Source organism: Silene latifolia, chromosome X (assembly GCF_048544455.1).
Source record: "Silene latifolia isolate original U9 population chromosome X, ASM4854445v1, whole genome shotgun sequence".
NCBI lineage: Eukaryota > Viridiplantae > Streptophyta > Magnoliopsida > Caryophyllales > Caryophyllaceae > Silene > Silene latifolia.
Genome location: NC_133537.1, coordinates 59,424,515 through 59,568,693, shown reverse-complemented (window position 1 = coordinate 59,568,693; position 144,179 = coordinate 59,424,515). Strand labels below are relative to the sequence as shown.

The 144,179-nt window shown below is 38.7% G+C and overlaps 3 protein-coding genes, 1 long non-coding RNA gene and 1 pseudogene across 4 annotated transcripts; 3 read left to right on the top strand and 2 right to left on the bottom strand.

The window, feature by feature from the left end:
- Positions 1 to 79,511: 79,511 nt before the first annotated feature.
- LOC141623326 (ribonucleoside-diphosphate reductase large subunit) lies at positions 79,512 to 85,087 on the top strand. The gene is made up of 16 exons (XM_074439439.1): positions 79,512 to 80,087; positions 80,555 to 80,616; positions 80,720 to 80,807; positions 81,260 to 81,523; positions 81,778 to 82,018; positions 82,114 to 82,190; positions 82,351 to 82,521; positions 82,603 to 82,695; positions 82,781 to 82,930; positions 83,025 to 83,111; positions 83,224 to 83,508; positions 83,626 to 83,828; positions 83,939 to 84,088; positions 84,254 to 84,401; positions 84,507 to 84,590; positions 84,779 to 85,087. Exons 1-16 carry the CDS (start codon positions 79,860 to 79,862, stop codon positions 84,875 to 84,877), a joined length of 2,430 nt encoding a protein of 809 aa, XP_074295540.1. The 5' UTR covers positions 79,512 to 79,859; the 3' UTR covers positions 84,878 to 85,087.
- On the bottom strand, positions 81,177 to 90,973 carry LOC141623327 (uncharacterized). Its single transcript, XR_012533311.1, has 3 exons — positions 90,585 to 90,973; positions 90,222 to 90,315; positions 81,177 to 84,436 (listed from the first exon to the last, which is right to left on the bottom strand). It is a non-coding gene; the product is annotated as an uncharacterized LOC141623327 (long non-coding RNA).
- Positions 90,974 to 103,647: 12,674 nt separating this feature from the next.
- Positions 103,648 to 109,509, top strand: LOC141617434 (purple acid phosphatase 2-like; annotated as a pseudogene).
- Positions 109,510 to 121,820: 12,311 nt separating this feature from the next.
- On the bottom strand, positions 121,821 to 124,025 carry LOC141617433 (uncharacterized). Its single transcript, XM_074434633.1, has 2 exons — positions 123,411 to 124,025; positions 121,821 to 123,305 (listed from the first exon to the last, which is right to left on the bottom strand). Exons 1-2 carry the CDS (start codon positions 124,023 to 124,025, stop codon positions 121,821 to 121,823), a joined length of 2,100 nt encoding a protein of 699 aa, XP_074290734.1.
- A 1,671-nt stretch (positions 124,026 to 125,696) lies between these two features.
- Positions 125,697 to 132,693, top strand: LOC141621412 (ethylene-responsive transcription factor ABR1-like). Its single transcript, XM_074437942.1, has 2 exons — positions 125,697 to 126,289; positions 131,891 to 132,693. Exons 1-2 carry the CDS (start codon positions 125,899 to 125,901, stop codon positions 132,631 to 132,633), a joined length of 1,134 nt encoding a protein of 377 aa, XP_074294043.1. The 5' UTR covers positions 125,697 to 125,898; the 3' UTR covers positions 132,634 to 132,693.
- The last annotated feature ends 11,486 nt before the right edge of the window (positions 132,694 to 144,179 follow it).

Genomic DNA, 144,179 nt, shown 5'->3' with positions numbered 1-144,179 from the left:
CCATCACAATTCCAAACAATTCAACCAATACAATAAGATAATATCATTCAAGTAAACATTAAAGTGATTGAGTAGCTATCCTACCTTAATAGCAAATTCCGAGTCCAAGCAATATAATAATAAATATATTCATAAGCGGTCTTCCGTATATCCGAATAGCAAATGCGCAAACCCAGGTAACGATATTGTCTCACAAGTATCACCTAAAATAAATAATAACAACCATACAATCACCTTATAATTCTAATAATATATAAATAGATTAATATATAAACCAACTAAATCCCAATTAAGCAAATTATTAATTAATTATCCCGACTTCAAGTTAATTAACTCGTTTTAATTCCGTCACTCAACCAAAATATAATAATAATCCCGATTTGAATTTATTAAATAACAATACGAATCTACTAAATAATAATACGATTTATATACATAAAACCGTTCCAACCAACTACGCTAACAACCCCTTCATACCGACACCCTTACTCACTCCACCACCATCACCACTAGGCCGTGGCAGCCACCATCTGCCACGCCTGCCACCACACAGCCGACCCCAACACTAGGCCGCACCAGCCACCCTCCTCAATCAACAACACGTCCTCAACACCCAAGCCACAACACCGAACACCTTCAACAATCAAGAAACAAATCCCCTCCTTCCACCTTCAACAACCTCGACACAACCAGGCCACAACCGGAACAACCACCGTGTTCAGCCCTAACCCCACGGTGGAGCCTAGCAAGGACGATGGCTCCGCCGAACCTGGTGAAGAGGCGGCCCTACCTGCAACTAAAACAGCAAAACAACAACAATGGCAACACACAGCATCGACCACCTCTGTAACCACCAATAACCACCTCCCTTCTTCCCGACAACCACCCTAGTCCTACACTAGACCACCCTGACAACCGCCCACAACCCCTGGATCAGTCGGACAGACGCACAGGTCGCCAATTTTGTATTTGGGTCTCGGTTTCATTACAACAATTTACTCGTCCTGCACCTGCAAAATCAAGTCGCCATTAACGACTGTCAGCCTTACCTCCGCCGACATTGCCACCACTAAGACCCCCATACGCCACCCTAGCCCTGCCTTAATTTGGTTGGGTCGAAACAGACTATGGGTGTGAGTATTGAATCTCTTAGATCGGTACAATTAGCAAACTATAACAAAACTAACCCTACTTTAATTTGGGACAAACTACGGTCAAGGGGTCAAAGTCAATGTGTTCAGGTCAAATGTGGTCAAGATCAGGTCAAGGTCAATCTAGGTCAAGGTCAGGTCAACATATTATTTTATTAATTAAATTATAAGAGAAAAGGTTTATGAGACGCTGACCTCAGGATGATTGTAAGGCAATTGTATTGCTTATTTATTTCTCCTCTAATCTCTCTCTTGTGATTTATTGTGAATAAAAGAATAACTATAGGATCCTATTTATACTAGTTCATAGGCAAAAGAACTTTCCTTATCTTTAAGGTAATAATAATAATAATAATAATAATAATAATAATAATAATAATAATAATAATAATAATAATAATAATAATAATAATATTATTATTATTATTATTATTATTATTATTATTATTATTATTATTATTATTATTATTATTATTATTTCGTATTAATACAGTATAAAATACTTTAATACTTTCACCATATACACTTATACTAATACATTATAACCCATGTACACCTATCCCGTCTTATATTTATTATTTTATTATTATTTCCCGTCTCATAATTACACGTCTCAAAAACTATTAAATAATTAATATAAAATAACCTTTTCATAAATCACATTTTGATAAAATGTTGTTGACTAAACTTTTGACCATTCTCTAAAATACGGGGTATTACAATATTTTTACCGTTTATTTCCAGTTGGTCTAACTCGTTTCCGTTCTCGTAAATAACCTAATTAATTTGTAATTAGTTCTAACTCGTCTTTAATTAGTTTTAATCCGTTATAATTAGTTTTAGTCCGTTTTAAGTCGTTTTTTTATCGCTTTTATGACGATTTCATATGTTAATAAAACGCTAAATCACTTTCATCCGAGTCAAATATCGATAATCAACCATTAAATGCACCAATGAACATTAACAACACGCAGTTTTGACTTCACAGCCAGAACTCACCTCAGGAACAGACGCAGTGACCACTGCGCCTCTTCCAAGGGACGCAGCATTGCTGCACCTATTCCGGGTTGAATTCTGTCTCTGAACTTCCGTTCTTGCTTTGACCTAATTCATTAATTCACATATTAATTGACTATGAATCGTAATATCGCCCTTAATCTGTCCATATTTTCTAACCTAGTTTATTTTCCTTTCTTTTCCTCAGATCGTCTGTCTTAAATATATTTTTGACGTAAATCATCATATCATTGTAATTTATTTTAATTTCAATTATCGTTATTTAATTTATCGTATTATTTATTATGGATGATTTATTCACTTGTTCTTCACATGTAATCAATCCTAAATCCTAATTTGACATTAATGAGTGTTAATTACATGTTAACCGACTTAGCTAATTCTCACATGCTAGGATCAAAATGTGGATGTTGCATTGCATGCATATAATCGACAACATATCGAGTACAAACAATTTCCCTAATCATTAGTAGACGCCGCTATCGAGGCGGGCGGGATTAGGTGTTCATTAAAAGGACTTCCTAATACATACCCTCACCTCTTACTCCAGATCTCTGTGAACATCCGTGTTCATTGGCATCCACGAGAGTCATTCTAGACATAGAATGGTAAGGGTAACGAGTTTTTAGTATTCATGTCATTACTTTGTGTCTTGACATGACACTAATAGACAACATATCGAGTACAAACAATTTCCCTAATCATTAGTAGACGCCGCTATCGAGGCGGGCGGGATTAGGTGTTCATTAAAAGGACTTCCTAATACATACCCTCACCCCTTACTCCAGATCTCTGTGAACATCCGTGTTCATTGGCATCCACGAGAGTCATTCTAGACATAGAATGGTAAGGGTAACGAGTTTTTAGTGTTCATGTCATTACTTTGTGTCTTGACATGACATGAGGTATTCGAACGGTTTTCAATTTTCCACGATAAATTGGTGGCGACTCCACAAATGCAAATGCTTGTTTCCCAAGCGCCTCCGTGGGCCCCCCGTGTCCACAGTTTGGCGACTCCGCTGGGAAGTAATACACTTACGTGTTGTCAAGGGTGAAACTTGAACAAGGTTAGGGAATAGTTTATATGAGACAGTTGTCGGTTTAAATTACTCGATCTTCTTAGGTCGTTTTATTCGACCTTCCTAGGCCCAACCCAACCCATTCGACCAATCGTCCTGTCTGGACGGTCCAAATTCTTATCTAGGCCTAAGGATAGATAGCGATTGACGTCAACCATACCGTGATGCTTACTCATGTTTGTATCAAGAGCTTTCACTACTCGAGGAAATGGACTAGGAACCGACCTTACTCATGTTTGGCACAGACCTCTCCACAAACCAGGGTTTGATTGCTTGGTATCGCAACCCACCTTTTAAGCTAACACCCTTAAAAATGCACTCAGCATGCCGTTATAATACCTGTATGAATGCTTGTATCATATGTGATCACCATTTTGTAAACAAAACCATGACGAAATTTTGTAAAATCAAAAAACCTTTTAAAAATGTAAACGTTTTCAAAAATGGCCAAAATTAGCGCAAAATGAGTCGAAACTCTGTCCAAATGTCCAGTCAAAATTCGGGCCTCAAAACCCATTTCAAAACCTCACTTCGAGTCAGCACTCCTACACTACAGTTACCTAGGACAAACATTTCAAAACTTTGTCATTTTCAAACCTCCCTTAACACAGTGGCACACTCCTACTTCACAAGTTAAGTCTTTTCTTTGAGTAAGTGTGCTAGAACGGTCGATCGTGTTTTGATTCGTCGTCAATCTCTTATCCAGTTTCCAAGATGCCTGGAACTAGTACCACAAGTCAGAGTGGTCAACCCCAAAATGGTAATGATCAAATCCTAGCTGCGCTCGTCTGTCTCCAAATAAGCCAAGACTAAGCTTATGAGCGCCTCAACGCCATTGAAGGTTGAATCGTTGCTGTGGAAACTAGACTCCCTCCTGTAGAAAGCGATGTTCCTAGCGAGATCGCGCATGATAATTGATACGTGCATTTTATATAGTCTTTTTAGCCTAATTTATGCGCGTATCTTTATGCTTTTATCGTGGTTTTATGCTACGAAATGCCCCGAATATGCTACTTTGGTTTGTTTTGTCTTATTTGCAGGAATTAACCGAAGAGGAGCTAAATCAAGCCTTTTACCATCCTTTTAGCATGCATTTGGAGGAAGAGATGATTTGGAGCGGGAAATATTGTTGTCTTGGGATGCGTGAAGGTGTTTCGGGAGCTAAAAGGACAAGTCAAAGTCAAATTGACAAGAATGATGAGCTGCTGAAGTCAAGTTTCACTTGATCGAGTGATTACTTACTCGATCGAGTGGTTTAGGAGTCAATAATCAGTCGATCGAGTATACTATGTAGTCGATCGACCAGTTCTTTTTATGCACTTACTCGATCGAGGACATTGTTAGTCGATCGAAGCGCTTTCTTCTTTGGGTTTGCTCGATCGAGTGGTTTTAATCCACTCGATCGAGTGGACTTTGCTACGGGTTGGGCTTTTTAGGTTTAATTCCGTCATTAGGTTTAATAAGCCCTATTTTCTTATAAATAGGGAGTCATTATGTCGATGTACGACACACTTCACTACTCTCTTTTCTCCTCTCTCATTTGTTCCAATACACTGTTACCTTGTTCTCTTAATTCCGGATCATTAAATCAGTAACTTGTTTCTTCCCTTTTATTCTTCCATTTTCTTTTATTGCTTTTATTGTTTCTCCTTTTAGTTGCCATGTCTTATGTTATTAGATTAGCAATTGCTAGTGTAGTACCCCGAGCCATGTGTAGCTAATTTCCCTAGTATGTTAGGATTAGGGAAGCCGTGGTAGCATGCTTTAATTGTATTAAATAGATTAGTCTTGCGATAGGAATTGTATTAGGCAATTTAATTGTTATCCGGTCGAATGAATGCATGCAGGAGACCATAATTCTAGTTAACCCCGACCTAGATCGAAAGATTGGAAGGGAAGGCTTGCTTAATTACAATAGGGTATTGCAGTGAGGGCGAAAGTTAAGTCTTTTACGCTCTAGGGCGGTTTAAGGACCGAAAGGTGACGACCATAGCTCTTCTTGTCAATAGTCTAATCGCCTTAATATTCCCGATAGTATAAGATCTGATAGCTGCCACGGTGGACCGACTCTTAGCATACTTCCCTTCTTTACTGTTATTTTCTCTTGCTTTTATTTCCTTTTTGCCTTAGCCTCATTAGTATAGTCAAAACAATCAAAACCCCCAATTGTGACATTTAGACAGATAAATAGACAAATAGATAGTACACCGCCTCCCTGTGGAGATCGACCCTACTTACCGCTGACTTCTGTTAGTAGTAACTTAGGTATTTTATTTTTGGTACGAAACGACAGTACCAAATTTTGGCGCCGTTGCCGGGGAGGCAATCTATTTATTTATTTGTTTAATTTTATCTGTTCTTAGCCTCAGGGGATTTTTCCCTTGAGGCCGTTTTAATCTTTTGTTTAGTGCTGTTTTGATAGGCCTTACAGGTACTACCTAGACAGTTCTAGGTGAAAGACAGTCAAAGGGAAGGCTTGAGTACCTTTGACCCATCACCGATGTCCCATTATATGGAACAGCCGGTGATCTGCTACGGGAGATGTGGTTCTGCTGAGCACAATGCAGCTGTAGTTGTGCCGCCACATCCGCCCTATCAATGGCCACCGCAACAAGATTCCCCTGATATACAAGAAGAAGACATTGCGGAGCTGAAATCCTTGATGGAGGCACTGGCATTCCAAGTGCAAGAATATGTCTCGCGATTTGATGAGCTCGAGTCTGCAGTTGCTCAATTAGCAAAGATGGAGAGAGAGAAGAGGTTGCGGAGCTGACGTATTTAATGAGAATGCTTGTATCACAAATGCAAGAGAGTGATAGGTATATGGACGCTCGAATCCCCGAATGGAGTCACAAATAGCTCGGTTAGCGGTGAGATGCAAGAAGAAGAGGTTTACCTTGCTGAGAGCGGTTTTTCTCCTGAGGAAACCGTGTTGCCCAATGATGAGGATGACTTCTATGACTCGGACGACGAGTTCCTTTCATATTTCACTGCCCCACGTGAAGATTTCAGCTCTATGCAGGAAGAATCACTCGATCGAGTGACTTATAATGGTCGATCGAGTGAATTTCCAGAAGACAGTCCTCGATCGAGTAATATCCCTTCTCGATCGAGTGACATGCAGGAGGATAGTTCTCGATCGAGTGATGTTGTTACTCGATCGAGTGAGATGCGGGAGGAAGTCACTCGATCGAGTGATTATTCTGCTCGATCGACGGAAATGGCCATTGGGAGCTTTGGTTCGTCATTTTGGTTTGATTTGGATGACGAGTCTGACGATGATGACGGTTACGGTAAACCTCCCCTATTCACAGCCGAGTCGGATACACTTGAAGCTGCGATTTACGGGATGGATTCCACTGAGGAGGTTGATGAAGAAGCAGTTGAGACGGTAATTGCTCCTAGCACGGAAGAGGTAATAAGCTCTTTTACCTATGATTCCGTCATTGAAAGCGACCGATCTGAGGTAGTAAACGATAATTTTATTATTGTTTGTTCTAATAGTATTTTGCCTCGTTTGACTCGCGCTGTTTCTTTTAAAGTTATACCTCCTCTCATATGGTCGATTAATTTAAAGAATTTTCACCGTCCTTATCATCTCAAAACTGTTAATCTGAATTGGGACCCCCATATATTGACAATTGCTCCCGCGCTCCTTTATTTTGTGGATAAATTTAGGAGCTCACATAGGAAATTTGTTAGACTTAAACGGTTTTACATTTTTATTTCCTATTTCTGTATTCCACTTTTGTGCTACGTATGCTTCTGTGTAGCACATGCGCAGCTATTTGACAGGTTGCTGCGCGCTTTGAGCTGTTTTGATTGTGATTAACCAGAGAGGCTCGAAGAAAAGAAGGTCGAGCTGGGACCTAACTGAAGCTAGCGCTATCCGGGAGGCAACCCGGCGATTTTATTTTGCTTTTATTTAATTTCAGTCGTAATAAATGGTTTTATACCATAGACTATCTCAGGATGCTTGTCTAGTTAGTTTGCGGGCTGTTTTTATTGCGTTTGCAGGAATTACATTGAGGATTACTCGATCGAGTAGTTTTTCTACTCGATCGAGCACTGTAGCTGATGGATTCACTCGATCGAGTGATTAACCCACTCGATCGACCACCTGCAAGATGAGAACTACTCGATCGACTGGTATCTTACTCGATCGAGCAGTTTTAGACGCCCATTCTACTCGATCAGACACTATTCCTCTAGATCGAGTATTGTTGACTTGGATCAGCCTCCTGAGACGGTTTTCCGGGCCTTTAGCAACCTCCCATGTTCATGGTCGGTTTGGGGAGGTCCCCTTATTCGCGCGTCTTGTAAGTTTTCCGCATTTACTCTCTTTCTCCTTTAGTTTGCATTTCCTTTCCATGTTTTGGTACAATGGGGGCATTGTACGGTTTGGTTTGGGGAGGTTATGCATCCATATCTGTGTCTACATATTGTTTTTATTTGCATTTCTGTTATCACGTTTAATTTTCTGTTTGCATTGTTATCTATTTCATAAATATTTAAAATTCAATAAAAATTTGAAAAATTGTTGAAAATTCAAAAAAATTTCACGTTTAATTTAGCATATAGGTTGAGTCGGAACGGTAGATTTCAATGATGATATTGCACTGCAACTGTCTTTTTGCTTAAGCCTTGCATTGAACTTTTATCTTTTAGCCTTGTCTTATTGCAAATCCACGAGTTAATGTTTAAATTTAGCTGAACGAATAGACTTGACCTGAAATTTTGGCAACCTACTTATAAATTCTAAGATTTAGAGCCGTATAAACTGGTGTCATTTGTGACCAGTTTCATGTAGGATTGTGAGTAGTTACTCCTTGCATAACATGTTCATCAATTTGCACGTATATGAAATTCAATTGCTTTTTGCCGTCATACATTCGGGTTAGTGGTTGGTGTCACATGCAGGGAGGTGCTTACAATTTCCCTTCTTTCATTTTTACCCATTTAACTCCACATTAGCCAAATTTGCCAGTTGACCCTTTAGCTACATCCAAATTTAGCCTGCCTTGTCAAGCTAGTTTAGATTGTTTTTGCGGTATACTGTCCATTGTATCAAGTTTGGCTCATATCTATTGTTTTGGAGTTGGTAATTTATGAAGAAAAGGAGGAAAATAGAAAACAAAAGAGTTGAAAAAAAGACGTGAAAAAGAAGTTGAAAAAAAAAAAGAATTCGAAAAAAAAAAGAAGAAACCGAAAGGAATGAGAAAGAAGAAAAATGAAAAAAAAAAATAGAAAAAGAAAGAAGGAAAAAAAAAAGAAGTTGTTAGTTGACGGTTTCTGCTCCTATGTTCTATTCTACATCATTTGAGGAGTAATATCAGTTCGGTTTGGTGAGTTTTATGCCAAGTGAAGGGCATGTGCTTATTCCATAATTGAGTTGAGAATTGGATGTTGTCATATGGTTCTGTTTAGGTACTAGCTTGATCACCTATACCTCCACATTCCCATAAATGTTTTGCCTTTTCTTACCCATTGCCTCACTTTACCATATCTTTGTAAGCCCTCGGCTGTGACGGACCTCGTTTGGTTGGAATGTGTGTACGGTAGCTAGAATTGTCTATCATATTAGTTGCATGCATGTTTATGTGGGTCGTAGTCTAGGTGAGCGACTATTTTTCTTCCTCTCTTACATATATATGCTTGCCTTTGCTTCATGAGAGAAGAGTGACCCGTGAGAGTCCATTGTTAAAGGTCTTGCAAGGTCGACGGTTCAGCTTTATTATAAACATCTTATAACTCGTTTGCATTTGACTGTTTTGTTATAGGTGTTAGCTTGTTTGCATTAAATTGGCTTAAGTGGGCATTTATAGCTAGCTCTGAGTTATCTTTTTCCGTTCCTTTAGTTGCATTTTAGTTTACTCGGGGACGAGTAAAGGTTTGGTTTGGGGAGATTTGATACGTGCATTTTATATAGTCTTTTTAGCCTAATTTATGCGCGTATCTTTATGCTTTTATCGTGGTTTTATGCTACGAAATGCCCCGAATATGCTACTTTGGTTTGTTTTGTCTTATTTGCAGGAATTAACCGAAGAGGAGCTAAATCAAGCCTTTTACCATCCTTTTAGCATGCATTTGGAGGAAGAGATGATTTGGAGCGGGAAATATTGTTGTCTTGGGATGCGTGAAGGTGTTTCGGGAGCTAAAAGGACAAGTCAAAGTCAAATTGACAAGAATGATGAGCTGCTGAAGTCAAGTTTCACTTGATCGAGTGATTACTTACTCGATCGAGTGGTTTAGGAGTCAATAATCAGTCGATCGAGTATACTATGTAGTCGATCGACCAGTTCTTTTTATGCACTTACTCGATCGAGGACATTGTTAGTCGATCGAGCAGTTTCTTGCTGGGTTTGCTCGATCGAGTGGTTTTAATCCACTCGATCGAGTGGACTTTGCTACGGGTTGGGCTTTTTAGGTTTAATTCCGTCATTAGGTTTAATAAGCCCTATTTTCTTATAAATAGGGAGTCATTATGTCGATGTACGACACACTTCACTACTCTCTTTTCTCCTCTCTCATTTGTTCCAATACACTGTTACCTTGTTCTCTTAATTCCGGATCATTAAATCAGTAACTTGTTTCTTCCCTTTTATTCTTCCATTTTCTTTTATTGCTTTTATTGTTTCTCCTTTTAGTTGCCATGTCTTATGTTATTAGATTAGCAATTGCTAGTGTAGTACCCCGAGCCATGTGTAGCTAATTTCCCCTAGTATGTTAGGATTAGGGAAGCCGTGGTAGCATGCTTTAATTGTATTAAATAGATTAGTCTTGCGATAGGAATTGTATTAGGCAATTTAATTGTTATCCGGTCGAATGAATGCATGCAGGAGACCATAATTCTAGTTAACCCCGACCTAGATCGAAAGATTGGAAGGGAAGGCTTGCTTAATTACAATAGGGTATTGCAGTGAGGGCGAAAGTTAAGCTGTTTACGCTCTAGGGCGGTTTAAGGACCGAAAGGTGACGACCATAGCTCTTCTTGTCAATAGTCTAATCGCCTTAATATTCCCGATAGTATAAGATCTGATAGCTGCCACGGTGGACCGACTCTTAGCATACTTCCCTTCTTTACTGTTATTTTCTCTTGCTTTTATTTCCTTTTTGCCTTAGCCTCATTAGTATAGTCAAAACAATCAAAACCCCCAATTGTGACATTTAGACAGATAAATAGACAAATAGATAGTACACCGCCTCCCTGTGGAGATCGACCCTACTTACCGCTGACTTCTGTTAGTAGTAACTTAGGTATTTTATTTTTGGTACGAAACGACAGTATCAATAATCTCCCACACTTTGTTGGACAACAAGAAACCAACCCTCCAATAGGTCTTACTGAAGCTGAAAAGTGACTCCAATACTTGGAAGAGCAACTAATGTACCTTAAGGGAGATGACATCTACAGGGAGAATAATCGCAAGTATGAAGTCGTGAATGCTCAATTGCCAACCAACTTCAACATGACTGACATCCCAAAGTTCAAGGGACATGAAAACCCTTTGAACCACATTCGTGCTTTCAAAGACTACATGTCTATTAAAGGCATCAAACCTGAGATGTTCTTAAGGATCTTTCCCTCATCTCTCGACACCATTCCTAAGCAATGGCTCTACTCTTTGGAGAACAAGAAGATTGCCACTTGGGATGATGCTACAATTGAGTTCACTAAGCAATACGCGGATAATGCTGAGATCCAAGTCAACATGCGTACTTTAAAGGTTCTTACCCAAAATTAAGGCTTCACCGACTTCCTAAGTAGATGGAGGAAGACTAGCACACAACTTGTTGAACGACAAGATGAAGCTACTCTTGTGGAAAAGTTCATGGATAATTTGAGACCCATTTATGCAAACCACTTGAGGTACCAAAACATAAAGACCTTCAAAGATCTGACTGTGCTAGGGACAAGAACTGAAGATGACATCCGTAAAGGGCTCTTGTCCAAAACGGTAGGTCGTGGATATCAAGGTTCAACGAGTCGTTCTTATGGCTCTACTAGCAAGACTGATGAGGTTAACCTCGTCGAATCATCAAAGAAGAATAACCCACAAAGGAAGTTCACAAACATTGGCGATACATACTCCAATGCTCTGAAAAGGTTGATGAAACAGGGTAAGCTCCAACCCATAGGACGTACACCTAACCCAGAAAAGAAATCCAAGTTTTGGGACGAGAACGCATACTGCGAATATCATAGAGGCAAGGGACACGATACCGAGAAATGCTTCAAGCTAAAATATGTCCTTCAAGATATGATCGAAGATGGTCGTTTACCTATACCTCCTGGAGGTAAGCCTAACAATACTCAGAATCCTCTTGGAGTTCTGATGATTACAGATGAAGAATCCACCCTGGATTGTTAACACCTCATTTCTCCCATCGAAGATGAGATTCATGCATTAGAAGATGAGGGGAGTTATTCCACCATTTCTCCTACCATTGCCGATTTTATTGCATGTGCAAGGAGTGTGAGTAGGCAAGTTTCAGAACTGGAAGAGGTAGTAGCATCCCTCCGCAATCCAACCACTATACCTAAGTAGAGGGTGCCACTAAATCTGTCTCAAGATTCTACAATGCAAGAGGTTGTCGCCGTGGTTGACAGTCTAGTCGACCAAATAATCAGTTTAGAAACCGAGATCATCAGATTGAGAGAGCTAACAATCGTCAACGGAATATGGGCCGATGACGATGAAGATTAATACCTCATCGAACACTATCTAGTCAAGGTTAGTGAGAATATAGTCAAAGCTAGCAAAGATCAAGATATAGACCACCTTACTCGTTTAGGACGTCCATATCAAAATGTTTCTCAGAACGGCTCTATAGCTAATGGTCCAGTTACTAACACCAATGTCATCACGAAGATACATCTACTTACCACTTGGCAAGTTCATTTCCTCATCGCCAAGATTTACTGCAAGCCTTGGCTAAATTGAACGTGGCACACAATTCTACGCCTGACGACGTAGTCAACTTGGTCTTCCAAGATTCAGCTAAACTAAGTAAGCCAGTTACTTTTTCAGATGAGGATTTGCCTCCTTTCGGCGCCAGTCACAACCTAGCTCTGTACATTACCGTCATATACTTAAAGAAGAACGTGCCAATGACTTTAGTAGATGATGGCTCTGCAGTCAATGTCATACCACTAAAAACGGCATACAAATTGGGCATGAAAGAATCAGATTGGACTCCTATTAACCAAGGTGTTCGGGCATACGATGGAACACGACGTAATGTAGTAGGACTAGTCAACCTCACTATAGCCACAGGGTCAATTGAGTGAAAGGTTAACTTTCAAATAGTGGATATCGAAGCATCATTCAATATACTTCTGGAAAGGCCTTGGATTCACGCTTCCAAAGCAGTAACATCCACCCTGCACCAGAAAATCAAGATTCCACTAGATGGCAAAGTAGTGACGATCACTTCGTCAACTATCAAGGCAGTAATAGGGAAACTGTCGAGCAACCAAGTAGTCACAGATCCAGTATACGAGTTTGGGGGCTTTCATAGCATAAACCTTGTAGAGAGCGAACTAGCACCTCTATACTTCGATCCATACTCCAATTTGGTGGTCAACCACATACTCAAGTCTCAGGGATATTTCCCGGGAATACCATTGAATCCTACAAAGACAAATACCTTCGCACCTTACAAAGAGGGAAACTCTCAAAGGATACCATTGGGATTGGGATACAAACCCACGAAAGAAGAAGCTTTGGAGATGCTCACTCGGTTTCAAAACCGTAAAAACAATGGGATCTAAATGCGACCCTATCTCCCTACCCTAAACGGATACTTCGTTAGAGAAGGGAATCAAGAATACTTTCACGGTTTCCCGAACCTTGGCACTACAAAGGAATGCAACTAGTTGGAATCGAGGTCTTCGACGATTGCTACCTCATTCCTTCAGAAACGATTCCTACCATCAAGACTCGTCAAGCACCTTGCTTAGACAAACAGGCTGTTAGTCTTCTGTTCGGGGAGGACCGATTTGTTAGAGCTGCACACGGTGAGATCATTACCATTGGAATATCTCAAATATTTCTAATATTTTTATATACTTTATTTAAAATTTAAACTAGCTTTCAAATTCTATTTAGTTTTGGAAATAAGAAATTTAATCTCTAAGGTTAACTCTTATAGTGGGTATATATACATGTCTCCCTAATTTATACTCTGTACCATCCGTTTCCTTTGTTTCAGCCGCCTAACCCACTTATTCTCTCGCAACTTTACAAACATGTCCTTTTTCCAATCCTTTGCCAATTAAATAAAATTCCCTGGACTTACTGTTGTAGTACATCATAATTTGTTGAATTAGTTAGAAAGTTTGTTAGAAGTTGTTAGCTGTTAATGAGCTGGCAGTCTGTTAGTTGTCATTAGCTGGCAAAAAGTTGTTATATAACACATTGAAGTTGTAACAAACTCATTCATTCAATCATAATATCAATTTTACAATTCTCATTTTTATCACTGCTTCTCTTCTATACTTTTCTCTCTAAATTCTCTAACAACAATAATCACAAGTTGAGCAAGGCTCCTTGACACCATTGTTGTAGTTACAGTAAGCTTGATTCCGCCATTGTTAAGCATACTGTAACATTGGTATCAGCTGTTTACGATCCTGGCGCCAAAAACAAGAACAAAAAAGACGGCCATGGAAGACCAAATTAAGGGTTTACAATCACAGTTGGCTGCACAATCGCAACATACTCAGAAATTGGAGACACAAATTGGGCAGATGATGACCTTAATGCAGGGTATTCAAGCTAATTTGGGGGAAAGACGAATTCCTACTCCAGAAAGACAACCAAATGCAGAAATTCCAACTCCACGACCTTTAGGGTATACTCCTAAACTTGAATTTCCTGTTTTTGATGGGTCTAATTCATCAATGTGGCTCAAGAAATGTGTTAGGTACTTTTCCTTGTGTCGCATTTTGGATGAACAAAAAGTGGATTTAGCTTCTTTAAACATGATTGGTAAAGCTGAGACTTGGGTTACTAGTTACCTTGCTGTCCATAGAAGGGTTTTATGGGATGAATTTGTTGTTGATTTGCTTGCACGATTCAGAGATGAGAGTTCTCATAACATTGTTGAAAGATTCAATAGATTGCATCAGTTAGGGTCAATTGATTCGTATATTGATGATTTTGAGGCATTAAAGGGTTTGATGATCCAAAGGAATCCATGTTTGACTGCTGAATATTTTCTGGATTGTTTTGTTGGGGGTCTTAAACCATCTTTAAAGCCTTTTGTCAAAGCTTTTAAACCTGCAACCATGGCTGAGGCCATTGATTATGCTAGATTACAGGAAGAAAACCTTGCAGCCATTGTTAAGACCACACACAATTACACAAAAACAACTGCTACACCCTCTTTTACTCAAAACATTTCTTCAAAACCACCTGTCTCATCTGTAGGTTCCAAGTTTAACCCAAGAACTTACATTCCTGCTTCAGTAAGAGCTGAAAAAATGGCTAAGGGTGAATGCTATTACTGTAATCAACCCTATGATAAAAACCATAATTGTCAATTTAAAAGAACCCAATTGTTTACAGTTGAGATTTTGGGTGAGGACGACTTAGCAGATGAGTTGTTGGACTTGGCAGAGGAGGATGAGGGAACAGTGGATGAGCAGTCCTTGTTTGAACCATGTATTTCAATGAATGCTTTGTCTGGTAGTCAGAGTTATCAGACTATGAGGGTGGTGGGCAAATACAGGGGCAAGCCTCTGCATATTTTGGTGGACTCAGGTAGTACCCACAATTTCATGGACCTGACTTTGGCTCAAAACTTGGGGTGTCAGCTAGAAAAGATACCACCTCAGGCTGTGGCAGTAGCAGATGGCAATCATTTGGCTTGTCAATACATGTGCAAAAACTTCACTTGGGATTTACATGGCCAAAAATTCACCACAGATGTCCTATTAATTCCATTAGGCAGTTGTGATATGGTCTTAGGAGTACAATGGCTAAGTACTCTAGGACCTGTGCAGTGGGATTTTAAGAGGTTGGTTATGGAGTTTCAGTGGAAGGATAAGTCAGTAAAGTTGCAAGGGGTGCCTGCAACCCAATTTAAAGTTCATAAGGGAGAGATCTCTCAAAAACTTGTCTCCCAGGCATCTCAATTGTGCTTGCTGCAGTTGGTTTCTCCAACTAACAACATGGATATGGAATTTAATCACCTATCCATGTCCACAACATCCGAACTACATCCTACCCCGAACTTCCAATTCTTTTGTCTAAATATAATGGAATTTTTGAAGAACCTAAATGTCTTCCTCCACCTAGAGGGGTATTTGACCATAAAATTCCATTAGAACCTGGAGCATACCCAGTGAGCATTAGACCATATAGGTATCCTTTGAAACAAAGGGATATCATTGAAAAATTGGTAGCAGAAATGTTGAACAATGGAATCATTCAGAATAGTAGTAGCCCTTTTGCATCACCTGTGGTCTTAGTGGGTAAAAAAGATGGCACTTGGAGACTATGCATTGATTACAGGCAGCTCAACAAAAAAACCATTAAAGATAAATTTCCAATTCCAGTGATTGATGAGCTCATTGATGAGTTATCTGGAGCAAGTATCTTCAGCAAACTGGATTTAAGAGCTGGGTATCATCAACTTAGAATGAACAAGGAGGATGTATATAAAACAGCTTTTAAAACCCATGAGGGTCACTATGAATTTCTGGTAATGCCCTTTGGATTGACAAATGCACCTGCTTCCTTTCAAGGGTGGATGAATTCAGTTTTTAAGAAACTGTTAAGGAAGTGTGTACTAGTCTTTTTTGATGACATACTGGTCTATAGTAGTTCACCGAAAAAGCATTGGAAACATTTGGAGGAAGTTTTCCAATTGATGCAACACCATAACATGTCAGCCAAAGCATCAAAGTGTTCGTTTGCTATGAAGAAGGTTGAGTATTTGGGTCATTTTATATCTGGAAATGGAGTTGAGACTCCACCCAAAGAAGATTGAGGCGATTGCAAAATGGCCTGTTCCTAAATCAGTCAAGGAGATGAGGAGCTTCTTAGGTTTGGCTGGGTACTATAGGAAATTTGTCAAATCTTATGCTGTAATAAGCAAACCACTCACATCTCTTCTGAAGAAAGGAGCATTTACTTGGAATCAAGAAGCTACTGAAGCTTTTAACAAATTAAAGGTGGCCCCGACTACTGCACCGATTGGCCTTACCTAATTTTTCAAAACAATTTACTGTGGAGACAGATGCCTCCAATGATGGAATAGGAGCAGTTCTCATGCAAGAAGACCATCCTCTAGCCTATATTAGCAGAGCCTTGGGTCCAAAGTGGCAGAAGTTATCAGTTTATGAGAAGGAGTTGCTAGCAATTGTGTTTGCAGTCCAGAAATGGGAACAATATTTGTCTGGACAACACTTTCTGATTAGGACTGACCAGAAAAGTCTTAAATGGTTACTTCAGCAGAAAATTTCTACTCCCTTCCAGCAATTTTGGTTATCCAAATTAATGGGCTTTGACTATGAGATTCAATATAGAAGTGGCAAAGAAAATTTGGCTGCAGATGCCTTGTCCAGGGTTCAAGGGGCAGAAATATTATTGATGGCTATATCTGTGTTGTCTTCGATCTTCAAAGAACTCATTATTAATAGCTACTCAACTGATGTGCACCTCTCCACCATTCTTCAGAAGATAAATCAACAACAAGCTGTGTCACACTATTCTCTCCATGATGGCTTTCTTAGAAGAAAAGGGAAAATTGTAGTTGGAGATACAGTGCAGTTAAGAGAACAGATATTGCAGTGGCTTCATGCTTCAGGAGAAGCAGGACATTCTGGGAGGGATGCCACTCTTAAACGAGTGAAAGCTTTATTTCATTGGAAGGGTATGTCAAAGGATGTAGCTAGATTTGTAAGAAAATGCATAATTTGTCAGGCTGCTAAAGCTGACTGTGCAGCCTATCCAGGTTTGTTACAACCTCTTCCAATACCAGAGGAAGTATGGGTGGACATATCCATGGACTTCATAACTGGGCTTCCTAAATCTAATGGAAAGGAGGTCATATTTGTGGTGGTTGATAGGCTAAGTAAGAGTGCTCATTTTGTGGCATTAGCTCATCCTTTTACTGCTGTTCAAGTGGCCCAAGCATACTTGGATAACGTTTTTAAGCTACATGGTTGGCCTAGAAGTATTGTAAGTGACAGGGATTCAGTGTTCCTTAGTCAGTTTTGGCAAGGGTTATTTTCCTTACATGGCACTGAGTTCAGGCTTTCTTCAGCTTATCACCCCCAAACAGATGGGCAAACAGAAGTAGTGAACAGATGTTTGGAGGCTTATCTGAGATGTGTATGTGGAGATAAACCTAAAGAATGGAGTCTATGGTTACCACTGGCTGAGTGGTGGTTCAATACTCACTACTGCACTACAACTGGTTATACTCCATATGAGGTTGTATATAATCAACCCCCACCTCTACATCTGCCTTATTTACCTGGTGAATCAGATGTTGAGGTTGTTGACAGATCCCTACAGAAAAGAGAGGAAATGATTTCACTACTCAAACAACACTTAGTGAAAGCACAGGCTCGAATGAAACAGCTAGCAGATGGCCATAGGACTGACAGGGAGTTCTCAGTGGGAGACTGGGTTTGGCTCAAATTACAGCCGTATAGGCAGGTCTCTGTCCAGCAAAGGGCTAACCAGAAGTTGGCTCATAAATACTCAGGACCCTTTCAAGTGAAAGCTAGGATTGGGAAGGTTGCTTACAAGCTCAAGTTGCCTAATACTGCTCAGATACATGATGTTTTTCATGTCTCACAACTGAAGAAATTTGTGGGTGTACTGCCAGTTGCTATACACATTCCCACTTGGCTTCACGGACAGTCAACAGAAACAGCCTTACAACCAGCAGCCATTTTGGAAAGGAGGACTGTTAAGTTTCAGAATGGAGCTCAGGTGCAATATTTGGTTCAATGGCAGGGCTTTGCAGATTATGAAGCTACTTGGGAGCCTGCTCTAGCATTTGAGGAGAAATATCCTGATTTTTCTATTCCAGGGCTTAATAATTGACTTGAGGACAAGTCATTTTTGATGGGGGAAAGTATGATGTAGTACATCATAATTTGTTGAATTAGTTAGAAAGTTTGTTAGAAGTTGTTAGCTGTTAATGAGCTGGCAGTCTGTTAGTTGTCATTAGCTGGCAAAAAGTTGTTATATAACACATTGAAGTTGTAACAAACTCATTCATTCAATCATAATATCAATTTTACAATTCTCATTTTTATCACTGCTTCTCTTCTATACTTTTCTCTCTAAATTCTCTAACAACAATAATCACAAGTTGAGCAAGGCTCCTTGACACCATTGTTGTAGTTACAGTAAGCTTGATTCCGCCATTGTTAAGCATACTGTAACACTTACTTTGAATTCTATTAATGCCACTATCAATATCACCCTATTGATTCCTTCATTGATTGACCAATTCAATGTTTTCCATATTTTTAAGTAATCGTGGGTTCCCTTTTGGAGCGCTTTCACACTTGATATTGGTTTTATTATTCATAAGGTAACACGATTCTACCGATCCTATTACAATTATTATTATTCGGGGTTTATATTATTTATGTGCTAATGGTTCCCAAATTTGTGGTATGTGCTTAAAATTGTATAAGGCAATGACTTGTTATAGTTATTATCATATAATAGTAGTACTTATAATATTCTCTATTGTTAACTTGATCTTCTTTTGTGAGATGGGTTGGATTATGTGTGTGTAAAATATGGGTAAGATGGTACGAGATATGTTTGGGACAGTTCGCAATAGAAAGCGATTATTATTGCTGTTTGAGCTAGAAATTTCGTTTATCATGAATGTTGAGATCATAGTCAATGAGGAAAGTATTTGAATGTTATAAGGGTTGGTTAAGCAAATCACTAAATTACAAATTAATGCCGTGAGATGATGTGATCCTAAAGCTCTTATTTTGGTCTTCTGTTAATAGTTATGAAGTTGACTATTTTGAGTTTATGTCTTGAAATTAGTCGGGTGTTTGATTTGTCTATTTCTTTGATCTCGACTCGTGGGTGAGTAGCTTAGAGTCTTATACTCTAAGTGTTGAGCACAATTCTTTGAACCTTTTGACGATATTGATATTGAAATTGAGATGGAAATTGATTACTGGTATTGAGTTATGAGTTATGGGGCCTTTGAGCCGAGTTATGTTTACGGTCTAGTGTGACCATGGTTACTGAGTTATTTGAGTTTGAGATCGATATTGAGATGGAAATATTGTTTCACAGTTTTATCTCGCCAGTTCACTCACCCCTTGTCCCGGTCTTAGGGTCAACGATGAGAATACGATATGTGGTTGTTTTGGAGTACTATATTATGAGACGGAGACAGAGTAATAAGTGAGAGGGATTAATGAGTTGAGATTGAGTTAATTATTGGGATGAGAGTGTCTATTATATTATGGAGTAAGTTTGAGATTGAGATGAGTTAGCGGGGAGTGTTTTTATTATTCTCTCTGTTTATTTTTATTTTTACATGTCTGTGTTTCCACGCCATGACCAAAAACTATTCTGTTTATATTGAGGTATTATCTGTTACTCAGCTTTCCGACTGACGTGTTTTCTCCCTTCTGGGCTACTCGTCATGGGGGTAGTTCCTTTCTGTCTTCTGGTTTTGCTTTTAGGTCTTCCGCTGCTATTAAAAAAGGATTTGATTTCAAGTGAAAATTTTATTTAAAGTTTTGTAAAAGTTTAAGTTACTTTTGTATATTTTATTTTAAGAGACATTTTGTAATAAAAACTTTGTATATTAATTATAATATCTATGTATTTCGGCGCGTTTTATAAGTAAAAGTTAGTTTTAATTTAGCCGAAAATCAGGGGTGTTACAACCATGATACTTCAAGATGACCATTTCAACCCCGCAGCGTTAATCACCGAAACCAGTTCGAATCAGCAGAAAGGATGGAGAAAGTCGATCAAGTGGACGAACAACCAAGGAAAGCTCTTCAAAGTCACCACTGGAGAAGGAGAGATGTTTAAAAGAGAACCTGAAAACAACGAATTCGAGTCAGAGTCGGAGTCGGAGTCGGAGTTGGAATCAGAGTCTGAGTCTAGAGAAGTCCCTAGAGAGTCTCCTCCTGTTATCACTCCCAATCCCCATGTTTCTCCTAGCATAGCATCGAGTAGTAATAGTAGCTCGGGAAATGCCCCAGCAGCTGTCCCTTTACCGCCACTGACTACTGAACAGATGGCTTCTTTGTTTCAACTCTTTTCAAAATGTAATATGAATAAATCAGATTCTGCTTACTCTTTGTGTTATCCTGAATGCAATTCTATTTACGATGATAATGAGGCTGATCCTGACCCACACTCAATCGAATTACCTCCCTACATAGCTAAACAAATATTACAAGAGGGGGAAGGGGCACCAGTTATAGAGAACACCGAACCCATCAATATAGGAACCGAACTAGAACCCCAAGAACTTAGGATAGGGATGACCTTAAACCCAACTGAAAGGGCCAATTTAATAGACCTCTTACACGAGTTCAAGGACGTTTTTGCTTGGTCCTACAAAGATATGCCAGGAATCGATGTACACCAAGTTACAGATGGGGAACCTTGGTTTCAAACCATTCTAAACTTTAAGCTCAATGGTACATATCCACCAGATATGGATAAGAGAGGACAACTTGTTATACGCCTACTAGCCTCTCAATACCTCCTCATGCAGGGAGAATTGTACAAAAGAACACCTCTTGGTGTAGTCTTGCGTTGCCTTGATCATTCACAGGCACAAAAAGTGATGGAAGAAGTTCATGATGGAGAATGTGGTCCTCACATGAGTGGGCCAATGATGGCAAAGAAAATCATGCATCTAGGATATTACTGGTGTGACACCCTCATACTTCAAGTGCCTTACCAGGACCACTTAAGGTATAAGAACGTCACCATCTCGGTTACCCGAGGCAATGATAATCAAATGACAATGAAGAAACATAATTTAAATAACAATATAGTTTAAAGTGATTACATGATCAAAACCAAAACTGTTAAACTGAAATATAAGATTCTCAGACGGTCTACTGCTAAAACTATCAAAGTTATAAAACATCGTCTGACACAGCGGAAGACTTATAACAGCCACGTGATGACTCATCCCAGCTATCCCATACGCGTCATACCATACCTGCTCAATAACTGCTCACCACCCCCGAATGGATCACCACAGTTTTTAAAACATTTAAACGGGTCGACTAATTACACGATACAAACCAACATGAAGCAAATACCAAGCAGCTCAATCAACACATCAATCCCCAGTCTCCATCATCAATCTTCACACAACTGACTACACACTAAAGTGTGTAGCCCTGCCAGAGTACCCATCGCAACAGGTACTCCACACCGCCAGTGGGGGACCGCAGCCGTTCCCACCTAAGCTCCGCTCATCTCATCGAGCGATAAACCAATGTTCCTTAATGTGCACATCCCTCCTGTGGCGGGTCCACAGGAGGCGAATCAAGGGCGTGAAGCCACTCCCGCAAGTGACTCCACTCAGCCAGGGATGCACCCCGAAGAACATAGACAGATAAACAATAACCACAACACAAAATCAACCGTCTGAAACAATCAACAATATGAAATCACAACCGTCTGAATCAATCAACAATATGAAATTACAACCGTCTGAATCAATCAATAATCACTAACTACAGCACAATCACCACACACATCATGTAACTAATACTGAGTAGGAAAACCCTACCTGGAATGCAATCACTATTCAGACGATCTAGCAGCTGTCTCAAAATATTTCTTCTATGAACCCTCCTCCTATACACATATTCATACAATCACTACCACAACAATATAATCATAAAACCCCCAATTCCCAAATTAGGGTTTAACCAAAACTACCCAAATGCTATAAAAATGATACGTAAGACTTACTCTTGACGCAGGGATCACAATAATATCAAGAACGAATGAAACCGACTCCTCTAGCTCCGGGATTTGTCAATAAAGCGGAAGAACAAGGCAACGTAGGATGAATTCTCTCTTTATCAGTAGATTAGGTTTGAAAAAGTGTTTAGGAAGATGAGGAAGAGTTATTAAATATTAATCCGCCTAATTAACAAAACCCGTCAAATATCACCCAAAGACCGACTTACTCGATCGAGTAAGTCTCGTACTCGATCGAGTGCCACTTACTCGATCGAGTGCCAAGGCTACTCGATCGAGTACCCTATAGGCAGACTACCGTTTCGTTACACAAACATACTTACTCGACAGAGTAAGCCCCACTCGATAGAGTACCCAAAGACTCGTAAAACCGTAGTATTACAGTCTGGACCACGATGGAGTCGGATTGTATCAAATATGTCAGACATTGCCATAATTGCCAAATCTTCGGGAATGTGCAACACGTCCCCCCTTCACTGCTTTACACCATGACATCTCTTTGGCCGTTTTCTGCTTGTGGAATTGACATCATTGGGAAAATCACTCCAACCGAAATAGGAGGTCACTGTTTCATTTTGGTAGCTATCGACTATTTTACCAAATGGGTCAAAGAAACATCTTACACTAGTCTCACCGCCAAGAACGTGGCAAAGTTCATACAAACAAATATCATCTGCCGATATGGTTGCCCATATGAGATCATCAGCGATAATGGATCACATTTCTAGGCTGAGACTGAGCAATTGCTGCCAAATATAAGATCAAACACCACCATTCCTCGCCTTACAGACCTCAAACTAATGGCGCGATAGAGGCGGCTAACAAGAATGTTGTCACAATCCTCAGGAAAATGATCGACAATTATCGCGATTGGCCCAGTAAGATACCATTCGCATTGTGGGGTTATCGCACATCAGTTAGGACGCCCACTGGGGCTACTCCTTTCTATTTGACTTACGGCATAGAAGCTGTACAACCAGTTGAACTAGAGATCCCATCTTTACGCATTCTGCTTGAAAGTAAAATTCCAGAAGCTGATTGGAAGAGAGATAGATATGAAGAACTCATCCTCTTGGATGAACGAAGGTTACGCGCATTGTATAATGTGCAAACTGTTGGAGCTTGTGTCCTCTACATATTAGTGTGATAACATTTATAAATCTCTTATAGGTTCACAAGGGTATACTTCTTATTTTATCAGTTGATTAACGATTACCTAATAACGGTTGGCTTGCTAGAAAGTTTGACGTTATTATCATACAGATGGCGGTGATCAACTGGTCCCTAAAAGTCACACCTAAAGGATGTGTTTGAGAGATGTGATTATGGAAATGTAATCACATTGATGCCTTATATGACTAAACAGTTAGTCAACGTGTTGATGAGACGATTATTTAATGCCGATTAAATAATATTAGCTGAGACGAATTAACTGTCAATTCAAAAATGAATATAATAAGTTATATTTAATTAATGTATATAATTTTAGCTTGGACGAATTAATATGTTAATTCGTAATTAAATGTAATCGGTTATATTTAATTAGCTAATTATAAATATGTGATATTTATAGTTAAAGTATATATTATACAATATTGTCATAATAAATTATTATCGACCGGTATTAATAACTCGACTGCAAGTTGTTGTAAGTAGACTGATTAATACGGAATAAATTAAAATGACAATTTATAAATTATGCACTTTATATACATTTTGTAAACTACCAAAAATAAGTAGATTTAATCATCTTATTTTGGTAGGTGGTGTAACCGAAAAAAAGAGAAATTATCCTCTTAATTTCGGTGAATGGGCCGAAAATTAGAAGAAAGAAATATACCCTAATTACTCCTTATACTCGGTTCAAAGGAAGATTAGGGAGATCACTTCTTAACCTAATTTTCAACCTAGCCTCCTATCATCAGAAAAACACAAATAACCTAAAATTTTTACAGAAAATTTAGGGATCGATTCTAGCAAAAGTACAAGGGCATATCTCATATCATCTTGGGTGCAACTGATAGGAGAATATCATTGCGATATTGTTCATAGGCCTTATAAGCTAGGACCGAAGGTTATTTCTTATTCATCTATGATTTTGTTTATGCAATTTATTTTATGACTAGTTATCATCACAATATATTCGTTATAATCCTTAAAGTTAAAGGGATGCATACAGATAAATCCCACAAGTGGTATCAGAGCCAAGGCCACGAATTTTATTTTGATGATTTTCATAAAATTGGATGTAAACAAAAAAAAAGGTCTCGAAAAAAATTAGGGTTTCGGCTTAAAATTTTTTTTTTTTTTGCCGTGAAAATTTTTTGTTTCAGCCGAAATTTTTCGTTTTTTTTTTTATATTTTGATTTCCATTTTGATTCATACATATTGTTGTTTTAATCAGTTAAGATGATAATATGATAATTTGTAGATGTTATATTTAATGAAGATTAAATTATAATGTAAATGGAAATCGTCTAGTTGTTGATGATAAATTGTTTCTTGCTTTATTGTTTTGGCATAAATGGTTCTAAATTGTTGTTTAGAATCATGTTTCATAAATTTACATGTTTAAATTATAAGGTGAATATGCCAATCTTGTTAATAGCAACAATAAACGATTTTGTTCATCAATATCATGTTTTTGCAATTAGGGCATAATGCCGAATTGATATTTTTTTTAAGGGTTGTTTCGTTTTTTTTTCAGCTGGGAAATTTTTTTTTGTTACTGATACTGTTCACGTTGGGCAGTAATTTAAAAAAAAAATTGTATTTTTAATTCGGTTTTTGCTGAAAAACCGAGAAATTTTCTTTTTGGGGCTGATTCGGTTTTTGCAGAATTACCGAAAGAAAGAAAAAGTTTTTTTTTATTTCTGTTTTTTTTAGCCGAGTTGGAAAATAAAAAAAAATCCTTGTTTTTTTGTTTTGCCGAGACCAAAAGAAAAAAAAAAAAAAGTTTTTGCTTGGTTTGTTTTGGCCTAGAATGTTTATACATTAAATTTACAATGTATGATAAATTATTGTGAAGCGGTTCATAATTCATAGATACCTAATTATTTTAAAGCAGTTTAAAATAATGAATGGATTAAATTCATATTACAAGTTTAATGTGAATTAAGATTAAATTTAATGTGATTAATTGAGGAATTGTCACTCAATTTGATCAATTAAATAGGTGGTTTGGATAAAATTAATCTACATAATTACAGAATTATGTCTTGTATGTTTATTTTTTTTAGTTAATGCATTTTATTTTAGTTGAATGAATCGTTGAATGGTTTTATTTACATATTTTTGCAATCGGTTGTAATTTGTAATACCTAGTGTGGCCTTAGTCAAATTATGTTTTCGTAATGATGGGAACATAATTTTTACTGTAATTTGAGATCTCGTATCTCCGTTTTGGTTTTCTTTATTTATTACGGTTTTGAAATTAGAATGTAAATAGGTTTACTATGTAATTTTTAAATTGTAATTTTTGAGAAGACTAAAGATGGAGATTGGAGCTCACTCCCGCTACATGGATCAAGATGGAACATCAAGACAAGCTTCTCGGGTCCATGGATGGATTCCAAAGTTGTATTTATGTTCATTTTGATAGGATAGACCACACTAGGACTTTATTTTTTTTACGTTTTACCGTTCCTATTGCTTTTCATTCACATGCTAGTTAATGCATCATATTCCGCCTAAAACCAAACCACCTACTAAAATGCATGAAAATTGACACATATAGGTTGTATGTTAGTTTTCATAGACATACAGATGTCACATGTTTATTAAGCCATCACCTTAGTTTATTCATTCACGCATGCTAGATATTAGTTCACTTAAAATGAATTAAAACGAAGTTGATGGGATCTTCCTCTAAAACGGAAATTGAGATTAGTCTTTATAAGGGCAAACAACTATGAATCCCTTCTTCGTCGGTAGGCATAATATGACCCCTTCTACGTTGGGTAAGTAGTTTGTGTTGACTTAGTTTATCTCAACATTATAGTCCGAAGAGTTTCTCGTGATTATGATGGACTAAAGATAGAATTTACTAAATTTATCGACCAAGAATTCTAACAAAGAGAATTAGCCAAAAGGTTGGCTTATCAATTTATAGATAATTGAGTCTTGGGATCATTTATATAATTCTTGAGGAAGGTCAATTGTATAAATGCATGAGTCTTCGCGTTATAACAGTATTTCATTAGACTTAAAATCAAATCGATGCATACACTTATTATTTATTCTTCTTTTCGCAGTGTAGAACACGTTTATATTACTGTTACAACAAATGGCTGGAAATAACGAAATCCCAATGCCAAGTGCCACACTTGGACGCGAGTCCTGTCGAAAGTTTTTATGGACAACATGAATCAAGACACGCGATCAAGAATGATGGGTCCAACTTTGCGGATCGGGAGGCGAGACACTACGGAATGCGCCATTCCATTGCTTGACGGTAAGCTCAAGTACTTAACTAAGCCAATACCGGTAAACCCAGGCCCCAATGCGGGAGTTAACGAGTCACTTGCTTATAGTGATTTCGTCATGGAAGCGGGTGCGATAAAGAACGTACTCATCTTTGCAATGGAAACCAATTTGCAGAGACGCTTCATTGCCCAAGGTGCGAACAAGATTTTCACCACGCTCACTAACGAGTTCTCAAAAGTTCCGAGAATCGTTACTTATGAGCATACCTGTCGCTTCTTTGATGCGAAACTCCAAAAGGGCCAACCGGTTAGCCCACACATTCTTAACATGATTGAGAATGTCGAGAAATTGGAGGCACTTGATTGCAAAATTAGTGAGAGCATTGTCATTGATCGAATGCTTCATTCTCTTCACGATGGTTTTGCCCTTTTCAGGGCGAACAACTACATGAATGACTTAAAGAAAAGTCCTCATGAGCTACACTCACTTCTCGTACAGACCGAGAAGGATATGAAATTGAGTGGGAGCATGAAGCTGGATGTTCTCATGATTTCCAACAAGGGTAAAGGTAAGGGCAAAGCTCTAGGCGACCCAACTGTAGGTAAGCCAAAATTCAAGAAGCCAGGAAACGGTAAGAGTGGGCCTGGTGAGACTAGTGGCTCACAGGGTAAGGCAAAGAGCAAGGGCGGTGACATTGAGTGCCACCATTGTCACAAGACTAGACATTGGAGGAGGAACTGTCCCGTGTACCGTGAGGACATTAAAGCAGGCCGCGTCGTTCCTGTTGGTATGTCATCTTATATTCATATGATTGAGATTAACCATGCAAGTTTTAGAACTTGGGTACTTGATATTGGTTGTGGTTCTCATCTGTGTAATCATTTGCGGGGCCTAAGAAACATCACACCTCTCGGAAAGGGTGATGTGGACTGCGAGTCGGGAATGGAGCTAGAGTTGCTTCTTGTCTCAAAGGGAACATATGTAATCCAACTCCCTAGTGGTTTTGAGTTATTTTTAAATAATCACTATGTACCCAGTTTGTCTAAGAACATTATTTCAGTTTCCGTACTTGATAAAGACGGATTTTCATTTTTAATAAAGGATAATAGCTGTATTTTCTCTTTCAATGAAATTATTTATGGCAAAGCAGTTTCCATGAATGGAATTTACATCTTAGATCAAACCACGGAAGTATTACACGTGAATAATAAGAAATTAAAGGTTGGTGACAAAGATCAAACCTATCTATGGCATTGTTGAATGGGACACATAAATGAGAAACGCGTGAAGAAACTCGTCGATAATGGGACTATTCCCGCATTCGATTTTTCTACATATGGCACGTTTGAATCATGTCTCATTGGCAAAATGACTCGAATTTCCTTCAAAGGTGTTGGAATGCGCGCTAGTGACCTTTTAGGACTCATACATACAGATGTTTGTGGACCTATGTCAATTACCGCTAGAGATGGCTATAGATATTTTATCACTTTCACGGACGATTTGAGTAGATACAGATATGTCTACTTAATGAAGCATAAAAGTGAGTCCTTTGAGAAATTCAAGGAATACCAGAACAGGGTTGAAAACCAACTGGGTAGAAAGGTTAAAGCACTCCGTTCAGATCAGGGTGGCGAATATCTTTCAAATGAGTTTGATCAACACCTTAAAGACTGTGGAATCGTTTTACAGTTAACTCCACCTGGAACATCTCAATTAAATGGTGTGTCCGAACGGAGAAATCGAACCTTAATTTATATGGTTCGATCCATTATGAGTCACACGGTAGTGCCTGATTCATTATGGGGTTTTGCTCTTTTGTCAGCTGCTCTTATACTTAACCGAAGTCCGACTAAAGCTGTCGACAAGACTCCATATGAAATGTGGAAGGGAACGGTCCCTAACTTGTCCTTTATTCGGGTTTAGGGCTGCGAGGCTTATGTCAAGTGGAGACATGAGGATAAGCTCGGCCCGCGATCGGTCAAGACATACTTTATAGGTTATCCAAAAGGAACATTTGGTCATTATTTATATTCGCCTACCGAACATCGAGTTTTTGTTGCGGCTAGTGCGACGTTCTTAGAGAAAGAATTTCTCGAGAACAAGACGAGTAATAGAACCTTCGAGCTGTCAGAGATTCCAGAACCAACAACCGAGGAACGGATGGAGGAAGATGTTCCTTCAACTGATGATACGGTTAATATTCCTGAGGAACCTAGAAGGTCGGGTAGAGTCTCTCATCCTCCGGACAGATACATTGGTATGGTCGAGGAGAATGACGTTTTACTCCTAGAGAGTAATGAACCCGCTACCTATAAAGGTGCTATGGCCTGTTCCGACTCAAAGCTATGGCTCGAAGCCATGCAATCCCAGATGGACTCCATGTATGAGAATGATGTATGTGATTTTGTTGATTTACCTAATAAGGTAAAACCTCTACAGTGCAAGTGGCTTTACAAAATAAAGCATTCTATAGACGCGCAACCAGATACCTATAAGGCACAACTAGTGGCAAAAGGTTTCACTCAAGTGCACGAATTGCATTATAATGAGATTTTTGCACCTGTAGTCATGCTACGTTCCATTCGGATAATCTTAGCGATTGCCGCATTTCATGACTATGAAATTTGGCAAATGGTTGTGAAAACCGCCTTCTTAAACGGTTATTTGGAGGAAGAGTTTTACATGGTACAACCCGAAGGTTTCATAGATCCTGAACATCCTAAGAAAGTATGCAAGCTTAAGCGTTCCATTTATGGACTTAAGCAAGCTTCTCGGAGTTAGAATCATCGTTTCGACCAGGTGATAAAAGAGTATGGTTTCACTCGATCGGTCGAGGAACCATGCTTATATATCAAGTCGAGTGGGAGCAAGATTGTATTCTTGATATTGTATGTCGATGACATACTCTTGATTGGGAATGACATTCCTCTCCTATCTTCGGTTAAAGAATGGTTGAAGAACCATTTCCAGATGAAAGATCTGGGTGAGGCACAACGCATTTTGGGAATCCGCATCTACCGAGATAGATCAGGACGGACGTTATCACTTAGTCAGGAGTCTTATTTGGATAAGATTCTTGAGAGGTTCAGCATGACTAACTCCAAGAAGGGGAACCTTCCAATGACGTCTGGGATGCAGTTGAGCAAGTCTCAGTCACCCACGACGCCTGAAGGGATTGAGCGCATGAGTCGTGTTCCTTATGCATCTGCAATAGGATCAATCATGTATGCCATGATATGCACACGTCCAGACGTGGCATATGCATTGAGTATGACGAGTCGGTACCAAAAGAATCCAGGTGAAACACACTGGATAGCTGTTAAAAATATCCTCAAGTACCTTCGGAGGACTAAGGATAGGGTATTGACTTATGGAGGCGATACTAAGCTATGCGCAATCGGTTACGTAGATGCTAGCTTCCAAATGGATCGAGATGACTCAAAATCTCAGTCCGGGTTCGTCTTCACTCTTAATGGTGATGCGGTCAGCTGGAAGAGTTCCAAACAGAGTGTTGTAGCAGATTCTACCACTGAATCCGAGTACTATGCCGCTACGGAAGCAGCTAAGGAAGCGATATGGATGCGTCAATTCTTACAAGGACTTACGATAGTTCCTAGTTCGAATGACCCGATCACCATATATTGTGACAATCAAGGTGCCATCTTCCAGGCTAAGGAGCCAAAGTATAGCAACAAATCTAGACATGTACATCGGAAAGCTCACCTGATCCGTGATTACGTGGAGCAAGAAGAGATTGTGGGGTAATATCCGTATAAAACCCTTAAATTTTAGGACTATAACGCAAAATTTAACATGTGATTATCGTCATAAAACAAAAATACAAGAGAAAACGATAAAGCACAAGAATTAACCTCGGGTCCTTGAGAATTCGGCCTAAGATAGAAATCAACGTAGATTTCCTCCTAATCGTTGCACCCAAGACCGTCTGAGACTATGCCCCTTGTGCTAGAAATACTCTCTAATTGACTTGCAATATTGAGAGAGTTGTTGTGAGTTTTTCCGATGTGAGATCTAGAAATTTCAGAGAAAATTGCTCTGAAACCCTAATATTTTTTGCAAATGAATGATCAGGTTACAAAAGGAGAGGAACTCCCCTTTTGTTCCTCTCGGTCCAAACCGTGTACATGGGGAGGGAGTGGGCTTTCCACTTTCTCCTCATTTTTAACTCGTGGTCCGATTCGAAAATGCTAAATGTATATGACGCGATTTTATTATAAATCGTCATCGGTTATCGGTTATTAAAATATCGTCTAGCAACATGAATTAGTCGATATAATAATACATGTCCGATAATGACAATATTGTATAATTAATTTATTCAATATACATTAATCAACTATAATCGTTTATATTTAATTTACGAATTAACTGTTTAATTCGCCTTAGCCATTATTATTTAATCCGTATTAAATAAAATATCTCAACATCGCGTTTGACTAATTATTAGTCAATAACTCCGACTAACTGTTTAGTCAAATTAGGCATCAACATGACTGTATTTTCATACCGTCACATCTCTCAAACGTATCCTATAGGTGTGACTTTTAGGGACCAGTTGATCACCGCCATCTGCATGACAATAACGTCAAACTTATCTAGCAAGCCAACCGTTATTGATAAACGTGGACCAACCGATAATAATACAAAAGTATACCCTTTGATCCTTTTAGAGATTTAAATGTTATTGCACTAATCGAGAGGACACCAGCCCCAACAAGCTCCCACTTGTCCGTACAAGTGTATGTGCAATAACGTTATCCGCACTAACTGGAGGACACGGCTCCAACAAACTCCCACTTGTCCGTACAAGTGTATGTGCGATAACCGATACTCATATTCATTTAAAATTTCTCCCACCCAATGTAAAACAATTTGCAGATCCGGATCCGCAAAGGTCGTATTTTACAATCGATCTGTATCAAGAGTGGTTTCTCCGACTAGAGAGTAACTAAACTGATAAAACGAATTGTATTCGAGCATGGCCATGCATTTCGATTCTGACTCCTCGAGTGGCCCTGAGAAATATCGAGTAACTGATAAAGGCTGAATATTTCCTTCAACTCGACTCCTTCCGATCTAAGCACAAAGATGAAATGACCCAAAAAAAATCTACTTGGCCCCCTGTTACGGATGACCGTGAGAAAGAAACCAAAGTCACCCAAAATCGCCTTAGTCTCAAGAGACAAAATGATAGTCAAAAGAATCGACTCTTAGGATCACCATGGAGGTCCTATCCACGACCTGGCACCGAATGTTATAAAACATTTAGGACTCCACGTCGATGTCACAATTGTGTCCTACGAGATATCCGTATAAATCGCCTCTCGTGATTGGTCACCAACCTTTTGACTTATGGCTCGTTGAACCCACCATCAACCAACGTCACAAAATAATTGCCAGAGTTATCAGCTCACGTGGGCAATTAAGGACCAAAAATATAATGTTTGTTCAGTTCACTTTGTGGTGTTCAAAATTGTCGTACAAATCCACATGAAAAACAGAATATATAAATATCAAAACGATGATGTCGTATAGAGTACAAAAGAGAATGAATCTAATCCATAAAAGAGTACTACAACTTAGGTACACGTTTAATTCCCATGGAATTAACATGCCCTTCATGCTTATCTTGTCGTAATGGTTTAGTGAGAGGATCTGCTATGTTATCATCTGTAGCAATCTTTTCTATCACTACGTCCTTTTGCTCCACGTAATCTCGGATTAGATGAGCTTTCCGTTGTACATGTCTAGACTTGTTGCTAGACTTAGGCTCCTTAGCTTGGAAGATGGCACCTCTATTGTCGCAATAGATGGTGATCGGGTCATTCGTGAAGGAAATGTAGATCTATATACATACTAACATACTCATATATGTTTTATTTTAATTTGTCATAAAATTAAAGTTGGATTTTATGCATGCAAACTAAAACAAAAGAAGATAAGAAAACATTTTCTCACCATATGAAATTCGGTCATATTGGGCACCAACAAGATCTCCTTCTTGTTAGTTCTTGAGCTTTCCAATAATGGATGAACATACAAAAATCCCAAAGTAGAGATTCTCCAATTAGTAGCACCCAAGACAATCCCTTAATCCCACAAATAAACATGTACTAGATGTTTGTATTGTAGTTTACCTTAAAATCTATTAGTAATACTCATATACTACTTCTAGTAATCTTAGTAATTTATATGAACAATTTGAATCAAATACTCATCCTTTTTAATGAATATTAAGGAGAGAGAAGAGAGAATATTCATGAACATTTTGCATGTTAATTGAATGGTAGTGTAAGAAGAATAGAAAAGAACCAACACTACTCAATTAAGAGTAGTGTGGCCGCCCAACTCAAGCCCAAGGAGCATCATTGCTTTTCTTTTTCTCTTATCAAAAATATAGGTGTGTAAGAAAGTGGTGTAGGTTGTAAGGCTAGTCAAGAGTAGTCATCTTTATGTTTATTTTATCAAATAAAATAAAACAACCAAAACCCACTAACACACCCTCCATTTTCGGTCCATATACTTAAAATGGACTACCATTTTATTTTGTCAATTTGTCATTTGTTACACAATATGTCACATGTAGTATGCTACATGTTATTAATTAATTTTAATGCATATTTATCACATAAATATCATTTCATGAATTAATTAAATTACATACAACAAATTGATTAGTGATACTTGATCACAAAAATAAAATGGGTCATATAGTTATAATTCACAACTTCTTGTAATTATAATTGACCATTCATTCTTATCTTTATTGTTTCTCAAACAATAGATAATTTTAGCAACAAAGCATTTTATTACTAAAATAAATCTTATTTAATCCCATTACAATAAGATATCAATATTCTCTCTCACAAATCGAATTGTTCAATTTTAAGGAATTAATTAATCAGACGGTATACAACTAATTAACCTTTTCAATTAAGGGAATCGTCCTTTAGGTGTGACCTCAAGGGATCAACTGATCACCACCGTCGCACGACAGTAATGTCAAACTCTAGTCAGCCAATCATTACCGATATGTGTGGACCAGTTGACTATATATGTAATGTATCATCCCTTTCATATTCTTGGCATGAGATTTAATAATGATATTTAAATCATGTGATCGCACTATTGTTGAGGACACATTTCCCAACAATCTCCCACTTGTCCTCGACAAGTGTGCGTCACCAATTCTCTTGTCCTATTACTATCTCCCACTCAATGCAAGGTGTCTTTCGGGTCGTACTTGCAAGTGATCATATCGAGAGTGGTTTCCTCGATCTGGAGAATAACTGATTGACCGGAATTTATCCACCATGGATACCTTCCGAGCGTGGCCACGCATTTCCAGTTCATTACTCCTCGAGTGGCCCTGAGATATTGTTTTAACCCTGACAAGGGGGTGGACAATTCCTATCGCACTTATTCCCTTCGACTAGCCACAACCATCATAACCCAAAATATGCCCATTTGACCCCATTTACGAAGGTCGTAGTAACACAAATCAAAGTTAATCAAAATCGTGCCATCTTAGGCGAACAGTCTTTTAGTCAAAAGAATCGACTCATTAGAATACTATAGTAGCTCTCGCCACGACCAGGCTTTATAAATTTGCCAGAACTCTATAAGCGGTCACTGCCCGACAAAGTGTTCCTAACAGTCTGCCTATGTGATCGACTAGTCATCTCACATGACTCTATGGCACTTGAACTTGCCATCAATCGCATCACACTCTAGTCACTTCGAGACGTCACCTCATATAAGTGACTATGGGCGAATACAATGCTAATCCGTGTTCACTTTAACGAGGTTCAATTGTCTCTACAACCCGTTTGGATGTAACAAAGTATAATAAAAGAGTTTTAAAGTAAAACTCGAACGACAAATGCGATTATCACATATGAATAGTCAATGCCTGATTACTATTTCATGTTCTATAATCTAATTTGATCTTGTACATAGTTGTTCATTTCAATTCAATTGAAATGACATGACTCATCATGTTTAGCCTTTGAGAAGGCTTTAGTTAGTAGGTTTTATCAATTTCTTGTACCTTACTCAACCTCACTACATACTCGTTTTCCTTTGTAATGTATACATTTGCATTACAAAACTTTCTGAGTACGTGTCGAGATCCAATCAAGACATAGGCCCTCTAGCCTAAGAATAGCTCCCACTGTTTTCACAAATGCGGGACTCATCTTTCTTGCACATCTCATGATCGCAAGTGTACTCAATTTCCGTTATAAAAATCTCTCATTGTTCTTTATTGCCTAGAACGATTCTAGAAAATCTACTTCTTAATTAACATTGCCACAATGGTATCTTAACCATCCTAGTGTGTTTTGATTATGGTTTTGTCGGAAACCATGCGCAATCTCAATTGTCAATTGTCACTTGTGTAACACCCTTACACAATATTGCATCATAAACATTTTGCTTTACTTCCTTAATGCTTCTGCAAGCACTTAAGGGTAATCTTTATAGCTTACTTGGTAAAGATTACTTAAATTCGATTTTGAAAACAATTCATCATACTCAAAGCATATGAAGTGTTATACATCATTACTTATTTAATTGATCCGGCAGCGGAAGCAAATGAAATCAATCAAATATGTTCAATTTAATTGAACTAGTCATGAATCTTATCAACATAAGACTTCTTACTGACGCTAATATCATGTGGATTTATCTTCATAAATCCGGATATTCAAGATGTATTATAATACTCCAAAAGTCTTAAATCATTCTCAATGATCAATATGTCATCCACATATCGGACTAATTAAAAATTCCGTAACTCCCACCAAACACCATGTATAAACACAACTTCTCGACTTATCGAGAAACGTTTTATCACATGATCAAAATGTTGATTCCAACTCATTGATGTCCTACTTAAGATTCTCTCTTAAGTTTCACATTATCTTAGGATTGCAAGAATCTATAAAACTCGTGACATGTATTGAATACATTCCTTCTTTTGAAGAAGTGGGTTTTAGATTCACATGCTGTATGCGTATCCTCATAATGAAACACAATCTCTAAGAAGATCCAAATAGACTTAAGCATTTCAATTAGTGCAAAACCAATCTTGCTTTGAAATCTCTCTTTATTAGTGCAAAACCCTTTGTCACTAATCAAGCCCTTTTGTTTCGGATTTTCATGGCTCTAAGCCTTGTATTGAGTTGTGACTTAAACACTCTTATGTAAGTCATATGTTCATTACTTTCTAGAAGTAATCAACTTGAATCAAACAATTTCTTTTGTAGGTTATAAGCTCTTTACTTTCGTAAAGTAGCATGAATTCATCATTTTTAACAAGTGACGAATTTAACCTCCTAGGTTTTGAAGAAACAATGTCTTACACAAAACGTCTCATGTAGCCAAGAAAGACCAGTTTCTTGCGACATAACATTCTCTGTGGCATTCTTTGTGGCTCTTGAATAATTTCTCCCACTCTGTCTTCTAGAAATAAACTTGTATTTTAGAAAGACAACTTCATGAGCTGCAAACCCGTCGTACTCGTGATAATTGAAAAGGGAAAAATGAGCATTTGTTTCTTGTGAAAACTTACAAACATGGTACCCTTACCATTTCATATCTCATATGATTCGATTTAGTGGAAAAATAATTTAGACAAAATGATAAAATCCCCAAAAGAATCAAGTAACTCAAAGTAACTTGATTGAAGTCCAAACCATATCGAATAGCGTTTGATTTCTTATCTAATCACACATTATTCCATAATGCGTGCTAAGAGAGATTAACTTGTGATGCTATATCACATTTCCTTTGGCTTATATCAAAGTCTTCACTTTGATAATCCCATCACGACTAAATCGTGATTCCTTGAACTCTTTGAAATTCTTCAAAGATTTCTCTATTTACCTTATTAAGTGAACATATTAGCGTCAACTTAAATCGTTGGTAAAAGAAAATGATCAACCTATTTTGGATCGATGATTTACAACCTCGATCTCCTTTTCAACCAAAAGGCACGAGACATCTTGCTTTGAATACAAGATACGCATATACCATTAACAATCTAATGGTTTCAAGAGTACTCGATAACTCTTTGCGTTCATCATTCCAAAATTTAAGGTTTAATCTTGGGTTACCAATTTGAATCTTACATCATCTACATGATATATCATTCTAGTTTGGTTTAGAATAAAATCACCTTGATAATGGGCTAGCCATACATCAAATCGTGGTGTATAGGGTCACAAAAAGTGAAAACCTCTTTTGTTTCTTAACAAGTTTATATTCTTATTTAGAGTTTATGCACTTAATAGTCACAATTAAGTACAACTTTAAATCCAAAAACTAGATTGAGTACACAATTACTCTATCTCTCGACGTTATTGTTGCTAGTCGTCATATTCTAATCATCTTATGTGTCAAAGATAATGATGAAAACCACCACCGGTTTCTAATATTGACGAAGTGGTACTAGCAAAATTTATGTTTAATCAAATAAACATTTAAAGAAGAAGGTCCCATTAGATGTCCCACAACTAACTTGTTGATTCTTCAATAATTTGGGATAGTTTCCTTTCTCGTGTCCAACATTTAAGACAATGGAAACTTTATCGGTCGGGATTGATAGGTTTAGTATCGCTATTCTCAACAACTTTACTTTTAACATTACCTTGTATCAATCCCATTATTATCTTTACTTCTTGAACCTCGTCCTCATCTTAACGGTTTAAGAGAATGCTCCCACTCATTTCAATGAGTCTTTGCTTTGAGAAGCAAAATTGAATTCATGAAGATTACTCTTCATTTGTTTTAGTCTTAAAACTTTCATTGAAGTGGTTGCGTTATTTTGGTCAATTTTGATTTCCAACAAATCTAGTTACCAAAATTAGAAACAATTCATTATAAGTAGATGTGTTAGTCAAGAATCAAAAACCTGTTTGATAATGAATAACTTTAATCTATACTCTTTACAAGAGATCCTTAGCAATGGTTCATTTGAGGTTTTAGAAGAAAATTCAAATTTTGTCTTTAGTTACGATGTTTTAATGGAGATTTGAATCAAAAATCGAAATGATATCATATATGAATTGTGGTAAAGAAATAGAACAATATAAAAAACGGAATAGTGGAAAACTTAACATTTATCGTTTTATAAATACTTGAAATAACAAGTATAGCATTTACATAGTGACCTCTACCCAACTATGATAAATGATTCCAAGACCCAAATTCATATTAACTTGGGGCACGGTGTGCCGAAATACCCCTTATCAATATAACTCGGTGGATTAACTCTTTAATCGATTCTACTTTTAGAACTCTTGGTCGATAAAATTACATTAATATTTTATCTCTAGCCCGAAACACATCCGGAAATACGTCGTGAATACTTTCGTTGAGTTCAACCCAAATTTCGAATAAATGTGTCCATCATCCAAACTCATATCAATTTAGGGCACGGTGTGCCGAAATACCCCTTATTGACATGAATTCGGTGGATAGACATTCATCACCCACTTCCCCTACGTAACAAGGTTTGTACCCCGGTGGGGCCGAGCGCACTCCCTCGCGAAATAGGTTTTCATGGTTTCTACTATTTGGTAAGGCTATGTCTCAATTAATTGTTTTAGCGAGAGGTCATGTCAATTTATTATCTATCACGTTTTAAGTGAACTAAAGCGGTGAACTACGATAATTCTAATTGACACGGTCGATAAACTCGATAAAAAAAAAACAATGCATGTTTAGTTATGGCGATTTAGCAATGCATGCGACATAAAATAAAATGCAAGCATAAAAATAAATAAATCCTAGTATGGCCTTTCCTAAAATAGAAAAACTATTTAACTATTACATATTCGGAAACCAACTCCATTGGTCCCTTGAACTTTGGTTGTGGCACGCATCTCGAGGTAACACCGTCTTTATGTATCGCCATCTTGAAGAAATCCGTCTTTGGGAACTCCGAGATGAATTAAAATTACATAGCAAATTACATAATTTCCTATTATACATTTGTAACTAAAATAAAATAAATCTATTAAATTACAAAACGGTGATACGAGATCACAATAAAAATTACAACCGAATCGATATTCCCATACATTTCGGGAAATACCAATTAAAATCTAAGGCCATACTAAGTAAAATTACATAATTCAAAATTATATAAAATAAAATTATGACAATCATAAAGAAAAATGCAGCATTATAATATGTATGAACATGCTCAATTTTATGCTAAATCGCCTTTAATTAGCCAATATCATATATTACTTCGGTTTTTACGGATTTGCGTGATTTCAACATTTTATAATCACAAAAATACATAAACTCATATTTATGCATAAGTTAATTACCCTAACCTCTTAGGACTCAAAATTTAGTCTTCACTAATAATTTGACCATAATTAACCCATATTTTATAAAATTGTTCATAAATGGACCAAAAATTACAAAAATAAGCCATAAACTTCAAATAAATCACAAAATTTCAAATAAATTCAAAATTTGAAATTTAAACTCATGAACATTCTGGAAAATTACCATGACACTCATAATGTTCAAAATCTTAGGTTAAAAATTTCAAAAATTTTCCCGGAAAAACAATGTTGCGGTTTATCGATTTTTAATAAAATAATCATAAAACATGGAAAAATTATTTTCATTAACTTTTCAATTTTAGATCTGAAAAATATAATAAAATGCAACATTAGACGTTTTTCCTAAGTCATAGATTATGTTTTATTAATTTTCCACTAATAATGTCACTATTTATGCTATTTTTCTTCAAAAATCCATAAATCATGCAAAAAGACTTCTTTATAGCCAATTATTTTACACACATCTTGTAAAATTGCATGTGACAACATATTAATTTTCTATGACCAGATTCGAAATTTAACTCATATTAACCTATTTTTCACCTAAATCCGAATTTAATAATGAAAAATTCATTTTTCGAGCATAACAAGTCCAAAAATTATTAAAATTTACAGGTTATCTCAAAATAATATATGTGACAACATATCCAAAAATCAATGGAAAATTCAAAGTATAGCTAATTTTAGACCAAAAATGACATTTGTACTCATAAAATCACATTTAGATGCCATTATTGTAAATTATGAATAATAAAAATCCGAAAAATTAACCAAAATATCCTAAAACATTTTAGGACCATAAATATTAACATGCATGGATTATTTTCGTGATATCTCATAATAACACAAATTTTACAAGTTTTATTTGTTATTCTTATAACTCGGAAAAACTTTTAACCGATTTGCATGCAAACAACCGTGGCTCATGATACCGATTGAAGGAAATGTAGATCTATATACATACTAACATACTCATATATGTTTTATTTTAATTTGTCATAAAATTAAAGTTGGATTTTATGCATGCAAACTAAAACAAAAGAAGATAAGAAAACATTTTCTCACCATATGAAATTCGGTCATATTGGGCACCAACAAGATCTCCTTCTTGTTAGTTCTTGAGCTTTCCAATAATGGATGAACATACAAAAATCCCAAAGTAGAGATTCTCCAATTAGTAGCACCCAAGACAATCCCTTAATCCCACAAATAAACATGTACTAGATGTTTGTATTGTAGTTTACCTTAAAATCTATTACTAATACTCATATACTACTTCTAGTAATCTTAGTAATTTATATGAACAATTTGAATCAAATACTCATCCTTTTTAATGAATATTAAGGAGAGAGAAGAGAGAATATTCATGAACATTTTGCATGTTAATTGAATGGTAGTGTAAGAAGAATAGAAAAGAACCAACACTACTCAATTAAGAGTAGTGTGGCCGCCCAACTCAAGCCCAAGGAGCATCATTGCTTTTCTTTTTCTCTTATCAAAAATATAGGTGTGTAAGAAAGTGGTGTAGGTTGTAAGGCTAGTCAAGAGTAGTCATCATTATGTTTATTTTATCAAATAAAATAAAACAACCAAAACCCACTAACACACCCTCCATTTTCGGTCCATATACTTAAAATGGACTACCATTTTATTTTGTCAATTTGTCATTTGTTACACAATATGTCACATGTAGTATGCTACATGTTATTAATTAATTTTAATGCATATTTATCACATAAATACCATTTCATGAATTAATTAAATTACATACAACAAATTGATTAGTGATACTTGATCACAAAAATAAAATGGGTCATATAGTTATAATTCACAACTTCTTGTAATTATAATTGACCATTCATTCTTATCTTTATTGTTTCTCAAACAATAGATAATTTTAGCAACAAAGCATTTTATTACTAAAATAAATCTTATTTAATCCCATTACAATAAGATATCAATATTCTCTCTCACAAATCGAATTGTTCAATTTTAAGGAATTAATTAATCAGACGGTATACAACTAATTAACCTTTTCAATTAAGGGAATCGTCCTTTAGGTGTGACCTCAAGGGATCAACTGATCACCACCGTCGCATCGACGACAGATAATGTCAAACTCTAGCCAACCAATCATTACCGATATGTGTGGACCAGTTGACTATATATGTAATGTATCATCCCTTTCGTATTCTTGGCATGAGATTTAATAATGATATTTAAATCATGTGATCGCACTATTGTTGAGGACACATTTCCCAACAATTCGAACTAGGCACTACAGATAGTCCTTGTAAGAATTGACGCATCCATATCGCTTCCTTTGCAGCTTCAAACGCGGCATAGTACTCGGACTCGATCGTAGAATCTCTTTGTAACACTTTGTTTGGAACTCTTCCACTGATGCAGCGCCATTAAGAGTAAAAACGAATCCAGACCGAGATTTCGAGTCATCTCGATCCGTTTGGAAGCTAGCATCTCATAGAATCGGTTGCGCATAGCTTTTGTTCGCCTCCATAAGTCAATGCCCAATCTTTAGTCCTCCGTAGGTACTTAAGAATGTTCTTGACACCATCCAATGTGATTCACCTGGATGCTGTTGGAATCGACTTGTCATACTCAATGCATATGCCACGTCGGGGCGTGTGCATATCATGGCATACATGATTGATCCTATAGCCGAGGCATAAGGAATCCGTGTCATGCGCTCTTTCTCTTCCGGCGTCTCGGTGCCTCGAGACTTGCTCAAATGCACCCCCGGAGCCATAGGAAGAAACCCCTTTTTGGAGTTAGTCATGCTTTGAATCTCTCAAGGATCTTGTCTATGTAAGACTCTGACTGAGAGATAACATCCGACGTGATCTATCTCGATAGATACGGATGCCCAAAATTCTTTGTGCCTCACCCAGGATCTTTCATCCGAAATGGTTCTTCAACCATACTTTCACCGAAGTTAAGAGAGGTATGTCATTCCCAATCAGGAGTATGTCATCGACATACAATATTAGGAAGACAATCTTGCTCCCACTCGACTTGATATATAGACATGGTTCCTCGACCGATCGAGTAAATCCATTTTCTTTTATCACTTGGTCGAAACGATGATTCCAACTCCTAGAAGCTTGCTTAAGTCCATAAATGGAACGCTTAAGCTTGCACACTTTCTTAGGATGTTCAGGATCGATGAAACCTTCGGGTTGTACCATGTACAACTCTTCCTCCAAAAACTGTTTAAGAAGGCGGTTTTCACATCCATCTGCCAAATTTCATAGTCATGAAAAGCGGCAATTGCTAAGATAATCCGAATGGAACGCAGCATGACTACGGGTGCAAAAATTTCATTGTAGTGCAAACCTGGCACTTGGGTGAAACCTTTAGCAACTAGTCGTGCTTTATAGATGTCTTGTTGAACTTCCACAGAATGCTTTATCTTGTAAAGCCATTTGCATTGAAGGGGACGAACCTTAGCAGGTAAGTCAACAAGATCCCATACGTTGTTCTCATACATGGAGTCCATCTCGGATTGCATGGCCTTAAGCCATAGCTTTGAGTCAGAACTGGTCATGGCACCTTTATAGGTTGCGGGTTCACTACTAGTTAAGAGTAGAATGTCATCTATGTCATGTTCCTCGACCATACCAATGTATCTGTCCGGAGGAATAGAGACTCTTCCCGACCTCCTAGGTTCCTCGGAATATTAACCGCAAATGGATTGAAGGAATTGGTTCCTCCAATGGTTGCTCGGTATTTGGTTCGAATCTCCGACATTCGAAGGTTCTATCACTCTTTGCATTCTCGAGAAATTCCTTCTCTAAGAATGTCGCACTAGCCGCAACAAATACACGTTGTTCGGTTGGCGAATAAAAGTAATGACCAAGTGTTCCTTTAGGATAACCTATAAAGTATGTCTTGACCGATCGCAGGCCGAGCTTATCCTCGTGTCTCCACTTGACATAAGCCTCGCAGCCCCAAACCCGTATAAAGGACAAGTTAGGGACCGTTCCCTTCCATAGTTCATATGAAGTCTTGTCAACAAATTTTTAGACGGACTTCGGTTAAGTATAAGAGCAGCGTGACGAAGAGCATAACCCCACAATGAGTCATGCAACACGGTGTGACTCATCATGGATCGAACCATATCAAGTAGTGTTCGATTTCTCCGTTCGGACACACCATTCAACCGAGGTGTTCCGGTGGAGTTAACGTAAGGCAATCCCACCGTCTTTGAGGTGTTGATCAAACTCGTGAGAAAGATACTCGCCACCACGGTCGATCGCAGTGTTTTAATCTTTCTACCCAAGAGGTTCTCAGACCCGATTCTCGGTATTCCTTGAATTTCTCAAAGGATTCACTTTTGTGCTTCATTAAGTAGACATAGCCATATCTACTTAAATCGTCCGTGAAAGTGATGAAATACCTATAGCCTTCTCGTGCGGTGATTGACATAGGTCCACACACATCCGTATGTATGAGTCCTAATAGGTCAGCAGCGCGCATTCTAACACCTTTGAAGGAAATTCGAGTCATCTTACCAATGAGACATGATTCACACGTGCCAAATGATTGAAAATCAAAGGCCGAGATAGCTCCATTCTTTATGAGCTGTTTTACGCGTTTCTCATTAATGTGTCCCATACGGCAGTGCCATAGATACGTTTGATCTTTGTCACCAACCTTTAACTTCTTATTCATTACGTGTAATATTTCGGTGGTCTGATATAAAACATAAATTCCGTTCATGGAGACTGCCTTGCCATAAATCATATCGTGTAATGAGAAAATGCAAGTATTATTCTCTATTACAAATAAAAAACCAAGTTTGTCAAGTGCGAAACCGAAATAATGTTTTTAGAAAGACTGGTACATAATAGCAGTTATATAAAAATAACTCAAATCCGCTTAGGAAGTCCGGATCACGTATGTTCCCCTCGAGACGGCAGCCACTCGTGCTCCATTCCCGACACGCAGGTCCACCTCACCCTTTATGAGGGGTTCGATGTTTCGGAGCCCCTGCACATGATTACACAGATGAGAACCACAACCAGTATCTAGTACCCAAGTTCCGTAACTTGCGTGGTTAATCTCAATCATATGAATAAAAGTAGAAGAGGAAGAAGACATACCAACAGGTTTAACGCGACCTGCTTTTATGTCCTCATGGTAAACAGGACATGTACGCCTCCAATGCCCATCTTGTGGCGGTGATGGCATTCCATGTTTTCGGTCTTGCTCTTTGTCGCGCCTGATGAGTTGCTTGCCTCACCAGGCCCACTCTTACCTGATCCCGACTTCTTAAACTTCGGTTTACCTACCGCTAGGTCTGCCTGAGCTTTGCCCTTACCCTTGCCCTTGTTTGACACAATGAGAACATCCTGTTTCAAGCTCCCACCGAACTTCATATCCTTCTCTCCTGGCCCGTATTTGAGAAGAGAGTGTAGTTCATGAGGACTTTTCTTCAAATCATTCATATAGTAATTCGCTCTAAAGAGCGCAAAACCATCGTGGAGTGAATGAAGCATGCGGTCAATCACGATGTTCTCGCTGATTTTACAATCAAGCGCCTCCAGTCTCTCGACATTCTCAATCATGCTGAGAATGTGTGGGCTAACCGGTTGGCCCTTCTGGAGTCTCGCATCAAAGAAGCGAGTGGTATGCTCATAGGTCACGATTCTCGGTGCTTTCGAGAATTCCTTAGTGAGCGTGGTGAAAATCTTGTTTGCACCTTGGGCTATGAAGCGTTTCTGCAAATTGGATTCCATTGCAAAAATGAGTACGTTTTTAATCGCACCCGCTTCCATGACGAAATCGTTATACTTGGCGATCTCGTTAGCTCCAGCCATGGGACCTGGGTTTGACGGGATGGGCTCTGTCAGAAATTTGAGCTTCCCGTCAGCTGCGGCAGCATTCCGTAATGCCGTCTCCCAGTCCGCGAAGTTTGTTCCATCATTCTTCAGTCGAGTTGACCGATTCATCTGATTCATGAAGATCCGAAGCCAGGACTCACGGTCCAATGTGGCACTTGGCATTGGGTCGTCAGCACGGCCAGCCATTTTGTTATTAGCAGTTTAAGTGATCGTGATCTACACTGAAATAGAAAGGAAAAACAAAACGAAATAAGCAACTCATCGAGGTGATTTAAGTCTATTAAAAATTCATATTAATCGTGTAGACTCATTGCACTTGCATAATTGATCTCCCTCAAGAATAATACAAGTGATCCCAAGACTCAATTTCCGTAAATTGATAAGCCAACTGTTTAGCTAGTTCTATCGTTAGAACTCTTGGTCGATAGATTTCCGTAAATCCTATCTATAGTCCACCATAATCACAGGATCGTACGAGTGACCATAGTGTTGAGATAAAATAGGTCAATCAGTTCCAACTTACCCGACGTAGAAGGGGTCATATTATGCCTACCGACGAAGAAGGGATTCATTGGAGTTTGATCTATAAAGACTGTTCTCAATTTTTGTTTATACGAGGGAGATCCCATCAACTTAGTTTTAATTCATTTTAAGTGAACGAAAAATTAGCATTACGTGAATGAATTAACTTAGGTGATGGCTTAAATAAAAACATGTGATATCTGTATATCAAAGAAAACTAACGCGTGACCTCTATATGAGTCAGTTTTCATGCAATTATTAGGTGGTTTGGTTTTAGGCGAAAAATGATGCAATCTATCGTTACGATAAAATAAATAAAAGAATGCAAAACGTAAATAAAAATTCCTAGTGTGGCCTATCCTAGTAAAAAGAACATAATACAACTTTGGAATCCACCGTTGGACCCGAGAAGCTTGTCTTGATGTTCCATCTTTGTCCATGCAGCGGGAGTGAGCATCCGGTCTCCATCTTTGGTTTTCTCAAAATTACAATTAAAATTTACAAAATATAAAGCTATTTACATTCTAAATAAAAACTGTAATTACAAGGAAAAAACCAAAACGGAGATACAAGATCTCAAAATACAACCAAGACCGTGTTCCATCATTACGGTAACACGTTCTACTAAGACCACACTAAGTTACAACTGTTTGTAAAAATTAAATACGTAATAAAACATTCAAGGCATTCAAAATAACGATAAATAAAATGCATCAACTAAAATAAAATTTATTCGTGACATAATTCCGTAATTATGTTAAATTTATCCAAACCATCTTTAATGACTAAAATTATGTGACAAAACCGCTTTAATCAACTTAATTTTAATCCATGATAATCCGTTACTTTAAATCGCTTTAAAATAACTAACTGGTACGTGAGTGAACCGTTTTCACTATCAAGCGAATGCATAAAATCCGTATTATGCATATGTAATGGCCAAAAGAAAAATTAAACACGAAAAATAAATTTTTCAGCGCTGCCAAAACAAAAGGACTCGATCGACTGATACTGCCAGTCGATCGAAAGGTTTGCCAAACTGAAAGTGCTCGATCGACTGAACTCAAGGTCGATCGAGTACTTTTATTAGGAAAGTTGTTCGATCGAGTACGAGGACTTCTCGATCGAACAGTTAGGGCTTCAAAATTGGTCGATCGAGTATAGCATGTACTCGATCGAGTAAAAACAAGACATAAAAACACTCGATCAAGTAGTAAACCACTCGATCGAAAGCAAAACGATTCTGAAAATTAAAACCCTCGTGAAAAAGATTTTACAAAGCAAAATCAATGGCAATTTTGACCTAATCCTTATAAAAATTAAATCAACAATTGACAAAACTTTAACATATCGCTATAATGATCGTGTAAAATAGCAATATGCAAAAACAAAACGACAACAATAACCGTGTATACATGGCACGGTTTACAAAAAAATAAAACAGCCGTGATACACATATGGCCGCACGGTTTTCTATGCAAAACAAGATCGTTTCAAATCGTTTTATGAAAATCACAAAGAAAAATTTACGTGGCCTCGCTCTGATACCACTTGTGGGGTAATATCCGTATAAAACCCTTAAATTTTAGGACTATAACGCAAAATTTAACATGTGATTATCGTCATAAAACAAAAATACAAGAGAAAACGATAAAGCACAAGAATTAACCTCGGGTCCTTGAGAATTCGGCCTAAGATAGAAATCAACGTAGATTTCCTCCTAATCGTTGCACCCAAGACCTTCTGAGACTATGCCCCTTGTGCTAGAAATACTCTCTAATTGACTTGCAATATTGAGAGAGTTGTTGTGAGTTTTTCCGATGTGAGATCTAGAAATTTCAGAGAAAATTGCTCTGAAACCCTAATATTTTTTGCAAATGAATGATCAGGTTACAAAAGGAGAGGAACTCCCCTTTTGTTCCTCTCGGTCCAAACCGTGTACATGGGGAGGGAGTGGGCTTTCCACTTCCTCCTCATTTTTAACTCGTGGTCCGATTCGAAAATGCTAAATGTATATGACGCGATTTTATTATAAATCGTCATCGATTATCGGTTATTAAAATATCGTCTAGCAACATGAATTAGTCGATATAATAATACATGTCCGATAATGACAATATTGTATAATTAATTTATTCAATATACATTAATAAAATATAATCGTTTATATTTAATTTACGAATTAACTGTTTAATTCGCCTTAGCCATTATTATTTAATCCGTATTAAATAAAATATCTCAACATCGCGTTTGACTAATTATTAGTCAATAACTCCGACTAACTGTTTAGTCAAATTAGGCATCAACATGACTGTATTTTCATACCGCCACATCTCTCAAACGTATCCTATAGGTGTGACTTTTAGGGACCAGTTGATCACCGCCATCAGTATGACAATAACGTCAAACTTATCTAGCAAGCCAACCGTTATTGATAAACGTGGACCAACTGATAATAATACAAAAGTATACCCTTTGATCCTTTTAGAGATTTAAATGTTATTGCACTAACTGTAGAGGACACCAGCCCCAACAGAGATAGTGATTGACAAGATAGCTTCGGATGATAACATCGCGGACCCTCTTACTAAACCGTTGAATTTTGAAGCATGAAGGGCACGTTATTTCCATGGGAATTAAACGTGTTCCTGAGTTGTAGTAGTTGATTATGGATTTGATACATTATCTTTTTCATATACTATTTATAACTTCATCGTTTTTATAATATTTTGTTTTTCATGTGGATTGTACTGACAACATTGAACGCAACAAAGTGAACTGAATTACATTATATTTTGTTTGGTCCGTAATCGCCTTAATGAGCTGATAACTCTGGCTATTATATTGTGCAGTCGATTGATGGTGGGTTCAACGAGCCATAAGTCAATCGGTTGACTGATCGATCACAGATGCGAGATTATAACGATATCTCGTAGGACAAATTTTTGTGACAACGAAATGGAGTCCTAAATGTTTAAAAACATTCGGTGCCAGGTTGTGGATAGGACATCTATTGTGTTCCTAGAGTCGATTCTTTTGACTATCGACTCTCTTGAGATTAAGGCGCTTTTGGGTGACTTTGGTTTCTTTCTCACGGTCTGTAGTGAATCGGAGGCTAAGTAGATTTTTTCTGGGTCATTTCATACTTTGTGCTTATATCTCAGGATTCGAGTTGAGGAAAATATCCAAACTTTATCGGTATAGTTATTTCTCGGGGCCACTCGAGGAGTTGTAATCCATCGAAATGCATGGCCATGCTCGAATGATGATTCGTTTATCAGTTAAGTTACTCTCTAGTCAGGGAAACCACTCTTGATACAGATCACTTGTAAAATACGACCTTTGTGAATACAGATTTTGCAAATTGTTTTACATTGAGTGGGAGAAATTTTAGGATATGAGAATCGGTTATCGCACATACACTTGTGAGGACAAGTGGGAGTTTGTTGGAGCTTGTGTCCTCCACAAATTAGTGTGATAACATTTATAAATCTCTTATAGGTTCACAAGGGTATACTTCGTATTTTATCAATTGATTAACGATTACCTAATAACGGTTGGCTTGCTAGAAAGTTTGACGTTATTATCATACAGATGGCGGTGATCAACTGGTCCCTAAAAGTCACACCTAAAGGATGTGTTTGAGAGATGTAATTATGGAAATGTAATCACATTGATGCCTTATATGACTAAACAGTTAGTCAACGTGTTGATGAGACGATTATTTAATGCCGATTAAATAATATTAGCCGAGACGAATTAATCACAATTCGTAAATTGAATATAATAAGTTATATTTAATTAATGTATATAATTTTAGCTTGGACGAATTAATATGTTAATTCGTAATTAAATGTAATCGGTTATATTTAATTAGCTAATTATAAATATGTGATATTTATAGTTAAAGTATATATTATACAATATTGTCATAATAAATTATTATCGACCTAGGTATTAATAACTCATTGCCGCAAGCTGTTGTAAGTAGACTGATTAATACGGAATAAATTAAAATGACAATTTATAAATTATGCACTTTATATACATTTTGTAAACTACCAAAAATAAGTAGATTTAATCATCTTATTTTGGTAGGTGGTGTAACCGAAAAAAACAGAAATTATCCTCTTAATTTCGGTGAATGGTGTTGGAATATGTGTCCTCCGGCAATAATGCGATCACAACTGTTGATCATGATAATCACATGTTTAAGTCTCATTTTAAAGAATACAATTGGGAAGTATTTTTACTTTCAACTGGTCCACACATATCGGTAATGATTGGCTGACTAGAGTTTGACATTACTGTCGTGCGACGGTGGTGATCAGTTGATCCCCTAGGTCATACCTAAAGGATAATACTCTTAATTGATCATTTAATTAATCGTATAACGTTACGAGTTAATTAATTTACTTGAAAATTGACGGACGATTTTGGATGTAAAATTTACGTATCTCATTATAATCTGATTAAATAAGATACGGTCTAAGTGATCGAATTGTTTTATTACTTGGATGAAATTATTGTTTAAGGAAACAATTGAAATTGAATGATATTTTATTATAAATACAAGATGTTGTGATTTATAATTGGTAAATTATTTTGGTACAAGTAATTGTGAATTACTAAGTCAATTTTGTGTATGACGTATTTTTATTAATGCGTTGATTTTTAATATGTTAAAAATACATAACAATTTTACATGTGACATGTGACAAATTGACAAATTGACAAAGATAAAATGGAATCCATTTTATCTCTATATGGACCGAAATATTGGGTGGTATTAACAATATATATTATGTTAATTGAGTTAGTGAAAAACATGATTATTTTTCCTAAAGCTAGCCATGCAAACCTAGTGCCTCTTGTGAAGAGCACCAAACTCATGCATTGGCCTTCTTCCCACCCTCCTACCCGGTTTTCCTTGAAATCCGCCAAGGGTCTTTTGCTCTTTTTAGACTATTATTCACTACATGCAAAGTGTGTGAAAAATGATTCATTCTAACATCATAAAAATATTTTTAGAGAGCTAAAAATATTTCTTCCTTCTTCTTCCTCCTCTTGACCGAAATCCAAAGAGGACAAAATATTTTTGGGTCATTTTATTTAAATTAATATTATTCTAGTATTAATAATATTAATTTTATTAAGAGTATATCTTGGGTATTATTCCTTGGGAGGGATACTATACTTGTATCCTTTGTTCATCCATTTAAGGAGAGCTCAAGAACAAGAGAGTAGGAGAACTCTCTTGTGCCCTTTGATCCGAAAAATCAATGTAAGAATAAAGATTTTTTCCTTATTTTACTAATTGTTTGCATGCATAAGATCACCTTTTAATTTTATGACTAAATTAAAATTATAACATTATGAATATGTTGAGTATAGAGATATAGATTTCTAACAAATGGGCCGAAAATTAGAAGAAAGAAATCTACCCTAATTACTCCTTATACTCGGTTTAAAGGAAGATTAGGGAGATCACTTCTTAACCTAATTTTCAACCTAGCCTCCTATCATCAGAAAAACACAAATAACCTAAAAATTTTACAGAAAATTTAGGGATCGATTCTAGCAAAAGTACAAGGGCATATCTCATATCATCTTGGGTGCAACTGATAGGAGAATATCATTGCGATATTGTTCATAGGCCTTATAAGCTAGGACCGAAGGTTATTTCTTATTCATCTATGATTTTGTTTATGCAATTTATTTTATGACTAGTTATCATCACAATATATTCGTTATAATCCTTAAAGTTAAAGGGATGCATACAGATAAATCCCACACAAACATATCAGGCACATAACGAACGAGCCTTCAATAAACGAGTTAAGCCCAGAAACATCAAAGAAGGAGACTTGGTGCTCAAATCAGTCAGAGCTCTCCTACCTGTCGATCCACGTGGAAAGTATAAACCCAACTGGGCCGGACCATTCTTAGTCAAGTCCATACTCTCGGGGGGTGCGGTTACGATTACAGACCTAGATGGGAATGAATTTGCTAACCCAACTAACCTCGACCAACTGAAACGTTATTATGCCTAGTATAGGACAAGAAACGCGCCTCGCGTAACACCCATGTGTCGCTCTTGCGACACGAAATAAAAATGGCCCTTGGCCAGCTGAAATAAAGTTTATGTCACTTTGCTCTTGCATTTTGACACTTCGTCATCCTCATATCATCAAATAAATTGAGTTGTATTTTATGAGTAAGTAAAGCTCGTGCTTATTTTCTAGTTCGCACAAGCTCTTGCTTAGAACAATTATTCTTTTACATTTACTCGAACTACGTGCAAGGGTTTGATTTCATTTTTTTAATGAATACGTAGGCAATCCTTCACATGATACAAGCAGTTCTTTTAAAATGTAAATAAAAGGACATTTGCATTTGCATTTGAAATTCGACAAGAATAATAATAGAAAATCACAATAGTTCCTTAACTAATTAATCTCTTATTCATTTGTTCCATAAATAATAATAATAATATGCCACATAATATAAAATGCTGGAAATAAATGCTAGGCTAGGATTCTAAAACCCCGCCGTTTATTACAAATAATAATAATAATAATAATAATAATAATAATAATAATAATAATAATAATAATAATAATAATAATAATAATAATAATAATAATAATAATAATAATAATAATAAATAGTACTACGACTAAGGCTACTCCTCCATCTTCCCTTTGCCTTTGTCATTTCTATCATACTTCTTGTCTCGACCACGAGCCGGGCACTCTCGTGCTATCTCCGACCTAATCACCAAAGGTCTCTCTCGCGGTCTAGCCTTACCATTTCGATCCACCACCATCTCTACGGCAGGAGCGGTCTTCGGTTTCTTCGATGGATGAACGACTCGGAATCCGGCCTCTTCCTCCTCCTCAGTCAAGTATTTCTGGTTCTCCTTTGCTACTTCGCAAATCTTGTATTCAATAGGCTCGTGCTTCCTCAATTTCTCACGCTCCTCGGAAGTAGCAGCCTTCCTCCATTGCAAGTATGAATCGGATACCCATAAGGAGCCAATAGGAGAGAGTATGAACCACATGTTCCTCTGAGCCCACTTGAGGGCCCACTCTCGATGTGACTCTGTAGTGTGTGCCAATGCAGTCTGAGGAACGGTGTCAAGCTTCAGAATCTTCTGCTTAAGGCCCACTTGCCTCATCAATCTCTCCGAAAAGATACAAATCATGAATTCCAGGCTAGGGATGCGAACTGACCGAGTAGGGTCTAAAGATGAAACTCCAGTGACCGACCCGAGATGCCACCACGGCACAATCCACCGGATCAAGGGACCTCCTTCATTCTTTAGCTTATTTTCCCAATAGTTGCAAACCCGAGTGAAGTCCTCCATATAGAGCCTAGTTCTCATCGCAATTGATCGAGCATGGTATCCTGACACATTAACTGGGGGCTCGATCAACCGCAGGCGCTCCATAAGCCAAACCTGCAAAGAAGACGGGAATTAATCCCACATGGTCAACCAAAAACAAACAGAAAACAAAAGGAAAAAAAACGAAATAAAAAAACAAAATAAAAAACGGTTGGCACGTGGAAAGCGGGTTCTTACCTGCAAAATGATGGGACTTCCCAAATAAGGAAGCTCACGGTTGGCTTTTCTGTTGTCCAACCCCAGAATGATCTCTCCCAGACAAAGGCATGCTGGGCTCTTACGCAGCTCCATTTGTTCCACCAAGCTCAAGAAACGAGGATCCCCTCTCATCTCCTTATCAACATGCCCTTGAAGGACATAACAATGCAAAAGACAAAACCCGAACGTCTTGCGTCTCGTAACATAAGAAATAAAAGGGTCTTCTCTGTTTATGAATCAGTCGATAAAGTCAAACATACAGACTCCTTTGGAGGTCACAAGACGGTCAACCTCAGCCTTGGTCAGTCCAAGCAAGTCTCTAAATTTACTCTTATACCCTTGAGAGCTAAAAGGTATAGCGGGTGCATTTTCCGGGTCCAATCCTCCAATAGCAGTTATTTTCTCATGGAAAGGACAAATACCGCCTCCAAGAAAGGCGAACACATGAAAATTAGGGTCCCAATATTCGAGACAAGCATCCAAGAAAGGTTTCACAATTTTCACCAATTTAAGACTCAAGATTGACCCCAAATTAAAAGCACCCATGTCGTGCTTCTCCACATTTGTGAACTCGTTTGTCCACTCCTTGAGACGGTTTTCAAAGGCATCCATAATTTTGAAATTTTTTTATGAAGATAAGAGAATTTTTATGAAATAGACGGAAGAAAGATGGAGGAATTATATGAATAAAAGCTTCCCCGACGTCTCTATTTATACTAAAAGTCGTTTCCTAATTTCCGTCGAGGTCTGACCAGCTGGGGAAGTGGCGCAGCACCTGCTGCGCCTCTTCGAAGAGTCGCTGCCCTTGTTGCGCCTCTTCCCCAGGCTGATTTCCGTGATTTTCAACTTTGGATCTTTCCTAATTTATTTTGGCTATAATTTCCTATTCCTATAGGTTATTATTTTGGTAATTCCGACAAATCACCAAATTTTATGTTTCCAAATTCTTTTCGGGTTCGCTTTTCGAGACGAAATCGACATTTTCGCCAAACGCGCACACTTACCCATTTCATTTTATTTTCTTTTTTAGGGGAATCATTTCACTCCTCATTTCATACTTATACATTTCTTTTTTAAGTTTTTTTAGGGGGTAGCCCTCCCTACCGTCCGGTCATTTTGCTCATTTTTAGGCACTTTTTGTCATTTTCGCTCATTTCTGGGCATTTTTTGCTCCCTACCGTCCGATCATTTTGCTCATTTTTGGGCACTTTTTGTCATTTTCACTCATTTCTGGGCATTTTTTCATTTTTTGCGGTCATTTTTTTACCGGCACTTTTTTTGCTTTTTCTCATTTTGCGCTAATGTAAGTCACGTGTATATTATATGTTCTACGTGTAAAGTCTATGTAAATTTCGGCAGCATGACGGCATAAACCGTCGTCTACCAAACCTATTTGTTAACTAACCTGCAGGAACAACAAACAACCAGCAGCAAAGGCACTCAGGCCATCATATATACAACCAAAATGCAATATGTACATCAAACTAGGGGCTTTCTCCCAAAACGAGTACAAAATGAAGTCCAAAATGTATAGAGTATATACAAGACAACAACAAAAGAAAGGGAAAAGCAGCTACTCCTGGTCGCCACTCAGCTCGGCTACGGTCGCCTCAAGAGCAGCGATCTCAGCGCCCCTGACCTCCAACTCCCTCAACAGGCGAGCTGTCTCCTCCTGGGACTGCGCCAGCTCGCGCTCCAGGTCACACTCCCTCTGCAAGTGATAAAGAAATGCCTCATTTCAATCATTTCATTCAAAACAAAACGCGAGAAATTACAACAAAATTCAAAATAAAGAGAATGAGAGGTTCATACCTGTCGTCCTCGGCCACCTGCAAGCGCCTCGATGGCCATGGCCCGCAGTCGATTGGCCATCCTCCACAACGCCACGTGCTGAGATGGCGCCACCTGCATTTCAATAAACAAAAGGTTTTCAGAGAAGAACGAATGCATTCTTATGCAATAAAGATAGCGAAAGACAGCCGAAGCTAGTGGCTTACCCTCCTTACTAAGTGTTGCCACTCCTCCAGGCCAGCATCCGTCACCTCCTCGCCGAAGTCGCAGATCTCCGAGATCGTCGTCATCCTCGCTGCGTCCGTTTACTCAAGGGTCTCCAGGTACGTTGGGGGCTCGATGCCTGCCACCTCGATCTCCTGTGAAGTTCAAAGAATTCTTTATACTACGATCATTCGTCAGATTGTCAAAACAATTCAAAAAGGGAAAGTAAATACTTACCACGATCGGCCAATACGCCAGCCTCTGGCGAACGAACAGAGAGTACTCCTCACCAGGAAGGAGAAGGGCGTCACCGCCAACGTCCGCCAAGTCAGCCTCTCTCTCGGCGTCCGAAGGCTCCGTAAACATCGTCCGCGAAGGATCGACGGGAACCGTGAAAGTGTCACGAGAGCATTGACGAGTCAAACGCTCGCCCAGGTACCAGACTGGTCCCATGGACTTCCTCAACAGCAACCGACTCGAGCTCCCGGGTCGAAGGACCTCAACCACGAAAGTCGGAGCGTTAGGGTAGTCCACCTAGGGTCTAGGCCACCACTAAAACAAGCAAACGAAAGGTCATTCCTATGATCGGCTCTAAACGGGAAAAGGGGTCATTCCTATGATTGCTCCTAAATGAAAATAACAATGAAGAAAGTAGTTGAAGGTACTTACATCGCTCAACTTCAGGGCATTCACGCCCTGTCGACAAAAGTCATAAGAAGAGCGTTGGCTCTTCCTACGACACACCACCCAGTCCCTCACGATAGGGTAAGCCCTCGGCTCAGGCTCCGTCCTCTTGGGCGCGAAGCCTGGAAAGTAAGAGTACACCCACGCCTGCTAAACAAGATAATCAATAATGATCTTTCGCAATTCGGTAGAAATGAAAATAAAAGAGGAAATAATGATCTTTCATGATGCGTAATAAAGTTTCATACCTCCAACAACAGTCGAGGACCGACAGTAGCAGGAGAAGTCCCCTTCTCCATCAGCTGAGGACGAACCATGGCCCTCATGTAGCGAGTGAGGACCGCAAAACCAGGAGTGACCCAGTTCCACCGACCTAGGTCACTCAAGTTAGAAAAGAACGGAAGAAGCTTCGTCGACAGCCTCTCCCCCTTGTCTCCGAGGTAAAGTGAAGACAATAACCACCAGAACCACAAACGAGCCCTCTGCTCCGCAGCACAAGCAGGAGGAGCCACCTTCCTCCCATCCATCATCACCGTCGCCGGGGTCCTACCCGCAAAGTAGTCTTTGACGTAAGTACTCGGCACCAACCCGGGAACGGTGGCAGCACCCGCTGCCAGGTTCCAGCCGATTAGCCTCCTCGCCTCGGCCGAGTCTACTCTCATGGCCATCGACGGCCACACCACAGTCTCTTCTCCACACGGTAGACCAGAGATCATGCCGTAGTCCTCCAGAGTGACCCCGACCTCCCCAAAAGGCATGTGAAAGGTCGAGGTCGTATCCCAGTACCAATCGAGAAAAGCTCGAATCAGGCAAAGGTTAGCCCGAATCTTCCTCTCCTTGATCGCCCTCCATGCTCCCACCAAGGCTCTGAAGGCTCCCAGCTCAATGATGGCCTTCTCCTCCTCCGTCAGTCTCTCGTAGGCCTCCATCATCGTTGTATAGCCGGAAAAGGACCTCAAGTTCCCGACATCCTATATCAATCCAGGTCAAATGTTATCTTTAGCACAAGGCTAATGCGAAATGAAACGACAAGCGAATAAGGAAAGGGAATAAGTAAATGACAAGTTCGAACTTACCAAACTCCTCGCCGTCCTGTAAGACAGGTGGCTCTCTGCTGCCCAAATGAGATGTCGACCATCCCATTTCTCAGCCCACTCGGGCGCCCCCACTAGCTAGCGACCACCTCGTCCAACGTTGGCCCGCCTCGGGACCTCCTCGACAACCTCCTCAAAAACCTCCTCAACCACCTCCTAGACCACCTCCTTAAGAGCGAGAGAAGAGTCGAAGTCTACGTCCATAGGAGCCCTCCCTTACGTAGAAGGAACGTCACCTGCAAAATTAGAGTAATTTAGGCCGCGTCAAATGACGACAAGCCTCGTTGAAGGTGATTTCAAGCCTTTTAAACTCCGAAAACGGCCTTTTCCCGCCATCCTTGGCCATTTCTTTCGAAACCCGACCACTCATGTGATAAATTGGGTCAAGTCAAGTCTAAGTTCAAGCCTATTCACGGGTTTGAGTCGAAATTTCGGCAGCATTTCGCTACAATAGCAATTATGCCCTAAAAAAGTGTCCTGAAAAATCTATCACAAATCAAAAATCCGACATGGTAGGAAGTTTACCCATTACACAAGGGTTCCAAAAAAACAAATTTCATCAAAAATGGGCAATCCTAAGGCCATTTTCGAAGCAATTTTCGAAACAGCTGAGAAACCGTCTCAATTTCACTCAAATGCTCAATACTTGACGAAAATTCAAAAAGAATATATGGTTATATTCCTAACATTGCCAATTATCCATTTCTAATGTCAATTATACAAGGCAAATCCATTTGGGGGAAAAGCCCCAAATTTTTCGACATTTTGGGTTGAAAACCCTAATTTTTTCGATCAAAATCAAGCAAATGCAGAAATTAAAGCAAGGATAAGACACATACCTCTGTTAGTCATGATTAATGGAGTGGATTGATCAAGTTTTGACGGAAAATGGTCGGAATTTGAGAGAGTTTAAGAAAGAATTGTGTTTTGTTTATTATGAATAATACACGGTTTTAGTCGACTTTTACCCAGACAGGGACGAACTCGGGAAAGGACGCAGCAGACGCTGCGCCTCTTCCAAGAGTCGCAGCTCTTGCTGCGCCTCTTCCCAATCTCCCATCCAGCTCAATTTTCAAAAGTTCATTATAAGTTCGTTATTTGTGGGCCCATTTTTGGTGCGCCTCTTCTCAAACACCATATATCATATATTTGGTCTATTGGACATTCATTTTTTTGTTCGGACCAATATTTTCTTCAAGCAGACTACGAACTGTCGCTGTATTTTATCTTCAAGCAGACTGTGAGCCGTCGTAGTATTTTATCTCCTAGCAAGGATCTTTCCTCAGGACTTCGTTTGCAGCAACGAGCGGATTTCTCTTTTATAAATACCCTATTATTTTCCCAGCGAGAGTTCATGACAGCCGATTGTACTTCTCGAGAGATGGAGTTCGCTTGAGACCGACGCAAGCAGATTCCCCCAGCAGTTTCTACCGACGCGCTGCTGTCCTCAATATTATTCGTTTCGAGAAAGAAGTCTCATGTATGATTTCTTCTTATGGCTGGCGAGCCTCCTTACATAGTCTAATGGACTTTAAACGATCCTCCCCGATAGTCGACAGACTCTAAAATATTCCCGACGACAGGTCCTTGGCTCAAACCCGCCTCGCGTCGCCATAGTCGTCAGGTTGTAATCTTCGATTGATCAGATGGCTATACTTTGACTTTCGCCTTGTCCAAGCCTTAGTCAAAGTGGTGGCTCTATAGATACCTCATTTCTGCACCTCCCGCAAGCCACCCGGTGATGATTGGGCCGCATGTTTGGTATGCAAAACGATTTACGACAGTTCTTAAGTTTATTGTCAAGTGATTGCTCAAATACTTGTATCTACCCCTTGGTTGTCATGTACGCACCGATACGATCGTTTTGACAGCAATTAGAGTTCATTTGGAGTCCGGGTCAAAAACCGCTTTATTTTCTAATAAACCGTTTAAAATGCCGAGTCGGAATGTCCTAGAATATTCCGGATATTTTTATTCCATAATTTAATTTTATATCCTTTTGGTAAAATATATCCCGAAAATCTTATTTTAAAGAATAAGGAAGATGAGATCCACCGCAATTCCATAAGGGAAACACGGAAATCTTTCTTCTGCAGGAGGAAACCTTTGGGGAAAGGACGCAGCACCTGCTGCGCCTCTTCGAAGAATCGCAGCATCTGCTGCGCCTCTTCCCCAGCTCTTTTCTGCGTGTTTTCAGATTTTTCCGTGATTTCTTTCCAAAGTTTGAGTCATTCCATAACTCTTCATATTTTCTAGTATAAATAGGGACCTTCGTTCCACATATTTCTCACGCGAGTGTCCGCCCTTCTCTTCTCCCTTTGCATTCTAAGACCGTGCTCTAAGCTTTTGACATCTACGTGCTTGATCAATTAACCACGTAAGCTCAGATCATTCTGAGTACCAGTCACATTGCATGACCGACCAATTTGACCAACTACACATCAATAATCAATCAATTTAATCTAAATCCTCTTACGAGGGCACTTTCATCATACATTCGAGTCGAGCAATCACTAAACGTTAACTTAGTTAATCTCGTTTCGTCAACATGTAAGTCTGAGGTGTAAATCCCATCTTTTATTATTGTATTTTATTTTTGCACCAATTAATGTAAGATTTACATTAAAAGTATGCTTAAAACCGATTTCTAAAACCCTTTTATTAAACTGTTTTTACGGATTAACAGTAGGCAGACGTCGAGAAGAAATGCAAGAATCGCTGCGCCTCTTTCAAGAGTCGCAAGACATGCTTGCGCCTCTTCCGAGGGCCGCCGCAGATTCTCGCCTTTCTTCTTCTTCCTCGCTTCTTTGTAAATTTGTTCTTTTTTCCTTTATTTTCTTGTTTTCTTCTCTTTTCTTCGTACATAATAACTTTAATACATATTCTTAATAAATATCACGCTTTAATTCCGACTTAAATCCCTTATAATTGATATTTGCGGGTTTTCGTCATTAAATCAAACCCGGATTTCTAGGGACTCGATTTGTTCATATCAAGTTTCTAAAGTTCGCCTTTGTACATATTTTTACCGTTTATTTCCAGTTGGTCTAACTCGTTTCCATTCTCGTAAATAACCTAATTAATTTGTAATTAGTTCTAACTCGTCTTTAATTAGTTTTAATCCGTTATAATTAGTTTTAGTCCGTTTTAAGTCGTTTTTTATCGCTTTTATGACAATTTCATATGTTAATAAAACGCTAAATCACTTTCATCCGAGGGAAATATCGATAATCAACCACTAAATGCACCAATGAACATTAACAACACGCAGTTCTGACTTCACAACCAGAACTCACCTCAGGAACAGACGCAGTGACCACTGCGCCTCTTCCAAGGGACGCAGCATTGCTGCACCTGTTCCGGGTTGAATTCTGTCTCTGAACTTTCGTTCTTGCTTTGACCTAATTCATTAATTCACATATTAATTGACTATTAATCGTAATATCACCCTTAATCTGTCCATATTTTCTAACCTAGTTTATTTTCCTTTCTTTTTCTCAAATCGTCCGTCTTAAATATATTTTTGACGTAAATCATCATATCATTGTAATTTATTGTAATTTCAATTATCGTTATTTAATTTATCGTATTATTTATTATGGATGATTTATTCACTTGCTCTTCACATGTAATCAATCCTAAATCATAATTTGACATTAATGAGTGCTAATTACATGTTAACCAACTTAGCTAATTCTCACATGCTAGGATCAAAACGTGGATGTTGCATTGCATGCATATAATCGACAACATATCGAGTACAAACAATTTCCCTAATCATTAGTAGAGGTCGCTATCAAGGCGGGCGGGATAAGGTGTTCATTAAAAGGACTTCCTAATACGTACCCTCACCCCTTACTCCAGATCTCTGTGAACATCCGTGTTCATTGGCATCCACGAGAGTCATTCTAGATATAGAATGCTAAGGGTAACGAGTTCTTAGTGTTCATGTCATTACTTTGTGTCTTGACATGACACGAGGTATTCGAACGGTTTTCAATTTTCCACAATAAATTGGTGGCGACTCCACAAATGCAAACGCTTGTTTCCCAAGCGCCCCCGTGGGCCCAAAAAACCTTGCAATTTTTTGTTCAATTTTTTATTAATTTCACATTGTAGTGTTAACTGCTCAAATTGCCTAAAATATGACTCAATTGTTCCTTCATTTTGTTATAAATGGGTGAGTTTTAAGAACAAATTGTAACTTGGTGAGACAAATTTGTTCCTCATTATTTTCTTGAGTTTTTCTCATGACCTAATAGGTTCTTTACTATCCTTCTCTCTGATTTTTAAGACTCTCGTAGCAGAGGGATGCATATCCTTTCAACTTTAAGATGACAACTTTAAAAAATTTTGCGTCATTGTAATCTTTATACTCAAAGACACTTTCCACAGTTCTAAGCAAATCTAAATACTTTTCAAAATAAGGCTACCAGAAAAACCATGTATTCTACATTAATGGCGTTGAGGGTAGAAGATGTTGTGGCTGGTGAGATGAGGGGATAGAGAAAGTGTAACACCCCTTCATACCAAGGTGCCTTACCAAGACCACCCTACCATGAAAGTGTGTTACCATCTCGGTTGCCCGAGGTTAGTACATATCAAAAGCGTCTAAACTGAGCACATTTATTAAAGTACTGTAAAGTATAAAGTTTACAACATCCAAATCCAAATACTGGTTTAACAAAATACAACTCCAAAGTCTAACAATAAAAGAAATCCAACTAAGACTCAGACGGTGATGCTATGACTGGTGATGGCGATACTCCCAAGACAATCCCCAAGCTCACACTAGCAATACCTGTCAAGCCTGCTCACCATCCCCGAATGGATCACCACAGATTCCACAAACAACAACGGGGTCAGTATTACTCAAATATTAAGACAAACAAACGGATAAATCAACTGATCATCGCCAATTCCCAATCCTCCATTCTCACACAGTAACCGACTACACACTGAAGTGTGTAACCCTGCCAGATTACTCATCGCAACAGGTAATCCTTGCCGCCAGTGGGTGACCGCAGCCGGTCCCACCTAGTCCAGCTCCTCAACGAGCGACAACAATCCCTGTCCCTTAATGTGCACATCCCCTCCCGTGGCGGGTTCCACGGAGGGCGAACTAGGGTGTGAAGCCACTCCCTCAAGTGACTCCACCACAATCACAATCACATGACATCACAGCCATCTCAATCCCCTCACACCAACATCGTCACAACAATCTCCATACTCCGATGATCAACAGATAACAATAATCACATCAAACATGTCTTACAAAGAACAAGAACCGAGTAGGAAACCCTACCTTAGAAATCAACAGTGGAATGAACTTGAACACTCAGAAAGGCTCCTCTACGAAGTCTTCTCCTATACCATAATCATATCACCCAATTACACATTGCACAACCCCCATATTCCCAATTCCGTAAATGTACAGTAACCCCAACGAATACGAATAACATAGAAATAGAACTTACCAACAGTAGGATGAGGAATTATACGCAAGGACTTCGAAGATTTCACAAACAACAAGGCTATGGGATGATTAGGGAGTGATTAGGAAGAGATTAGGGTTAACGTAGAAATGATGAAGTTGAAATGATGTTTTGAAAACTGACGCGGGATATAAAATAATCTTAAACACTCCCTAATCAAACGTCAAAATAATACTCGCCAGACCGAATACTCGGTCGAGTAAAGTTATACTCGGCCGAGTATCCGCTACTCGGTCGAGTATTCACTATACTCGGCCGAGTATTCATCGTGCAAACCAAAACAACTCACAACAACGACTACTACTCGGCCGAGTAGGCTCTACTCGGTCGAGTAGTCACCAAAGAAAATCCGTAGTATTACAGTCTTCCCCTCTTAAAAAGAACTTCGTCCCGAAGTTCACACACTACTCTCAAAACAAGGCACAACACAACGCCACACAACACAACGCCACAAGACTATACTAACCACATAAAACAACACCAAAGAACTACACAAGTCACCACAAAATCACTACCCCGACTCAAAACAAAACAACAAAATAAGACAAAACACGACCGCAACCATCTCCTACCTCCCTAAAAAGACAACGGTTACGTCCCCGTAACCAAACATACCTGATCAAAAAGGTTAGGAAAACGTTCTCGCATAGCTTCCTCGGGTTCCCATGTGGCTTCCTCCACGTTATGATTAGACCAAAGGACCTTGAGTAAGACCGTCTCACCATTACGGGTCTTACGAACCTTGCGATCAATAATCTCCTTAGGAATCTCGGCGTAGGACAAGGATTCATCAAGCTCGATGTTCTCCATTTCAAGGATATGCGACAGATCGCTCACATACTTCCGAAGTTGAGATACATGAAAAACATTGTGTACTCTATCCAAAGCCGGTGGTAACGCTAACCGGTAAGCTACCTCGCCAACACGGTCCAAAATCTCATAAGGACCTATAAACTTTTGGCTTAGCTTACCCTTTTTCCCAAACCTCATAACACCTCGCATAGGTGACACTTTCAAAAGAACCTTGTCACCTACCGTAAACTCAATGTCCCTGCGGTGTAAGTCGGCGTAGCTCTTCTGACGATCTTGAGCTGCTCTCATCTTTTGCCGAATTAACTGGACTTGCTCAACCATATCTTGAACCAGCTGTGGCCCTAAAACCACCGTCTCAGAACTATCATCCCAACAAACTGGACTCCGGCATTTCCGGCGATACAAAGCTTCAAAAGGTGCCATCCCGATGCTTGTATGGTAACTGTTATTGTATGAAAACTCGATCAGATCAAGCCTATCTTCCCAGCTGCCCCCAAACTCCATAACACATGCCCTCAACATGTCCTCTAAGGTCTTGATGGTCCGTTACAATCGACCATCGGTTGCCGGATGAAAGGCTGTACTTATCTTCAAAGTTGTACCCATCAACTCTTGCAGTTCTTGCCAAAACTTGGATATGAACCTCGCATCACGATTAGAAACGATATCTTTAGGTATACCATGTAACCGAACCACATGCCTCTTGTAACCTAATGCCAGCTGCATCTTAGACCAAGTATCTTTCATGGGAACAAAATGGGCTGACTTGGTTAACCGATCAACAATCACCCAAATCATGTTGTTACCTTGTTGTGACCTAGGCAACCCCACAATGAAGTCCATGGAGATCGACTCCCACTTCCACTCGGGTACTTCCAAAGACTGAATCTTACCTTGTGGTCTCCTTTGTTCACCCTTGACCCTTTGACAGGTCAAACATCTGGCTACAAACTCAGCTACATCTCTCTTCATGTTTGGCCACCAAAAAGTCTTCTTAAGGTCTTTATACAGCTTGTCACCACCCGGGTGAACTGAATAGGGAGTGCAATGAGCCTCCGTCAAGATCACTCTCCGCAACACTGCATCCTCAGGAACACACCATCTCCCATCAAAACGAACACTCTCATCTGTATGGATAGAAAACCTGGAAATCGTTCCACTCTCTACCCTTGACTTCCACTCCTGAATCTTAGGATCAAGCTCTTGCTTACTCTTGATGTTCTCATACAACTCTGGCTCGATCGTCAAATCCCCGATGGTATCCCCCTCTTGAATCATAAAGATCCCCAACCTAGACATCTCATCCCTCAACTTCAGCAATGACATAGTTGTACATAGCGAATGAATGCTCTTCCTACTCAGTGCATCTGCAACCACATTAGCCTTACCCTCGTGATAGATGATCTCCATATCATAATCTCCAATCAGCTCCATCCACCGTCTCTGTCGCATGTTAAGCTCCTTCTGAGTGTAGATATACTTTAGACTCTTATGATCAGAGAACACCTTAAAAGTTGCTCCATAAAGGTAGTGCCTCCAAATCTTAAGAGCGAACACAACTGCACCCAGCTCCAGATCATGAGTAGGGTAGTTCTCCTCATATTGCTTCAGCTGCCTCGAAGCATAAGCTATGACTTTCCCTTCCTGCATCAAAACACAACCAAGACCATTCTTTGAAGCATCGGTATATACCTCAAAGTTCTCACAACCCTCTGGCAAAGCTAGGATAGGAGTTGTGGTCAAACGTTCCTTTAAGGTCTGAAACGCCGTCTCACAACTCTCATCCCAAACAAATCTGACTTCCTTCCTCATCAAAGATGTCATAGGCCGCGCTATGGTAGAGAAATCCTTCACAAATCTCCTGTAGTAGCCGGCAAGGCCTAATAAACTCCGAATCTCAGCAACATTCTTCGGCGATTCCCACTTGGTGACGGCCTCAATCTTACTAGGATCCACAGATACCCCCTTCTTAGATATCACATGACCCAGAAAAGCCACTTCCTCTAACCAGAACTCGCACTTAGATAGCTTGGCATAAAGCTGATTTTCTCTCAAGGTCTGCAAGACTATCCTCAAGTGCTCCTCATGCTCTTCCTTAGTCTTAGAATAGACTAAGATGTCGTCGATGAAAACAACCACAAACCTATCCAAGAACGGTGTAAAGATCTGATTCATCAAATCCATAAAAGCTGCTGGCGCATTGGTCAACCCAAACGGCATCACCACGTACTCGTAATGACCATATCGAGATCGGAACGCTGTTTTAGGAATATCTTCATCTGCTATCCTCAGCTAGTGATATCCCGACCTCAGATCAATCTTGGAAAACACTGTAACACCCCCATACTCCAAGTGCCTTACCAGGACCACTCAGGTATGAAGATATTACCATCTCGGTTACCCGAGGCAATGATAATCAAATAAACAATGAAGAAACAACGTTTAAATATAAATACTTAGTGAAGAGTTACAATTCTCAAAACCAAACCAAAAGTGTAATACATGTTCTCAAACCGATCATTTCTTGTTCTCTTTGAAATGTAAAGAAACTACTAAGCTACAGCGGAAAACTCCTATCATCATGTCGTGGCAATCCCAGCTATCCCAGTACTCATCTCATACCTGCTCAATATCTGCTCACCATCCCCGAATGGATCACCGCAGGTTTACAAAACAACAACCGGGGTCAGTACTAATCACACAACTCAATATATATGAACAATAAGATAAACAGACAGCTTAACTGCCACACGCACAACCACACTAATTCCAATCATCTCAATCACCGACTCCCTTCCACCCCTTACCCCGATGGGGGACCGCAGCCGTACCCACCAAATCCCCGCTCCACATAGTGAGCGATAACCCTGTTCATTAATGTGCACATCCCTTCTGTGGCGGGTTCCACAGAAGGCGAAACTAGGGCGTGAAGCCACTCCCGCAAGTGACCCCACTCAGCCGAGGACACGCCTCGAGAACCATAGACAACAATCACAATCACAATCACAATCGTCACAATACAATTACTATATCAAACAATCAATCTCAACACATTAACAATCATCCCATTATGGGACTAATACTGAGTAGGAAATCCTACCTGGAAAACACACAATCAGACGGTCTCTACTGCTGTATCAAAAAGCTTCCTCTATGAAACCTCCTCCTATCATACAACATACAAATGCTACCAAATCACATACTACTCAAAAACCCCCAAATTCCTATATTAGGGTTTAACCAAATCAAAGGAAAGACAACAAAAAGGGTACATAGATCTTACCCTCGACGCAAGGATCTCAACGGTATAACCGACGATGAGAACCGACCTTCCAAACTCCGGGAATTGCTAACAATGCGATTAAGATTAAGAACGTACTTGCTTTCTCTCTTAAACAGTAAATTAGGTTTTGCAAAAGTGTTTAGAATAATGACGACGAAGGTTATATATCTTAATCGCATAATTAACAAAACCCGAGAAAACTCCCCGTAAAAACCGGCTACTCGATCGAGTACCCAAGGTACTCGATCGAGTACCCCCTTACTCGATCGAGTATCCCAGCTACTCGACCGAGTACCCAACAGGTCAGAAAATTTTCTAAAACGCAACTTACCCTTACTCGACAGAGTAAGGCCTACTCGATAGAGTACCCAAAGACTCATAAATACGGAGTATTACAGTCTTCCCTCCTTAAAAAGAACATCGTCCCCGAAATTCAAACCACTACTAAACAAAGGTACTCCCATAACACTCCCGACTCAACAACCAAAACAAAACTCAACATAAAACATGTTACTAACCCAACTCATCCCGACAAACATGCCGACACAGCATACAATAAGGGTGTAAAACTCTTAAAAACTGTTCGCGATCATCTCCTACCCCCCTAAAAGAAACAAGGTTACGTCCCCGTAACCACACATACCTGATCAAAAAGAAAAGGGTAACGCTCTTTCATAGCTTCCTCTGGCTCCCATGTAGCTTCCTCAGTCTCGTGGTTAGACCAAAGGATCTTAAGCAAAACTGTCTCGCCACTCCTAGTCTTGCTAACCTTTCGGTCAAGAATCTGCTTAGGCACCTCAAGATATGATAAGGACTCATCTAGCTCTAAGCTCTCTGCCTCTAACACATGTGACGGGTCACTCACATACTTCCGCAGCTGCGATACATGAAACACATTATGCACTCTTTCTAACGCAGCTGGTAAAGCCAGACGATATGCAACTTCCCCAACTCGCTCTAAGATCTCATAAGGCCCTATAAACTTCTGACTTAGCTTGCCTTTCTTCCCAAATCTCATAACCCCACGCATAGGAGACACTTTCAACAGAACCTTGTCCCCAACTTGAAACTCTATGTCCCTGCGATGTAGATCTGCATAACTCTTTTGCCTATCCTGAGCTACTCTCATCCGTTCCTTGATCATCTTAATCTATTCCACCATCTCATGCACCATCTCTGGTCCTAAAACCACTGCCTCAGCACTATCGTCCCAACAGATTGGACTCCTACATCTCCTCCCATACAAAGCCTCAAACGGTGCCATACCAATACTAGTGTGATAGCTGTTATTATAAGAAAATTCTATCAAGTCCAACCTCTGTTCCCAGCTACCACCAAAGTCCATCACACAAGCTCGCAACATATCCTCAAGAGTCTTGATTGTTCTCTCGATCTGTCCGTCTGTCCAGGGATGAAATGATGTACTCATCTTCAAAGTTGTTCCCAACGATTCCTGCAACTCCTTCCAAAACCCTGATATAAATCTCGCATCTCTGTCAGACACTATGTCCTTAGGGACTCCATGTAACTTAAGCACGTTCTTTCGATAGGCCATAGCCAATTGTGCCTTAGTCCATGTATCTTTCATTGGAACAAAGTGAGTTGACTTGGTCAGTCGATCCACTATTACCCAAATCATGTTGTTACCTTGTTGACTCTTTGGCAAACCCACAATGAAATCCATGGAAATGGATTCCCACTTCCACTCAGGTACCTCTAAAGACTGAATCTTACCTTGTGGTCGTCGCTGTTCCCCTTTAACTCTTTGGCATGTCAAACAACGGGACAAAACTCACTTGTCTCTTTCTTCATCCCAGGCCACCAAAACGTTTTCTTCAAATCCTTGTATAGCTTGTCACCACCTGGATGTACTGAATATGGGGTACAATGTGCCTCTGTCATGATAGTCTTTTTCAACTCCTCATCATTAGGACCTACCATCGAACCTCAAACTACCATCTGTATGAATAGAAAACGGGACACTGTCCCTTTCTCTACTCCAGCTCTTCACTCAACTATCTTAGGATCCAATGCCTGCTTGCCTCGAATGTCATCATAAAACTCAAGCTGTACTGTCATATCACCCATGGCATCTCCTTTCTGCATCATATGTATCCCAAACCTCGCTACCTCATCTCTCAGCCTCATCAAAGATAGAGCTGTACACAGAGAATGTACACTCTTCCTACTCAAAGCATCAGCAACTACATTGGCCTTCCCTTCATGGTAGATTTCCATGTCATAATCGCCAATCAACTCCATCCACCTCCTCTGTCTCATGTTCAAATCCTTTTGAGTGAAGATGTACTTGAGACTCTTGTGATCAGAAAATACCTTAAAGATTGCTCCATAAAGGTAATGTCTCCAAATCTTGAGAGCAAACACCACCGCACCCAACTCCAGATCATGAGTAGGGTAGTTCTCCTCATAAGGCTTCAATTGCCTAGAAGCATAGACAATCACTTTACCATTCTGCATCAACACACATCCCAACCCATTCTTTGAGGCATCTGTATAAACCTCAAAGTTCTCGCTCCCTTTAGGCAATGCTAAGACAGGAGCTGTGGTCAAACGCTCCTTTAATGTTTGGAACGCCGTCTCACAACTCTCATCCCAATGAAACCTGTTCTCTTTCCTCATCAACGCTGTCATAGGTCTAGCTATCTTGGAGAAATCTTTCACGAACCGTCCGTAGTACCCACTAAACCCGAAAAACTCCCGATCTCAAGAACATTCTTTGGTGCTTCCCACTTTGTCACCGCCTCAATCTTCGCGGGATCCACACCACTCCCCTCCTAGAGATCACATGCCCCAGAAAAGCAACTTTCTCTAACCAGAACTCACACTTGGACAATTTAGCATACAACTCATGCTCCCTCAAAGTTTGCAACACGATCCTCAGATGCTCCTCATGCTCCTCCTTAGTCTTAGAATAGACTAAGATGTCATCGATAAATACCACCACAAATGGTCCAAGAACTGTCAAGATTCTGTTCATCAAATCCATAAACACCGTCGGTGCATTAGACAACCCAAACGGCATCACCACATACTCATAATGGCCATACCTCGACGTGAAAGTCTGTCTTTGGTATGTCGACCTCTCTAATCTTCACCGATGGTACCCGACCTCAAATCAATCTTGGAAAAGACCGATGCACCACTCAACCGATCAAACAGGTCATCTATCCTTGGCAAAGGATACTTGTTCTTCACCGTCACTCGGTTCAGCTCCCTGTAATCTATGCACAACCTCAGACTCCCATATTTCTTCTTTACAAAAAGAACCGGTGCTCCCCACGGCGATACACTAGGTCTAATGTATCCCTTCTCTATCAAATCATCCAACTGCTTCCTAAGTTCCTCCATCTCCTTAGGACCCATACGATACGGTGCCTTAGAGATTGGCCCCGTCTCTGGTTTCAACTCAACGGTGAAATCAATCTCCCTCTTCGGTGGCAACCCCGGAATCTCCTCTGGAAAAACATCTACAAACTCTCCCACCACCGTATCGATCAACCTGTCGGACTCTCTATCCGGTCATCTCTCACATGGCACAAGATCAAAGGACATCCCTTCCTCAGATAAGACTTCAAGGTGACAGCTGCAATCAACTTAACTTTGGGTTTGACTAGAAACCCACGATAAGACACACTAACGCCCTTAGGACCTCTTAAAGACACTTTCTTTTGATGACAGTCTATCTTAGCTTTATACTTTCCTAACCAATCCATCCCGACTATCATCTCGAAACCGTCAAAAGGAAACTCTAGCAAGTCTACAGGTAGATCAACTTGCCCAACTATCATAGATACATCTCTAAACAACCTCCCACATGATACAGACTCACTCGAAGGTATAAAAACTTGTTCACTAACAGACTCATATACCCTCAAACCCAACCGTTTTACATGACTTGAAGATACAAACGACTGAGAAGCCCCCGAATCAAACAAAACAAAGGTATGAATACCATTAACAAGGAAAGTACCGGTGATAACGTGTGCATCCTCCTCAGCTTCTTTCTTCTCCATCATGAATAACTTTCCACTGGTCTTCTGTCCACCTCCCTGGACAGTACTGGCTGATGTGGTCGGCTTAGCACCCGACCCTTGATTGTTGTTGTTGTTCGTTGGTGGTTTCTGATAAGAATTACCGCCGTTGCGGTTGCCTCCACTCTGGCAACTCTGACTTCACCGGTTTGGCCATGACCCAGCCGGTCTATTGCTCGCATAGCTCTGCGCAGGTCTCTGGAAAGATCCCGGTGCACTTGTGCACTCATGTCTCTTGTGGCCTACACCACCACAGCTATAGCAGGTCACTCCCCAACTACCACTAACACTTCCACGGCCACGCCCAAAGGAAGCCCCAAAGATCGAACCCCGACCCGAAAAAAAACCCCTTAGACTGATTGTGGTTGCCTTTCTTGTGATTAGACTGGCCACCACCCTCGCTCTCAGACTTCCTTTTCTCACCACCTGACCTCTCCTGAGCCATCTCCACCAACCTCTCAGCTCTCCCAGCCCTCTCATAAGCTTCCTTAACATCAGTAAGGATTCCCACGGGTAACTTATCCATAATCTTAGGGGTCAACCCCCTCTCAAACCTCAACGCCAGATTCTCCTCACTCAAACCCATATCCTCGGCAAGATACCTAGACTTCTCATTGAACTGCTGTAGTACTCGGCCCACGAGACATCTCGGCGGTCATCTTAAAACTGTCAAATTCCTCTCTCAACTTACTCCTCACATGCTCCGGTACGAACTCCTTTCTCACAGCCCTACGAAAGTCCTCCCAAGGTATAGCAGGTAAACCTTGGTTTGTATATATCTCCTTAGCACTCACTTTCACCGTATCCCACCACTTGCCACCGCCTCCCTCGGATAGAACGCAGCTGTTCCACTCTCATCTCATCGGACAAGTGAACCAAATCTAGTATGTTCTCCATCTCTCTAAGCCAACTATCAAGAAGGTTAGGCTCCCCAACTCCCTTATACTCTTTCGGGTTAAACCTCGCTATGTAGAGGCTGATTTTAGAATGATCAACCTCCTTCTCCTTATCCTTATCCTTATCTTTCCCCACAGTCTTTAAAGCCTCAGTGAGAGCATCCTGATGCTCCAACATCTTAACGATGTCATCTATGTTCATAAGCTCAGCTCTCGCATACAAAGCAGTCTTCTTGGGCGGCATCTTGAAATTATCATAGAAAAAGGGGTGGATATAAACATACGCGCCAAAACCCCAAAACAAGAAAACACGCTACCCAGACCCCTACTCGATCGAGTTCCCAAACATACTCCATCGAGTAACGGGCTACTCGATCGAGTGCCCACCATACTCGATCGAGTGCCCCAACATCAGACCCCTAACAGACCTTCTAATCTCTGACATACTCGACCGAGGCTACTCGATCGAGTGACCCCCTACTCGATCGAGTGCCCGAGGTACTCGATCGAGTGCCCAAAAACACGATTCTGGACTCAAAATCGTCAAAAACCCACCCGATCAAGTCAGTCCCACTCGATCGAGTCATGCTAACTCAGAAACGCTACCCGCATGCTATATCATATGCTAACATGCTAAAACTTTATAAAACAAACATTGTATCATAACTAAGCATATAATGCTACGCATCTTTTCATACGATTCACGAAATCATTATATCATATTATTAAACGCCGCATTGTAAACATCCAACATGTTTTCACTCCAACAACAAGTCTACATATATCATTAACCTTTCTTTCACATTCTCAACTTTCTACTTCAAACATCCAACAATTACACACACTTCATCACATTCTTACACAAGCTAACCAAACAACACATACGACCTTGACATACACCCCCCATGTGACCGGTTCAAAATTGTAGGGCAAGTTCGCGACTTTAGGACGTCTCCCAAGCCTTTGCATTAGCTCCTACAACTTTTACCCCGGGTTCATTTTAACTGACTCCCTATGTTCATTAGGTTCATTGGTTACAGGTTTCAGGATCGTCGCTCTGGTACCATTTGTAACACCCCCATACTCCAAGTGCTTTACCAGGACCACTCAGGTATGAAGATATTACCATCTCTGCTTACAGAGGCAATGATAATCAAATAAACAATGAAGAAACAACGTTTAAATATAAATACTTAGTGAAGAGTTACAATTCTCAAAACCAAACCAAAAGTGTAATATATGTTCTCAAACCGATCACATTTTCTTGTTCTCTTTGAAATGTAAAGAAACTACTAAGCTACAGCGGAAAACTCCTATCATCATGTCGTGGCAATCCCAGCTATCCCAATACTCATCTCATACCTGCTCAATATCTGCTCACCATCCCCGAATGGATCACCGCGGGTTTACAAAACAACAACCGGGGTCAGTACTAATCACACAACTCAATATATATGAACAATAAGATAAACAGACAGCTTAACTGTCACACGCACAACCACACTAATTCCAATCATCTCAATCATCGATCGTCCACTTTGGACCCACCACACGGGGGGACCGCAGCCGTACCCACCAAATCCCCGCTCCACATAGTGAGCGATAACCCTGTTCATTAATGTGCACATCCCCTCTCGTGGCGGGTTCCACGAAGGGCGAAACTAGGGCGTGAAGCCACTCCCCGCAAGTGACCCCACTCGGTAGAGGACACGCCTCGAGAACCATAGACAACAATCACAATCACAATCACAATCACAATCGTCACAATACAATTACTATATCAAACAATCAATCTCAACACATCAACAATCATCCCATTATGGGACTAATACGAGTAGGAAATCCTACCGGAAAACACACAATCGACGGTCTCTCTTCTTGTATCAAAAAGCTTCCTCTATGAAACCTCCTCCTATCATACAACATACAAATGCTACCAAATCACATACTACTCAAAAACCCCCAAATTCCTATATTAGGGTTTAACCAAATCAAAGGAAAGACAACAAAAAGGGTACATAGATCTTACCCTCGACGCAAGGATCTCAACAGTATAACCGACGATGAGAACCGACCTTCCAAACTCCGGGAATTGCTAACAATGCGATTAGGATTAAGAACGTACTTGCTTTCTCTCTTAAACAAGAATTAGGTTTTGCAAAAGTGTTTAGAATAATGACGACGAAGGTTATATATCTTAATCGCATAATTAACAAAACCCGAGAAAACTCCCCGTAAAACCGGCTACTCGATCGAGTACCCAAGGTACTCGATCGAGTACCCCCTTACTCGATCGAGTATCCCAGCTACTCGATCGAGTACCCAACAGGTCAGAAAATTTTCTAAAACGCAACTTACCCTTACTCGACAGAGTAAGGCCTACTCGATAGAGTACCCAAAGACTCATAAATACGGAGTATTACAAACACACCTGCTCCACTTAGCTGATCAAACAAGTCATCAATCCTTGGAAACGGATACTTGTTCTTCACTGTGACACGATTGAGCTCTCTGTAATCAATGCACAGTCTCATACTCCCATCTTTCTTCTTTACAAAAAGAACTGGAGCTCCCCACGGTGACACACTAGGCCTGATGTAACCCTTGCCTAGAAACTCATGTATCTGCTTTTTCAACTCTGCCAACTCTTTAGGTGCCATACGGTAAGGTGCTTTAGATATAGGACCCGTTCCCGGCTTAAGCTCCACACTGAAATCAACATCCCTCTTGGGAGGCAAACTCGGTATCTCTTCAGGAAAAACATCTTCAAACTCTCTCACCACAGATATCTCAGAAGCTGTCGGTGGCTCTACTCGGTGATCTCTCACATGACAAAGAATCAAGGGACACTTCTTCCTCAAACATGACTTTAAAGTCATCACAGCTATGAACCTACACTTAGGCTTTACGACAAACCCTCTATAGGACACCCTACTACCCTTGGGACCCTTTAAGGACACCCTCTTTTGCCGACAATCTATTCTGGCATCATACTTACCCAACCAATCCATCCCGACAATCACCTCGAACTCATCCATAGGAAACTCTAACAGGTCTACTGGTAAATCTACCCCTCTAACTACCATGGATACTCCCTTATACAGCTTGAGACACGACACAGACTCCCCTGAAGGTATGAACACATCATCTTTTACAACCTCAAACTTCCCCAAACCCATAGACACAGCATGACTCTTAGACACAAAAGAATGTGTAGCCCCGGAATCAAACAAAACAAAGGACGGTACATTATGAACAAGAAAGGTACCGGTAACTACATGAGCATCATCCTGTGCTTCCTGCTTGTCCATCATGAAAAGCTTCCCACTGTTTTTCTGTCCTCCACCCTGAACTGAAGCATTGGAGGTACTTGGCTTAGCTGCCGAATCCTGAGTGGTACTGTTGTTCTGGCGCTGATAAGATCCACCACCACCGCGGTTGTAACCGCCCTGGTTGCCATGTCCACCTCTGTTGCCCCATGAACCTCCCGGTCGATTACTAGCAAAACTCTGAGTCGGCCCCTGAGAAAAGTTCCCTGACCGAGCTCCTGAACCAGTGCCGGGCTTGAAGCTCGTGCATTCCCGTCTTTTGTGGCCTATCCCACCACAGTTGAAGCATGTAAGGTTAGAGTTGTCACTCACACTCCGACCTCCATTCTTTCCCCAACCACGAGATCCTCCCGAAAAACCAGCTCCTCCAGAAAAAGCCTTAGCATGGCTAAAGTTCCCTTTCTTGTTGGCCGACTGACTGTTGTTTCCACCATCAGCCTTCCTCTTTTCAAAGAAGCCCTCCTCTCATCGATCTCTCTTGAGAGATCTACCATTCTCTCGGCTTGACCCGCTCTCGGATACACTTCCTTGAGGTCGTAGCAACCCCACCGGTGGCATACGACTCACGATCTTAGCGAGATAAACCCCTCTCAAAACGGAGAGCCAAACCTCCCCGTCCTAGTTGCATGTCTTCAACATAACGAGATAGCTCCAAAAATCGATGATAGTAGTCGGTGGCCGTCATCTCCTCGGTCATGGTGAAGGAATCAAAGTCGAGATCTCATCTTGTGTCGGATATGCTCCGCACGAATCGCTCCCTCATAGCACTCTTCAACCCGGACCAAGGAATAGCTCCTTCGCACGGTAAAAAGCTCTAGCATCTTCCTTGACGTTTTGTCACCAAACTGCAACTTCACCTCTTAGGTAGTACACTACCTGCTCAACAATCATGTCTTCGGGGCACTTAACCATTTCCATGAGAGCTTCAATCTCACGGTGCCACTTCTCGAGTAGCTTTGGTTCACCTACCCCATCATATGTGGGAGGGTTGAAGCGAGCAATGATGATCTTGGTGAGTTGCATCCATCGATTTCTCGTTCCCCTTTCCCACATTTTTGAGAGCTTCCAGGAGAGCCTCTTGTTGCTCAATCATGCGAGCAACCTCATCAAGAGTCATCTCCGAAGCTTGGATCTCGCGGGGAGTTCTTTTGGGCGGCATACGAGCCGACAAGAAACACGGAACGTAAACACAAAAGCCTACAACTCAAAACGTAATAACCTTCCGCCAAAAGAACACTCGGCCGAGTATACAACCATACTCGGTCGAGTAACGCCTACTCGGTCAAGTATCTTAAATACTCGGTCGAGTATTCGACTCCAGAAGCGAACGTCAAAAACTCAAAAATGACACTCGGTCGAGTAAAACAATACTCGGCCGAGTAGACCCTACTCGGTCGAGTATACTTTCTTACTCGGTCGAGTTATCACATCTGATGAGCTTTACTACTCACTCCAATCAATACTCGGTCGAGTGCTTGGTTACTCGGCCGAGTGCTCCTACTCGGTCGAGTACCGCTTACGGCTTCGAGTCACGAGAATAGACGGGTATACGGTATAAAGTTCTCTATCATGCTCACTATTCCCGCAACGAACACATAACATCAAGGACTTTAATGCCACGTTATAAATCACATCAAAGATACAATTCAAATATCGAAAACTTTAATGCCACGTTATAATCATATCAGCATACAATTCATGCATATGCTAAATCCAACATGACAAACATTCACACACCCATCACATCCTCCATTTCTCCCATCACCACACTTACAACTTTCAACACACACACTTTCAACTATCAACTATTACCAACATGCATCTTCACATACATGTACATACAAAACCTAACTCTCATCACACTTCCCCATGTTACCGGCTCGAGTTAGTGAGGGCCAATTTGCGACTCCGGGACGTCTCCCGAGTCTTTGCGGTAGCTCCAAACAACTCTCCCCGGGTTCATTTTATTTAGACTCCCTAGGTTCATTAAATTCATTTGTTTAGGTGCCGGAATCTTCGGCTCTGATATCACTTTGTAACACCCCCTCATACCAAGGTGCCTTACCAGGACCACCCTACCATGAAAGTGTGTTACCATCTCGGTTGCCCGAGGTTAGTACATATCAAAAGCGTCTGAACTGAGCACATTTATTAAAGTACTGTAAAGTATAAAGTTTACAACATCCAAATCCAAATACTGGTTTAACAAAATACAACTCCAAAGTCTAACAATAAAAGAAATCCAACTAAGACTCAGACGGTGATGCTATGACTGGTGATGGCAATACTCCCAAGACAGTCCCCAAGCTCACACTAGCAATACCTGTCAAGCCTGCTCACCATCCCCGAATGGATCACCGTAGATTCCACAAACAACAACGGGGTCAGTATTACTCAAATATTAAGACAAACAAACGGAGAAATCAACTGATCATCGCCAATTCCCAATCCTCCATTCTCACGCAAGAACCGACTACACACATCAAGTGTGTAGCCCCGCCAGATTACCCATCATCGCAATGTAATCCTCGCCGCCGATGGGTGACCGCACCGATCCCACCTAGTCCAGCTCCTCAACGAGCGACAACAATCCCTGTCCCTTAATGTGCACATCCCCTCCCGTGGCGGGTTCCACGGAGGGCGAACTAGGGTGTGAAGCCACTCCCGCAAGTGACTCCACCACAATCACAATCACATGACATCACAGCCATCTCAATCCCCTCACACCAACATCGTCACAACAATCTCCATACTCCGATGATCAACAGATAACAATAATCACATCAAACATGTCTTACAAAGAACAAGAACGATGGCGAGTAGGAAACCCTACCTTAGAAATCAACAGTGGAATGAACTTGAACACTCAGAAAGGCTCCTCTACGAAGTCTTCTCCTATACCATAATCATATCACACAATTACACATTGCACAACCCCCATATTCCCAATTCCGTAAATGTACAGTAACCCCAACGAATACGAATAACATAGAAATAGAACTTACCAACAGTAGGATGAGGAATTATACGCAAGGACTCCAAAGATTTCACAAACAACAAGGCTATGGGATGATTAGGGAGTGATTAGGGTTAACGTAGAAATGATGAAGTTGAAATGATGTTTTGAAAACTGACGCGGGATATAAAATAATCTTAAACACTCCCTAATCAAACCGTCAAAATAATACTCGCTGACAAATACTCGGTCGAGTAAAGTTATACTCGGCCGAGTATCCGCTACTCGGTCGAGTATTCACTATACTCGGCCGAGTATTCATCGGCATAACCAAAACAACTCACAACAACAACACTACTCGGCCGAGTAGGCTCTACTCGGTCGAGTAGTCACCAAAGAAAATTCGTAGTATTACAGAAAGCCGAAGGCGAGCTGGTTGAAAATTAACATAGGTGCGGAATTTATGGAGGGTGTAGGTGTTGGGTGGGGTTTGGTATCTCGCAGCGAGATAGGGACGGTGGTATGGGCAGCAGTGATACAAGAGCAAAGGACGATGGAACCCAGCATGGCAGAGGCAATGACAGTCCTTCATGACATTCAGGAAGCTAAACGCAGAGGAGAAAGAAAGGTGGTGATTGAAAGTGACTGTCTAGACGTGATTAACGATCGGAAGAAAAAGAAGTGAGGGCGAAGCGATATTTGTTTGATTTATGATGATATTTTGTCGTTAAGTAGTTTTTTGATACTATTTCTTTTTCGTTTGTTCGTAGAACATTTAATAGGGTGGCTCGTGAGTTAGCGCATTTTAGTCCGTGGCATATAGGGAAGCGGACTTGGATGAATGCAGTATCTCCAAACATTGATTGTCTCGTTGAACGTGATTTGGGTATGATAATGTAGTCCCGTAATGGGGTTTTCAAAAAAAAAAAAATTATAGGTTTTCTTAAACGAATTTTAGAGTTATACCAGTTTTGTTTTATTGTAATTAATAGATTATGATTCAGTTAAAAAAATTTATAATGATTAAAAGATTATATATTAATTAAAAGATAATAATTTAATTAAAACAAAGTTTTATTTTCTTATTTAAGCAGATTCCTTTTGGAGGGAAAACTATTGAGAATTTTTATTCTCTTAGTAGTAAGAGGGATGGTAAACGTATGAGTTAAGCAAGTCTAATGTAGTTTTATTTCCTAAAAAAATAAAATTTGACGATAAATAGAGGTAGTCCGGGTCGGGCACCAAACCTAGTAGTCCTAAATCTAAAATCCGAAATGTAAATAATTGGATGAGTAATTTATGTTTAGTATATGATATATGAATTGTGAGCTGAGGTTTTAACCTTAGAAAAATATAACAAAGCGTCTTGCGCTGAAGACTTTTCACAAAAAGGGAGAGGGGATAAGGTGGGACACCCCCATGTGCTTCTTCACTCACCTCTCATGGGTATTTTGTGAGAGGAAATGGAGCTTGTGACGGATATCACCGTCTTCAATGAGATTTTGTGAAAATATAATGGTATATGAGGTTAATGAGAACTTACATGAGAACTTACGTGAAAAATGTAATAATAAAGGCTGGCTCCGAGAGTCGGCTAAGCACTATGTAAGGAACCTTTCTTTCCCGTTGCCAAAATAAATAAAAATAAATAAATGAGAACTTACATTTTTCCAAATTTTTATTTTTTTATAAAATAAATGATGATCGAATACAGGTAAAACTCTTTCAATCTACAACCGATCCATTTAACCCAACTCACCCAACAAATGTATGACAGCTCACCCCGCTCCACTTCGTCGCTCTCGGTCATCACATGAACCGTGGACCCCCATTTTAACAAAAGTCTGACATTTTAATTTTATTCCCCACCAACTTTATACGACTACAAAATTCAATTCAATTGATTACAGATAAAGCTAAAGAAAAATGAATGAGTAGTACTTAACAAGCCAAAACAAATCCCCATTTGAAATTCAATTGAATTCCGACTCTTTGGCGGGAAATCCCCCAAAAATTCCCTCACAAGTTAATTAACGAGGGAAAATTAAAACCCCAATTTCAAATTAAAACTTTCAAAACCCTAATTCCCGCAAACTCATCCCCAACAACCCGCCACCCAACTCCATCCTCTCTACTCTATATATTTCTTCCCCCTTATCTCTATTTTTTCAGTCCACACCCACTGTTCGACGAAATTCCTCACAGAAACAAACCCCCCCACATATTTTGAAGATGTATGTAGTTAAGAGAGATGGAAGGCAGGAAACAGTCCACTTCGATAAGATAACAGCGAGGTTGAAGAAATTAAGCTATGGGCTTAATATTGAGCACTGTGATCCTGTTATTGTTGCCCAGAAAGTTTGTGCTGGGGTTTATAAGGGTGTTACCACTAGTCAGCTTGATGAATTGGCTGCCGAAACTGCCGCTGCTATGACTGCTAACCATCCTGATTATGCTTCGGTAACGACTTGATTACTTTTATTCACTAATTTTAGTTTTAATTTTATGTTTGTATTGTTTCATACGATTCTTTACCTAGATTTTTTATTTTTTTTATTTTGGATGTTTTTGTGTTAAGGTTGCGTACATTTGACTTCTTTTAACCCTCCAATCTGTATGCGTCCTAGAGGCATTCTGTTGTTTTTGTTGTTGTTGGACACTTGATTAATGTGTGAATTATACCGATGGGTTTTTGATCTATTTTGATATACTACCTCTGTCTTAATTACTTGTTTACCTTCTTCATTGACTGCAAGAGTGTGAGGTATATTTTAATTTAAAGGTAAACAAATGATTTGGATGGTTGGAATATGTTTCTTTTGATATTTATGCATCTAATTTGTCCAGGTATTGTTTTTAATATGTGAGTTGTCAATGGTTTATATACATACAGTTTTTGAATCATTTGCTCATCTGTTTATGTTCAGTTGGCTGCACGGATTGTTGTTTCAAACTTGCACAAGAACACTAGAAAGTCATTTTCCGAGACGTAAGTTGTTTATGAATTATACACTCAATAGTCAGTACACGTTGATGTTCTATCAGTGTTATGTGATGATCTACGAGGATTAATAATAAGGGGTTTAATGCAGAATTAAGGAGATGTATAATCATTGCAACGAGAAGTCTGGATTGAAGGCTCCTCTGGTTTCTGATGATGTCTATGAAATCATCATGAGGGTAATTTTTATAATTGTTGGATTCCATATTGCACGAGTATGCTTTATTTTAGGTTGTATATTATGGTGACTGAGTTTAGCATGTTCTTGCAAATTATAGTTGATTGGTTTGATTATAAAAGATTATGAAGAGTAATAATATCATTGTCTGTCTTATTGCACTATTAGTTTCTTCTTGAATAGTTACAGAGTAGTTTAAGTTTGATTATTGGCGGGGTCATTATATCATAGTTTGTATTGATCTATATTTGCTTTTAGCAGATCAGTTAAGTATTGTATGTTTAGTCGGAGGATTTAGTGGTAATACTGATTTTTTGGGGAGTGTGATATTATTGAGAAGATGATATTGAATTTAGCTTATTGAGATTAATTTTGAATGTTTGTTTCCGGCAGTACTTCTGTTGTTTTTATTAACAACTGGTTATTGATCCCCTTTTATTTTTTTTGATGCAGAATGCTGCTCGGTTGGACAGTGAGATAATATATGACAGGGATTTTGACTATGATTATTTTGGTTTCAAAACCCTTGAGAGGTCATACCTGTTGAAGGTCAATGGGAAGGTTGTGGAGAGACCACAACACATGATAATGAGAGTTGCAGTAGGCATCCACAAGGAGGATGTTGATTCAGCCATTTCAACTTACCATTATATGTCTCAGAGGTGGTTTACTCATGCTTCACCGACCCTCTTCAACGCTGGCACGCCAAGGCCTCAAGTATGTCTAGAGTATATTGTGCATGCTAGTGAATTTTATGTTATTTACTCTGAATGAGTTGTGTTCTTTGTATGAATTTGAGCTGCGATACTGAACTGTTGAAGGTCAATGGGAAATTAGTATTATTTGGTATTGACTGTATCTATTGGTGTGATGATCGCCTCTTAGATCAAGGCTCAAACCAATATTTAATATCATGGTTATGCCATTCTTGTACAATGTTTTGATTACTTTGTTATTATTTGTATTGGCAGTTGAGCAGTTGCTTCCTTATTTGCATGAAAGAGGATAGCATTGAAGGAATCTATGACACATTGAAGGAGTGTGCCGTTATAAGCAAATCTGCTGGTGGTATTGGTGTTTCTGTCCACAATATCCGTGCCACAGGCAGTTATATCCGAGGCACAAATGGATTATCTAATGGTATTACACCAATGCTCAGGGTATTTAATGATACCGCACGTTATGTTGACCAAGGAGGAGGGAAGAGAAAAGGTTTGTTGTTTTTATTTCATTAACCTTTTGTCATTTTGTCAGATGTACCATTGCCTCATAGAGCATATTCTGATGTGCTGCTGTTTTGCATGCAGGTGCTTTTGCTGTGTATCTTGAACCCTGGCATGCTGATATATTTGACTTCCTAGACCTCAGGAAGAATCATGGGAAGGTGTGTGTGCTAATGAGATTTATCAAAATACTTAGATGACAATATACTGAACAATAGACAATGTTTAATGCCTTAGTTATCAAGGTTTTGAAGGTTGTTGAGCTGAATTTGGAGGTTGTGTAGTTCTCATTTAAGTATGGAGTTGTTTTATCTTTTGCAGGAAGAGCAACGTGCTCGTGATCTCTTTTATGCCCTTTGGGTGCCTGATCTTTTTATGGAGAGGGTTCAAACAGATGGGCAGTGGTCTTTGTTTTGTCCAAATGAGGCTCCAGGTCTGGCTGACTGCTGGGGTAAAGAGTTTGAGATGCTATACACTAAATATGAGAGACTGGTAATCAATGATTCTGTAATGTGTTTTACCAATAATATTTGAGTACTTGTGTCTGATCGTTTGCATGTTGTATCTTCTCAGGGCAAAGCAAAGAAGGTTGTCCAGGCACAAAGCTTGTGGTTTGAGATACTGAAAGCCCAAATGGAAACTGGGACACCGTATATGCTGTTCAAGGTATTTAATTGCCTTGAGAATTGTATATAAACTATGAAGTACAGTTATTTGTTTTGATAGTCTAATCCGCTGTATATGACCCTAGGATTCTTGCAACCGCAAAAGCAACCAGCAAAATCTGGGTACCATTAAATCTTCGAACCTGTGTACTGAGATTATTCAGTACACAAGTCCTACTGAAACAGCTGTCTGTAATCTGGCATCCATTGCCCTTCCACGTTATGTTAAGGAAAAGGTAATTATATCTATTTTCATTAAGGTTTCTCTTATATCAAAGTATAGATTGCTTTGAATGACCATCTAATGAGTTCACATCTTTTGCGTTCTAGGGTGTCCCTTCAGAGTCCCAGAATACGAAGCTAGTTGGAAGTTTGGATTCTGGAAATCGTTACTTTGACTTTGATAAATTGGCTGAGGTTTGTCCACCTGACTTTCATTTGCAACATAGTGTTATGTATGCTACAATTGATAAAACATAAAATCTGTGCGGCGGAGTCATTGCTGATCTATGATTTGCTGTTTGAACAGGTTGTTGAGGTAGTCACCACAAATCTGAACAAAATAATTGATGTCAATTTCTACCCAGTTGAAACTGCAAGAAGATCAAACATGAGACATCGACCAATCGGTATTGGAATTCAAGGCCTAGCAGATACCTTTATCTTACTAGGCATGCCTTTTGATTCACCTGAGGCCCAACAGTTGAACAAGGACATATTTGAGACAATTTATTACCATGCTCTCAAAACATCTTGCAAATTAGCTGCCAAGGAAGGCCCTTATGAAACATATGAGGGCAGTCCTGTGAGCAAGGTATGTGACATGATTTAGTCTGTAAAGTGAAGCCCAAGTGTATATTAATATGCAAATACATCAATTTGTGCTTTGTCCATCTTATCTTACCTTTTCATTATTGGTTCACAAATGCAGGGAATTCTTCAACCTGATATGTGGGGAGTTACTCCCTCTGACAGGTGGGATTGGGGAGCTCTGAGGGGAATGATAGCAGAGAAGGGCATAAGAAATTCACTATTAGTAGCTCCTATGCCAACTGCATCGACAAGTCAGATTCTCGGAAATAATGAGTGCTTTGAGCCTTATACCTCCAATATCTATAGCAGAAGGGTTCTAAGGTATGGTGAATCACCTCATTAACCTTGCTTTCTGTTTGTATGTGCTATATATTTTTGGGTTGAGGGTTGTTATCATGTGCCATACTTACCCTTTCAATTATTCTGGACAGTGGTGAATTTGTGGTGGTCAACAAGCATCTTCTTCACGATTTGACTGAGATGGGCCTTTGGTCTCCTACTTTGAAGAATCAAATAATCTATGAGGATGGTTCTGTGCAGAAAATTATTGAGATACCAGCACATCTGAAAGCTATATACAAGTATAGTTAGTTATCACTATTTCTTTTAATACCTGTTGTTGGACTGTCTTCTACCCTAACTTAGTCTAATATATGGTAGACTGGTAGTTAGGATTTACCTGGCGTGTCTTCTAAATTATTACCTCTCAGTCTCTCACTTGTATTGAGTATGCTGGTTCTGTACAGGACTGTCTGGGAGATTAAGCAGAAAACGTTGGTTGATATGGCGGTTGACCGTGGATGTTTCATAGATCAAAGCCAAAGCCTTAATATCCACATGGACCAAGCCAATACTGGAAAGCTCACTTCTCTGCACTTCCATGCTTGGTCTAAGGTATGATATAATATTCTGATATTTTAAGAAACCATCTGTAAAATAGATGATTCAGTATTAGCATTTTGACCATGTACTGATTAGTTCTACTGTATGATATTAAAGGGCTTGAAGACTGGGATGTACTATTTAAGAACCCGAGCTGCAGCTGATGCCATTAAGTTCACTGTTGATACTACCTTGCTGAAGGTAATGCATCTATAACTTCACTTCTTAATATTTGAATCTACATTTGAAAGTACTTATTTTCCGATATAAAACCTGAATTTGAAACCTATGAACATCAAATTTGTCACTATGGCTCTCTTTTTGTCTTGGGATTAAGACACTCCTTTTGTTGCTAATATTTATTCATTTGTCTATGGCATTGTGTGCAGGACCCGAGTAAAACCCCAGTTGAAGATGACAACACTAAATTGGCGCAAATGGTTTGTTCACTGACAAACCGTGAAGATTGTATGGCCTGTGGGAGTTAAACGCCTTCATGTTTTTGCTGCTTGTTTAAGCAGCTCGCAATCATAATCATATGTAGTATATTTAATGTAGTAACAAAGTGACATTTTCCCCGATGTTAGCTGATGTATGTATATAAAGTAGATTCGTTTATTATGTATCAATCTCATGTTTGCACTTCTATTAATGGATCAAACTCATGCTTAATGCATTACAATTAGTCTTTTATATAATTATTGCTCTCTCCGATCCAGACAAATGGTAACGCTTATTTAAAATGGTCAATTTATACAAATGGTAACGTACTTTATTTGGCAAAAAAAATAAGATTAACTTACCCTTGTTTCAATTACCTACTAGATTTTGCGCCCGTGCGTTGCACGGTTTATAAATAATGTTTTATTTTTAACTTAAGTGGTAGAATATGTAAGTTCTTCAATGTGAAAACGGTAAATTTGCTATCTTAAAGTAACTAATGACTTTGAAAATAAGTGTAGTCGACGTTGTAAATTAATTTAAGTTAGTCTCTCTAATTTCAATTAGTCTTTTATATAATTGTGTTATATACTGCTCCGTATTATACGATCTTCATTGGCATATTATGAAATTTTTATTGTCATCTTAGATATGTATGATCGTGTTTGTTAGTATGTGCCCTAATTATAATCAGCAAGTCTCAATTGTGACGATGTTTTGTCTTAACTAAACACATGAGTAGTATTTGACCCGTCGCAAGTTTGTGACGGATATACCCGTTATAAATGAGAATATGTGAATTATAATATGATAAGGATTCCTATATGTCAAACTTCACCCGTGTAAAAAAAAAATGCAATTAGTGAAGAACTTATACAATCATCTAGCACACACCGCCGCTTCCATAGTCTTGCTTCCTCTTCTAAATTGATTCTCAAATAACTAAGAGATGGAATAGTTGGCTGAAATACATGCACTATTTCAACCAAGAGAATTGACTCAAAAATCAAAATACAACAAAAGCATCATACAACAAAAGCATCATAATCAAATTGATGGGGCTGCTGAAGCTGAGGCTGCTGGGGGAGCTACTGGGTTGCCCCTTGAAGAAGGTGCTGCTACCGCTGCTGATGGCGAGCAACGGCAGACATAGGGAGATGATATCCGTAGCCTTTTGTCTTTTGGTTTGTCCTTGTAATTTCTTGTAATTCGTTGAACATTTTTTAATAAGAGCTCGTTTCTTCGCTCCTACCGGCCGAGGTTTTTACCTTACCTCTTTTTCTTGCGCTAGTGTTTGAGCCTCAACTGTACTTTTAGCGCCCCTGTCTTCGTCTGGGTTGTCTTCTTACGTTATTAATTGAGTGTCTCTTTTGTTTCCGCCTCGGCTTGGCCGAGGCAGTCTAGAGCGCGTATCTCAATCGTGTTAACGCTTCTAAGGCATTTTGATTGCTTTGCGAGTATCAACTGCGATGGTCGTGATTGCCGCTCTTGTCGGTGTGACAAAGGTGTGAGCCGGCATCTACTTCTTCATGAATCTGCTGTGGCGTCTACCACTTGGAGTGACTGCGACGGCGTCCAACCTCTTGGGGTGATCGCTAGTGGCGTCTACTACTTGGGGTGACTGCGACGGCGCCTATTTCTTCATGAGGCTGCCGTGGCGTCTACCACTTGGGTGATGCGATGGCGTCCAACCTCTTGGGGTGACCGCCGTGGCGTCTACTACTTGGGGTGACTGCGACGGCGCCTATTTCTTCATGAGGCTGCCGTGGCGTCTACCACTTGGAGTGACTGCGACGGCGTCCAACCTCTTGGGGTGATCTAGTGGCGTCTACTACTTGGGGTGATCTGCGACGCGCCTATTTCTTCATGAGATCGCCGCTCTTGTCGGTATGACAAGTGTGAGCCGACATCGCTATCGATAAAGACCGCCGCTCTTGTCGGTATGACGGTGTGAGTCGGCGTACGCTACTTTCTAGCGACTATGGGAAGAGTGAACATTTTGATGGAAGACTTGGATGATTTTTCATTTAGGTAAAAACATGCGTCGGGTGCCCACAAATGTTTTGGACACCTCCGCCGCTACATAGGTTATTCCCGAGATTATCGGCGTCCTAATGGCCTGTCGAAGGCACAACGTCCTAGTTAGCCGCTAGTTACATCCATGAGGTCGCCCTCTCCCGTTGTAAGGATAGACCTTTCCCTTTCTCTGATTTCTTTGCCACTTTGAGGGATTGCATGTTGCATCCTCTGGCGGCTATCTGGACGTTGACCACCTCGTCATTCTCGTCTTTGGAGACGAGCTTATGCGCTTCCCCCCGGTCCGAGACATACATCAGTGTTAGGGCCCGGATGGACATCACCGCGTCAGCCTCGCTCAGGGTGACTCGGCCTATGAGAACGTTGTAGGCGGACGAGCCGTCGATGACCACGAACTCAGCTAGGACATTTTTAGCCGCGTTCTTTTCGCCGAACGTCACCGGAGTCCGATTGATCCCGTGGTACCAAGCCGGCCTCAGAGAAGCTGTATAGTGGGTTGGTGCAGGGGCTCAAGTCCTTGACTTTCAGGCCGAGGCTGAGGAAGCACTCCCTGAACATGATGTTCGTGTACGCGCCTGTGTCAATCAGGCACCTCTTGACCAGGTGGTTGGATATGTCCAAATTGACTACAAGTGGGTCGCTGTGAGGTGCGATGACTCCTTCGTAGTCCTTCCTTCCGATGGTTATATCGGGGATGTTGGAAGCGGGGATCGCTGTGTCGGGCACAAAGTTGATGGCCTGATATAGCTCGTTCAGGTGCCGTTTGTGCCCATGAGCGGACCCTCCGTTCTCGTTGCCCCCGATGACAACATGGATCACCCCTATCCGTTCGAAGACGGATTTCTTACTTGAGCTGTCGGCGTCAGTCTTTTGGCCTTTGGCAACGTACTTGCCGAGGCTCCCCTTCCGGATCGCTCTTGAATGACATTCTTTAGATGCCGTGATCGTTGGTTAAATGGCCGGTGTGGCCGTGGTACTCACGATCGGCTCGTGTCACCGTCACTTTTTGGCTTGGGGGGTCTCTCCCACTTCTGGCCCTCGCTTTTGCTCAGGGCAAAGACCTCGGCGGCTGATACGACGAGAGGGGTTTTATCACTATACCGCCTCTGGTGGTACGTTCCCGAACTCCACCCGGCGCCCGTCGAGTCCTGTCTCCCGGCGGTTTTGTCCAACCGTGACCTATTGTTCTCACGGCGTCTTTCGTCGGACCGTGACCCGTTGTTGTCACGGCGTCTCTCATCCGGGTTGTCCTCCCGGTGACTCTTCTTTTCGAGTGCTCGGCCTCGGCCGGAGCCTACCCGGTCTTGTGATAGTCCTCTACCTTGATGGCACGGTCGGCCATTTTCCTAGCGGCGTCCAAGTTCAGCCCTCCGCACTTGATGAGCTCATTTTTCAAGTCTCCCCTTGGGAGGCCCTTCATCATCGCCGCGAAGGCCGCCAATTCGGGATTAATTTCTCGAATCTGCTGGACCTTTCCGTCGAACCTCTTCACGTAGCTTCGTAGAGACTCGCCCCCCTCCTGTTTGATAGTTAGGAGGTCCGATGTCTCCACGGCCCTTCTCTTGTTGCAAGAGTACTGGGCTAGAAAGGCGTCTCTTAGGTCGGCGTAATAGTATACCGAGCCGTCGGGAAGCCCCTTGTACCAACTTTGAGCCATCCCATGCAAAGTTGTCGGGAAGACTCGGCACTGCACCTCATCGGGCTGCTCCCATACCGACATGTAAGACTCGAAAGTCTCGGCGTGGTCGGCCGGATCACTTGTCTCCCTTGTATGATAGAGGTGGCAACTTGAGCTTAGTTGGCACCGGACGTCTAGGACGTAGGCATTGAGGGGGCCGTCGACCGCGTGACGGCGACGCACGGCGATCGGCTCCTCGCATTCCTAATCCGGCTCCTCTCCTCGTAGCGGGAAGGACTTCTTCTTCGACTCGGACTTCTTCTCCAACTCTGCTGAGTCGGACTCCTCTGGTTCCTTTGGGGTAAGCCTCGTTCGTGTTGCGGGGACGCTGTCCTCCCATGAGTGCGGGAAGGACTTAGGTCTACCACGCCCACTTTGGGCTCCCCCGGCGACTTGGCTGGGTCGGCTTCTCCCAATGCTCCGTTCAGATTTCTCGGAGTCACGTTTTGGGCCCTGGTCTCCTGGGCGTTTTCCGCCGCTCTTGTCGGCGTGACAGTGTGAGCAGGCGTATTACTAATTAGGTCCAGGACCATCTTTAGTTTTGCTATGTCAACCACGTGTCCCATGATGGTGACCTGGTTGGCTGGCAGCGACGTGTCCGGCATTATCGGCATCCCGAACTCCGGTTGGATTACTCCGCCGGTGGAGGGCTGCACGACTCCAGAATTGTTGAAAGTGTCATCGTGGTAGAATGCGGTTTCGTCGGTCACGACTGCGTCTTGTTGTTTTGACATCTTCTTAGCTTTTTGGGTGGGTTTTTGTTTTTTTGTTTTTTTTTTTGTTTGGGAATGAATGTGACTAGCTTCTAGTGTCTTTCCCCACAGACGGCGCCAATTGTTCCGGGTGTAATTCCAGATCAAGTATAGTTACCACCCGTGGCTTGTTGAATGATGTCTTGAGTTGGATTCTCCTTTGGTCTCAATCGTTCCTCACGGCCTCTCCTGCAACAATGAACGAACTGAGGGCTTGGCTTTGTGCCAAGCGTACTCACTCCGACGCTCAAGTCAGTAAACTTAAGAGATAAGTTGTTACTTGGCTGAATGTGTATTGTAGAGAGATAAGGAAGATATTACCAGATGAATAGTGTATTTAGGTTTAGCTGTGGATTAGTTGGGGTCTTTCCTCAATGAAGGTTGAGGAGTATTTATAGGCTTTCACCTTTTGTCACGTAGTGGCCAAGTGGCCAAGTGGCTAGCAGGTGGAAAGACTGATCTACCCCTCGGCCGAGGGGCCTATGGCTGGCCGGCGGATCCTGTTGACTCGCCGCCGAGGGGTCTTGGATATGAGTACGCGGATATGTGTTCCTACCGGCGGTTACCATGCCGAGACCCAGTGACCGACGGGCGATGGGTCAGACGGCTAGATTGTCCAAGTCGTTGACTTGCTGTGGATATCTTTGACCTTGCTCAATCATGTTGACTTGGTCAGCGGTGCAGAATATGCCCCATCAACTACGTCTAATAAATTTGTTTTTACCGGGTCCAATGATTTGGTGGACGTAACATTGCATGACACAAAGTTTATTATTATTGTTAGTTTAGTTATGCTTAACACGGTAATCAAAAGAGCAGGAATCATTGACGAAAGTAATGAACTGATTAGTATCTGAAACAATATTTATGTAGATTAAAAAAAAATGCAACTGAAAACTACTCGATTATTATATAAGATATTACCTTTTTCCAATAAATATTCACTGATTTACTATTTCCGCTTTCAAAGTCACTGTAATAGGTACCGCCAATCCGTCATGCATACTTCGCCATCCATCTTAAAACAGCCAATCAAAAAAAAATTACAAATCAATTATAGTTATAGAGTAAGCAATATAAGCAAATTAAACAAAAAAATAGCAAATCAATTATAGTTATAGAGTAAGCAATATAAGCAAATTAACTAGAAAAATAGCACGTAAAGAGCAATATGAGCAATATAAGATAGTTATAGTTACAAATCAAACATTTATGATAAAAAAAAACGTAAAGAGCAAATTATTAAAAAAAAAAAAAAAAAAAAAAAAAAAAAAAAAAAAAAAAAACTGGTATAGTTTGCTCAACGCTGGTATTCTAATGCCTCGTAATTTGGAGGTGTCATTTCTTTTTTTTGCTTTATTAACTGCCAACTTTGAGGATAGAAATTCACTATGAAGCAAGAGATATGGTTGGAGTGATGTTCCCTTGTTACCTCTTCTTCTAATCTTTACCTAGCTTTGGATTGCATTGAATTGCTATACCGGGTTTCAAATTACTCTTGTCCTATGTCTGTGTTGTGCATTAGCTGTTATTGAGCTGTTACTCCAAACTTTCATTTTCGGCATGATTGATTATGATTCTCTAAAATAAGGGCTCCAAACTTTTTATTTGTGTCTCTTAGGTGATCGCAATTGTTAAGAATACAAATTTAGTGTTATTGACTGGTATTTGTATTTGACTAAAATTTATTATAAAGTCTATCTTTTAAGATTAAGATTTATTTTTGGTATTTATTAATATGGTACTTATCTTTTTGGATTAAGATTAATATTTACAAATTTTGTTTTTTTCTACGACTAATATTATTATTTTAATTAGAGTGTTTCAAAAAACTTGGAGTCTCTAGAATTTTCTATCTTTTAAGATTAAGATTTATTGTTGGTATTTATTAATATGGTACTTATCTTTTTAGATTAAGATTAATATTTACAAATTCTGTTTTTTTTCTACGACTAATATTATTATTTTAATTAGAGTGTTTCAAAAAATTTGGAGTCTCTAAAATTGCCTGAAAAAAAGCCTCTTTTATATATATACTAGATTTAATGCTCGTGCGATGCACGGGCTTATAAGTAATTTTCTATGGAGTACGCGCTTGTGTATAATTGACACCTCGATATATTAACGTAAACTATTTTTTATGAATCAACCTCATGTATGAATCCAAACTTGATAGCATGGGATGAGCACGTGGACATAAGTTATGTAAATTAATAGCAACAATATAGCTTAGTAACTATACATATAAATTCACTTAATTTTGAGTTTCGACGTTAAAAAATTAAAATATAACTTATAGACTTTTAAAAATTCAGAAAAAATATATGTAAACTCAGTCGTTAAAAGAGTCGTTTGATATAATACATCAAATACGCGTTTCCTTTTTCCACCACTTTATATAAAACATTCCTAAAATAACTTGTGGTACACTCAAAACGTTAGCCAAATTTCAACCGGAGGAGGTCAATGGCTACCTCTACCAACCAAATTTTATGCTTGTAAAACTATAACTACCTGTCATATCTAACATACACCAATGTTTTACTTTTATTTTCACTCATTTTTATAATTAAACACGGCTAGTTTAAGTAGACCCTTAATCAAAGCCAAATACTTAGTTTTTTTTATATAATTATGGTTAAGCTATGTATTAAAATACTAACTAATTCTTCATTCGTCCCAATCATTTAGTTACCTTTAATTAAAATTATTCTCAATGGGAATAAAAAGTTAAACAAACGATTAGAATAGAGGGAATTTATAAGAGGGATATTTTTAATTTTTAGGGTAATCATCATGCAAGAAAATTGAATCCACGAACGATATTTTTAATTTTTAGGGTAATTATCATGCAAGAAAATTGAATCCATTTACATTGTGTCAAAGGTTAAGTGACAATCATCTTGGGCTTGAAATCATTAATCATTTAAGTAGTGGCTAAGGCAAGTGCTAATCTTTGTTATTCTCCGCCCTTATAAGAAGCTTTTTGAACATAACAATTATAGCCTGTATAATAAGAAATACTTTTTTTTAGGACTGAGCTTACATGTAATAGAGATAAAATCATACATACAATATTAATAATCTTCATATGTTGTGCACTTCAACAAAAGTAGTGAAAATTCTTCACTTCAAACAAAAAAAAATCTCAAATATTAGACAATCAATTACATACGTAGGTGTATCATTAAAAAAACTCTTGCATACATCATGTGGAGTATTATAAAATAACAATAAGTAACTTATCTTTTTTTGTCAAAGTAGGCAATCCAACTTATATACGGGTACACGAGAATCGGATCGAGAAACCAAGAAAGTTATATCAGCCTACAAAGTTATACCAGCACCTGTAGGCTGATATTGGTAGTTCTTAGTGTTTCTGAATAGGGCGATACATGAGAATCCAACTTATATACGATTTTGAGTGACAGTTAGTGTAGTGTAACGACATTTAATGTACCTACAAATTTAGATATTGGTAATTCTTTGATCATTTGCAGAAATCATTTTCAAAACAGCTACTCTCCTATAGGACCGTCCTATGGTATAAGACGAGCCCAATAAAAGAGAGCAGCCCAATCACAATGAAAATAGATTAAAACCCCTATTAAGCTACCACTACAAATTTGCAATTCACACACCCTCTACCAAAACTACAATTAACGTCTTCATCAGTTGTAAGCACCGCCTCCTACGCCGCCCCTGCCGTCACATCCTCACTACCGCCCCTTGCTCCACTTCCTCTAAAATCCACATCATAACGCGTTCGTCACTTCGTCATCGTTGCTTTCGCCGCCATTGTTCGGTCTTTTATATCCTTTCAAGATTCCATCAATCAATTAAAATCAAAGGTGAAGAATGATGAATCTCTGTCAACGTCAACTACCTAGATTTGAAATTTGATTTTAGAAGTTTTCGACTTTAAAATTGAACTTCCATCCTTCTAAACTTCAACAATTATTATAACATGAATTCTTGTGTTTTTATATTGATAACTCTAAATTTTAAGTTGAAAATTATGGGTTTCAATTAGTACACAATTTTAATTGCCTATATATAGAGTTAGAATAAAAAACTTTGAATTTCAAAACCCCAATTTTATTTTGGAAACTTCATATTATATGATGAAAACTCAGGTTTTTATTTAGTTTATTTTCAATATGTAGTACAAAGTATGGTTTTACATTGACAACTACCATTTTTAGTTTGAAAGCTGAATATTTACGTGGAGGAATTGTGCGAGAATGCTGTCGACTTTGCTGCTGAAGTTGAACCGCGTATGTGCAGAGATTTTGATTGACATAGGGAGGGTGTAGTTGAAGGGGATGAAGCTGTAAATTTTGGGGAGGTGATATGGACGTATGGTGGTGAAGACTAGAATGTATCAGTTATAGCCAGTCATCAAAAGTCCAAAAATACTCATTTTCATCTAATTTTTGTATTTATTTAACTTTTTTTTTATGTGGGCTTCTAGTTAACGGGCTAGTCTTATGCTAAGAGACCGTCCTATTAAACAATTTGTGTTTTCAAAATTAAATTTACCTTAAATTGTAATTGATCTTAGTACCGTCAGCATAAAGTACAACTTTTTTGGTATTAAAGCACATTAATCTTGTGGCTTGAACATTATAATCAAATACACCCCATAGGTTTTAGTGGTCATTAAGCATGGGATATCAAACCCTTAATTATAAATGAACAACAAAAATACTATCCTAATCAAAGGATAACTGAACAACTACATTTTATAGAAAAACTTGCTAACTAAAAAATTAGCACTTCTCATGAACAATACAACGTCAAAACGGTACGAAGTATTACAGATGCACTCCTTTGGCCTTTGTATAATACAGAAAAATTCGTTGATGACCAGTCACCTAAAAAAATAGTTGGTCAAAACTCCAAGCAAGTATCCCACTTAATAGTACTTGGGTAGTGTTTTCCTTTGTTTTTACGGGTCATGACTCTTATGATTGAGAGAGAAAATCGCGTTAAAATTAGGATAGGTCAGGATTAGAAACTTACATGGACACTCCAATTGAGTATATAAATTTGCTTCATTTCGTGTTAATACCTATACCTATATATACAACAAAGAAGACTAATTAGAAAATTATACAAAAAACAATAAAAGTCGATAAAAGTGACATAATGCATGCTATAACTATGTGTCGATGAGCAAACAATGCAATAGATTACATGAATAATGAGAATGAAATACAGTACATGATAAAAAAATCCAATGAAAACAATTCAAACGTAGTACGGTTGAAACCCCATATTAACTATAACAAATAAGTCAAGATCAAAAAATTTCCATATAACTAAAAAGAAAAAAAAATGTGCATCAATATACCCAATTTGATGAAGGAGGGTAATATATAGCAGTGTATATATATGCAAAGAAAAAGATGTTTGATGTCATATAGGTTTTGTTTTCAATTGGAGTAATCACCCGATAAGAATTATAGGATATTAATCCTACGTAAACTCTAATATGATTGTTCAGTTGTATTATAATAGTGTGCACTACATCTTTTCCAATTTTTATATGTTTTTAAACTATGTATTGAAGGAGTAGGTTATATTAGGTATTAAATACATTAGTTGAAAAGCATTAGAATGCATCTTTCTTATCTTTTTTATTTCTTCTTATCTTATTAAATCTACCAATATGTTATATGTCCAATAATTACCCTAATATTATCTTTTTTTATTCCTTATTATCTTTTTTTATTCCTTATTATCTTATTAGATCATCGGTAGTTCGGTACTTATGTAGAGTAGTAGTGTCCTTATAGGATTGTTAATAATTATTATCTTCTAGAATTTAATATTAATAACAGTGTTTCGTAAAAGGTGGAGACTATAAAATTGCTCGAAAAAAGCTTCCTTTAATAATATAGATAGATAGATATATATTGATTGATTTACAAATTTGCCATTCTATGGCCAACTCACCCACCACCCATTTAATCCACTTAAATCCAATTAAAACCCAATACATTATTTATGTGGCTCCATACAAAGTTTCCAACTTTATCCCTTACTTTTTCACCTTATTTGAATAACTCATTTGTCTGGAACGGAGGGACTATAATTTCCGTAGATTACATGCTTCTTATCAAAGGACCACAATTTTAAACAAAATTCTAAGAAGACTATTTTTGAAGGATGGCGATATGGCGTCACCGTAATTAAAAAAAAATTGTTTTCGTTTTTGCGCCATAATTTTAAGAGTAGGTATATAATTTTATATCTATTTAATTAAAATGAAATCTAACTAAAATAAACTTTATCTATATCATTTTACACCACCTTGTTTACACTAAATTATTTTCATCATTAATTACATTTCTTTATCTTTATTTGTATTGTAAATTTCATCTAGTGGGTTCGTTATTCATTTACAAGCCAACAAAAAAGAAAATATGATATGATCCATTGACGAAAAAGACACTAGAATTAGTTACGGAATTTTGATACGAACTACGAAGTATGTTACACATGGTTCTCTTTATTTAATCTGCCTTACCAAACATATTGAAGTCCTTATCAATTCTTTCATAAAAAAAAATTCTCTCTAAAAATTCTCTGAAACTCTCCACCCATGGAGGACGAGCAAACCAATCGGTCAACCAAAAAATTTAAGATGCATCAATCTCAAGAGATGTCATCATCTGAAGGGCTTGATAGCATGGATTTATCCATCGTCCCTAATTCCCCGGAACAGGAAGTATCCCAAAACCAGGAGGAACGTCTTTCCTATGCGGAATCTTTAAGAAATGGCACTGGTCCGTCTTTTGCCATTCACCATAATTCCAACTTCATTGTGACTACGAATGCTATCTATGATGAAGAGTCGGATGGCGATGTGGAGGATGAGGAATCTGCGAGGGATCCGCTGTGCCCATCCATTTTGCTTACCAAGGAGGAAAAAAGGAAGATAAGGCAACATTGGAAGGAGTCCCTTATCATTAAGATGTTTGACAAGAACATCGGCTATTTTGCTCTCGTGCGTCAGTTGAAGAAGAAATGGGCTCTCAAGAGCGGTCTAGTTCTGACAGACGTTGGGTGCGCTTATTATGTTGCCAGATTCACAAACAAGGAAGATTATGAGTTTGTGGTATCCCAGGGACCATGGATGATAGGAGATCATTATCTTACTATTAGAAAATGGGCACCTAATTTCATTGGCACTGATGAACCAATCCGGTTTCTGACGACATGGATTCGTATTCCAAGGCTTTCAGTGGAATATTATCATGAAGATATTCTTCATAAAATTGGAAGCAAGGTGGGCAAGGTTGTTCGAATTGATAAGCCAACTGCTATGGCGGAGAGAGGTTAATTCATCCGTATGAGCGTAGAGGTGGATCTTTCGAAACCATTGCTATCGAAATTCCGCTTAAATGGACAAGTGTGGATTATTCAATATGAAGGACTACATATGATTTGCTACAAATGTGGTAAGCTTGGCCACAATGACACTAAATGTTCTACTTTTGGTCCAAATCCACAGAAAGAGGCGATTAATGATTTGATCCCTGCCACTAGCAAAGTGCAGGAAAACAACGTTAATGGCCTTAGTCAGAATGCACGATGTTCGGATGCATTTGGGTCATGGATGCATGTCAAGAAACCTACCCGACGCAAAAATCCACGTGTTGACAAGGATAAAACTATGGAGGAGAATGCTAATGTACAGAGGATACAAATTTTGAAGAATCCTACAAGGAATAGTGGTTCAAGGTTTGATGCCCTAGAGGTTGAGGATGAAGGAGTGGAACAGGTGGAGGAGTCGTGTCAACAGGGGTTGAACTTAGTTGAGGTCCCAATTCACTCAGGTCACAAGCGTAGTGTGAAGCCGTCTATGCAACAGTCCAAAGACGCTGAATTACGATCAAAACAGAGTAATTCTGTTTCCATGATAATTGCTAATCCAATTAGGAAAGGTAATATTCTGGGAGATTTAGTCAATGGAAAAAGACCGTCTACTAAGGCCATTGACTTGGAAAATCCGCTGACCCCGGATTTCGTGCAACAGAATTTGGTGGTACTTCCCAATTTAACAACTGATAATATGGAAACAAATATTCCTCTAAAATCCTTTACTAAGCAAAACTCTGAGTCTTTGACAGTCCTAAACGGCTAAACCCTAATATTCCAGTGGATACCACAAGATTGCCTCGACCTATTCCTATCTCAAATTCCTCAAAAAATTCCCATAATAACGCCCTCCTGAAGGAAAACTTAAAAAAAAAGTCCCTCGCTTGTAAAGTCTCTTGTATTCCCCTTAAAAAAACAGCACGATCCTCCATCCCTCTATTCTCCGTCCCCTAGAGTTAGACATTCCTCCTGATCCTAACCTGGGTGTGTCGACTTTAAACAATGTGGCCATCCCAACCTCTCCGTGTCCCAGACCCACTTGAAGTACCGAAGGTAGTCACAACCATTCCATTAGCGCACAAGATGGAAGAGGATTTCAGGGTAATACAATCACACACGGAGATGAACCAGGAAGTGGTTTTGGAAGCAAGAGTCACCCCTTGGGTGATGAAGATTCTAATGCAAATTAGGGAGGCGTTTCTGTCCTCCTTGTCCTCTATCCCGGATAATTTTATGGATCAATTTCCTAATAATATGATACAAAAACCCGCTTTGAGTCTTATGACTTGGAATGTTCAAGGAGCAGGTAGTCGAGCTTTTCTTTTGACGCTGAAGGAATTTATTCGACTCAATAAACCTGATGTGTTGGCACTAGTCGAGACACATATAAGCGGAGAAGCAGCTCAAAGAGTTTGTAATCAAATCAATTTTGGTGGTCGCACTCGTGTTGAAGCTGAGGGTTTTAGTGGAGGAATTTGGCTCTTTTGGCGACCTGAGAATGTTAATGTGGTACCTGTTATACATCACCCTCAACATATCACGGTGGAAATTTCACGGGGTGGGGAAATCCCTTGGTTCTACTCATTAGTTTATGCGAGTCCGGATTCTATTAAAAGGGAAGAGTTGTGGAGACCACTGGAAGGTTTTGCCTCTACCCATAATCGACCTTGGCTAGTGATGGGGGATTTTAATGACACACGTTTCCTACATGAACGAAATGGGGATAGTGATGTTATGAGGCATCGCTGTAACCGGTTTAATCATTGGTTTGAAGCAAATAATTGGATTGACCTGGACTACTCGGGTCCTAGTTACACGTGGGCTCGAGGAAACTCCAGTGAGACTCGGAAATGGGCTAGGTTAGATAGAGCGATTTGTAATTCCCCTTGGCGCTTAGCGTTTGCAGAAGGATCTTTTCGACATCTTTTTGCTAACCAATCTGACCATTGTCCCATTCTAGTGAATACGAATGGCTTTGCATCGATTCCGAGTATGCTTAGACCATTTCGCTTCCAAGCAGCTTGGTTGTGCCATGAGAAGTTTACAGAATTTGTGGAATTAAATTGGTCCAACCAAGAGCCCCTCATCCCTTTTGTTTATTCTTTTGCAAATAAACTGCTGGACTGGAATAAATCTGTGTTCGGAAATATATTTGAACGGAAAAGGAGCCTGGAAAGGAGATTGCTTGGAGTTCAAAAAAAGATTTCAGGAGGAGCAAATTACTTGCTGAAGTTTGAATTCAAGTTGCGTAAGCAGCTCGATGAGGTTCTTCGTGAGGAGGAAATGCTATGGTTCCAAAAGTCTCGTATGGAGGCCATTTGTGATGGAGATCGTAATATAAGATTTTTTCATCTAAGTACTATAATAAGACGCAAACACAACCGCATTGAGGCTTTGCAGGATGAGACAGGTACGTGGATCTGGGACTCGGTGGCTGTGAAGAATTTGGTGCTGGAGTATTTTCGAGGGATTTTTGCAGGACCTGTGGCCACTGTTTGTTTGGACGGAGTCACCACGGGCTTGTTCCCGGTTTTGTCCGCAGATGAAAGGACTAATTTAGGACGAGAATACACGGTAACTGAGGTACAGTGTGCACTTAATCAGATGGCTCCGTATAAAGCTCCGGGTCCGGATGGATTTCAAGCTGTGTTTTATCAATCTCAATGGAATACGGTTTCCCCGAGCCTATGTAGAATGATACTAGGCGTTTTGCACAATAATGAATTTTCTGATGGTTTAGGGGATGCTTTTATTTCATTAATTCTGAAGATAGAACAACCACAAGTAGCCTCGCAATTCAGGCCTATTGGTTTGTGCAATGTGTCTTATAAAATTATTACGAAGATGATCGTCAATCGTTTGAAACCGATACTCCCTACTTTGATTAGTCCCATGCAGGCTAGCTTCGTACCGAAAAGACAAATTGCCGACAACATTTTCGTGGTCCAGGAGGTGCTGGATTCTATGCGGGACAAAACTGGCAAGAAAGGAGTCATGGCTCTGAAATTGGATTTGGAAAAAGCATATAACAAATTAGAGTGGCCTTTTATTCAATTTGTTTTATCGGATATGGGTTTACCTGAGGGGATGATCCAAACCATTATGACTTGCATTCGATCGACTTCATTGAACATTTTATGGAATGGGGAGAAAACAGAGCCTTTTACCCCGACTTGTGGGATTCGTCAGGGAGATCCCCTCTCTCCGTATATTTTCACCATGTGCATGGAGATCTTGAGTCAGTCGATTGAAGCAACAAGCCGAGAAGGAAAAGGGAAGGGTATTAAGACTATCAGAGGTGGCCCGATTGTTACCCATTTATTTTTTGCGGATGACATCATTTTGTTTGGGGAAGCAACACTGTCACAAGCTCAAGTAATTAATGATTGCCTTGTGAAATTTCGCAAAGCTTCCGGGCAAACAGTAAGCCTAAATAAATCAAGGGTCCTATTCTCCAAAAATACAAAGATGGATGATAAATTGGCTATCCTGAATGAACTCAAAATTCAGTCGACTGATGACTTGGGAAAGTATCTTGGGATGCCAACCTTGAATGGAAGAGTTACGAAGGACACTTTTGACTTCATTATTGGAAAAGTGGACAAACGACTTTCTGGATGGAAAGCAAAGAATCTATCCTTGGCGGGTCGGGCGACACTAATTCAATCAACTCTTTCATCCATTCCTTCATATGCGATGCAAACGGCCAAAATCCCAGCTGCAATTTGTGATGATTTGGATAAAAAGTCCAGGAGGTTCTTATGGGGAGGAGACCACAATAGCAGGGGCCTTCACCTCGTGAATTGGAATACGGTCACAAATGAGAAAAAGGACGGAGGGTTAGGCTTACTTTCGATGAGGCAAGTGAATCTGGCGTATATGGCGAAATTGGGTTGGCGTATGTTGAGGGAACCTAACGCTTTGTGGGCAAGAGTACTACGACACAAGTATTGCAAAGGCCGGTGTGATTTCGAAATGTTTCAAGATAAACAGTCAAGCTCAAATCTATGGAAGGGGATTGTCGATGTTGCACATGTCTTAAAGAAGGGACTAAATTCGTCCGTTGGGAATGGAAAGCACACTTTGTTTTGGAGTCATCGATGGGCTACGAGTGAACCTTTGGCAAGCTTTTCACCGGTACAAATTCCCGAGGAAATTCGCTCTGCCACGGTAGAGGAGATGTGGGATAATGAAACGGGATGGCGTTGGGAGACTTTCGCCGAACTTCTTCCAACTGATATTCTACAAACCACAGCATCATTTGAAGTCATAACAGGAGCGGATAATGATGATGAGCTCTACTGGTCTCAAACCCCGTCGGGTTTTTTCTCAATTTCATCAGCCATCAGGCTGATTAGGGATACACCAAGAGAAGGAAATGAGCGTTTTTGGAAGCTGCCATGGACAACATGGGTTCCGCAGAGAATCAGGTTGTTTTTATGGTTGCTTCTACATGACCGAGTCATGTCTAATGTCAATCGGGCTCGCCGAGGCTTCACGGATAATCCATGTTGTGGGTTGTGCACTGGGGGTGGAGGAAACGACTCTTCACTTGCTTAGAGATTGTAAGGCTGCTAAAGGGGTGTGGCAACTGTTCCCGGCTGCTAGGAATCACCTCTTTTATGAAGGAGACTCGTTACGAATTTGGGTTACCAAAAATCTGGAAAAACAGAGGAAGGATGGTCTGGACGCTTGGCCGACTTTCTTCTCGGTAGCGGTGTGGTGGATATGGAAGTGGAGAAATTGTCGGGTGTATGGTAGAGATGAAGACATCCCGACAAATTTACAAACTTTCTTGATGCAAAGGATTTGGGATATTCACAATGCGAAGGAATCCCTTGACAATGGATGCTTGCCTAGTGAACCAAGAGTGAAGGAGATTTTTGTTCGGTGGGTGGCTCCTCCGTGGGAGTGGATTGCGTTGAATATTGATGAGGCATCTAAAGGTAACCCGGGAATGGCGGGAGCTGGAGGAGTGTTTAGGAACTGTGAGGGTCGTGTGGTGGCAGCCTTTGCGGAGAACATTGGGATTGCAACTGTTACTCGAGCTGAAATTATGGCTTTGAAACGTGGTCTGATTTTAGCAAAGGAACGACAATTTTCTTGGGTGTTCATACAAACGGACTCGCGTGTTGTGGAGAGTTTGATTCGTTCGGATCAAGAGCTACCGTCTGCCCATTCGCATATGGTTAAGATATGCCAATGTTTTATTCAAGATACTAGTTGGGATGTTAAGATTCAACACATTTATCGAGAGGCAAATCGATGTGCGGACTGGTTAGCTAATGTTGGGGCTGCACAATCACAATAGCTGATTATTTTTGAGGAGGAAACCTTACCTTTGCAATTGACTCGTCTAGCTCATCAGGATCTTGGCGGGGTGGCCTGGCCTCGTGTTGTTCCGGCTGATAGTTAGTAGTTTGTAGCTGTTTTTTGTTTTGTTGTTTCTCGTTTGTTTACGTTTTTTTATTTGGGATTTCAAACCCGCTTCGTTTGACCAAAAAAAAAATTTAGTCTGCCTTTACCCCGCCATGAAGCAAATAAAAGCTTACTGCCTTACCCATGAATTCCATGATTATTCCATTCCATGAACTACAATTAAGGATGGCAATGGGTAGGGTCTGGGTAGGGTCCGCCTAAACCCGGACCCGGACCCGAGATTTTCCCTTTGGACCCGTACCCGACCCATACCCGCAAGGGTCTAAAATTTGAGGACCCATACCCGGACCCTATGGGTAAGGGTAGGGTCTGGGGTCTACCCGCGGGGTCCGAGTTTCAGCCACTTTAGTAACAAGATTAACAGCTATGGAGTCTATAATATTAAAAAAAAAAATTCATACTACTTTAACATTATGAGTTTATTAATCTGCTGTTAATGGTGGTTGTCGGTCGCCGCCTATTAGAGAGGTGGTTGCCAGTCGCGTATCAGTGCTGTGGTGGTGGTTTTCTTGTGTCAGTGGTGGAGTGGTGGTATTGTCAGAAGAGTTTGGTTGAGTTTTACCACTTTATGGGATGATGGAAGAGAAAGAGACTTTAGTTGGGTTTCTACAGTCTGCCAGTATGAATTCAAAAAAGTTGTGATTTTGATTTTTTTTTTCTTTAATAAAGGGTCTAAGGGTCGGGTATGAGTCTCATAACTTAGACCCAGACCCGGACCCGGACCCGAAATATTTTCTTAAGACCCAAACCCGACCCATACCCATTGGGTCTGAAAAAATGAGACCCATACCCGACCCATTAGAGTCCGACCCTCAGAGTCTGGGTCGGGTCCCCGACCCACTGTCATCCTTAACTACAATACGTGATATCCACTGCCTTACGGCCTTACCCATGAATGAATTGCATCATTTACTTTGGTATATAAATGCTTGAACACTTCCTGGGTACACAAGGAAAATAATCTATACATTATCTTGTTTGTTGTAACACTTTTCAAAAAGTGGCAAGATTCGAGGAAAATTCTAGTTAGTTACATAATTTTAATTCCTAAACTACCCTTTTCTACTAACAAATTTGAAATTTAAATTTTAGTAGTGGGAAATGAAAATAACTAGGTAATTTACTATAATATCTTTGGTGGCGCCATCTCATTTTTCATTTTTGAAGGGTCATAATCGAAAATCATATCACTAATTATTTTAAAAGACGGCTATTTTTTTGAATAAATTTGACATCAGTCAACCAAACTGTCACGATCTCCAAAATAACAAAGGATGACAAGAAAAGCCGTCTCATTTAATCCGGTGACGCATCACTTAACTACGGAGTAGAAAGGACCACTTTATATATGAGGTTTCAGTACGTAACAAATTTTCATGCGGATCTACAGAGTGAATCAGGACAACATAGACCATTTCCAAATTTCACCTCTTATCAATTTTGTTCATACTTTTCCATTGTAGGCTTGTACTATTCAAATACGAGTAATTAACATCAGTGTCTTAGGATACCAGCGGCTCAACTCTCAATCATCTCATGCACTAAAACTTTTGTTGTTAATAATACATTTTATTTTCTGGGTTAAAGTTATATTGTGAAAAATCAGAAATGAATTTGAGGTGGGTTTTGATTATGGGTATCATAATCTTGAATGCTGCAGATGAGTTTTGTGTTGTTGCGGGAAAAACTAGTAGTTTTTCAAGAAAAAATGCTGATATTTCACTAGATATGCCCTTAAACAGTGATGTCTTTCAAATTCCTCCTGGTTATAATGCTCCTCACCAGGTATTTTAATACTATATACGGAGTATATGTTTTACGTATAATTTACTACTTCCGCTCCAATAAATTCTTATCTTTTTTTATTAATTATAATTAATTAAAGGTAAACAAATGATTGTGATGGAGGAAATATTGTGTTTCTATACTTGGCAAATGGCAATTGCTCAATATAACTGTCCAATGGGGGTTATAGTATAGTATGATTATTCATTTGATGGTTTTCAACATAGGGTAATGCTACAATCTACAATCTACAGTCTTTGAGGCACGAGGGTAACAATGATGTTGCTATGCTTCAATACACCTTCTTACATTAAAGTCCCCTTAGGCTTCGAGTGTAGTGGATTATGCACTTAGCTAGCTTTCTGGTATGTCCACTTTTGAGGAAGGGAGTAGATCACTGAGGGGTTGATACCTTTTGAAATTCTCGGTAACCATTTAATTAAACCGAAAGCCTAAGTTGATTGTATTCCTTAGTTTAAAACAAAATTGATTATATTCCATAGAATTGTTATGCCAAAGCCAAACCAATTATACATTTATACCATCGATACTGGTTAGCCTAGAAAATTTTATACACAAGTTCCGCCAATGATGAAGAGGTCAGTCAAGATAAGTTTTCAAGATTTGAATGTGGGTTCTTGAAGGTTCATATAACTCAAGGAGACCATGCTGGGAATGCAGTGATAGTGTCTTGGACAACTACAGATGAGCCCGGCTCAAACACCGTGACTTACTGGCCTGAAAACAGCACCAAAATGAAAACAGCTGAGAGCATTGTTCTTACTTACAAGTTTGTCAACTACACTTCTGCCTACATTCATCATTGCACCATCACCGGGTTAGAGGTATACACCTCACCTCGGCTGCTTCTCTCAATGTTGTAAACTAAATCCAATTAGTAATGCTCCCTCTATTCTAATCAATAAGTTCCATTCGACATTTTGACATTTTTTTTTTTTTTTTTTTTGTGATCGATTGAGAGTCAAATGAGACTTGCTCATTGAAATGACCCAAGTGTACCACAAGCAAGTTTATTTTAACTAAGTGGTTTTTATGGACAGTTTGACTCAAAGTATTTCTATGAGGTCGGAAGTGGGAGTTCTTCAAGGCGGTTTTGGTTTTAAACGCCTCCAGAATCTGGTCCTGATGTCCCTTACACTTTTGGTCTTATAGGTACATTTTCTGCTGTTTTCAAAGGTGTTGAAATTATTATTTATTATTTTTTTCGTTACTAGCACAAGAATAGGGTTACGCGCATTTAATTTGATCCCTTCTTATCCTGTTATTTGCGAGAGCCTTTTGAGAAACTGAGATTGAAGAAACCCAATTTGATTAAGATAGTGTTGATGATGCCTTAAGACAAATTAATCTCATTTGTTATTTAATTGTGTGCCTCTTAAGTTTAACCATGTAGCATGAAGCTCCAATTGTCAATTCAAGGTTATCAAGAATGTCATCATGAAGATCAAAGATGAAGATAGTCATTAGTGCTAATGTCATGTGTTGTAAGGTGATCATTTAACACGAATTTACGTTTATGTGCAAAAACAACAGTTGAGTCAACAGTTAATTAAGGCTCGTCTTTGAAAGAAATATTTCGAAAATATTTGAATCTTTGTTAAAGTGCTTTCAACTTTCACAAATGTTTTCTGAAATTATTTTGAAGTCTTTTAAAGAATATAGAGCTTTCAATGACTTGCTAAGGAGTTTGCTTGCACAATAAGACACTTACTATAAATGGGTTGTTTGCTTTTATATTTATGGAAATGTTTATGGTTCCCATAAACACAACCATTTATGCTTGTTTCTTGTTGAAAAACCCAGCCTATTTTTGTATGTGTGCACAGCCTGGTTTCTTGCAATCTTAGGCACCGATTTCTTGAGGAAGAATACTCGGTTTCTTGGAGAGCATTTCAGTTGGTCTTGCATGTTGCCCAAGCAAACTACTTACATTATTTTAATCACTTGTGCTTATGAGTGTAAGATATTTTAATGTAAAGTATACTACTTGAACATTATAAATAGCTTGCTTAATTCATTTTTACAAGTGTGCAACAAACGAGTTTTAAACTGAAAAAGACTTAAGCTTTCAATCGAGTAAATTAACTTTGCAAAACCGTTTATCATTTTCAAATCTTTGAATCTTTTGCAAGTTTGTTTATTTATCTTTTGAGTCTTTTACTTGAGTTTGTTGTTGCACCTAGTCGTTTTAATCGTGTTCAAGGATCCCGTGTTTTGTACTTAAACTTTATCTCCTCCGTTCAATTGAGTGAACAACATTGAGATAAGTTGTCTTGTAACAAACGGGTAGAACCAAAAGTCTTAGGATAGAGTTATCCTTAAGCACGAAGTCTTCGAAGCGGAGTAGCTTTTGGGCATGAAGTCTTTCGGTGGAGTAGCCCAAAGCAAAAGTCTTATTGCGGAGTAGCTTTAAGCAAGGAGTCTTTCGGCGGAGTAGCCCAAAGCAAAAGTCTCGGAAGCGGAGTAGCTTTTAAGCATTAGCAACCGGAGTAGGTTGGGGAGTTGTTTTATTATTCGGGGTGGTCTTAGTTTGTATGAGTTTACTTCTGAGACGTTTAATAAAATAGCGCTGGACGTAGGTCGCGGAGTAGTGACCGAACCAGTTTTTAAAAACATCGTTAGTCGTGTCTATTTCGTTTTATTTCCGCTGCACACTCTCTCACGTTTTTATTTACAGAATCAACTGTTGAGTGCACTGTAACTTCTGCTTGTTGAATCGTTGTTGAATACTTCTAACTCTCTAGTTCTAAGTATCGACTTCTCCTTTCATCTAAGCATTATTTAAAGTGTTTAAGAGTTTTTTAAAGAAGCTTTCATTAAGCTTAAATTTTAAATAGACACCTAATTCACCCCCTCCCCCTCTTAGGTGCCCTCGTCCTCGACTCTTCAGAGATAATGTTGTTGTATTGTGTTGTCAAAGGAGTGTCCCTAACATGTTGAGGAAGTCTTCTTCGGGAACTGAAGGCCTTTTAATGAATATACCTCTCCTAACCGGCCTTGGCTTCTTTGATCCAAAATTCTCAAACCTACTAACTTTGACTGCATATGATTATATGAATGCATATTGTTTCTGGGGCTGATTTTTTTTTCTCCAAAAATATGAACAGGGGATCTTGGTCAGACATATGATTCCAACAAGACAGTCACACACTACGACTTGAATCCGACACAAGGGAAGGCGCTTTTGTTTGTTGGTGATCTCTCTTATGCAGATCAGTACCCGAATCATGATAACGTTAGGTGGGATACATGGGGAAGATTTATTGAAAGAAATGCTGCTTATCAACCTTGGATTTGGTCCGCTGGGAACCATGAAATAGATTTTATCCCAACTCTGGTATGCTTCTTCATCGAATCATTGAAGGTTTAATCTACTAAATAAACATTACATATATTTGCGTAGGACTGAATGTGAAAGTCCTGGGGTCGTAATGGGTCACCTATATTGGCGCGGAGTCAAGATTTTTGCTTTCGGGTAGCAATGTTTTTGTAACTTTCTTGTCTTATAAGAAGCTCAAACATTCAACAGGATGAAAATGAAGGTGGTTTGAACTTTTTAATAATCTGTAGGAGTATCCAATACCATTGTAGTTCATTACACAAAATATCGCTCTCAAGGTCGCACCAACCCTCACTTTCTCACTGTTATCCTAAATTTTGGGTCGCAAATGTAGATTCATGTCAGCCAACCACAAATCCATTTGCAATTAAGGCCCTGTTGTCATTTGTGGTGGCAAATTTTAATTTATCTCACAGCATGTTGCCCTGAATGCTTGTGAACTGTGAATTCTTTTTTTTTTTTTTTTTTTTTTTTTGCCGGTTTAGATGAGCCACCAGTCTGTCTTAACTCAGTGATGATGTTTTTTCCTTGATCAGGGGGAAACCGTACCCTTTAAGCCATATACATATAGGTTTCCAACACCATATCAAGCATCTGGCAGTACTTCTCCTTATTGGTACTCCATCAAACGCGCTTCCGCATATATCATAGTCATGGCTTCATATTCGGCTTTTGGTACGTTCTAACAACGTTGACCGCACAGCTAAATGAATTTATCTTGCTTTTGATTAAGTTTTGAAGCGGATGTTCAACAAGATTATTTTCTGATATAATACAGGGAAATATACACCTCAGTACAAATGGTTGATTGATGAGCTGCCTAAGGTGAACAGGACTGAGACACCTTGGCTCATCGTCGTAATGCATTGCCCAATGTACAGCAGTTATGTGCATCATTACATGGAGGGAGAAACCATGCGAGTGATTTACGAACCGTATTTTGCGGAATACAAGGTCGACGTCGTTTTTGCTGGCCATGTCCATGCCTATGAGAGATCTGTAAGTATACTTGTCTCATGACCAGGTCATTTCAGCAGTGTCAATTTTAGACCGGGACAACTTTTATTAACTTCATTCGCTGTAACTATTGGGCCAACAGGGGGAAATGCTAGCATAGTTTATATACTAAATGCATATGAATTTAAAAAATCAGCAAGGGCTAAACATTTCTCGACTAAACTAAGGTTCGCCCCTGTTAGTTAAGATCTCTATTCGTATTAGGTATGTAGTTTATTCATATGAATCTCTCAAGACTCGTGACTCGTGGGAACAAACACGTGTGAGACTATCGTATATTGCATACTGTTGGGTTTGTGCCTTGATTCTGTTAACCGCCGCTTCGAATAACTATGCGGGTATTATATAAACTCTCTAATCCTCTACCTAGCAGTTATGCTTATCATACCGTCTGAATCTGTAATCTGAAAACTCCTCACATATCAATAAAACTCTCTCCCTTCTGCCCTGTGGACGTAGCTAACACACCGTTAGTGAACCACGTAAATCTGTGCGTTTGTCTTTTATTGTTCTTTATTTGTTCTTTCTTGCTTCTGTTATAACACATACAACATTACCAATGAAAACAGCATACAACATTACCGCAATACGTGAGAACAAACACACGAGACTATAAATCATACTTATGTAACTTAACTCTGATAGGAGTCAGATAATGAGATTATGCTAATGTTCATTGGTAATGGCTGAAAAGAAAATTTTTGAACAAAGTGGGTAATTCTCTCATAAGAAAGACAGCAAAAAAGCAAATGATCATGGCTGAATTTGTTACTGCAGGAACGAATATCAAACATAGCATACAACATTACGAATGACCTATGTGCTCCCAAGAAAGACCAATCAGCTCCAGTGTACATAACCATTGGAGATGGCGGAAATCTTGAAGGACTGGTATATGAGTATGTTCTATATATGCTTCTATCACTTCCCATTGCCTCAATGTTTTGCTTAAAATAGGGAACAAAGTCAATTACTTGTATAGTAGATAGATTAATTATGAGACTTGATTGTTTTGGTAAATGCAGGATGACTCAGCCGCAGCCAAAATATTCTGCTTATCGCGAGGCTAGCTTCGGTCATGCTACATTCGATATCAAAAATAGAACACACGCCTATTTTGCTTGGCATCGAAATCAAGATGGTTATGCTGTGGAAGCGGATTCTCTATGTATGGAACCTGGTGCTCTATCAGCAGTAGCAGGTCATCAAAGACGAAGATGAAGACACTGCAGAATCTAATAGCATCCATCCAAGTTCTAGAAGCTTCTTTGTACAGCTGACACAGTAGATTGACAGCTAGCATAGTTGACCGCTGTAACTAACTATTGACCAAGGTTGTTAGAGTTAGTTTGTATATAAACTAAACTTTGTAACAGATTCATTAAGTTAATGTGATTACAAATTCTATTTACTCCTTCTCTCACTATCAAATTCTCTCTCTAATCAGTTACAGATATTTTACAATTCTAAGTTCTCACTGCATAACAATGGCATCCTCAAGCTCCATTAATGGAGTCTCACTTGCTTACATAGCTCAATTTCACATGGTATCAGAGCAAGAATAGCCTGTCTCTGCATATCTTTACTTCAAATTCCATTTTTTTTTCGCATTTTAATCGCGTCTTCTTCGTTTTCGTTTCCGCTCAAAATCAATTAAAATTGATCATTTCTTCATCATTCTCTATTTTTTCTGTAATTCTACTCTACATACACAGAAATGACGACAGAAACTGTGAATACAGATGCTTCTTACAGCAATCCTTATGATGATCCTACTTTCTTAGCGAATTCAGATTCGCCTGCAATAGAGCTTGGAAATACGAAGTTTCCTGGTAAAAACTTCATGTCCTGGAGCAGGTGTGTTGTTATGGCGCTCGGTACAAAGAATAAGCAAGGTTTCTTGACTGGAGCTGTAGCCATGCCTGCATTAACTTCTCCTAAGCATTCTCAGTGGATTCGAAGTGATTATATAGTACGGTGTTGGTTATTGAACTCCATTGATCCTGATCTCAAGGAGAATTTCATTACTTGTAAGTCTGCTAAGCATCTCTGGACAAATCTTTGTGAGAGGTATGGTCAATCCAACGCGCCTTTGTTGTTTCAATTAAAGAAGGAATTAAGGAACATTTCTCAAGGCAATGATACTGTTGTTGAGTATTTCACAAAATTAAAGCGTAATTGGGATGACATTGATGAATTAGAAGTCATACCTGAATGCGAATGTGGTGCTATAGATAAGTGTTCATGTAATCTGTATAGGAAAATGCTTGATATGTCTCTCAGAGAGAAAGTGCTCAATTTTCTTATGGGATTAAGTGATGTTTATGAACATCCTAGGTCAAATATTCTAGCAATGGATCCTTTACCACCTCTTAACAAAGTTTATTCCATCATTCAACAAATAGAAAGTCAGAAAATGATTTCTAATATTGTCAATCCTTCACATGATGTGAGTGCAATGAATGCATCTAAGTCTGGTAATCATAGTAAAGGACCATGGAATGTATGGAAAAGGGAGGAGAAGAAGGAAGACAAGAAGTCTAAGACTGATGATAGGTGGTGCTATCATTGCAATAAAAAAGGACATCTTCCTGAAGCTTGTTTTATCAAGTTCCCTGAACTAAAGGCCAAGTACATGGCTAGGTTTTCTGGCAATGCTGCTGGTACTTCTGCTTTTGGTCAGCATAATCAGGAGTTTCAGAATAATGCTTCCACATCACAGTATGTTCCTCAGTATGTCCCACAATTCAATCAGGGAGCTCCTTCTCACAATCAGAATCAACAGAGCTTTGTTGCTGCTGCTCCACATCAGCAGGGAATACAACAAGGTTTTTCACAACAACATGTTCCTCAGCAGGTGTCACCTGTTCAGTTTGATCCTACCATGCTGACTGCTTTATACAATCACATGATGCAAATTCACCAGGCTAAGACTGATACACCTCTGGATTTTTCAGATGTTTCAGTAAATTTTGCAGGTATCACCTTTGCTTCTCAAAAGGCTTGTGATGCTTGTCAAAATGCTTGGATTATTGATTCTGGTGCTACAGATCATATGCCTGGACATAAACATTATTTTGATAGTTTACATGTCTTAAAAAGGCCAATTTTGATAGGGTTACCAGATGGTTCATCACAATTAGTCACTTCTGGAGGACATATCACCCTAGAATCTGGCATTAGACTATATGATGCTTTATATATTCCTGCTTTTAAACATAATTTGTTATCAGTAGGCAAATTATTATCTACTACTGGTTTGTTGATAAAATTTCTGGTGGACAAATGTCTGATCCAGGACCCTGCTTCTAGCATTCCTGTTGGTGTTGGCTTACAAGAAAGAGGCTTATACAAGCTCAAGCATAGAGTTGCCAAGTTGTTAGCTGTTAATAATGCAGTAGTTACTGCTGTTAGTTGTCTTTGTTCTCAGGCATCAGATTGTAATAAACATAGTGATGTTGATCTCTTGCATGCAAGATTAGGGCATACTTCATTGTCTAAGATGCAGCATATTACTGCTATTCCTCGTAAAGACATGAAGCACTATGATTGTGAAACTTGTTTGCAAGCTAAAATTCATAGGTTACCTTTTGATAGAAGTACTAGTAGGGCAACTTGTAAATTTGATCTTATTCATGTGGATCTTTGGGGTCCTTACAAAGTTGCTTCAATCACTGGTGCTCATTATTTTTTTACTATTGTGGATTGATCATTCAAGAACTACTTGGACTTTCTTGCTTAAATACAAAACTCAAGTAGTGTCCATTTTAGAGAATTTTTTTGTTCAGGTTGAAAATGTATATAATTCTACTGTCAAAATTCTTAGAAGTGATAATGGTACTGAGGTAATTCAAGATAATTGTCTAGGGCTCTTGGCCAAGAAGGGCATTATGCACCAAAAGAGTGTGCCAGGGGTACCACAACAAAATGGTAGAGTAGAGAGGAAACATAGACATTTGATTGAGACTGCTAGGGCTATGATGTTATTTGCTAAATTACCCAAAAGGTTTTGGGGTGAGAGTGTCTTAGCTGTCACATACATAATCAATAAGCTTCCATCTCCTGTTTTGAATTAGAAGACTCCCTATGAGGTTTTAATGGGTAAAGTACCTACATATGAAGAGCTCAGAATCTTTGGTTATTTATGTTATGCTCCCCTTAATTCTGTGACTAAGGACAAATTTGCTTCAAAAGGAAGGAGATGTCTTTTCATTGGATATCCTTTTGGACAAAAGGCTTATAAACTGTTTGATCTAGACAACAAAAAGATCTTTGTAAGCAGAGATGTCATCTTTCTTGAGAATAAATTTCCCTACCATAATCAAAGTAATGAATCTAGCACAGATCCCTACAAATTTCTTGTGCATTCTGTTATTGATGATGATGTTATTACTAATAATCATACTTCAGTAGTTTCTCCTGCTCAGCAGAGAAATGCTACTATTCATACTACAAATAATACTCCTTTTATTCAAACTAATACTTCTCCTATTAATGAAATAACCACAAATTCCATCTCTTTGCATCATAATATTCCAAATGATGTTTCTCACCATGATCCTACTATTTCTACAACTTCTGAATCTAGGCAATCAGTCAGACATAAAACAATCTCCTCTAGATTACAAGGGTTTGTTTTTCCAAATAAAATACAAAAACTTATACACAGAGATACTGTCTTTGCTTCTTCTTCCTTGACCGCATCACTCAATGCTGTTATCCAGACATTTGAGCCTTCCTTTTATGCACAGGCAAAGGATGATCCAAACTGGGTTTTAGCTATGACTAAGGAACTCCAAGCTTTGGAGGACAATGGTACTTAGGAGCTTGTTTCACTCCTAACTGGTTTTAGAGCAATAGGATCAAAATGGGTCTTTAAGGTTAAGTTTAGGCCTGATGGTAGTGTGGAAAGGCATAAAGCCAGGCTTGTGGCCAAGGGGTATAGCCAAGTAGAAGGGAAAGATTAAAAGCACACTTTTTCCTCTGTGGCTATATTTGTCACAGTAAGGATTTTCTTAGCAGTAGCTGCAGCTAAGCAATGGCAAATTCATCAGCTAGACATTAATAACGTCTTTCTCCATGGCTTCCTTGATGAAGAGGTGTACATGCTTCCACCTGAGGGGTATACCAAGGCCTCACCAGGCCAAGTTTGCAAACTAAAAAGGTCACTATATGGGATCAAGCAGGCTTCCCGGCAATGGAATATTGAGCTCACTAAACTGCTTCTGTCGCACTCTTTTGTTCAATCCAAGAGTGATTACTCTCTGTTTATCAGAAAGGAAGAAGATCTTGTGACTATTGTACTTGTTTATGTAGATGATCTTCTGATAACTAGGAACCACAAAGCTTTCATTCCTACTCTCAAGAGATCTTTAGACCAAGCCTTTACTATTAAAGATCTAGGGCTTATCAGGTACTTTCTGGGATTATAAGTCTTGCAGTCTTCTGAGGGGATCTTACTGAATCAGAGGAAGTATGTATTAGATATTCTCAAGGACATAGGAATGCAGGATGCAAAGCCTGTTGAATTCCCACTTCCCAGAGGCCTGCACTTGTCTACTAATACTGGCAAACCACTTTCTGATCCTGAGTCTTACAGAAGGTTGGTGGGTAGGTTACTATATCTGAATCTGACCAGACCAGATCTATCTTATGCCATACAACACCTCAGCCAGTTCTTAAGTGTTCCCAGGGAACCCCATTTTCAAGCTGCACTTCATGTTGTAAGGTATCTCAGGGGTACAATAGAAGCTGCTCTCTTCTATCCAGCAAATAATGCTCTTAATTTGAAGGCATATTGTGATGCGGATTGGGGCTCATGCTCTTTTAGTTGCAGATCCTTAACTGTTCATTGTGTGTTCCTTGGTGAATCACTGATCTCATGGAAAACAAAAAAACAAAAAACTATTTCTAAGAGCTCTGCAGAATCAGAGTATAGAGCCATGTCATATACTGCTTCTGAAATTGTATGGGTGCAAGCTTTGCTGTAGGATTTTGGTGTTACAGTTGCATTACCAATTCAACTCAATTGTGACAATAAAGCTGCTCAGCACATCGCAACCAATCCGGTGTTCCATGAAAGAACAAAGCACATTAACATAGACTGTCATTACATTCGAGAGCGAATTCAAGAAGGATTAATCTGTACTAATCATGTAAAATCAAGTCTACAGTTGGCTGATGTAATGACCAAGCCCCTAGGTGCCCAACAACATCATTTTTTGTCTTCCAAGTTAGGATTGCTTTTCACTCCTGTTCATGAGCATCCAACTTGAGGGGGGGCTATGGAACCTGGTGCTCTATCGGCAGTAGCAGGTCATCAAAGACGAAGATGAAGACACTGCAGAATCTAATAGCATCCATCCAAGTTCTAGAAGCTTCTTTGTACAGCTGACACAGTAGATTGACAGCTAGCATAGTTGACCGCTGTAACTAACTATTGACCAAGGTTGTTAGAGTTAGTTTGTATATAAACTAAACATTGTAACAGATTCATTAAGTTAATGTGATTACAAATTCTATTTACTCCTTCTCTCACTATCAAATTCTCTCTCTAATCAGTTACAGATATTTTACAATTCTAAGTTCTCACTGCATAACAATGGCATCCTCAAGCTCCATTAATGGAGTCTCACTTGCTTACATAGCTCAATTTCACACTATGGCTTCATAATAGATTCTGGAATCCCATGCATGCTTCGATGTAACTTGACATGGCAAACATGTTATTTTGGTCAAGTACAAGTCGAGTCATTTCTGGGAATTAGGTATGCTTCAGGTGTGTTATTATCGATTTATTTAAGGGTATTATTCAAGTTTAGCGCCATCAGAATTTGGATATTGGGGTCAATTTGTGTTTCAGGTCATATTTGGGTTTACTTGTACAAATACCGAACCGATCTGTTTTGTCATGACTACATCTAACGTTGGAGGGTACGCCTTAGTGCCAGAATGTCATGGACATGACACATGAGCCTTTGCAGAGATCTTCTGGCAATGGGTGAGAGAAAGTATATGCCACATTTGTGTTCACAACTAAACAATTGATATATTTTGAGTTTATCGGGATTCTTAGATGACGAGAGATTAATCGTGTTTGATATTTAAAATATTCCCTCCGTCTCAGTTGTTATATTCGTTTATCACTTATATATTTTTTGTGAGTAGTATTTAATCAAAGGTAAACAAATGATTGTGACGAAAAAAAAAAAACACGGGCAATGTGAATATTTTGCTACAAAGTTTAACGAGAATAATACAAATGGGAAAGGAACCAAAAGTAAATAAAATTAGGAAAAGGTAGAGAGAAAAAATCCTCCCCCTTCTCTCTACCTTTCCTAATTCTTAAACTATTAGACCGACTCAACGCTTCATCACCTCACCATCTGTTTTGTTTGCTTCGCCGGAGAGGTAACCGTCCGGCGCCTGAAGCCTGATCTACGATTGTTTTTTCAACTTCCCATGTTTTAATCATCTTTCAGGTTTGATTTTAGTTCTATCGTCTGTTAATCCTACTTTCTCTTCGATTTTTCCTCTTTGGTTGTGTGTTTTGTCGGGCTTCTCCTGGTTAAATTTGCTGTTTATACTGTGACGACTTGATAAAGAAGAATAGCTGCAGCAATATCCGAGTTTTTTTGCTGCTTTCTTAGCTGGAATATCAATTTCTTCTACTTAATCTTTGTGATTTGGTTGTTGTGGATGATAAAGGAGTCGATGATGATGACCTTGCTAGGTTGGTTATAAAATTGGGGGTATCATCCATCTCCAATGTCCATTTGGTGAAAGACAGGGGAACTCCCTTTTCAGGGAAGGTAATTTCGTTTTGGCTGCTCGTCACTACACTCAAGCCCTTAAACTCGTATGTTTTCTAGGCCTTCCACTCGTTCATGACCAACCCGTAGCCACTTCCCTACGCCTCTCCCTTGTCCTTAATTTAGCGGGTTGTGAGGTGAAGCTTTCCCAGTATAATCGTGTTTGCTGATTCCTCTCTAAATATTAAATTATCCATGGTCCAGTTTCACTTTGTTGCAGTCAAAGAGAACTCCTTGAGCAGGAAGTGTTGTCGCAAGGTGGAGCGTTCCATTCACCGGAGTCGAATGGTTAAGTCTGATCCGAATTCGAGGAAGAGATCGTTGGGTTTTGTTGACAATTTACCCTTTTTTTTGCAGGTACACAGAAAAGGTCGTTGCCACTAAAAGTTCTAAAGAAAGGAGGTTGACTTGCTCCAGTTCGCGGACTATTATCATCCACCTTTTAAGAAATGTCGTCTTTCAATTCCAGTTAGTTTCGCTTGTACTTTTAGCCCGGCTAATTCCGTTTCTAGTCGTTTAGGGGTATGCAATTCCCCTATATTTGTATGGTAATCGAATACTATCTAATCTCTTTTTTAATAGTTTATATAAGATAATACACATTTGTCTAAAAAAAAATACAAATGGGGAAGGGAGTATAAGAATTAAGACCATCCCCAAGCAAGGTCACCGATTGGGTCGTGACCTTGTTGACTCACCTTAATGACACCTTAAATTAGGATTAAGGGGATAATTTTGGTGACCTTGAATTACTCAGGGTCAATTGATGACCTTCAATTGAGTTGGTGACCTGATAGGTGGCACTCTCTCATTGGCTGGAAACAAAAAAAAGGACAACCATCAAAACAAAGGGAGGGTGACCTTTGGTTGAGTATGGTGACCCGGTAGGTGGCACTCTTTCATTGGCTGTAAAGTGGAAAATGATTGGATTGATGACCTAGGTCGTGACCTTTTGCTTGGGAGGGTGAAAGTGGGTCACGATGATTAAGGTGTGATTAAGAAGAAAAATATTGGTGACCCGATTAACTCGACCTTCTGCTTGGGAATGGTCTAAGATAATCCCCAAGCAGAAGGTCGAGTTAATCGGGTCACCAATATTTTTCTTCTTAATCACACCTTAATTATCTTGACCCACTTTTACCCTCCCAAGCAAAAGGTCACGACCTAGGTCACCAACCCAATCATTTTCCACTTTACAGCTAATGAGACAGTGCCACCTATCGGGTCACCATACTCAACCAAAGGTCACCCTCCCTTTGTTTTGATGGTTGTCCTTTTTTTTTTTCAGCCAATGAGAGAGTGTCACCTATCGGGTCACCAACAAGGTCACCAACTCAATTGAAGGTCACCAATTGACCCTGAGTAATTTAAGGTCACCAAATTTATCCCCTTAATCCTAATTTAAGGTGTCATTAAGGTGACCCAACAAAGTCACGACCCAGTCGATAACCTTGCTTGGGGATGGTTACCATGCCCAAGCAAAGGTCACGCTAACTAGGTCACGAACCGATTTTACTCTTAATTCCACCTTATTAACCTTGACCCATTTTCACCCTCCCAAGCAGAAGGTCGCGACCTAGGTCATCAACCCAATCATTATCCACTTTACAACATTCCCACTATCATATTATATACTTCTCTCTTACTTTTTTTAATTTTATAAATATATTCATTGTAAAATACTAGTAACAATATAATGCTATAATTAACACAAAAGTATTTGAATTAAAAAATAAAATTCAGTTTTTCAAAAAAAAAAAAAATCAGAAAAAGGGAAAAAAAATGGGAATTACGTTAAAAATCAAAAGCAACCCTCTCTTTCTAATTTCCCTAATGTTTCCAATCTCTAGTTCTCTACCCAGACTCTCCCCCAAATCAATTTTTGTCCTTAATTTACCAAGATCTTCCCCTTTCATCCTATTCACCATAATTAAATGATAAAACTATGATCTCCTTCCATCTACCCAACCTTCATCTTCTTCGTTCCCATCACTGCCCTCCTTCATCCTACCCAGATCTTCACCTTCATTAATTATTTTTCATTTCTGGGTTTCCAAGATCTTCATCATCCAAGTATAATTTTTTTTCTAATCCTTTTTTTAATCATCGATCTGTTATTTTTTTAGTCCCAAATCAACCCATATTTCTTCATTTGTTGTTGTTAGACCATCCCCAAACTGTTTAAACGATTTTGTTGTTCAACTCGGTAAATTTTTGTGGGTCAAAATACATCAAAATTGAGTTTATTTTGTTGACAATTAAAAAATATGGCCCTTTTTAATATACTTGTATTTTTTCTTGTTTTAATTTAGTATATATTCATAATTTAATTTTGTTTATCAACTTGTTCTTTACTTTTCTCATTTTTGGGAAAATGACAGAGGAACACCATGTTGGCAGAGGAGAAGTGGATTGAAGTTGTCCTTTTTTTGTGTCCAACAAACCAGAAAATGACACCTATTGGGTCATGGAAGAGGTCACCAAAATGAAGCAAAGGTCACAAATTGACCTTCAAAGGTCACAAATTGACCTTTGGTCACAAATTAGCAACTTTGGTCACCAATTAAGAAACTTAATTATGTCACTAACCATGACCAAGCAAGGTCATGACCAAGCAATTGACCTTGCTTGGGGATGGTCTTAAGACTACGTACAAAGTATTCCCTAATCAATTAACGCACAACATTTACGTACCATTGAACGAAAAGTATCAGTTAGAGACAGTCTCATTATGTAAGAAGTTAACTCATTTATTAGCATTAAATAAATATGTTTTTCTTATAAAAATGAACCGTCTTATGTTATGAGAGTTGAGACGTCTTATTCTATAATTTATGTTATTAGTAGTTCTTTTGTCCCAGTCATTTGTTTAGCTTTAGTTTTGACACAAATACCATAGAAAGAAAAAATGGCCAATTATTTGGCGATAAGTGGACCAAATTGAATGTGAATGATCAAATTGTTCTAAAAAACATTCTCAAATTAGAAAGGTGAATAATTAATTAACTGAAACACCCTAAAATAGAATAGATAAACAAATGACTGGAATTGATTAATAATTAGAGTAAATTAGATTTTACTCCCTTTTGAAATCAACTTTTTTAAAATTACTCTTTTTTGATTTATTTTTTTAAAATTACTCCCTTAAGTTACATTTTTTGCTAAAATTGCTCCAAACACCAATTTAAGTGACTTATTTCGTCTATTTTTGAACTTATTCCGTTTGTGGCTTAGCCAATCTATACTTTGAAAGGTATAACTATGTAGACAAATGTAGGGGGGGTTCAAAAATAGAGGAAATAAGTCACTTAAATTGTAAGTTTTGAAGCAATTTTAGGGAAAAAAAATGCAACTTAAGAGAGTAATTTTAGCAAAAATGCAACTTGAGGGAGTAATTTTAATAAAAACTGCAAGTTAAGGGAATAATTTAAAAAAAAAAAGAATTAAAAGGATAATTTTAGAAAGGCAAATTTAACAAAAATAACCTAACCTTTGATATGTCTTCCAGAAATAACCCAACCTTTTAACTTAAACAATAATAATCCAACCTTTGTATTTTGTCACAAAAATATCCCAAAATCTCACCTAAACTAATTTCTACCTAATGTTGAGAAATGATATTTTGTAAAATAGTTTCATAAATCTTTATATAAAATTTATTAACATTACATAAAATCAAATAATCAAGTAGAAAATTAAAAAATCCAAACTTTCATCTTCACCAAACTTTTTATTCATTGAGAATCACAAACATGGCTATCAACTCTACAAATTTTCTCTAACATTAAAAAAGTTTGAAACTTGCAATCTTTTCCAAACTATTTTTTTTTCAAAAAATTATATATTTGTTTTATTAATTAATTTTCCATTTATAACTAACGAAATTATAATTTTTCAAATTTTTTGGTTATGATTTTTTTTTTAAGTATGATATCGCAAAATAAACTTTATACTCCCTCCATTTTTTAATATATGACGTTTTGTTTTTTCGAGTCGAACCTTTGACTTTAATATTTACAAAAATATATTTGGTAAAAAATTATAAAAATTATACCATTAAATTCCTTATGAAAAACTATTTCATATGAGTATACATATTACTATATTTAAGCATATAATTTGAGAGATATTGAAGAGAGAAGTGTATGTCTCGAAATGTGAGAAAGTCATATATAGAAAAATAGAGGGAGTATAAAAATGTATGAAACTATTTTACAAAATATCATTTCTCAATATTAGGTAGAAATTAGTTTAGGTGAGATTTTGGGATATTTTTGTGACAAAAATATAAAGATTAGATTATTATTGTTTAAGTTAAAAGATTGGGTTATTTCTGGAAGACATATTAAAAATTGGGTTATTTTTGTTAAATTCGCTTTTTAAAAAAGTTGATTTAAAAAGGGAATAAAATCTAATTCACTCTAATAATTATGTTTATTTTTTAGTTGTGTTGTGACTTTATTTCGCGAAGAAAGAGGAAGGAGGTAGTTGTTCCAGTTGAACAACAGAATATTAGTGAGCTAGTTGCTACATTACAAGTTGATCGAGGTTTTAAACAAAAGTCCTATACTCGTACTTCACGGTTCACACACTACAATAAGTCTACATAGCTAGGGTGAGGCAATACTCGATGTCGATGCAGCCACTGAAATACCTGTGTGATCAATCTGAAAATGACGCCTTAAAGTACTACATTCGTCCTGATAGGTTGTTACTTATTTGACTTTTTTGTGAGTGAAATTTTGAAATAAAGATACCTAGTGTTGATTTGGACGGAGGGAGTATGTACAGGACAATATCATATGATAGGACTACGTTTGATGCCCCCGGCTATCTCTATTTATCGTCAAATTTTATTTCTAAGGAAATAAAACTACGTTAGATTTGCTTTAACTCACGCGTTTACTATTTATACTGAAATGTAGAATTTATCAAAAAATTATGAGACATATTCACTACTCCCGCTGTTAATATTATTATATTCACGACATTTCATGATAATACTATTACAGTCACTACTCCTCCGGTTATTGATGTTTCTTTGACTACTCAAGTTATTTTTACGGCTATATCCATTCTCGTTAATTTTATCGAACTCATATTTAAATAAATAAATTTTTTTTTTTTGTTAAATCGAGTTGTTAACTAATTTTTCATACTTTCTTCGTTTTTCCTACTGTTACTTTCATTACATGTATTGTGTGACTATTGATACTTTCACTACGTACTCCCTCCGTCATTATCGTTTCTTTTACTACTCTCGCTGTTTTTACTCATATGAGTGATTACTATCATATTTGCTACATCCAATGTTATTGCAATTTTTTTATTTTATCAAATAGTTTCCAAAACATAACCTATCTATATTATATTTGTCTATGTTAAACATTTTTGTACATCTAATAAACTATATAGTACGAGTATAATGAAATTGTATAAATTTTTCTACTTACGTCCCTTAGTTTCTAGGTTATATATACTTCCTCTGTTCCGGTTATTGATTGTCCTTTGCCAAAATCAAAGAAAAACAAATGACTGAAACGGAGGAAGTATATAGTATTATTGATTACCCGATACCGAAACAGGCAGAAGAGCATACATATTTTTTTTTGTCATTAAGACAAAGATTGCTCATTTAAACTACAGCTCTCGCTATAGCATGAGCGATCCTATTAAGATTTCTAGGACAGTGGCTAAGATAAAAACAGTGACAACCGATAGCTAGAGATCGATAGAATGGATAATATTGGCGGAGTCATGAGTGATGTCGCCAATGCCATTAACTTGAAGGATGAGGTTTAAGCAATCCGTGGTAGTATCAATGTGCTTGTATCCTTGAGAAATAGCATCAGAAATTGCATGCCTTAAAGTCGTTGCTTCAGGTTGATACGGTGACTTTGCCCAAAAAGCCGCTTGTCCCCGGTGGAAGATGATTCCAGTTTTGTCATGAAAGATCCATCCAGCGGCCTTAAGATTTGTCTTCCAGAAAGCATCATATTTGATCCGTATATGGTCAGAACAAAGATCGGTTCCAACGAGCACATGTGGAAAGTGATTTCTGATTTTGAAATCATCGTCAACATCAGACAAATCCCCATGGAAGAAAAGAGCTAAGCTTTTCTCCCTTTGATTTTCAGCCCAAATATTGTTACTAGCGTCGACATCCAGTTGCTTGAACAGGGTGTAGAAATCAGTGGGGGACTCGCGAAAAAGAGCATTGTTAGGAAAACACCATATTCGCCAATGTGTGCTAACAAAAACCGAAACATCATCAATGAAATTCTTATTTTTCTTGAAAAAGGAAAGCCAATTGATAATCCAATTCTGAATTGAAAGATTGTTGCCCATATTACTACGGATACCCAAGGAGGAAGCAAACCATATTTGAGAAGCACAAGTGCAATCTTGGAAGATATGGCTCATGGACTCTACTTGTGGATTTTCAGAAAAACAGAGTTGACATCGAAAATTCCAATTAAGACCCCTTCGCACAACTTCCACGCTAGTTGGAAGAGAATTGGAGAGAATTTTCCATAAAAAAACCTTCCACTTACCGGTGATAGGCAGAGACCAAAGTTCATTCTTACAAAAAGCGATAGTCAATGATTCAATCCTAGATAAGTCCATAGCTGTAACTTTCCTAGTCCATAAAAGAGAAAACGCAGCCTTGTATCCACTTTTCGTGGAATAAATTCCATTCGAATTGAGAGGCCAGTAGACCTTATCAATATCATCCATACAAGGAATAGGAATAGAGCAGATCAGAGGGACGAACTGACCACCACAAATAGACTGAACTCGATTAAAATCCCAGTCCCCATTAGGTGTTTGTAGTTCAGAGACACTTATGAAAGGTTTGTTGGCCAAATCAGCAGGAGGAAGGGAAAGTAACTGTGCAAGGGAGGAGCCATGAATCCAATTGTCTCTCCAAACATCGAGTGCCGAGGGGAATCCTACTTGCCAAGCTTGGTTTCCTTTAAGCAATTCAAGTCCCCATAAAATCCCTCGGCCACCCCAAGTTAAAGAACCTTTACTGTGTAAATCATCATCAAAAATTGTGTCCTTTGAAATTCGATATTTAGTCCCCAAGACACGACTAAGAAGCCCCTCAGGCTGTTGAATAATACGCCAATCCGCCTTTGCTAAGAGACTCTGATTTAAGCAACCAATATTACAAATTCCTATACCACCAAGTTCTTTAGAGCCCTGGGTTAATAATTTACTACTTCAGTGAAGACTATTTCCACTGCAAGTCGTTCCTCTCCACCAGAACTGTGAGATCAAGGAATCAATCCTAGAGCTCACACTTACCGACATTTTAAATGCAGATAGAGAATAAACAGAAAGTGAGGAAAGAACAGAGCGGATAAGAGTAAGTCTACCAGCCGAAGATAAGTAAACATTATTCCAGCTTAAGATTCTCCTTCGAACCTTCTCAGATATTAATGGAAAAACTTCCCTTTTACTGGTCCCAAAATCAGTTGGAAGGCCCAGATATAACCTCATATTCTTATTTCTCGTAACCTTTAAAATTTTAAGGCTATTCCGAATAGTCCTTAAAGTACAATTAGGGCTAAAAGTGATAGCAGATTTACTCTCATTAATACGTTGTCCTGAGATTTGGCAGTATAAAATCAGGATACCTTCGAGGGAAAGACAATTCTGAATATTAGCCGTCATGAAGAAAATAGAATCATCTACAAAAAGAAGGTGTGAAACAGGCGGACTACTTCTGGATATCTTGATTCCCGTAAGGTGTTTGTCATTTTCAGCATGAAGCAATAATTGTGATAACACTTTAGTGCATAAGGAAAATAAATAAGGAGACAAGGGATCTCCCTGTCGAATACCAGCTCGAGGATAAAACGGTTTGCCAGCAACTCCATTAATTAGAATTTCATACGACACTGTTTGTACACAATTCATGATTAACTTAGAAATCTGTTGAGAAAAACCCATATATAGCATAGTAGCCTCAATAAAATGCCATTTAATTATGTCATATGCCTTACTCATATCAACTTTAAAGGCCAAGAACCCTTGCTTCCCCTTGAATTTTCGTGAGATGTGCTGAAAAAGTTCATGTGAAATCAATATATTATCACTAATATTTCTCCAAGGAATAAAACCGTTTTGATATTCTCCAACTAATTAAAGGCATAAGTTTCTTCAGCCTGTTAGAGATACATTTTATGACAATCTTCATTGTAATATGTATTTAAGTATTCAACTAACATTGCATACATATTATGTCGACAAGGAAAACAATAGGAAGAATGACAAGTTGCATACTCCGTATATATAAGTCGGTCACCTTTGCTTGGACGATCTTGGGATACACAGAATCAACCGATAGTACATAGAATGGGATCGCTCTAATTTGTCAGAATTGCGACAACCACGAAAGCATTATGTAGTCAACTTTTGTTCTTTTTTATATCTCGTACGTTTGATGTTCACATTTCCTACCCCAAACTCAAAACCCACAGTACACTATCCTGTCTTTTCTTGCTCTTCCGGTATCATTTATTAGAGAGTCAACCTTTGACCATTTGACATTAGTCAACATTTGGACTTTAATTTGCTAAATGTAATGCACGGTTTCATCCCCCCTCACCCATTTTTTAATATTCAAATGTCAATTTTGACGTAACATATAGCTAAATCCCCCATTAACATGTAACATGCTTGCTTTTACTTAATTTTGTCAACCCAATTACGGTTAAGTTTTTATTGGTTGTACTGTATAATAACGACAACTTCATGCATCTATACAGCCTAAATGATCAATAACGTTAAAAAAATCCCCTACCTATGATAGTCGCTAGCCGTATAAAAATAACGGCTTTTTTAAATGTGTGATAAGGGTATATGTTAAAAGTTGTTAAATAAAAACTTAAGAAAGAATACATGGAAAATTAAAGTATAAAATCAACTTTTTCATTTTGCAATGAGATAGTTCTTATTACAAAATCTCAAACCAACAAGGGTTGAACCCAATGGTAAAGAGTTCCCCTTTGAAATGAGGGGCTCGATTCCCATTAAATTAAAATATAGTCTTATTGGTGGCAATATGTAAACACCACTGATGGTCTGCTTAGGCCTTGGACTGGGTAAGGTCTACCCTTAAATGGTTAAACCTAAACTCTTTTGTAAAAAAAACAAAAAACAAAATCACAGTAATTATTGTAGAGAGTATGGAATAGTTTAAGATGGGTCCAGTTATATAAAAATCACCCTTTTATTATTAACAATAACTTAATAAATTTTTATAAAGATGGGCCGTTTTATAGTATAAAACCGTTTCAAAAATATGTGTTACTAGAGTATGAAAACACAGGTCGACAATCTTTATATTCGTAGTTTATACCATAGAAATAACAACAACAGAGAGGGTTGAAACACTTGGAGCTTATCTGATCGGACACTTTAATACATTTTTTAAATTTTATTTCTCAAAATATAGTATTGCACTTTCTAGTTTCTCCCCTTCCTATATTATCCACTTGCATTTATAGCTATCTTTTAACAAACACCTATCCAAGTTGCCAACTAGAATTCCAGAATTTAAACTACATTAAAATAAATAACTAAATTACTCTCAGAATTTTCCTCTTCTTTCTTCAACTTTAAGCATAATTTTTTATACTATTTCAAAGGCGGCGCCAAATATCTTTTCTTTTTTTTTAAAAAATAAAAATAAATAATACTCTTATGAGTATATATAGAGCCTCTTCCTCTTTGCTAAACTTTAGACAACCATTTATTTAAACACCAAAAAAGAAAAAAAAAAACATTTATGTGCATGTATTATAAAGAAGAAAAAGTGGCAAAAAGAAGTAGAATAAACAACAATGAAGAAGAAGAGATTAGTAGTAATATTAACACTACTAATAACTTGAATTATTGGGAAAATGAAGAAAATTTAGAAGGAATTATAAAAGAAATGTTAAGTCCTATGATGCCAGGGTTTAGTAGAGAAAGAGAGATGTCTGAAATTGTTTCTGCTCTTTCACATGTTGCATCCGGCGAGACGACATCGTCGTCTTATCGTAGTTTTGGTGGTAAAAGAAGGCATGAAGATTATGGAGAGCTTGATGAAGTTAGTAGAAGGTTGCTTGGTGGTCAAGGAAGTAGCATGTTTAGTAATGTGAATCCTGTTTCTTCTTATTCAATTCTTGCTCCTCAAGGTACCTTATTATTTCATTTAACTTCTAGAGTTTTCTTAGAATCTTTTTTCCTCCTACTTTTCTCTTCGAGTCTTGGGTATAGTCGTATAGATAGTGTAAAGGATGAACCAAATCCCCAATACTAAAAGCTTTAACACATCTCTAAATTTTCCCGCCTAAGTAATATTTCACTAAACAATATTTTTTTTCCTAATTAGTTTTCACTATCTATCTTCAATATATATTGAACAATATTTTATCTCCTAATTAATATAAATCATTGCTTAACCTTTATATAAATTAGGCTAATAAAATATCACATTGGGATATATGCAAATTCTCTAATATTTTTACTTAAAATACCGTGCAGTCGCACATGAGCTACACTAGTTAAGATAATAATTAATCAGTAGTTTTCCTTAAAACAGAGATATATATTTAGATAAATGAGACAATCTTTTGTGGTATTTTTTAATTATTTACTAGTTTGAATGCCCGTGCGTTGCAACGGGGTAATTAACTTATTTATAATGCAAAAAAAAAAAACGTTATAAGCGTTTAATGTTTACATTATATGTCTAATGATTTGTTTACATATTATTAAAATATCTCTTTAAAAAAAAAATACGTGGGTTAACTCTTATTTATAATTATATAATCACCCTACCTTATATTAATCTTTCGATGTGGGACAATTCTACTATTTATAAGTAATATATTCACAAAAATTGGATTTTTTTTTCTGATGTAGGACAATTCTAATATTTATACGTAATATATATTTATCAAATCTGCATTATTTTTCAATGTGAGACAAATAACATATTCAGAATTACACCATCTTTTTTGCACTTAGTTCGACATCCAACCAGATCTCGAATACCGAATACAGACAATTGCTACTAATTATATCTAATAGTTATATTTAAATTTAATAATATGATCAAGTACTCTCCATTAATATTTGTACGTTGTTTTTCTTCAAAAAAAAAAAATTAAAATAATTGAGATACGGAAATTTCCCGTAGTACCCCTTAGTTTTGTTAGATTTTCCATGTTACCCCTACTTTTAAAAATCTGCCCATGGTACCCTTGAGGTTCCATTTTTTTTGCCCATGGTACCCTCTAATGTAAAGGCTGTTAAATGGACGTTAAGTTTGATGGCGTGGCAATAAAATAACAATTAAAAAATAATACCCCCTTTATTGTTTTATTGGTACGGATATCTCTCTTTTAAATGCAAATTTAACTAACTATATCATTATAATATTGGAAATTTCTCATGGTAACCTTGAACTTTGATAGATTACACATGCTACCATTGACGTTTGTTTTCTATTTTTTTTATCATAATTAAAATATGTGCAAATGATAAGAACCTATACTCTAATGATAGAATATTTTTTAACACAATTCTAATTATATTATTTAAACATTGTATATTTACGGATTTACCACACCTACATTATTTTTCAATATGGGACATATAAATTCTATAGGTAGAAAATATAATGATATAAACTTTTAAGAGCTCTCGAAGACAATACTTAAGCGACTCAAAAGATTTTGGGTTGATGCCTAAGTTCCAAGGATGCTCATAGAACCACCCACCTTATGCTATATTTTGATGTGGGAAAATTCTATTTTTTATATGTAGTATATTTGTCACACCTATATTATTTTTCAATGTGGGAGATATAACATACTATGAAATACACCATCTTTAATATGTGCAAATTATATGAAATCTATATATACTCTAATGATAGCATTTCTTACCATGAATCTAATAATATTATTTTCATAATTTTTTTACCGACATTATTTTGTCAAATGAAATTTAAAAGTTTTTATATGAAAATTAGAAACATCACTTGAATATAAAATAAGAAATACATAGTATATATTATAATAACTAAAAGATTTTTCAAACATTAACTTAGGTTAGAAATCATTATTGTAGAAACAGTAATATAAACTCTTTTAAGAGTTATCTCTGACAATACTTAAGGGAATCAAAAGATTTTGGGTTATGACTTCTATTTATAATCATAAGATCACCATGCCTTACAGTAATCTTCCGATGTGGGGCAATTTTAATATTTATACATAGTATATTCACCACACTTACGTTACTTTTCAATGTAGGACAAATAACATACTAACTACTAAGTACACCATTTTTTTTGTACCTGCTTTGAGATCAACCCGATTTAATAATGAGAAAATACAATACAATACAATATACACTCTAATGATAGCATTTTTTTGTCACGATCTAATTATATAATTTTCATACGATATTTTTTTTCAAATGAAATATAAAGTTTTTATATCAAAATAATAAACATCACTTTAATATAATATAGAAAATGTATATATATGGGACATTTCTATTATTTATACATAATATATTCACAACACCTACATTATTTTTCAATGTGAGACATATAACATACTAAAAAGTCTATATCTTTTATATCAAAAATTTTTTGGATTAATACCTAAGTTTCAAGGATGCCTCCTATTTATATTTATAGAATCACCCTACCGTATACTATTATTTCAATGTGAGATACATAATTTAATTATTTAGACGTAGTATGTTCATAATGCCTACATTATTTTTCAATGTGAAAGATATAACATACCAAGAAATACATGTTTCTTCTTAAACAACCACTATTGTATACATATTATTTTTCTTTGAAGGTAAAAATCACTTAATCTCGATCATTAGATATGGATATCTACATCGTACATATAACGACTCATTAAAGCTCTATTACTGCATTCAGAAGACAACCATTAGTAAAATCTTTAGTTTTGTATTGTGTCAGAAGACTACCATTAGTAAAACCTTTTATTTTTTTATTTTCTTGTTCAATCTTTAGTTATTTTTTGATTTTCTTGTTCATATTCTTAACTCTTTCCATAGTAATTCCCAACGATTTCCACTTTATTTTTATATCATATCGTAGATAACGATAGAAAATCTTAAGAGCTCTTTAAAACAATATTTATGAGACTCGACAAATTTTGGTGGATACATAAGTTCCAAATATGCATCCTATTTATAATCATAGGATCACATCACCTTATACTAATCTTTCGATGTGGGACAATTCTACTATTTATATGTAATATATTCACCACACCTACTTATTTTCCAATGTGGGACAAAACATACTAAAAATTATACAATTTTACGTATTAAGAAGTACACCATCTTTAACATGTGCAAATAATATGAAATTTATACTCTATTGATAGCATTTTTTTAACACAAAGCTAATTATATTATTTTCATAATTTTTTTAATGATATTTTTTTGCAACATGAAATGTAAAAGTTTGATATAAAAATTGGAAATATCACTTGAATATAATTTAGGAAATATACATATTATAATAATTAAAAGATTTTCCACTTTATTTTTTACATAAAAAATTATACTTTCCTAAATTGATTTTTGATGATGTGGACACTCTCGGATCGCTTTAAAAAACTCTCTTATATATATATATATATATATATATATATATATATATATATATATATATATATATATATATATATATATATATTAGTCTTATTTATACAAGCAATAATAATTAAATGAAAAGTTTAACAATAGATATGACATTAAAATTTAAAAAGGCGCATTATTATATATGTCAATTTTCCATGATATTTATCGTTAAACTTTCTATTTAAGTCTTTTTAAGATGTGGCGATATTTTTCAGAAAAACCGATGAAAAATATCTATCTATAATAAAGTATTAATTTTATTTATTTTAACAAATTTTAGTTAATACTAATATTTCCATATATGCATGCACGGATAATCCCTAATCCGCCATGCATTGAATATCCTAATACAAACTTACATGCATCCTATGATTGTCGTCGTATTATATTATCTAAAATTTATGAGAATAATACTAAAATAGCTAATAATAAAACATGAAATAATTGAAAAGGTGATCATAAATTATCATTTGTGACAATCAAAAACTTGTAACCCCTCATACCGATTAAAGTAACAACAAATAGGAAAGAGGGTTATCAAAGGTTACAAGCTTGTAACAGTTACAAGCGAGATTTGATGAAATGTAATTTGGGGTATGTTCATGTATCATAATTTCACGAGCAAGTATCCAATTTGCATCAATAGTTATCCCCATGCATGCTTGATAGTTGATACATTGAATACAGTACTAGTGTTGAGTGCGTATGGTATGTTTGTACAATTTGCATGCATATGTGTTATGTCTCATTGCACCAACCTAGAACTAACGTAGTGTTCTCGAATAATTCTATCAAAATGCTGGCATTCTTGTCATAATGCAATAAACTTTAATTATTTTATGGCCGACTACTTCATTAGCCTATCACTAATTTACTATAATCACCTAATTAGCCGTACTAATCATAATTAGAGCATCTAGTTTTGTACGGTCCTCCCTTCACCTAACTATTATTTTAGGTCTTAACTAACTTACCTCTCGTGCAACCCACATACCATGATATATATTTCTTTCACCCCAATCATTTGTTTACTTATTTCAATTTTAAGTGTCTCATTCATATATCTATCTTCCTATATTAGAAATGTTTTTAACGGGTTTCCCCTCCTATCCTTTTGGTTTTTGTGCTAAAATTATAGATAACCAAATGACGGGACAGAAGAGTATAAAGGAATTACTACTACTACTACATATTAACAGTTTTCTTAATCTTACTTAATACTCCCTCCGTCCCGGTCATTTGTTGTCATTTGGTTTTGGCACAAAGACCAAGGAAAGGAGGAGAGGGCCAATTACTAAATGACAAGTGGAATAAATTGAGTGTGAATGATCAAATTACTCATCAAATTCATTCTTAAAATAGAAAGGACAACAAATGACCGAGACAGAGGGAGTACCTTTATTTTCGTAGGGTGTCATTATGTAAAAGTCAATTAATAGCGAGTACTCCATAATACACTAAATGTAATCAAAGCTCTTGAGTTTCCAGTTTGTTGTGTTTGCACCGTCAGTTTGATTACTTATATCATGTTATAAAACTTGTTCATCATTAGCTTTGTACCCAACTTTTATGCAACTTGACATCACTAAGCTTTCAAGTTTCAACGCCATTTTAACCAAGTTAAACAAGCAAAAAGAGGTCACTTTGCTGTAGCTAATACTCCCTATTAGAGAAGAAGTATTATTATTAGGATTATGTATTAGAGATATTAGGTTAGATAATCCTAATAATATACTGTATTCTCTAATACTCCCTAACTATGTCTTATTCATTGTTTACCTTTTATATTATGTCTAACTGATTAGTATTTTTATCAAAGCAAAGCTAAACAAATGATTTGGATGAAGGGTTGTGAGCATAGTTATCTACTTGACTTTGTTCCCAGTATGTCATTTTTCTGTAGTTTTAAGATATTCGCAGATCTTTTTCTCTTACATCATACTGTACTGCATACAATTATAGTTTCTCATATAGGTCGTACTTACAACCTGAAAAATAAGCATGACCAAATTGCAATGATTCCTTTATGACATTGTGATGATAAGAGTAATTTTTCCACAATATCTTACATTTCTCTACTTGAATTGTAGAGGGATCAAGCCACGGAATCCAACCTACCAGGACACCGACAACTACGACGACGACGACAGCCCGATTGGTAGCCCCAACATATTCTCAAAGCCCCACCATGCGGGAGCCCAACATTACACAACAAGTAGGAGGAGAACCAAGTAGAAGAAAATACAGAGGAGTTAGACAAAGACCATGGGGCAAGTGGGCAGCTGAGATTCGAGACCCCTACAAAGCTGCCCGTGTTTGGCTCGGTACATTCGACACAGCCGAAGCAGCTGCCCGTGCTTACGACGAAGCTGCTCTAAGATTTAGGGGCAGCAAAGCCAAACTCAACTTCCCCGAAAATGTTACTCTCCACAACACTCAAACTACAATTCCAACGACAATTCCGGCAACTACCCATTTTTCGACTTCAAATTCTACGTCAACCCTTTTGGTCCCACCATTAATGCAAAATCCGCCATTACAGTTCGTCCAAGAAACTCAAGAATACAAGGATTATGTTAATTACTCGAGGTTACTTACGAGTCAAATTAACGATAATCAAAGTGACTTAGTTGGGTTAAGTTTATTAGATAGAATGCTAATGACCTCTTCATTGGAGTCTACACCCACACAAATTGTTCCTATGAATTCCTCTGTTTTAGCATCATCATCAATAGTTGCATCCTCACAAATGGTGTATCCGACGGTGGAGATTCAGCCACGTGGAAGTCAAGGAAATGTGGATCAGTATAAGAATGATTCGTCAGGGTCATGATTGTAATTTAGTCTTGTTTGATTTTAAAGTAGTAGGGTGTTTTTGTACTCTGTTTTAGAATGTTCTTTTGTTGGAGGTTTTTAACTTTTTATGGTGGTATACTCATTCATGGTCAAACGTGGGAGAATGGTATGGGGTTTTGATTTTGTCTTGGCCAATTTATGTTGACCACTCAAGGAGTTGACTTTTTACTCTTAAGTCTCTTATAATCAACACAAATTCACATTTGTGATAGGATAATATCCATCACAAGTTTGTGACGGGTCAAATAAAACCCACATAAATAGATAAAGACAAGTCATTTGTGATTCTTTATGTATTTTAGTTTTTGTCTTATCTACCTATATGAGTGATATTGATGTGACTCCTATTTACGCACACTTAGTCCCCTAACTAGCCTAGTTCCTATGCTTTTTAGTATGTATTAGAGACGTTTCTTGTCTTTAGCCTCCTTCTATGCATATTCTATGAGGTTTGGTGTCCTTTGTAGGAGAAGAGCATTAACCTTGCCTAAATGGAGTAAAGCGGAGCTAAATTGATGATATCTAACGACCAAGCATCAAAGAGGAGATTAATACCAAAGACCTAAGTCAATAAAGCGAAGAAAAGGGACAATGATGAAGACCCCCATGACCCCTCAACGATCCCCACGGATCTTGAGGCAGTCAAAGAAGGAGAAACCATGCTGGCTCACAATCCGAGCGGCTCAAGCCCAATCCGGGCGACTCGGCAGCCAATCGAGCGGCCCGAGCATAGGACGAGCGTCTCCCCCCTGCACAAGACGTGGGGCTCCTCCTGAGACTTGCAAGGCTCTAACCTCCTTTTAAAAGGGTCTAATCGTCATTTAAGCCCTTATTTAACCTAATCCTTGTACCACTATAAATACCTCTCTTGTAATAATCAAAGGATTAAGCCCTCTTAGTAGGAGGCAAAGCTTACATTAGGAGTAGATTAGAATAGATTAGCACTTAATGTTTCCACAAATTACACATTAATCTTTTCTTAATTATTGTTTAAGATTTATTATTGGGTAATTGAAGATTATTCGGTTATTATTGGAGAATTGACAACTCTTCATCAATCAATCAAGTTTTCTTCTATTATTTTTCCTTTTCATTTGTTCATCTTAATATTGGTATAATCTCTTTACTCTTTATTCTTTATTGTTTTACTCATTCATCATGTTTAGACTAGTTAATGTGATTGACACCCTTGTTATCATGTTTTCCATGATCATGAGTGAGTAGTCTCTTAGGTAGGGTTAATGAGAGATTAGAGGAACTATAACATGGGGGTAGATTCATACTTAATCTAATATGTTATCATAAGATTGCTTGCTTGTTGAAGTGTTAACCTATGCACATGTTATGCTTGATAAAATGCTTGACTATGAAACCTTGCATATATACATCTCTTATGTATTCAACAAGACTTGTAAGATATAAACTAACTCGGGTCTTGTTAGACCATGCATAAAAGTGAATAGGAAGAAAGTAAGTCGACTTGTAGGTGTTGTACAGTCTTGATCGACTCGGCTCCGGGACCCAAATCTTCCTAGGAATTGTAAGACATAAACTAACTCGATTTCTCTACAACAATAATTGCTTGCAACTATGTAAACATGTTTGTATGATCACCACTAGAATCCCCTATGATCCCATGACACCCTAGTACCTTTAATCAATTGTTCTACATCTCTTAATTTATTACTTGTTTTAATTCATTGCTTCTATTAGTTTAGACTCACCAACTCCAACCCAAACCAATTGTGACACTAACATAAATTGAGATAGATAGGCTTAGAACCCAAAGCACACCGTCCCGTGGATCGACCTCGACTTAACCACTAACTAGTTGCTTGTTGAGATTATAAATGTGTTTGATTGAGTGAACAACGACTCGTTCACCATCAGATATTCGACCCGTCACAAGTTTTAAGTTTGTGACGGATATATTCATCGTAATGGAGACTTGCTGTATAATCAATATGTCTCTAAGATTGTTATGTTTATGATTTTACTTCTTTTTTTTTTGACAGTGAGAGAAAAGATATACTCAAAGTCTCAAACTATAGCTGATTTTGCTATAGAAGGAGCACTTCTATTAAGGTTTCTAGGGCAATAAATTATGGAAAAACAGTGAGTAGTAACTAGTAAATTATTAATCGATACAAGGATGGCCTTTGCATAATGATCCAAAACAACAATGCCAGCAACCTAAAAGGCCAAATTCAAACAGTCTGTAGTAGCTTCAATGTGCCTATAACCAACCACGTCCAATAGCATCAGAAATCGCATAGTGAATCGCAGAAGCTTCAGTTTGAAAAGCATATCTTGCCCAGAATTTTGCATGATTTTGATGAATGATAGTACCAACATCATTTTGAAAAAAAATCATCCTACACCAGCTTTAAAGTACGTCTTCCATGCAGCGTCACATTTAATCCGAATGTAGCTTGAACAAATTCGTATACCTACAACCATATGAGGGTACAAATTTTGAATTTTGATCGCATCAGAGTTTAAAACATTATCAAGAGAAAAGTCATTCTTAGTAGTACACTCTCCACAACACAAAGTATCAATAACCAAAAGGGCGTCATTCTGCAAAGTGCTCGGAAGAAGCAATATCCACCATAGACATTCCAAATTTAGAACCATTCCTCATACACCAGATCCTCCATAGAGTACTAACAAAAAAGGCTATCGAATAACCAAATTTGTCATTCTTTTTAAGCAACAGAAGAAAAATAATAATCCCGAATTGAATTGAAATTAAAGGTTGTTGCCACATGAAGTTCTAATGTCAAGAGGAGAAGTAGCCACAATTCTAGAAATAAGAGGACAATCCCGAAAAAGATGACGCAGTGTCTCAAGCTGATAATTAAAGTAACAGAAGCTACAGTAATAATTCCAGTCAAGTCCCCACTTCTGAGCTTCCTCACCAACAGGTATAGATTTTGATAATATTTTGCATAGGAAAGTTTTCCATTTCCCAGGAATAGCTAAAGACCATAACCTTGTTTTACAAAAGGCAACAACATGCATTTGTATTACTCTTTATTTTAAACATGGTTTCACTGCAAAATGAATGTTGGAGTGCCATTGTTCAGATGCATATTGTCTCTCAATTCAATTTTAGAGTTAGTCTCCCTTAAGATAGATATATCCGTCTTAATATTAAAACGGGTCAAGTACCATTCTATTTGTGTATATATTACAAATATCTTCCTAGGCAGAACCCTTATCTGATATCATAAAAAATGATATCAAGTGGGTTTTTGTATTGTATTTTCTGAATAAATAATACAAGACTTATGATGTGTATTATATACACACAGAAACAATAACCTAACTGTAATACTCCGTAGTTTATTATGAGTTAAAAAAGTGTTTTAAATAATGTTTTATTATAATCATCCTTCACCTTATCATATATATATATATATATATATATATATATATATATATATATATATATATATATATATATAGATTTAGGATCCGGTGAGAACGAACACTCGGTGAGAACGGTGAGAACGAACTAACTACCACCTTTTATTAACACTACGACATAAGAAACCCCATTATAAACATCACACTGTCAAAACCAAAATCCCATTCATCCCCATCTACCACCATTACCAGAATTCGGCGACCACCACCATCGCCAACACCGAGCTCCGACACAGACCGCCTTTATCAAGACGCTGGCAGAGAGACCACCATCGTCGTCGTCCCTATCTCGCATCTCACCTCTCCTCTATTCCGCACCCAAATCGCCGACGATGACTGATCGGGAATGATAGAGTCGCCGGTCGTGATCCGTTTGTAACACCCCCATACTCCAAATGCCTTACCAGGACCACCCAAGTATAAGGATGTTACCATCTCGGTTACCCGAGGCAATGATAATCAAATAAACAATAATGAAACAACGTTTAAATAGAAATACTTTAGTGAAAAGTTACAATCCAAAAACCAATCCAAAATACGTATACATGTTCTCAAACCAACTGACTACTGATCTAACTAAAATGTTTATGAAAACTACTAAGCTACAGCGGAAGACTTCTATCATCAGATCGTGGCACATCCCAACTATCCCAGTACTCAACTCATACCTGCTCAATATCTGCTCACCATCCCCGAATGGATCACCGCAGGTTTTAAAACAATAAACCGGGGTCAGTACTGTTCACACAATTATATACAACCAACAATACAGTAATCAATATAGCTCAAACAGTCACACACAATCACCCACTCCAATCAATCTCCATCACCAACTGTCCACTGGACCAGCCCTGCCAGTGGGGGACCGCAGCCGTACCCACCAAATCCCCGCTCATCATACCGAGCGATAACCCTGTCCCATTAATGTGCACATCCCCTTCCGTGGCGGGTTCCACGAAGGGCAAAACTAGGGCGTGAAGCCACTCCCGCAAGTGACTCCACTCAGCCGAGAACGCATCTCGAGAACCAGAAACAACAATCACAATCACAATACAATATCAACAACCGTCTGAATCAGTCAACAATCACTAACTACAGCACAATCACCACACATTATGTAAATACTACTGAGTAGGGAAACCCTACCTGGAAAGCACAACAATCAGACGGTCTCACAGCTGATATCAAAACGCTTCCTCTACGAATCCTCCTCCTAATATACAAATATATAATCACTACCAATCATACAAACAACAAAATCCCCAAATCCCCAAATCCCCAAATTAGGGTTTAACCAACTTTAAAGAAACATCATAAAAATGGTATATAGGTCTTACCCTCGACGCAAGGATCACAACGGTGTAAAGAAAGGTGAAATCCGACCTTCCAAGCTCCGGGATTTGCCAATAATGCGATTAAAGCGAATGACGTACTTTGTTTTCTCTCGTGACAATAATTTAGGTTTTAAAAAGTGTTTAAGAACAATGACGGAAATTATTATATACTTAATCGCATTATTAACAAAACCCGAGAAATCATCCCCCGTAAACCGGCTACTCGATCGAGTAGCTAAGGTACTCGATCGAGTGCCCCCTTACTCGATCGAGTATCCACGTTACTCGATCGAGTACCCAACAGGTCAGAAACTATTTTAATCTGCAACTCGCCCTTACTCGACAGAGTAAGGCCTACTCGATAGAGTACCCAGAGACTCATAAATACGTAGTATTACAGTCTTCCCTCCTTAAAAAGAACTTCGTCCCCGAAGTTCAAACCACAACAAAACAAAGACACACACTACGCACTCCCGACTCAACAACCAAAACAAAACTCAACATAAAACATGTTACTAACCCAACTCAACCCGACTCAACGACAACAACCATACCGACACAACATAAAAAAGGGTATAAAAACTCTTAAAAACTCTTTGCGATCATCTCCTACCCCCCTAAAAGAAACAAGGTTACGTCCCCGTAACCATACATACCTGATAAAAAAGGAAAGGGTAACGCTCTCTCATGGCATCCTCTGCCTCCCATGTAGCTTCCTCAGTCTCGTGGTTAGACCAAAGGATCTTAAGCAAAACTGTCTCACCACTCCTAGTCTTCCGAACCTTCCGATCAATAATCTGCTTAGGTACCTCAAGATATGATAAGGACTCATCTAGCTCTAAGCTCTCTGCCTCTAACACATGTGACGGGTCACTCACATACTTCCACAGCTGCGATACATGAAACACATTATGCACTCTCTCTAACGCAAATACGGTAAAGCCAGACGATATGCAACTTTCCCAACTCGCTCTAAGATCTCATAAGGACCGATGAACTTCTGACTCAGCTTGCCTTTCTTCCCAAATCTCATAACCCCACGCATAGGAGACACTTTCAGAAGAACCTTGTCCCCAACCTGAAACTCTATATCCCGGTGATGTAGATCTGCATAACTCTTTTGCCTATCCTGAGCTGCTCTCATCCGTTCCCTGATCATCTTTATCTGTTCAACCATCTCATGTACCATCTCTGGTCCTAGAACCACTGCCTCAGCACTGTCGTCCCAACAAATCGGACTCCTGCATCTCCTCCCATATAAAGCCTCAAACGGTGCCATGCCAATACTAGTGTGATAGCTGTTGTTGTAAGAAAACTCTATCAAATCCAACCTCTGTTCCCAGCTACCACCAAAGTCCATCACACAAGCTCGCAACATATCCTCAAGAGTCTTGATCGTTCTCTCGATCGACTGCTGTCGCAGGATGAAAAGCTGTACTCATCTTCAAAGTTGTTCCCAAAGATTCCTGCAACTCTTTCCAAAACCTTGAGATAAATCTCGCATCTCTGTCAGATACTATGTCCTTAGGGACTCCATGTAACTTAAGCACATTTTTCCGATAAGCCAAAGCTAATTGTGCTTTAGTCCATGTATCTTTCATTTGTACAAAGTGAGCTGACTTGGTCAGTCGATCCACTATTACCAATATCATATTATTACCCTGTTGACTCTTTGGCAAACCCACGATAAAATCCATAGAAATAGATTCCCACTTCCACTCAGGTACCTCTAAGGACTGAATCTTACCTTGTGGTCGTCGCTGTTCCCCTTTAACTCTCTGGCATGTCAATCAACAGGCCACAAACTCAGTTGTTTCTTTCTTCATCCCAGGCCACCAAAACGTGTTCTTCAAATCCTTGTATAGCTTGTCACCACCTGGATGTACTGAATACGGTGTACAATGTGCCTCTGTCATGATTGTCTTTTTCAGCTCCTCATCATTAGGGACACACCACCTACCATCGAACCTCAATCTACCATCTGTATGAATAGAGAATCGAGACACTCCCCTTTCTCTACTCCAACTCTCCACTCAACCATCTTAGGATCCAAAGCCTGTTTACCTCGAATATCACCATAAAGATCAGCCGCACCACAAATCTCCCACAACATCCCCTCTCTGCATCATATGTATCCCAAACTTCCCCACCTCATCTCTCAACCTCATCAAAGATAGAGCTGTACACAGGGAGTGTACACTCTTCCTACTCAAAGCATCTGCAACAACATTGGCTTTCCCTTCATGGTAGATAATATCCATGTCATAATCGCCAATCAGCTCCATCCACCTCCTCTGTCTCATATTCAACTCCTTTTGAGTGAAGATGTACTTGAGACTCTTGTGATCCGAAAATACCTTAAAGGTCGCCCTATAAAGGTAATGTCTCCAAATCTTGAGAGCAAACACCACTGCACCCAACTCTAGATCATGTGTAGGGTAGTTCTCCTCATACGGCTTCAATTGCCTAGAAGCATAGGCAATCACATTACCGTTTTGCATCAACACACATCCCAACCCATTCTTTGAGGCATCTGTATAAACCTCAAAGTTCTCGATCCCTTCAGGCAATGCTAAGATAAGAGCTGTGGTCAAACGCTCCTTTAATGTTTGGAACGCCTTCTCACAACTCTCATCCCAACGAAACCTGTTCTCTTTCCTCATCAAAGCTGTCATAGGTCTAGCTATCTTGGAGAAATCTTTCATGAACCGTCTGTAGTATCCAGCTAAACCCAAGAAACTCCTGATCTCAGCAACATTCTTTGGTGCTTCCCACTTTGTCACTGCCTCAATCTTTGCCGGATCCACAACTACTCCCTCCTTAGAGATCACATGCCCCAGAAAAGCAACTTTCTCCAACCAGAACTCACACTTGGATAGCTTAGCATACAACTCATGCTCCCTCAGAGTCTGCAACACAATCCTCAGATGCTCCTCCTTAGTCTTAGAGTAGACTAAGATGTCATCGATAAACACCACCACGAACTTGTCTAAAAACTGTCTGAAGATTCTGTTCATCAAATCCATAAACACAGCCGGTGCGTTAGATAACCCAAACGACATCACCACATACTCATAATGGCCATACCTCGACGTGAAAGCTGTCTTTGGTATGTCCACCTCTCTAATCTTCACCTGATGGTATCCCGACCTCAAATCAATCTTAGAAAAGATTGATGCACCACTCAACTGATCAAACATGTCATCTATCCTTGGCAAAGGATACTTGTTCTTCACCGTCACTCGGTTTAGCTATCTGTAATCTATGCACAACCTCAAACTCCCATCTTTCTTCTTCACGAAAAGAACTGGTGCTCCCCACGGCGATACACTAGGTCTAATGTATCCCTTCTCTATCAGATCATCTAACTTTTTCCTGAGCTCCTCCATCTCTTTAGGACCCATCCGGTACGGTGCCTTAGAGATTGGCCCCGTCCCCGGTTTCAACTCAACGGTGAAATCTATCTCTCTCTTCGGTGGCAAACCCGGAATCTCCTCTGGAAAAACATCTACAAACTCTCCCACCACTGGTATCTGATCAACTTTCGGACTCTCTATCCGGTCATCTCTCACATGGCACAAGATCAAAGGACATCCCTTCCTCAGATAAGACTTCAAGGTGACAGCTGCAATCAACTTAACTTTGGGTTTGACTAGAAACCCACGATAAGACACACTAACGCCCTTAGGCCCTCTCAAAGACACTTTATTTTGATGACAGTCTATCTTAGCCTTATACTTTCCTAACCAGTCCATCCCGACTATCATCTCAAAACCGTCAAAAGGAAACTCTAGCAAGTCTACAGGTAGATCAACTTGCCCAACTATCATAGATACATCTCTAAACAACCTCCCACATGATACAGACTCACCCGAAGGTATAAAAACTTTCTCACTTACAGACTCGTATACCCTCAAACCCAACCGTTTAACATGACTCGAAGATACAAACGACTGAGACGCCCCCGAATCAAACAAAACAAAGGTATGAATACCGTTAACAAGAAAAGTACCAGTGATAACATGTGCATCCTCCTCAGCTGCCTTCTTGTCCATCATGAACAACTTTCCACTGGTCTTATTTCCACCTCCCTGGACATTACTGGCTGATGTGGTCGGCTTAGCACCCGACCCCTGGTTGTTGTTGTTGTTGTTCGTAGCTGGTTTCTGATAAGAATTACCGCCATTGCGGTTACCTCCAGTCTGATATCTCTGACTTCCCCGGTTAGACCATGACCCACCTGGTCTGTTACTCGCATAACTCTGTACAGGTCCCTGAGAATAGCTCCCCCGAGCCGATCCCTGAAAAGCTCCCGGTGCACTCGTGCACTCATGTCTCTTGTGGCCCACACCACCACAGCCATAGCAGGTCATCCCCCAACTACCACTACCACTCACACGGCCACGCCCAAAGGAAGCCCCACTACTGAATCCTGACCCAGAAGAAAACCCTCTAGCTTGGGTGTGGTTGCCTTTCTTATGACTAGATTGGACACCACCCTCACTCTCAGCCTTTCTTTTCTCACTCACTCTCTCCTGAGCCATCTCCACCAACCTCTCAGCTCTCCCAGCCCTCTCATAAGCTTCCTTAACATCGGTAAGGACTCCCACGAGTAACTTATCGATAATCTTGGGTGTCAACTCTCTCTCAAACCTCAGCGCCAGGTTCTCCTCACTCAAACCCATATCCTCAGCATACCTAGACTTCTCATTAAACTGCTTGTAGTACTCAGCAACTGACATATCAGATGTCATCTTAAACCCATCAAACTCTTCCCTCAGCTTACTCCTCACATGTTCCGGTATAAACTCTTTCCTCATAGCCCTCCGAAACTCTTCCTAAGGTATAACAGGTAAGCCCTGGTTCGTATACATCTCCCTAGCACTCACCTTCACCGTATCCCACCACTTGCCAGCTGCTTCCCTCAGGTAGAACGCAGCTTGTTCTACTCTCATCTCATCGGACAAAGTGAACTGTGTCTAGTATGTTCTCCATCTCGCGATGCCAGTTGTCAAGAAGGTTTGGTTCCCCGGTTCCCGTGTACTCTTTTGGGTTAAACCTCGCTATATAGAGACTGATCTTAGAGTGATCAACCTCCTTATCCTTATCCTTATTCACTTTCTTTAAAGCCTCAGTGAGAGCATCTTGGTGCTCCAACATCTTAACAACATCATCTATGTTCATGGTCTCAGCTCTCGCATAGTAAGCGTTTCTCTTGGGCGGCATCTTGAAACTATATAAGAAAGGGTAGATATAAACATACGCACTAAAACCTCAAAACACGAAAGCGGACTGCCCAGCACACACTCGATCGAGTGCCTAAACCTACTCGATCGAGTAAGAGGCTACTCGATCGAGTGCCCACCATACTCGATCGAGTGCCTCGACATCAGACCCCAAACAGACCTTCTGATCTCTAACATACTCGACCGAGTGACCCCCTACTCGATCGAGTGCCCGAGGTACTCGATCGAGTGCCCAAAAACTCGTTTTTGGTTGCAAAATCGTCAAATACCCAATCGATCGAGTCAGACCCACTCGATCGAGTCATGCTAACTCGAATATGCTACCCGCATGCTATATCATATCCCAACATATAAAACAACTTTATAAACACAACATTATATCATAGTTAAGCATACTATGCTACTCAATTCTTCATATGATTAACGAAACTACTATATCATGTTATCAAACGCCACATAGTAAACATCCAACATGCTCCTTATTCCAACAACAGTTCTATATGTTTCATCAATCTTTCATTCATATTCTCAATCTTCTACTCCAAACATCCAACAATTAACACACACTTCATCACATCCACACACAAGCGAACAAACAACACATACGACTTGACATACACCCCCCATGTGACCGGTTCAAAATTGTAGGGCGAGTTCGCGACTTTAGGACGTCTCCCAAGCCTTTGCATTAGCTCCTACAACCTTTACCCCGGGTTCATTTTAATTGACTCCCTATATTCATTAGGTTCATTGGTTACGGGTTTTCAGGGATCGTCGCTCGATACCATTTTGTAAAACCCCATACTCCAAGTGCCTTACCAGACCACCCGGTATAAGGATGTTACCATCTCGGTTACCCGAGGCAATGATAATCAAATAAACAATAATGAAACAACGTTTAAATAGAAATACTTTAGTGAAAGGTTACAATCCAAAAACCAATCCAAAATACGTATACATGTTCTCAAACCAACTGACTACTGATCTAACTAAAATGTTTATGAAAACTACTAAGCTACAATGGAAGACTTCTATCATCGGATCGTGGCACATCCCAGGCCTATCCCAAGACTCAACTCATACCGCTCAATATCTGCTCACCATCCCCGAATGGATCACCGCAGTTTTTAAAACAATAAACCGGGGTCGATCTTCGTTCACACAATTATATAAAACCAACAATACAAAAGAATCAATATAGCTCAAACAAATCACACACAATCACCCACTCCAATCAATCTCCATCACCGATCGTCCACTGGACGACCACCCGGGGGGACCGCACCGCACCCACCAAATCCCCGCTCATCATACCGAGCGATAACCCTGTCCCATTAATGTGCACATCCCCTTCCGTGGCGGGTTCCACGAAGGGCAAAACTAGGGCGTGAAGCCACTCCCGCAAGTGACTCCACTCAGCCGAGAACGCATCTCGAGAACCAGAAACAACAATCACAATCACAATACAATATCAACAACCGTCTGAATCAGTCAACAATCACTAACTACAG

Coding starts and splice junctions, on each gene's coding strand:
- LOC141623326 (XM_074439439.1), top strand. CDS start 79,860: ATGTATGTAGTTAAGAGAGATGGAAGGCAGGAAACAGTCCACTTCGAT. Junction 82,522..82,602: donor ACACTAAATATGAGAGACTG/GTAATCAATGAT, acceptor GTATCTTCTCAG/GGCAAAGCAAAGAAGGTTGT. Junction 84,089..84,253: donor CATCTGAAAGCTATATACAA/GTATAGTTAGTT, acceptor GGTTCTGTACAG/GACTGTCTGGGAGATTAAGC.
- LOC141621412 (XM_074437942.1), top strand. CDS start 125,899: ATGTGCATGTATTATAAAGAAGAAAAAGTGGCAAAAAGAAGTAGAATA. Junction 126,290..131,890: donor TTCAATTCTTGCTCCTCAAG/GTACCTTATTAT, acceptor CTTGAATTGTAG/AGGGATCAAGCCACGGAATC.
- LOC141617433 (XM_074434633.1), bottom strand. CDS start 124,025: ATGAATTGTGTACAAACAGTGTCGTATGAAATTCTAATTAATGGAGTT. Junction 123,306..123,410: donor TATCTGCATTTAAAATGTCG/GTAAGTGTGAGC, acceptor TTATTAACCCAG/GGCTCTAAAGAACTTGGTGG.